We start from the raw sequence: 144,179 nt of genomic DNA on the forward strand, positions 1-144,179 counted from the left end.
GCTCTCAAGAAGATCTAGAGAGACCGGGCCAAAGTCATCCTTGTGGCTCTGGGCTGGGCACAGAGTCTGGTATCTCCAGCTGCTCAGCATGAGCACTGATCCTCCGATCAAGCTGTCCCTTCACCCAAACCTGTTAACTCTCTGCCTTCTTTCATGGAGATTGATCAGTGACAGTTCACAGCTTTCAACCTTTTTGACCTTGCTCCCAAAGTCTGTAATGTAATTCTGGCAGAAAGGCGTTCCTCTACCAAGTTGGTATTCGCCTGCTGAAGGAAAAAGTTAGCATTTTATAATACAGAGAAATCCACCCATTTCCTGCTTCTTTCACTGATGCCCTTCTCTTCATTCTTACCCTTGCCTAGCAGCGCTCTGTTTTGCCTACTCTGAAGGGTTAGCTTTCTGCTCTGTCTGCCTACCTGTGGCTGCCTGACCAACACTCTATATTTTAGTCCCCTAATGTACAAAGGTGTCTTAGGGGTTTTGCACATATGTTTCTTCCTTTGCCTTTCAATATGCCTCAGTGGAACCTTAATTTGGTTCCCAAATTCCTGATTGTGTGCTCCTTTCAAGCCCTCCAGCTGTTCTGGCTAAAAACAGCAGTTCTCATGGCAATAACATCTGCCAGAGGGTGAGTGAGCTGCAGGCTTTGTCATCCAAGCCTCCCTACTTGTCTGTTTTCCCAGACAAACTGGGGCTTTGCAGAAGGGCCTCTTTCCACCAGAAAGTGGAGACACCATTTCATGTGGGCCAATCTGTCACCTTGTCCACTTTCTACGTTCCTTTACATTCCTCCAAAGAAGTGGGGCACCTCCACCATCTGGACCCAAAAAGAGCATTGTTGTTCTACCTTGATCACACAAGAGAGTGTCGAATGGATGACCAACTCTTTATGGGGTATGTTGGAATGAAGAAGAGTTGGGCAGTGCAGAAATGAACCATTTCACATTGTGCCATTCTCCGCATTAAAATCTGCTACGCACTGGCCAAGAAGCAGAAGACTAAAGGCTTAAAGGCTCATTCCACCAGAGCTAAAGCTGCAACCACTGTATTAGCATGTGGAGTCCCAGTCCTGGACATCTGCCAGACAACAACGTGGTTGTCCCTGCACACGTTTACCAAACACTACAGCCTGGACAGTCAGGTCTCCAGGGACGGCCATTTCAGCTGTTTGGTTCTGCAGGACTTCCTAGTTTAACATTCGTCTTCAGACCACCGCCAAGGATGTCATTGCTTTGGTATCTATACAATTGTGAGGAATCTGGGGCTAGATGTCTCCATCAGATGCACGTGTTACTTGCTTTCAGTAACGCATTATCTAGTAGAGACAATATCTAGCCACAGATGTTTTACTGACCAACCCATCTTCCCCGCTCTGCGGACAGATTTCTAGGGTTAGGGATAATCCCTTTCAGCGCCCTAGTTCGCACACACCAGTGTCAGTGCATTTCATGGCTCCATGGACGTCAGCATGTGGAGCTGGCGCATATGTAAGTGGCCATTCGATGCCACCAACTGTTGCGCAGGGGTACTGCTCACAAAAAATCTTCTGGATCCAATCTGACACCTGGGAAATTCAAAGGTAAGGAATCTCGGCTAGATATGGTCTCTACCAGATCATTTGTTACTGAAGATAAGTAACTTGTTCATCAGTGCTCACCATTTGGAATTCTATTGATAAAGACCATATGTGAATCCCTTCAACTCTTTAGTCACATGCTTCTCCTAGAGTTACTGATGGAGTCATAGGACTTAGATTCTATTATTATATTAGGAGCTAAAGTGGTCACAGGCTACCTTAACCTACCACACACAATCATACCCTGAGTTAAGTCATTTTTTGAACACCAAAAAAGCCACCATCGGTACTTGTGGCTAGAAATCTCTACTTTTCTCAGGACACAGACTTGGCTAGCTTGAGTGTGAGATGCTGGATGAGCATGCATTCAGTCACGGCTGATGTATTTCTGAGCGTGAATGTTCCTCCTACTTTCACCCACCTAGTCTTGAAAATAGCCAGCAGTGGATTTCTGATTGTGGCGGGCCTCTATCCATCATGGTGGTGGACGTTGTGTCTTCAGTAACCTTGATTCACAAAGTACATACCGCCAGGCTTTGAATAAAGCCCATAATCTGTTAAGCATACCTAAAAAATAATTTACATGTGATGCAATTAGCCTAGTGATGGGTGTTAATCATTGATTGAGCTCCTATAAAAAAAATACACATGGCTGCAAGCACACTCAGAGCTACAGAGAGGCATTTTATGCTGAAGCCAAGTCTCAATCACAATCAGTACAAACATTAGGAAAACAGACTGCATGCAGGATACTCGTAGCTCAATAACCTGGGTTTACGCCCGATTGCACATGCGTAATAATAAAAAAAAAATACACACAACCCTACCCAAGAAGCTGCCATTTGCTTATATGAGTGCTAAAATATTTGTGTATCGTATGTTGTATCCAAACAGTCTTTCTGTAAAATACATCACTTGTCTTTTCATTCTGAATCAGGGCGAAGAAATACGGTGCACAAGACATTGTAAGTCACATTTTTTTTATTTTCTTGAACTAAGTATTCAGAGTTCTGTGTGAGATGATTTATGTAAATTGGTTAGCCCTTTGAAGGGTAATATGGTTTTTACTCCTCACTTGTTTGTAAAATCCCCATTCCTGTAGCCAACACCAACGAGTTAATGTCTCATAACAATTGTTTCAATTAATTCCGTTCATACTGCTCAGAGATCCTTTGGTTAACAATGAGCTTGCAAATGTGCTACCTATTGTTTTGCGCATGCGCCTGGATTTAATGGGCGTATTTATGCAACTAAAGGAAGCTGTATATGGCAGACTTAATTGACAGATTCTGCTTCTCCTTTTGCTCTGCACAAGGCATTTCATTTTTCCTTGTTTCTCTGCTACATATTATATTAATTTCATGTTTATGCTATTATCCTTTAGTTCACTTTCTGAAGGCGTTTTACTTTGTTTTTTAACATAAAAATATTAATAACGATTCTCTGGTGTTGTTACTTTATTCACTTTGTACTTGTTACCGTTTTTTATTTTTGTATTGCAATTAGAAAATGTAAATACTGCAAAAATAGATAGCAAATAACATGAATCTAATTGTTTAATTAATATTTTGGTACAATAAAATAAGGTTTATTATTTTGGGGGAAATACACATAAATGTGTACAAATCAAATTATATTAGAAATAGGGACTTTACCTGTGCAAACATATACAAACCACATGCAAACTAGATACCATGGCCACATTCACAAAGGCGTTTGTCTGCGTGATATTAAAAAAGATAGCCTTGAAGATGTAGAATCATTTTCTCCTACATAATATTATACCATAGATGATATTACAAGGGTTAAAATCCCATGCACAAGGCAGCCACTGAGTAAACTGGGCGTGATTTGCCTTTAAAGTTTGAGAACACCCACAAACACATCAGTCTGTAGCCATTTACAACTCCCTCTATCTCAGAGTGTGAAATTTTGACAGAATGTTCCTTTCCTTGTTTGATACTCAAGCCACAGAGTGCAGTCTGTCGGCATGTGACCTATTGACAAGACAGTGCCCCCTTTGCTTCAAATGCCAAGAAGCAGGCCTGGCTTTAGGGCGGTGCGACCGCATTGGGTGCTGCCCTCAGGGGGGCGCTGTCTTGAGCAATAACTTAGAAGCTTGCGATTTAGAAGCACCTCTTGAAAAGTTTCTTGTGCGTCCAGCCTTCAAGAAACAATTAAAATATGAAGATACCTCTTGTGATTAATGTTCCTGCTAGGGAGAGAGATGAGAGTTTTGTTCAGTGGCAGCTTTGACCAGCCATAAAGCAGCATAGAAGAAGAATATGCAGAGGGTTAATATGCCTGCTGCAAAGAACAGAACTATATTTTATGTGGATAGCTGAGTGGATTAGTAAAGCCAGCCTTTTAAAACAAATGAATATGTGAAAGGCGGGCTATGGAGAGATGAGGGGCACATTTGCTGGGTGGTAGTTAGGGAATCCGAGGAGGTGGTCATGGGGTGTGGGATGCCAAAATAGACCACCCCACAGGGCGCCACCAGCTCTAAAGCCGGTCCTGCCAAGAAGAAAGCACAGTCTGTCGATGCATGGACCACTGACTGGCTGGTATTCTCTTGGTAGGAATTTTAAGCGTGGAGTGTGATTTGTCAGGATGGGGACTGCTGACGGGATACTTTTCCCTCGCTTGAAATCCCAAGCAGATAGCAGTCTGCATGAGGAAGCCACTGACTGAATGCGCTCCCCTCACTTGATAAGTCAGACACAGTCTGCAGACTGTCAGGGCGCGAACCACTGACATAATGCGCTTCCGTCACTTGACATGTCAGACACAGTCTGCAGACTGTCAGAGAATGAACTGCTGACAGTACCAATCCAGTGTCGGAGAAGAAAGAAACACATCAGTCTGTAGCTGTCAGGTAAGTAGAGCAGCAGTCGGAGAATGAAGAGCGAACATTTTGCGCTTTCCTTGCTTGAAATGCCACACACAGCGCAGTCTGTCAGGTTCTGACATTGTGACAGGATGTGCTGCCTTTGTTTGAAATTCCAGGCAGGTAGTGCAGTCTATTAAGGTATGAAGTGCTTAGAGGAAGCATTTCCCTTGCTTGAAATGCCGTGCAGATAGCACAGTCCATCTGGAAGTAAAGTGCTAAAATGGCATCAAATGCCCGGTAGCTAGTGCAGTCTGTCAGGGCTTGAACCACTGGCAGAATGTGCTTTCCCCACATAAATTGCCAGGTGGGTAGTTCAGTCTGCCAGTCCCAGAAATGTGTTAATGACAGGACTGCTGTGAGGTGGAGTGGCCAGAAAAATTATGCTACTCCTGGTAGAATAGCTTCACCATGGAGGTCAGACCAAGGGAGCACGTCGAGGCTCATGTGTTGTTTTTCAAGCAAACCAGATGGAGTCAACCTTCTCTCCAGATAGGCACATGCCATCAAGGGCTTTGTCCTGGCCAGAGATCTGACAGCATAATCGATAGCTATGGTAGAATTGGTGAGTAACTCAAGAGTGTGCCAGGACGTGATTGTAGTTTCAAAATGTGATGGGTAGCAATAGTGAGACTGATGAGCGACGAGTGTGAAGACTAACATTGCTGAAACTGGTGAATGATGTGGGAGTGTGATGTGAAGCGATGGTGGGACTGGAGAGTGATGTCTAAGATGGTGACACTTTGACAAGTGATCTGAGAGTGTGTGAGTAGCAATGGTGAGATTGGTCAGTGATTTTCTCGTGCGGGGACTAACATTGGTGAGACAGGTGAGTGATGGGAGAGTGTCATGTGTACCAATGATAAATCTGAGGTGGTTAATGTGAGAATGTGATGGGTAACAATGGCGGGACTAGTGAGTAATGTGAGATGTGATGGGTTTCAGTGGTGAGACTGTATAAGTGATGTGTGAGTATTAGCAGCAGTGGCGTGGCTGTGATAGTTCATGAAGATGAGATTGATGAGTGATACAACAGTGTGATTAGAAGCAAAACTGAGAACGTAGTAGATATTGATGCTGAGACTTTGGTGAGTCACTTAAGAATCTGATGACTAGCAATGGTGAGACTATGGTCAGTTACCATGGGTAGCAATTATGATAATGGCTATTTGAAGTCATAGTGTAATGGGTAGTGATGGTAAGGCTGTGGTGAGTGTTGTTAGAATGCTATGATGAGGCTGATGGACTATGTCAGATGGTTATCACTGATGAGAGTGGTGAGTGATGTGGAGTGTAGTGGCAAAGGATAGTAGTGGCAGTGGATAGTAATGACCGACTGGTGAGTGCTGAAAAAGTGTGATAGGTTGCTATGGTGAAAATGTGGTGAGTGACATGAGAGCGTTTGGTAGCAATGTTGAGACTAGTGAGCTCTGTGAGAATGTCACTGCTGAGTTGTTGTGTTGGATTGCAAAGGATAGTGGAGGGGATGCTGTGGTGAGTGAAGCAAGAGTGTGATGGGTAGATCTAAGACTGCTGAGTGATGTGAGTGTGATGATCAGCAATGGTGAGACTGTGGTCAGTGATGGGAGCATAATGGCTAGCGATGGTTAGGCTTGTGTTGAGTGATGCGAGAGTGTGATGGGTAGTAATGGTGAAACACAGCCGTAATGTGAGACTATGAAAGGTAATAAAGGTTGTGGCTGTGGTGAATGAAGTGACAGTGTGATGGCTAGCAATGGTGAAAGTCTGGTGAACAATAGGTGAGTGTGATATCTAGCAATGTTGAACCTGTTGGATGATGTGAGTTTGATGGTTGGAGATGGTGAGAGGAACACGTCTGATTGGTAGAGGTAGTGAGATCGTACTGAAAGGAAAGAGTATTATGGGAGCAGTGGAGAGATCTTCGGGTACAGAGCCACTGGCACAGCAGGCTGATGTGGATCCAAAAATCCATTTCCATAGGGAAGCCCGATGCTCACTAGAAGAGGAGGTGCACAGAACTTGTCTCCATTACATTTGGCGCAGACTCTGACCCTGTGGCGTACCTACCATATGATGACCCAGACCAGGCCTGTCTAGAGCAAGGGGTCTGAACACCTAAGCAGAACACACCATGGAGTTAACAGCTGGGCCCTCAATGCCAGTAGTATTCATCCATCAAATTATGTTAAAGGCTGCTGAGGCCTTCAATTTACAGCTCCCTACAGCAGAGATGAAAACCAATGTCCTTACTGACGCCCTCATGCAATTATCAGCCTTAGCAGAACCCTTGCTACCTTTCAATAAGGCCTTACTGTCACCTGTCCTGGGGGCTTGGGAGAAGTTCTCACCTATGCCAGCTGTTGATAGACTTGTGGCTCGCTGCTACAGCTTGGTGCTAGATGACTGCACTGTTCTTTTCCATACTTTTCCTGCGTACAGGGAGTCTAAGAGAGAGGAGAATTGGGGCACAAAGGCATTCTCGGCAGGGAGAGTGGTGCTGAAATCCTTAAATGCTGTCTTCTGACTCATTCAACCCACGTCTTATGGAACATGGCCCAGATGATGCTGCCTCACATTCCTGAGTACATGAAGGGGGATTTTCAGGAAGTATTGTTTATGACCAGAGTGCATTTCATCATATAATTAAATCCAGGCTCCATATAGCTGATTCCATTGCACGTGCTATGGGGACTTCTGTTTCCATACATCGCCATAACTTGGAACGGACATCCAAATTTTCCTTTGATGTCCAGTCTAATGGATCTTCCTATTGACAGGGTGCACCTCTTCAGTGATAAAACAGATCATGCGCTTGAGATAATAGACTCTAAATGCCATGGCATGTTCACCTACTCTTCAGCTTCTGCCACCTTCCAGTGACTTTCAATCCTTTTACCATTTTTGTGGGTTTGGCAGAGGTGGGAGCCCCTATCAACATACTGATATCAGCTCCCTTTTTTCCACGCCTTCAGTGCATAATGATTTTTTCATACTCTCTGTTTGGAAATTGTTGCATTTTCAATGTTTCATCTCTTAAAGTATAGGTGTTTGTAAATTGTTGCAGCATCAGAAGTCAGGTTTTAAACCTTGCAAGGACTGTGAGGGTCAGATGTCTATTTTTGATCCTCATGACAACTGTCTTTGGTATTTGAGTTTGGATCATGATGTCAAGGCCTGTTTCAGTTGCCAAAAAATTAATCAGAAGGCTCTGAAAGGGAGCGAGGCAAAATTGTTTATGGCCAGATCATGAGATGAAAAAAAGAGGTTCTTGTCCAAAATCCGGGTTCCATATCCTCATTCTTCAAAGTCAACAAGTAAGAAGCATAACCAGAAGCAGTGTCATATGCCCTGACATCGCTCGTCAAAGGACAGGTCACTGAGGCCGGTTTCATCACAACCGCTCTTGGAGGAAGATGGTCAGGAGGTCACACCAACTCCATCTCTGGCGCCGATGTCAGCCTTCGATGCCAACTGCTCTTCCGACTTCTCCTGTAGTACCAAGTGCAATGCTGCCTTCAGATCCAGTTACTCAACCACAAAAGGAAAAGATGTACACAGCATTTCCAACTCTGGCTTGGACCCTAGTTACTTTTTTAATGTTGTGTTCAATATTTGCAATAGGCCGATGGTTCCATCTGAGGCACCTGCGGGCTCCATGAGTCATTTAGCTTATTCCCCGGGAGGCTTTTCAACACCATACCAGCAGGCACCCTTTATGCCATTTATGTCGCTGGCCCGGATTCTGGATCCCCTGGCCAACTCTGGCACCGATGGAAATCTTTAGGAAGAGGATGCCACCTCTTTTGGGTACTACTTTCTCTAAACGTTTTGTCAATGCAGCAGGTGACACTACCGGTGCCAACTACTTCTGCCTGACATCACAAGCTACAACTCTGGTGTCCCTTCTGACTTCTCTGGTGCAATTGCAGATTTCACTGGTGCGGATAATGGCGTAGCTGACAGCGCATACGAGCTCACATTAATCAGAATCCAAGGCACAGATCCAGAAGAGAGGCCCAACAACTGATTTGAAGGATGAGACTCCCAAGAAGAGGGAGAGTTGTTGAGCAGCCCTCAACGGACCCAGAGCTTGAAGGGTTAAGAGAGTCAAGTGGTTTGGATACATCCCCAGAATGGGAATTGCTATCTGCAAAAGGCATTTAATCTCCTGAAATCACTATGTACCATTCCATCATCAGGAAAGCTGGGGATCAGATATGTTAGATTTATCCCTTGCTGAATCTAATACTCCCTCTGCATTCCTCTTCAGAATTCTCTGAGCCACTGCTACCCTTCAATTAGATTTTGACAGAACCAGTCATGAATACATGGCAGGAACTGGTAACAGCCACATCTGTTTCAAGGCCGAAAGCCAGACGATATAAGCTGTCTCCTGGAGATCCTCTCTTTTTGTCCTCACATCCTATACCAGAGAATCTGGTTGTTCAAGCCTCATGCTCATCAAAGCTGAACTCCAGGCTCATTTCCCACCTCACCTCTGGATAGCGAGTCCAAGAAGATGGAGCTAAAAAGATTTTCTCATCTGGAAGCATGGCTCTATAATCCCCTAAAGCTACTTGTTTACTGGGGAGGTACATTCATGTCCTCCTGTATTCTGTGCATTCTGTTCCTAAATTGCCTGATGACTACCAAGGTCATTTTTTGTAACCATTGAAAAATGGATAAGCAGCACCCAATCAGGGTATTATGGCGGGACTGGATATGGCTGAATCTGTGGCAAGGGCAATGGGCACTTCAATTTCTACTGGAAGACATGCATTTCTGAGGAGTTCTGGTTTTTCATAGTATGTGCAGAACACCCTTATGGATTTGACCTTTGATGGCTCTTACCTATCCAGGGCTAAGGCATATTCTGCTTTAGAATGTTTGAAGGACAGCAATGCCATAGCTTGTTCCTTGGGAATCAGCCTCAGGATTACAGGGAATTCAAAGGACTTTGCAGCTTCTTTAGAGGATTTTCATTTAGTGGGTGCCAGCAGCAGCAACCTGAACAGCAGCAATCTGCAGACCCCCTCTATAAGTCATACAGAGGGCATGGTAGAGGTAGACAGCTGGCCATTCCCCTCCCACCATTTCCCACCTCATACCTTTCATCCTGTGCTGAAAACACAGGAAAGCTGCTTTAGTTTTTCCTCTTATAGTATGCCTTACCAGTGGGAGGGGGAGTGTCCCAGGGTCGGCACCAGTGGAGGTACATATCATTAGACCTTTGGATGTTAAGTATTGTCAAAAAGGGGTATGCCCTACCCTTCCAAGAATTCCCCCCACCTTTTACACCCAGATTGAATTCACTTTCTGCAGACCATCTTCAGCTTCTCCAACAGGAAGTCCAATCCCTATTTCACAAGGGCACAGTGAAGTTGGTCCCAGAGCAGGAAAGGGGTCAGGGATACTATTCACATTATTTCCTAATTCCCAAGAAGGATAGTCGTTTACGACTGATCATAGACCTCAGGATTTTGAATTGGTTTCTCAAAAAAGAAAAGTTCAAGATGTGCACCCTAGCTTAGGTGCTTCTTGCACTTTAGAAAAAATACTAGATGGTGTCAATCTACTTGCAGGATGCTTGCTTTTGCATCCCTATTCTGTAGTCACTCAGCAAGTATCTCTGTTTCACGTAGGGTTCAAATATTATCAGTTTGTGGTCCACCTGTTTGGCCCTACTTCTACCCCTCCTGTCTTCACAAAGGTGTTGGTGGTGGTAGCGGCCCATCTCAGAAGGTCGGTGTTGCATCACTTGCAGGTAACAACTCAGCTGTTGTTTGAACTGGGCTTTTCTATCAACAGGCCCAAATCTCTCCTAGAGACCTCTTGGCACTCCCTGTTTAGACGGGCAGTACTGGACACAACTGTGAATGAGCCTCCCCTCCTCCTCAGAGGATTAATGACATTCAGGCTATGATTCTGATGATTCAGGATGGAGTGGTTATTCCAGTCCTGAAGGTTTTTCGCCTGCTAGGCCTGGTAGCGCCATGCAAACTGGCACATGAGGGCCCTCCAGGCGTACCTCTGCAAGCAGTGGTTTCAACACAATGGAGATCTTCGGTGTCCACAGTCATAACAGATGCCTCCACTTTAATATGGGGAGGACATCTGTAGGATCTGGAGATCAGAGGCCTGTGGTCCGCAGAGGAACAATTGTTTCATATGAATCTGCTAGAATTGCGGATGATATGTCTGGCTCTCAATACCTTTCTCCCTTCCCTTCACGGTCAGTCAGTCCAAATCTTGACGTAAAACACTACTGCAAGTAAGGAGGAGTGGGGGTCATCTCTTCTCTGCAAAGATGCTTGACGACTCCTGGGTTCAGGATCTCCAGATTTGTATGGCTGCAAGTCACCTCGCCGGGGTGCTCAACTTACATGCAGGCGGTGTTATTCCTCTTCCAGCTATGTGGGACTCCCTGGCTAGACCTCTTTACCACTCAAGAAAATGTACACTGCTCGTCATTCTGCAGCATCCAGTATTTGATGCAGGAAGCATTGGAAGACACATTTCAATTGAGCTGGAGCTTCCAGCTTCTTAATGCGTTTCCTCCCATACCCTTGATTCCTTGGGTCGATTCACCTCGATGGGGTCCAAGTGATCTTGATTGCCCCTGACTGGCCACAAAGGATGTGGTATTCACAACTTACCTCTCCCTGTGCCCTCAACTCCATCTTCCTCACAGGACAGTCCTCCTCCTGCAGTCGAAGGGGCCGACACTTAGCCAGATAGGCATTGTAGGCCAGCACCATGCCCTCCAAACCAGAGCTAGTGTCCTTTCCTTTGACAGGCCTGGAGAAGGTGATGACTGGGAGGGGTCTGAGGTTCCTTATGGCTACCACCATCCACTCGATAAACCAGGGGAAAAGTAGTAAAAGTACCTGGCAGATGCCAGTGGTTTGGACACCTCACCAGACACAGGTCTGGTCTCCCCCCCACTGTATCTACAGAGGAGGGTGCCTCATTTGAAATGGTGGCGCGGAGTGCAGCTGAGGTCTTGAACCTTCAATTGCCCACAGTTGCAGTGAAGATGAATGTCCTGACTGTGGTGCTTCAGCCGAACCATTACCCCCATTTAACAAAGCCCTTACGGATATTCTACTTGGGGACTGGATCACCTGGTATCAGGGTCACAGGCAAATCCTTCCCTGGGCAATAACTCGGCTTCTTGCTGACCAAGCTGCACTCCAATGACTCGCCTGGGCTCAGCAACCTCGGGTGCAACTTTGGGCATCGGGTCCTAGTCACTGGTGCTTCACAGCAGCGGTCTGAAGATAATGGGGTACCAACTTACCCCAGTAGGCTTTTCAGCTGTTGTGGCCCTGTGCTGTGGAAATTAAGTAAACTAAGTGAGCCTATGAGTCTCTTTGCTTTGGCTGAGCTCTGGAGGCAACTTCTTCATTATCAGGACACAGCAGACAGAGTCTCTCTTATTTTCTAACTACCGGTTTCAGCAGGTGCAGTCCACGCCAGTGCAGCCTCCCTCTTCTGGTGCCACATGGCAGGAGGGCAATCCTTCTTCAAGCTTTCTTCTTCTAGTCCAATTAAGATCTGAGTTCTGGCTGCAGGGGGTACCCATTTTATGCTCTGAAAGTGCACTCCTGGTAGGCGTAGTTAGTAGCCAATGGGCTACCAGGTTCCCTCCTTCCTGATGACCACTTCCTGGGAAGTTTGTCATTTGGCCTTCTTCCTACTCCCAACACAGCAGAACCCCTCCCTCAGCATCCAGATCTCCCTAGCCCAACTCAGAGGTGTGGCTACTAAAGATGCTACAGCCCTCTGGAAACCACTTTGAAAACTGTCTTCCACTCCCCTGTCCCTGGTGCCAGCCTGTCTGCCTGAACAATAGAGCAGCTCCTCTTTCAAGTGCCATTCAAAGGTGGCTTCTCCTTTGAAGCTGGCTTTTTGGCCTAACACCTGTTTGGCTTCCTGTGAGAAAGAGGTAACACCTCTCTCCCATGCAAGCCTCTATTGTTACCTATCCTGGGAATCATCCACGTGTCTCCCTGGGAGGGCAGAAAGCTGTCTGCAGGACAAACCCTGTGTACAATAGTAAACAGGCACTGGAAATCTTAGGAAACTAAAGTGCCAACTATTACAGATACACTTTGCTCACCAATTATATTAAATTTGATCTAACCATTGAATCGGATTTATTGCACTGATTCTTTTGATACCTTACAGTACTAACTTTAGCAATCCCATTCAGGAGTTAGCAGAGCTGAGGTGTCAGCCTGTAACTCTGTACTTCCCAATGTGGCTACTAGTCTTTCCACAGTAAAAACAACAGTTTAGGGTTTTTACTGTTGGAACATGAATAGGTACATGTTCTACTTTTTAGCATACAACATCTTTCCTTGGGGCTTGACAGGCTCACCTTAGGGGTCACTTTCATATATTAAAAAGGGACGTTTGGGCTTTGCCCTTACTTTAAATGGCAAAGTCGACTTAGCAGTTCTAAACTGCCCTTCCAGTCTGCAGTGACAGACTGGGAGCTATTTTTTAACTTGTCGTACTCGTGGTGGTACAACTAGTGCTACAGTCCATAAGAGACACCTTAACTACAAGTCCTAGGTTCCCCTGGTACCATGAGCTTGGGGCTTACAAGTAAGCTGCACTATGCCAGTTGATAAGAAGCGAATTAAACATGCACCACGTTAAGGGTCAGAGCACATGCACTGGGTCCTAGATAGCATTGCCCAGGGCAGTTCAGAACCATTACACCAGTACCTAGTGATCAAAATGGGGGGGGAAAGTGGAGGTAAACCTACTAAAAGCCCGTTTCCCTATAAGGCCCTAGTCATACTCTCCCAGGCTATTGCTGATGGGTGAGATGCAGCAAGGTTCACCATCAGATGTGGACTTTACCCGACTTGCTGGGCAGAGTGATTTCATCACCAGTGGCACTTGGATGCCAAGCCTGGCTGAGAATCACTGACTTTTCAGGGAATGCCCAGGCTTTACCTATGGACATGCCCCTTGATGGCTCTGGGTGGACTCAGCGCTGAAAGACAACAGAGCTACGGTCAGGTTGGCCCATTGCTAACTGCAGTCCTTCTTTCGCCCCTTCTGTGGCTACAGTAGGAGCTACCAACTGTGTCTCTTCCCACGCAGCCACCAGGGCCTACAGCAGCAGTGGCTCCTCCGCTATGGTGGAGGAGTGTTGTCCCCCCACCAGCAGCTTCAATGGGAGCCTGCCCTTGCAGTGAGGACAGCAGAGCGGCGTGGTGCAGCATGTTAACGGAGGACAGTACGTTTTCTTTTCAAATTATATATTTTTTTGTCATTCTCCCCCAGCCCATGCCGCCCGCCTCTTTTCACCCCTGCGAGCTGCAACTGTCATGTGGTAAAATGGAGAGGGATGCCGGGCTTTGATTGACACCTCATTTAATGCAGTGCCTTAATAAGTTACTACAGGCAGAGTTGTTGATCTGATCTATAATGTGAATAAACAAAAGAAACCGCAATGTGTTTGTGAGACTTTACACGCTTTCACTGCCAGTGTGCTTGTTGCTTTTGCAGCTCCTCAATAAGCGGTTCCGTGAGCTGGCCCCACGACGCTCTAAATGCACAACTAATGCATTTTAATGCGGCGATGGAACACCGCATTAAAATACGTTAGTCTAACCCCTGACGCGTGGTGCTTGGCAGGGCTGAGTAACGGGATCATATGGCCGGTATTTTACCTTGGGATAATGGCAACTCTACCTACATTAAAGCCCTACTTCCCTTCAAGCACATTCAGACTTCAGCTGTCTGCACACACTGATATGATCCCACTAATGTCATAATGTTTTATACTTTTACAGTGTAAATCAGATTTTTGAAAAGAGTCTGCAGACAGTTATTAAAAGGACAGCAAAGTGCTTTCTCAGCACAATGCATTTACCCTCCTCGCTTTTGTGTTTCTAATGGCCTCTGTGCACATCGAGAACACAATGCAAGCCCAAGCCTGTAAAAAAATGAGGTAAAAAAACACACAAGAACAATAGTATGTCACACAAAAAAACCAAAAAATCCACAGCTGAGTTTTATTGTTGTAAGACTAGTATGACCTTGGAGGAATTGGACTTGTTCCCCACTTCTAAGGCCTCTACACTGCCCTAGCCCTGGGAGACCCACTCCACAGTTTGAAGACCACTGCCATAAAGTTTCAAGGATTGTCCTCTGCCAGCAGCTTAGACATGGATTAGATAATCCTCCCACATGTGCCAGTTGACGTGAAGGATCACTTTCAAGAATTCACAGTTGAAGGTAAGAATGCTTCCCACCATATTATAAAATAATGCCTTGACACAATGGATTCGGTTGCTTGGCCCATGGACACTTCTATTACCATCCCTAGACATGCTTGGATTCAACCCTTAAACTTCTCCTCGAATGTCCAGGTCAGTCCTATGGACCTTCCCTATGATGGGATGTGACGTTTTGGCAACAAGGCAGACTTCATCCTGGATTTAAGACCTGCAAATGCCACTCCAAGCACCCTCGGACTGCAGCACCCACCTCCAAATAGAGACTACCATCAATTTTGTTACTTTTGCAGCTTCGCAATAGGATCATCCTTTCGATCATGACAGTACCAGCCCACTATCCAACAGCAGCTTAATCTCCCTTTCAGGCATTACAGAGGAAGAAGCTGGGGAAAGGGCAGGAGGACTCATCTTGCAACCTTCCTCCACTTTCCCTTCCCTGTATCACAAGGAAAGCAGGCCTAGTTGCTTCTCCATCCCCACAGGGAGACTCTGGGAGGGTGAATGTCTCATTGTATTCAATTCTAGAAGGCCATTACTTCAGACCTATGTGTCCATCAATTCCTAGAAAAGGTATACACCCTTCCCTTCCAGAAGGCTCCACCATCCAGCTCCCCCCTCCCTCCACTTCACGCTCAGACCAGTCTTCAGAAGCAGGTGACAGCTCTTCTCAACAAAGGAGCAGAGGAGTTAGTGCCTGCGCAGGTACAGGGTGAGGGATGCTATGCATGATACTTCCTTGTACCCAAGAGGATTGTGGTCTACGTCTTGTCCTGGACCTGAGGGATTTGAAATTTCTCCTCAAAAAGGAAAAGTTTAAGAAACTGACCCTACCTATTGGTGTTGGAGATTGGAGACTGGATGACGTCTCTCATCCTGCAGGATGCGCACTTCCACATCCCAATCTTGTGGTTGCACTAGAAGTACCGTATTTTCCGGCGTATAAGACGACTGGGCGTATAAGACGACCCCCTACTTTTCCTGTTAAAATATAGGGTTTGGGCTATACTCGCCATATAAGACTACCCCTCTTCCAATGCACACCAAATAAAAATTAAAAAACATCAGGTTTGATTTTAATATGGTAATTTTAATTCAAATGCTTATGACATGCAGGTACGTAGTAGGAAAACTGTCACTTATAAACATAAGGCTGTTTGTCATCAAACATGTAAACATAAAACAGTGCAAGTGGATTAAACTTTTCCTAATTCACTCTAAAGCTGAAAGGAAGGTTAAGACAATAAACCCATGGGAATTGCCATGCTGTTTGTTCTCTAAGCTGTCAACCAAACTGGAACTGAAGATGATAGGAGGAAGATAACAAACAGAGAGAGAGAGCAAGTGCCGGGCAAGATCCTGGGGAGTCAGCAACGCCCATCATAACTCCAAGCTATTTTTACAGGACTTGCTGGCTTGACAGTTTCTCTTTAAAAGCCTTCAAAATCCTCCTGTTTGTCATCTGATATCATAAGTAAATCAATTACATCTTGTGGTACATTTGTAAGGCAGTCATCGTATGGATCTAATTCCGTATCAGATGGTGTGGTCTCAGCTTCGGGTTTCTCTTCATCTTGCCACAAGTAGTCGTCCTCCATACCATCTAATGAATTTGATATGCCACACTTCTTGAAAGACTTGATTACTGTTTCTGCATCAATATCATTCCAGGCTTTTATGACAAACTTGCACAAAACATCCAACTGTGGAGCACGCATGTTTCCTCCTTTTGTGAATGACTTTTCGCCGCTAACCATCCACTCATTCCACTGTTCTCGAATGTGATCTTTAAATGGCTTGTTTAGGCACACATCCAGTGGCTGTACCAACGATGTCAATCCTGCAGGAATAACTGCCGCATCTGTGTTTATTCTTGCCAGCCTTTGCTTGGTGCTGGGAGTTAAATGAGCCCTGAACATATCCCACACCAGTAGACTACGTTTTTGAATAAGTCCACCTGGTCGCCTGCTCCATACATTATCAAGCCATAGCTTTACCCCTTCTTCATCCATCCAGCCTTTTTCATGTACATGTACAAAACAACCAACAGGAAACTTGAGTTTCGGCATTGTTTTTCTTTTAAAAATAATCATTGGTCTCAGTTTGGCACCATCAGCTGTGCATGCTAGTACCACTGTAAAACTGGACTTCTCATGTCCTGTTGTTTTAATTAAAATTGTTTTTGCACCTTTTGGATGGACAGTTCTATTTCCAACCATATCAAAATTCATTGGAGTTTCATCCATATTTCCGATACTACTTAACGCATAGCCATGTTTATTGCGCTGTTGTATTACATATCGATGGAAACTATTTACTTTGGCTTCAAGATCTGCAGGTAATTTTTGTGCAATTTTCGTCTTTTGCCTCAGTACCAGATTATGCCTTTCAAAGAATCTAGTACACCAGGATACAGTGGCTTTAAATCTGTTGCTGTGATCTGGGTTAGATTTGGCCCACTGAAGGGCGAACAAACGTATTTGATTTCGTGTCACTATATAACCACTTTGGCGATGCTCATTCACCATGTCTGCTACATGTTTTTCGAGTTCTGGCCAATGTGGGGTGCCTCTTCTTAATGCACACTTACCCCTTGGCATACTCCTTAATGCTTTTTCATTTGCTTTCCAGTCCCGAACCATCTTTTCTGTTACTCCATATTGTCTTGCAGCAGCACAGTTATTATGTTCCATGGCAAAGTTTACAACTTTAAGTTTGAAACTGGCTTCATATTTCTTTCTTCTTGCTGGTGGAGCCAGGATGGGGTCTTGTCTGTTAGCCATTTGTATACTGTACTGTATGTACTGGTGCTGTACTGTATGAACTGGTACAGATACTGGTACTGGTGCTGTGCTGTACTGTATTCACCACCACATGTATCTGCTCACCAGATTGCCTTCCCTCAGAATCACCAACAATACAACAACCAGCCAATCACGGAGAATGAATATTACATTTAAGATTGTTGAAACTGCAGTACAACCAAAGTTAAATGCGGTCAAAATATATATTTTTTTATAATATTGTCATATCCCAATCCAAAATGGCCGTTACTATATGGTAATCTCCTAACATGTGCCATGCGCGAGAAGAAAGAAACAGAAAACAGAAAACAAATGGTGTTTCTATGGTACCGTAATAGCGCGCTTTGAATAGCCTGGGGCACGCGCAGGAACACGCGCCTGCCCAGACAACTGCCAGCGAGGACGCGGAACCCATCGTACGCTTGGAATTCATTTCCAAATGCAGCGTACGGAGGTTCAGCTACAGGGCGCCTGTCCCTGAAGTTTCGGCACGCCGTATACCGGCGTATAAGACGACCCCCGACTTTTGAGGAGATTTTCAGGGGTTAAAAAGTCGTCTTATACGCCGGAAAATACGGTACTTGTGATTTTGGGTGCATTGTACGCACCACAGGCTGCACTACCTTTTGGCTTAACATTGGCACACTAAGGGGGTCATTACGACCCTGATGGACGGTGTTAAAGCGGCGGTAAGACCGCCAACAGGCTGGCGGTCTTTTTTTCAGTATTATGACCATGACGGTTACCGCCATGGTCATCTGCCGCTTCTCCGTTCCGCCCGCTGGGCTGGAGACCTGGGTCTCCAGCCCGGCGGCCGTCACAATACCGCTGCCGGTATTGTGACCCGGCTTGCCGCCGTGGATTTCCAGCGGTAGGAACCGCCATGAAATCCATGGCGGTAAGCACTATCAGTGCCAGGGAATTCCTTCCCTGGCACTGATAGGGGTCTCCGCCACCACCCACCCCCACCCCGACTCCCTCCCCTACACCCCCCACCACCCCTGCCACCCCCCAAAGGTGGCAGGGCCCCCCTCCCCACCCCGACCCCCAACATCACATAACTCACATACACATGACACGCACGCAGGCACCACCAACACACACACGCACACACACCGACATACATGCCTACATCCACAGACACAGTCAGACACGCACACCCATCTACAGACATACACGCACACATCCATACAGACATACATACAGACATACACGCACTCATTCACAAAACATGCAACAGCCCCACAAGCATACACGCACTCACACACCCCCTCTACATACACAGACGCACACCCCCATGCACCCACACAACTCACAACACCCCTCCGCCCCCTCCCCTAATGGACGATCGACTTACCTGTTCCGTCGATCCTCCGGGAGGGGACGGGAGCCATGGGTCTGCTCCGCCGATACCACACCGCCAACAGAACACCACCGCGCCGAATCACAGGACGTGATTCGGGGGGCGGTGTTCTGTTGACATGGAGGTGGAGGTGGAGCAACCTCCAGTTCCCCGCCCCCCGCCAGTATGGCTGTTGGCGGCTCTCCGTCCTAAAAAGGACGGAGAGCAGCCAACAGTCATAATACGCCGAGTGGCAAACCTCCACTACTGGCGGTCTTCCACACGGCGGTCCCTCGGCAGTCTTGTTAAAAGACCGCCGAGGTTGTAATGACCCCCTAAGTCTTTACAAAGGTGATGGTAATGGTTGTGGCCCATCTAAGATGGTCAGCCACCTTCATTTTCCCATACCTGGACGACTAGCTCATCAAAGCCAGTACTCAAGAGGTAGTGGTGCTGCTGTTCGACCTGGCCTTTTTAATCAACAAGCCCAAATCTCACCTGAGGCCGTCCCAACAACACCCGCTCATAGGATTGGTACTGGACACTCCCCTTCCCTGCATTTTTTCTCCACCACAAAGGATCAGGAACATCCAGGAAATGGTTCCACCTTTCCTCCAAGGCTCAAGAGTACTATTCCTGAGAGTACTATGATTCCTAGGTCTGCTGGCTTCCTGCATTCTCCTAGTCACACATACAGGTTTTGCATAGGAGGGCCCTGCAGTTGTGCCTCTGCAGACAGTGGCTCCAGTACAAGGGAGAACTTTTAGGATAAATCCCGAACTGTGGTGGCCTTCACTCCCACTCCACTATGGCTACTGTAATAAATGCCTCCACTCTGGGATGAGAAGCTCATCTAAAGGATCTGTAGATCAGAGACCTCTGCTCTCCAGAACAGCAGGTTCTTCACAGCTATCTGCTGGAACAGTGGGTGATTCGGCTGGCATTCAAGGCCTGCCTCCCCTGCATCTAAGGTCGGTCCGTTCAGATCTTGATAAAACATGAATGCGATGTAGCACATTTACAAACAGGGGGGAGTAGGGTCTCACCTCCTTTGCCTGGAAGCATTGAGACTGTGGTCTTGGACACATCCCCAAGGAATCTGCTTACCCTAAGCACCTACAGACAGCCTGATCCGGCATTACCTTGCCCAGCACGAGTAGTGTCTTCTGCCACAGTTAGGCCAGGACATCTTCGCCCAGTGGGGCACTCCTACAGTGGAGTTATTCGCCTCTTGGAAAATATTCAATGGTAGCAGATCAGCACCCTCCAGTTTCCGTTGAGAGGAGCCTTGAGAGACTTGTTTCACACAGTTAAAGTGCAACTTTCAGCTGCATTGTATGTTTCTCCCTATATCGTTGATTCCTTGAGTTCTCAGAAAGATCGCTCGAAGTCCGGGCCCTAGAAGTTGTCATTAGCCTGGATTTCCCAAAAAGGGTGTGCTGTGCGGACCACCTGCACTTCTCCACATGTCTCCTGTTTTGCCTTCCATTACGGACAGACCTTCTCTTCTAATTGGAGGGCATAGTTCTGCACCCCAATCTCTGAGACTTCCACCTACATGCTTAGAGATTGAGTGGGGACAACTGAGCTCCTTACAGCTGCCACTGGGGGTGGCTGATTTAATCGTGTCAACTTGTCCCCCATCACTAAGTCTGCTTATTACGGCAGATGGGGCAACCTTGTTGTGTGGTGTGTAGACAGTGGTATGGACCCTTTGCAGGCCAAGTTGTCAATGATGCTGAAATTTGTGCTTTCCTTTGCTCAGATGGGTTAAACTGTTGGCACTGCAAAGGGGTATTTGGCGTCCTTGTCTGCATTCCTCTGTCTGGTAAACCAGCTGTCCCTTTTAAAAAACCTTATTGTTATTTGATTCCTCAAGGGTTTGACAAATATGTTTCTTCCTGCTACCGCTGTGATTCCCCAATGGGATTTGAATCTAGTACTTATCTTTTTGATAGGGACTCCATTTGAGCCCCTTCACAGTTGTACCTTAGAAAAGTTAACCCTCAAAACTGTGTTTTGGTTGCAATTACTGCTGCTAGAAAGATTATTGAGCTGCAAACCCTTGTTGTCCTCCATTCACTTCATTCTTTCCCTATGAGTTGATGATGCAAACCAGGACTGCATTCCTTCTCCTAAGGTGGTGACCCCTTTCCATCTTACTCAATCCATCTCTTACACAACCTTCTACCCACCCCACATCCTATGAAAGAGGTTGCATCGGTTGGATCATAGGCATGCAGTTACATGATACCTGGACCGCATCAAGGAATTATGGATGAATGCCAAAAAGAGGCGAGGCGGTGCAAAGTAGGACTCTCTCACGTTGGATCATCCTCTGCATCAAGAACTGCTACTCCTTAGCCAAGAGAAAGCCTCCTGAAGGGATCATACCCCCCCCCCAACTCCACCAAGGCTGAGTCGACCATTTCTGCACTTGCCACAGGAGTCCCAATTGCAGAAATTTGCAATGCGGCGATGTGGTCTTCCTTGCTTTCTTTTGCAAAGCACTACTGTGTGGATTTGGAGATGCATAGAGACGGACACTTTGCCAGATCCAGTCTGCAAGATTTCCATTAGCCCACCTCCTGGGCAAGGTATTGCTAAGAAATCTGTTCTGAAGGTGAGAAATCTATAGGTAGAAGTAACCATGAGAAGAAGAAATTATTTACATGTGGTACCAGTCTTACTTGTGGATATAATATCTACCTTCAAATTCCTCACCGACCTGCCTGCCTCCCCATTTGATGGATATGTTGTAGGGAACGTTACTAAGATTCCAGTTTACATGTTGTTAGTAATGCAGACCTATATCACAGTCGATCTACCTTCTCGCTGCAAAGTGTGGGGAAAAAACCTGGGGTTGTTCTACAGGTGAGGAATCTGCAGGTAGATAGAGTATCCATCAGAAAGATTGTGACCTTCGGTAAGCAACTTTTTCTTATATAATATATATATATATATACATATATATATATATTTATATATGCACATATATAGATATATATATATTTTTAACCTACTGGTGGTCTTCAGTAGGTAGGCATAGTTAGGACCTAGTTTACATTAAAAAAGCGTTTTTTGACTTGGCTATATCTTTGGTGCCGTTTGATGAATCTTCGCAAAAAGTGTGCCAAGGGACTTGTTGTGCATGGTAAGTTTCAGGGTGATCCATCAAGCGGGGCTGAAAAAAAGGGGGAGGGGGTAAAAAAAAAGTATGGTTCCCATTTTAATTCCAATAGGGATTTTGAACACTACTACAGCACAAACTATGGACGGAATTACACCAAATTTGGCAGAAAGGTAGCTTTTAGATCATGCTTTTTGTATTTGGTGTAAATCTGTTCAGTAGTTTTTCAGATATTAAAGGAAAAACAAATTTGGATTTCTAGAGGCGTGAACCCCGCGCAAATCCTTCCGATCTCGTGGAAAGATCTGATCAGCTGCCAACACTTCAACCAGGAAGTGTTGGCAGCCATTTTGAGACTCTGCTTCAGCTGAGTCCCAAAAAAAAACATGCAAAAATAAAGGGGTCAGGGTAGGCATTCCCTGAGCCCCTAGCCTTGGTCCAGGAGTCCCCCTGGACCCACTTTCACCAGGGCAAAAAAGTTTTTTTTTTAAATTCCCTGCAAAACTTGCGAATATTTGTGAATTTCTCCCTGAATTGAAAAAAAAAACAAGCGTGGTCTCCTGCGTTTGCTTTTAATTTTGCCCCCGGTTGACCTAGGTCCGTGGGCATGTTGAGCTTAAGTAATAGCCCCAGGGACCACCACCTCCCTGGGGCTACATCTCGCAAATATGCGGAATGGCCACATGGACCTCCAGGCCCCAGGGACCACCACGTCCCCGGAGCTAAACAGTATAAATGAATAAGGGTGGGGCGCATGCCCCCCCCTCCACCCGGGGACCACGACTTCCTTGCAGCACATACAACATCACTGCTTTCACCGGGCTCTCAGCCCCATTGTGTGCATGCCTGCCTCTCCTTCCTTCACACTGCTTTCTCCAGGCTCTCAGCCACATTGTGTGCGTGCCTGCTGTCATCAGTGATGTCACTGACCATGTCATGAGTGATGTAATATGTGAGGTCATAATCAGTGCATTGCACAGGTGTAATATATAGTTAGGGCTGGTAACTATAACTGCTGAATGTGTGTGGTTTTGTGTGAGTAAATTCAGTACCTAACTATAACATCCCTGAAACCTTTTTTGGGGGGAATATATATCTTCATCAATCTTCATCATCACTGAATTATCGAAGAAGGCTCCATGCCAAGCTAATACTGTAGTAATTATAACTCTTTCCTATCTTTGCTGTTTTGTTTAGATTTACAACAGGAGCGCACACAGAGGTAAATTATTTTTTGAAAATGTTAATACAATGATATCATCTCTCAGCATTTAACGTGTTTTCAGTACATTTCAATGTATATGTGTAATTGATAAAAAGCATACATACGAAAATAAATATAAAGATATCCTAGTTTTCTTCGGGATAGATTAATAAAGAAAGATACAGTTTAGTACAAATTTAAACCAGGTTCATCTCGTAGCCCCGAAAATGATACTGACACTTTCATAACCATCCTAACATCAGCAGGTGTTTAAAGTCTGCTAATTCTTTCTTCCTGGACATCTTCCTCATGACTCACAGTGTCTAATTTGTGGACACTCGCATCGGATATCTTGAATCTTGCAGGTGAAAAACCTATTCCAGCTTCAATATACCCATTTTGAGGATTGCCTACAATATGATGATAATCTGTATTGCTGTATGGTGCATATTCCATAGACAATACAGATTAAATAACTAATACAGTATTAAATAACATTAAAACGTGCTGATAGAGGGTTTGATCAAATGGCTTTAATAAACATAGCTTACTTAATTATTCAGAATATCAATAAATGGTTCCCTCTAGAGCTCAGTTGCACAAGGTGAGATGTAAAATAATCTGGTGAAAAAAACAAGTGCATACCACAGGCAAATACACATTGCAAAGACCTCTTATAAGCAGCAAGTATTTTTTCATTGTCGTGGCATAACTGGAGAATATTTTCAAGTCCTAACAAAGCTGTAATGAGGAAAAAACTGTGAACCTTTGAGAAATCATGTGCACCAATTGGCTATACCACATGTCCATAAATATAATATTTCTTGTGGCAATATTGCTTATTTCTTTCACGAACAAACTAATAATCCTATTCAGGTATATTACCCTGAAAACTTGTGTCCAAAAAGTATCATAAAACATCTGCAACTCTAGTCATTGAATATTTATGTGACATGATTAATGCCACACTTGGATAATTTACGTGTGTTAATTAAAAAAGGTATGGCGATGGCACTCTTGAAATAACCCATGCAGTATGTCTCAGATGCACAAATGTATGCTCAGCTTCTAAGCAGCTGTTTCTGTCCACAAGTGAACAACTTTACCTTTTTGTATTTCTCTTGTCACCTTGCTGAGACTGGAGTGTAGCAGGACTTTCCTTGCAGCCATTGGGACCTTCAGGAAAAATCCTGAGGTATCCATCACCATGGCCAATGCTAATGCTAGAGGTGAAATAAAGACTTTCATTTGAACTTCTTCATAATCTAATTTTACAAGATATTTAAAAAAAAAATAATAATTTAAAGTCTTAAAAGCTAAACAATTTTATACATTTTTGTTGACCTCTTAGACATTTTTGGGACAAGATATTGAAGTTGTGCCTTCCCCTACAATGATGATATGCATTTTCTACATTTTCGAGATCTAAGTTAGCGGTGCAATTTTAAATTGGTTCCACAATAGGCTATCATCGAAAGAGAAGTGGTAAACTGTGGATCAAAATTTGGTGCCACTACAGTATTTTCCTCAAAAAAAAAAAAAAGAGCAGCCAGAAAACTAATTTTATTCTTATGTCCCTATTATCAGACAAGCAATCACTTATAGCGTGAATAATATAGTGCTACTGCCCTTAAAATAATTGTATAATTTCACAAGTTCCCATGTGATCACTAAGTGAGATGACACACTGTCCTACAAATGTATTAGTTTAAATATATTTACACATTTAAACAACAGTCAAGGAGTGGGAAATATTGTTTATATCTGTATTACAACTGCACTATGACAAAAAATAAAATCAAACCTAAACACAAAGGGGGTCATTCTGACCTTGGCGGACGGCGGAGGCCGTCCGCCAAGGTACCGCCGTCAGAACACCGCACCGCGGTCGAAAGACCGCGGCGGTGATTCTGACATTTGCCCTGGGCTGGCGGGCGGCCGCCAAAAGACCGCCCGCCAGCCCAGGGCAAATCAACCTTCCTACTAGGATGCCGGCTCAGAATTGAGCCGGCGGAGTGGGAAGGTGCGACGGGTGCAGTTGCACCCGTCGCGTATTTCAGTGTCTGCTGGGCAGACACTGAAATACTTTTTGGGGCCCTCTTACGGGGGCCCCTGCCATGCCCATGCCATTGGCATGGGCATGGCAGGGGCCCCCAGGGGCCCCACGGCACCCCCTACCGCCATCCTGTTCATGGCGGGAGAGCTGCCATGAACAGGATGGCGGTAGGGGGTGTCAGAATCCCCATGGCGGCGGAGCGCGCTCCGCCGCCATGGAGGATTCAGACGGGCAGCGGAAAGTCGGCGGTACACCGCCGACTTTCCGTTTCTGGCCGCGGCTGAACCGCCGCGGTCAGAATGCCCAGCGGTGCACCGCCAGCCTGTTGGCGGTGCTACCGCCGACCTCCGCCATGGCGGTAATTACCGCCATGGTCAGAATGACCCCCAAAATATTAAAGATTGAAACTAAATTATTCTCATACCTGTTTTAATTATCTATTAATCGATCTGTTATATTAGAGAGTCTATTTTCTAAACTGGCTCACTTCCTACCTCACAGAACCACAGCACTTTACACAAATAGAGTCAACGAGAATACCTCAGTGATTGTTGCCTATTCCCACCATTATTAATATCTATATGGAACCACTATGAGCTCTTACTCCTGGAGAAATAGCTAGCCATGAACATGCACATTATACTTACAGTAAGATTGCTTGAATGGTATCATATTTGAGTGACCTTACTACTGAGCCATACAGTAGTGTTGTTTCTGTATCATTCTGAATTTTGCTAGGGTCCACCTAAATCACTATGGCCCTCATTCTGACCCTGGCGGTTTGTAACCGCCAGGGCAGAGGGCAGAGGAAGCACCGCCAACAGGCTGGCGGTGCTTCCGGGGCAATTCTGACCGCAGCGGTAAAGCCGTGGTCAGAAAAGGGGAACCGGCGGTTTCCCGCCGGTTTTCCCCTGCCCCAGGGAATCCTCCATGGCGGCGCTGCATGCAGCGCCGCCATTGGGATTCCGAGCCCCTTCCCGCCAGCCTGTTCCTGGCGGTTTACACCGCCAGGAAGAGGCTGGCGGGAACGGGTGTCGTGGGGCCCCTGGGGGCCCCTGCAGTGCCCATGCCACTGGCATGGGCACTGCAGGGGCCCCCTAACAGGGCCCCATTAAGATTTTCAGTGTCTGCTTTGCAGACACTGAAAATCGCGACGGGTGCCACTGCACCCGTCGCACCCCAGCAAATCCGCCAGCTTCATCTTTGTTGGGGCTTTCCCGCTGGACCGGCGGGCGATCTGCTTGAGATCGCCCGCCGGCCCAGCGGGAAAGTTGTGATCATCGCCGCGGTCATTTGACCGCGGTGCGATGTTTGGGCGGTTTCCGCCCCGGCGGGCGGCGCCTGCCGCCCGCCGGGGTCGGAATGACCCCCTATATGCCAACTGATTTGGTTGCTTGTAAGATGCATCTGATAGAGACTTCCAGCAACAGATTTCTTACCTTATAATATTCCTCAGGCCTCGGAATGGATCTGAAGATTTTTGAGCAGTACCCCTATGTGCTGCAAGGTGGCATCATTTGGCTTCATGTCGCCAGTGTCCAAGCCAGAACTGGTATACAGGGTACCTATATAGATGCCACTCTGGTTCACTAACATACGTTTTTCCTTTCCAAGTCAGAAGTACTGGTCCATGAAGTGCTTTCCTCAGTTGTTTTTTGACTGCCTTTTCTTGGCTTTTGCCAAAACTTTTTTTGAAAGATTTTCTTTCCTGGTGTGATAGGATATCCCCTAAGAAACCAGCTGGTTTCAAACCATGGGGTGCCTTTCAGAGACAGATGTCTGTGACAGACCACCACTTGGTTTGCCTGTGGTGCAAAGAGAGGAACCACAACTCCAAAACCTGCAAGGACTGTCACACCATGTACCCAAAGGTGCTGATGGAGTGCTCCCTCAAAATCCTTGACACCTAAAGTCTCATGATCCTGGTCACGTAAGACCAGGAAGGTTCGTGGAGCAACACCCAGTAGTCATCGTCTTGATCAAAGTCATCAGGTAAGTACCACTGCAAGAAGAAATTTAAGAAGTTGAAGAGCTCTTTGACTTTGCCTCGCCTGTCAAAGTCTTCTGACGAGACATCGGAGAGTCAGCACTCCAGGCCTCGTGCTTCGGCGGAGCCTGAGTCTGGGTCCACTCCATGTTTCCCTTACTTTCCTGGAGCCAGAGCGACCCCTACCCAGGTGAAAGAGTTTTATGAGGCCATGCACTTCATATTTGGGTGGCCTTGCACCTGTGGAGCATCCTTGGGCCTCACGTGTTCAGGAGGGGCCTGCTGGATCCCCACTGGAGGGTACACTCTCAAGGCCAGTCAGGCCCCTTATACCCGATGCTGGATCCAAAACGGAGCTGCCTGTGAGACTGAGACCTTCCTCAGCACCCGCTGCTGTGCCGATGCCCCCATGTTGGGTGGACAGAGCCACCCCCATCGTTATTCCCACTCCAACATAGAACCAGATGGCGTCGCCTAACCCTGGTTCCAGCACTGACTGGGACCATTCCCTCAAGATTGGAGCAAGTGCATTTTTCCTTCGACAGGCCTAGAGAGGGAGCAAATGAAAGGGGTCTGAGGAACCTTATGATGGCTCCCCTGGCCAAGAGAGCCAGTACTTCCTGATGGAGCAAGGGGAGGTGGTGTTCGGTCAGCTGATCATATGTAGGTGGCATGGATGGAGGTGTGGTCACAAACGGGAGTGAGTAGCCCCTTTGGACGTTCTGCAAAACCCAAAGGTCTGATATTACTGACCTTCAGTGTTGCAGGTAATGGCGTATCCTGCCCCCACGGGATGCTGATGATAGTCAGAGAGCAAACTAAAGGGGTTTAGAGGCTGCAGCTGCTGGGGGTATGGTGGACTGGCCCAGTCTTTGGCTACGTGTCCCACATGGTCAATGGGATCCACATCCTCAGCCATGAAAAGGCTCGGAAGTCTGTTGGCTGTAGTGGCTGTGAGAGTATGGACAGGGTTGGAATCTCCTTCTGTGGCCACAAAAGGGGCAGAAGGCAGCCTGGTACTGATGAGGGGCTATGATGAAGACCTCTATACCTGGCCGTAGCGCAGCTGTCCTTAAAGTACTCCAGCGTTGAGTCCACCTTTTCTCCAAAAAGACGAGAGCCATCAAAGGACATATCAATAAGTGAAGCTTAGACATCCTCTAAAAACCCAGCGGTTCTCAGCCAGACATGATGCTGAATGACCACAGACCATTAAATCACTCTGCCCAGCGAATAGGTCATGTCCAGTCTACATTATATAGTGAACTTTGCTGCATCTCTCTCGTCAGTAATAGCTAGAGTATGGCTGGAGCCTTATCTGGGACCATAAGCAGCACTTGCGCAACCGACTCCCAGCTTTTATGGAAATATCGCCCAAAAGTGATACAGTGCTCACCCATTGCAGGGCAAGAATGTCGAAAGAGAACATCCTCTTGCTAAAGGTATCCATCCTCTTGAATTCCCTATAAGGTGAAGTGGTTGGGAAAATACCAGGTTTGACTCTAGAGGTGGAGGCTTGCAACACCAAGCTCTCTGGGGTGGGGTGTTGGGTAAGGAAACTGGAGTCATCAGAAGAGAGGCGATGGTGGTGGGCAATTGTCTGATGCACAAGAGCCCATGTGAAGTGCTTGGACCAAGTCTGAGGATGTCAGTAAGGGGTTCATTAAAAGGGAGTAAAGCTGCAGAAGGGACGACCCCCGGCTGAACCACCTTTGTTATGATGCTCATCTTGACTGACACTGAGGGTAGCTGAAGCTCCAAGAACTCTGAGTACCACCATGGCAAAAGAGGCTTCCTTCTCCATACCCAGGCTAGGAGGAGAGACCGTGCCAGTGTCAGGTGAGGTTCTATTCCACAGGCCTCCACCAGTTCTTCAACCGTCTCTGTGCTGACACAGCATCCGTCACCCACTACTTTCAATGGGGGAACCCCGGGGGTCACAAAGAGGCTGCAGGTTTGGTCCAGGGGGTCAGCTGAAGAAAACCAACAGCTGTACAGGCAAGTAGGGACCTCATTGAACATCGATGGACCATCAGTCAGGTTCTCTAAGGCCCAGAGGCTGTGAGTGCCTGGGTACCTATAGGAGTTGGTAATTCTTTATCGGAGTGGGTTGCGGTCAGAGGGATCTACTGGATTTAGGCTGCAGGTGCCGTCGTGTTGGTCAGAAGGGGTCAACCCAGGGTGGACTCGAGGTCGGAAACGCCTGAGGACATTCCCTGATCCAGTGGACAAGCTGGACACGGGCCGTGCAGAGTGAAGAGGGCTCACGGATCTGTGGCAGTTCTGGAGTCCTTTTTGGAGGTTTCTCTGTGGACTTGGCAGCTGTCCTTGGGAGTTCTTGGTGCTTGGGTAGGCTGGCAGTCCTCTGGGGGTTTGTAGAGATTGCTGGTCCAGCAGGATATGTTGTTTTTTTGTAGCAGGGGTCTTTGAAGCAGCAGACAGGCTGGTAGAGCTAGGGCCCAGTCAGATGTCCCCTGGAGTCTTCTCTGCTTGGTCAGCTCTTCAGTCCTTCTTCTTCTTCTTAGGTCATGAGGAATCTGAAGAGCAAGGTTCAGGGGTGCCTCTAAATACTAGATTTAGGGGTGTTACAGGGGTCAGAGGGTGGCTATACCCTTCCTGGGAGTGGGCACATTCCTATCCCTATTGGTTATCCTCCTCCAAAGCAAGATGGAGGATTCTTTCAAGGAGAGGGTCACTTCAGCTCTGGGCACACTAGGGATGTTCCAGCTGAAGTGGTCACTCCTCTTTGTTTTTACTAATTTTCCTGCCGGACCTGCTGCCAAAAGTGGGGCTTGGTCCAGGGGGTGGGCATCTCCAATAGCTGGAGTGCCCTGAGGCAGTGCAACAACAGGCAGGAGCCTTTGAGGCTCACTGCCAAGTGTTGCTCTTCCTGCAAGGGGGGGGAGGGGGGAGTGTGAAGAACCTCCTCCCAGAGCAAGCTTTGTTTCTAACCCCAAAGAGCACAAAGGCTCTCACATCATGGGGTCAGAAACGTGTCTGTTAGTGGCAGGCTGGCACAGACCGGTCAGCCCTTATACTAGAGGGTTGGGTGAAATAGAAGAGGCATCTCTGAGATGCCCTCTGTGTGTATTTTACAATACATCCAACACTGCCATCAGTGTGGGTTTATTGAGCTGAGAAGTTTGATACCAAACTTCCCAGTTTTCAGTGAAGCCATCCTGGAGCTGGGGAGTTCATAATGACAAACTCCCAGCCCATATCTTTAATATGGCCACACTGCACTTACAATGTCTAAGAATTTACTTACACGCTATAGGGGCATATTGCTCATGCAGCTATGCCTTCACCTGTGGTATAGTGCATCCTGCTTTAGAGCTGGAAGGCCTGCTAGGGTGGTGACTTACCTGTGCCACATGCAGTGTTTGGGAAGCATGGCACCCAGTCAGGGATGCCATGTCGACTTTACCTTTTTATACCCACCAACATACACAAGACTGTAATAGCAGTGTGAATGTCTTTGGTGAGGGGTCCTTTAGGGTGGAATCATACATGCTGCAGCCATCTGGCCACAGAGCCTTTGGTACCACTGGTTCCTTTTGCAAGGGACTTAGCTGTGTGCCAGGGCTGTGCCAATTGTGGGAGCAATGGTACAGTTTTAGCAAAAGAACACAGGTACTAGGGCCTGGTTAGCAGGTTCCCAGCATACACTCAGTCAAGTTAGCATCAGAGATCAGGCAAAAAGTGTGGTGGGGTAACCGTGCCAAAAGGGGCACTTTCCTACAACAGTTGCTCTGAGACACTTTCCATCTCGAGTGGAGCTTCTGCCTCCTGTACACCTTTCTGCCAATACCACTCCTGCCCTGAGTTCCCAAGAAGATCACAAACGACTGGACCCAAGTCATTCTTGTGGTTCTAGATGGGGCAGCGAGAGTGTGGTATCCCAAGCTATTGAACATGATCATCAGTCTTCCAATTAGAAACTTCTGTTGCAGCAACAGGACAGGGTTCTGCACCTGAACCTGCACACATTCCACCTGCATGCGTAGAATTGAACACTGACAGTTGACAGCTTTCGACCTTACTCATGAAGTCTGTGATGTCATACTGGCAGCGAGGTGTCCCTCCACCAAGTCGGTGTATGCCTGCTGCTTGGATACATTTGTGTCTTCCCACAACGTTGAACCCCTTGCTGCCCCTTTATCCAAGGTTCTTTTGTTTGCCATATCTTTACCCCAGCAGGGCTCTTCTATATGCATGTCAAAGGGTGTTTTTCTGCTATCTCAGCCTTCCTGTGGTTGCCAGACCAACCTTGTCTTTCCACATCCCCTGTTGTATCCAGGTTTCTTAAAGGTCTGTAATACATATTTCTCCACTATGCCATGTATCATGCCTCAGTGGGATATGTGCACCTTTGCAAAATTGCCTTCTTCGGCTGCTGACCATGAAAACTGTCCTTTTAGTGGGCATCACATTGTCCAGAAAGGTCAGTGAATTGTATGCCTCCTCTACCCAGACAAACTAGTCCTCTGGACACATGCCTCCTTCTTTCTGAAGGTTGACACACCCTTCCATGTAGGCCAGAGCATCATCCTGCCTACTTTCATTCTTCTGACCCATTCATCCAAAGAGTAGGAGAGACTCCACCATCTGAACCCAAATAAAAGTACTGTTGTTGTAAAATGACAGCCCAAAAAAATTCCAGGTGGATGATCAACTTTTCATGGGCTATGTCAAAGCAAAAAAAGGGAAAAAGCAGACCATCCTGCGAAGGATCTTCCTGTGCTTTAAGATCTGCTACGCATTAACCAAGAAAAAGCCCCACAAGGGCTTGCAGTCTCACTCTATCAGAGCCAAGGCTGCGACCTCTGCGTTATTGCACGAAGTTCTTCTCCTGGACATTTGCCAGGCAGCGACGTGGGCATCACTGTACTAGTTCACAAAACATTACTGCCTAATAGTCAGGTCCGCCGTGATAGGCACTTCACCCGTTTAGTCCTGCAGGACTTTTTGATTTAATCAGATTCACAGACCATCCTCTGGAGAGGTATTGTGTGGGTATCTATTCACAGGTAAGGAATCTGTGCATAAAAGTCTCTGATGAAAAAGGTACTTACCTTCAGTAACACCTTTTTGGGTAAAGACTCTATCAAGCTGCAGATTCCTTATTGACCCTCCCATCCTCGACCATCTGCCAACCAGTTCAGCTGTAAGAGACTCCCTTTTCGGGGCCTTATTCTTAGTCAGTTCTCATCTTGACTTGTGTGGAAACTCACAAAAGTAAATGACATAAGCATGCTGACAGGTTGCCTATGTAGATGCTGCACACATTACTTCCAGCGCAGATGCCGCTGACATGGAGCCAAACTATGCAGCGACCGGTGCACAGGGTTACTGCTCAAAAATCTTCTGGATTCACTCTGATGTCTGGGGAAATTCAAAGGTAAGGAATCTTCAACTAGAGAGTCTCTACCAGATAAGGCATTACCAGTGTTCTTGGCATCCTAGGCTCCTCTTTCATAGGCTGGACTGCATCGCTCCGTCCTCTTCTCAGCGGTCATACTATCATCCTACCATGACCTGCCCTGCTCTGTTGCAGCCTCAGCTTTTCTTTCTTCACCTGGTTTGTTCCGCTTTGTTCCCTCCTCAGCCTAGCTGTGCTGATTCGGGTTGGGTGTACAGCAGCAGTCTTACCTTTCTCACCTGGATTGCCATCAGACCCATCTGCGGTAGGAGCAGTTATACAGGATCTACAGGCATTTTGTGCAGCATCCTTTCTGGAGATTGCCACCTCCTTTTGGCTTATCAGTTACAGTTTTGTGTTTCTTGTGACTTCTGTGACCCTGGTTGGTGGATCTTTGGTGTCTTTAATGGCAAAGCTCCCAGCCAGAGAATTTAGCTGTCTGAAAACACCATTACTTCGCCCTCATCCCCTTTCTCCTCTTCAGGCTGGGACTCAATCTGGAACTCAACCTTGGTCAGATGTGGCAGGGGCATCACTAACATCCATACAGACACCGGTATTAAAGGCTGAACTGGGAGCAGGGCACTCTGCTGGCCTAAGTGGCGGCAAGGGTAATCAGCTGGAGTCTTATTTTGAAAAGATGTCTCCACAATTAAACAATACAGGCTTTTTAGGGACCTTTAAAGAGTACAGCAATAAAGAGAGTCAGACTTAATTTATGGATGTCATATTAACCTCTGCGGCACAGAGCAGTCAACCTGTAGTATCTGATTTTCTGAGTATTATTCCTCGACATGACACCAACCGTACTTGGTTCGTAGCTGCTCTGCTTCTATTTAATGCTCGTTTCAAATATGACAGCAATGGGGCCATACCTCCAATACCTCAGGGGATGGACCTCTGCAAAATAGTGCCACCAATTCAAGCACCATTTTCACCCGTGGGGGTCTTCTTTAGAATCCTTGGTCACGTTGTACAATGATTTTGGACGATCGGCAGGGCATGTGAGTCACATGGTTAATGGTGGACAGGAGGGGAATGCACCTTCTTCTCTCCAGGATAACACTTTACCTCCTGGTAAAGGAACTTAGGATTTTTTTTATTGAATCTGGCAACTCTACCAGGAGTTTCTCAACCTCTTCAGCCTTCTCAGATTTCTCAACTTTAAACTCTAGCAACATATTCTTTCTCTGACCGGGGTCTCATAGTCCAGAGAAGGCAAAATTCTAGGTGATGCATCCTTGAAGGAATTGAATAATATTTATCCTCCTGTAGTCCCTGATACTGTAACTGATGGCAGTTAAAACGAAAATGCTTATCTGTCTGAGGCACTCTCACTGTCAGAGGCCTCAGATAGTGCTTCAGATGAAGACAGTAGATGTAAGGAGAAAGGTGAGTAGGTGGAGCCAATAGGTAGCAAGCAGTGGACCAACTCACATCCCTTAGGTTTGTCATTATGAGGGAGTCTGTCTGATGAAAATTTAAAAAATGGTATGATAGATTTAGAAGTTACTGAATCCCTGCAACATCATAATTAGGACGATGCAGATGACGCAGCCATTGGCTTGATGGGGGCAGCACAGATGGAGCTCGGCCCACCATCTTACAGCATCTATTGATATCATAGATCCCCTTGATATGGCTTATGTACCACAATAAAAATATGGGCTGACCAGGTACTATCACAATCTACCATGCAAGCCCTGCTTGCAAAGACCCAGATACAAATCAGGATCAGACTTGTAAAGGGTCAGAAGGCTCAACCCTTGCCTCCATTTATGAGCTGCTTTCTGTACTGCAAGAAGAGTAAAAGAAGGATGGTGCAAACTATCTAAACAAATGGCAACACTGGGTAAATGCCTCACAAAGCTGGAGGATAAGGCAGAATAACAGGAGGAGGAAACTGGGATCTAGTCCTACAACCACAAATTTACACAGTCTCTCTGATAAATTGGATGACATCGAAAATCAAATGCACCACAATAACTTGCAAGTCCTTGATTTTAAGAAGGGGGCTGAAGGTTATGACCCATGAGGCTTTATTGTGCGACTGTTCAGTGTTCTTTTTCAGAGCTTGAAGATTAGGATATAGACAGCCGAATCCAAAGAGCACATCGGTTCCCTTTTAGAAAACCTAGGAGCTCCCAGCGAATGCAGCATCCTATTTTAATTTAGATTGGTATCTTTAATACTTGCCAACCACTGTTTCAAGCTGCTTGCCCACAAAGCTCTGCTAAATATTTAACTCACACTTTCTTTGTGTGCTCAGACTTTTGTCATCATACAATGGAACGGGGTTGGCAACTTTGGCAGTACATTCCAAAACTTCAGACAATGGTGCACAGGTTTATCTTCATGAGCCCGCTTGATTAAAGATTACTTATGTGCCAAGGACATATTTTTGTATGGCAACTCAGGTGGTTGAGGCCCTTTTGTAATATATATGTATATTTTGCTTCAAAACAAGCTGACGTTGGGAAGGCCCAGCCTCGTGGGTCATGGCTCATATACGGATGTCAACTGCATCAAATATTTAAAAAAACACCCACACTTGTATTAGAGGGTGAAAAATGAGCCACTCCAGCCAAAAATCTGCAGCAAATATTTTGTTTTATCGTAATCCACATAACGCGTTTCAACCCTACATGGGTCCTAATCACATAACCCACGGAGTTGTCTAGTGCATTTTTAAAACGTACCTCCATCACGAAAAGCAACAAAAGACTTGAAATCAACCCTAAAACTGCAGGGACAAAAAATCCTCTTCTTTTGTTTGCAGACAACACTTAATTGGTGTCCAAAACCACTATGGGTCTGCAGAAATTGATTGATCGATTTGATGCCTTTTGCGGGGCGAGAGGATTGATAATAAACCATGCTAAAACTAAGATTATGGCCCTCCACCTGCATAAGTCATTTAGAGGAACTATTAAACTTGAGGGAAAGAAAGGGTAGCCAGATTTGATTATCTCAGTATTATGCTGACAAGTAGTATGCAGTGCGCACCCCAGGTAAGGAAGAACAGCTTGAACGTGTGCCATCATGCAACAGGGATTCAGAGAATGTGCCAAGCTTCAAAAACTAGGCCCTGCACTTAGAGTTTATAACGTCAAGGCTGAAGGTAGTGCCCTATATGGAGTGGAACTGTTGGGTTTTGCTGATATATTGTGCTTGGGAACACTGAAAACACCTTTTTAACATCTTTGATAGTGCTTTCCAAGAGTACACCTTTGTTACCTCTGCAATGGGATTTGGGAGTCAATACATAAGGCCCAACTAAGGCCATTAATGTTCTGGAGGAGGCTGAAAGCAACACCAGCCCTGGCAGCTTATAACAATGCTTTTAATGAAGTGATAGATCTAGATAATAACTCTAGGATTGGATACATTTCATCAGGAACACCTTGAGCCAAATTGGTCTGGATGACCACTGGAATGATCTAGATCACCATCTGAACTTTTCTAAGAATACAATCAAGGAAGGCTATTGGGTGCAGAATTGGGCATTAGGGGTGGGTAGAGGGCCTCTCACTATGACCTTTTATGATCTAAAATGACACAGTATGTGTGAGCCTTTTTTGCGATTACATTATGATTTCAGCACTGAGGTTACTGTATGTTAAATTTAGGAATGGCACACTTCCTCTGAAACCCTTTTGTGCAAATTGGAAATCTTAATTAGAGCAGAATATGGCTTGCCCAGTATGCCAGTATGCTGATGAGAACTTGTAACACTTTCTCCTTTTCTGCCCAGGATATAAGAAACCTAGGTCGATGTGTAGCTGGGGGTCAGGCAGTGTGTGGTGGCTCTGAGGATGTTGAGAGCCGAGACAAAGGAGTCTATAGTTTGTCCAGTTGCCAAGTATCTCCACTGGAGTTGGAATATAAGATCCAGTGTGCTGTGCCAATTTCCTAGTAACTCCCAAATTACAACTGGAGGCCCTGTTTAGGTTGTTAGTATGCACACTAGTATTTCAAAATGTGTTCTAATTTTTATGATTTTGTGCTTTTGGTCCCACAACCCTAGGATGACTTAAATATTTGCACCAGTGATGGGTTGGGGTTAAATGATGAGGCCAAAAAGGGAGTGTACATGCCTTATAAGTCTAACGAATGTTTATTCTTGCATGAGGATCACCGTGAGTTGCTGGCTTTGTTTTCAAAACCCTTATTATAACCAGTTGGGAGCGCGCTTTCATTGAGGACATCTCGTTTTTGCTGTTTATAACCGGCTTGTCCAGCCGGGAAAGCGCCCACTGCACACCGGAGCAGGTCGTTGTGACTAGATTCATGGTCACATTTGAACAACATGGTTGGGATATTTTTAGCAAAACCGACAATTTTACTGTGAACTTGCCTACATAGGTCATGCACTTTGTTTTTTCATTTTTTCATGCTTGGCTCTAGCAACCCACTTGGGGAATACGACTTTGCAGGACTACTATTACCAGTGTGCACTTGCCATTACAGAGGCCCACAGGGGCAGGACTGGTATTTTAATGGATTCATCAGGTGCCTGCAATTAATCAAACTAGCTGAAGAGCCTCGCACTAGGTGCTTTTAAAGAGAGTCTGAATTACATCCAGCACTGGCTGCACCCACGAGGGTGGAATACTTTTTACACTTTCTCTGCTGATGATGGGATCTACCCTGAAACACGTGTCCAGAGATGACTTTATTACTAAAGGCCAGAAAGAATGAAAATGCTTCAAGGACTCACCGTGAGTTGCTGGCTTTGTTTTCAAAACCCTTATTATAACCAGTTGGGAGCGCGCTTTCATTGAGGACATCTCGTTTTTGCTATATATATATATATATTTTTGTATTCCAAACTCAGATTCCCCAAAGCCGGTCACTTCCACCATGCAGGGCCGGTGCGATACGCGGCAAAAGGAGAGCCCACTATTATACAAATAAGGTGCCACGCTGATGTATATGAACACCAATGAATCACACTCCTCCACAGAGTTCCAAAAACGCTTTATTGGCAACGCGTTTCGATCTGCATGATCTTTTTCCAAGCCATTTCCCTGATGGCCCAAGCTGACGTTTATCCAATTGCGTGAGCCTGCACAAGCCTGGTTCTGATTACTGTCATGAGCATGCGCGAGTCATCATGCTCGGGCCATCAGGAAAGTGATGTTTAAGGAAAGTTGGGCACAAATGTAAAACGTTCATGGTGTTCATCATATATATCAGCGTGGCGCCTTATATATATATAAAACATAGTGGCAGTCACCACTAGGTAGTTATGGTTAGGACCTAGTTTCTTTAGAAAATAACTTTGGTGACGTTTGATGAATCTTCACAAACCTTTCCAAACGCTCATTTCAGCATCAGTCTTGGTAAGTTTCGGGGTGATCCGTCAAGCAGGGGCCAAGAGAAAAGGGGGGGTCACATAACTCCTTTTCCCCATGCATTTTTCCAAAGGGATTTCGAACAGGAATAGCACCCGAACAACTGGATGGAAGTACACCAAATTTGGCAAAAAGGCAGCTCTTGGTCCAGAAAGTGACCTTCTTGTTATGTGGTGTAAATACGTTTACTATTTTTTGAGAAATTAAAGAAAATTCACATTTGCGTATGTGTAGGGATGCAAAGGCTCCACGAACCCTCCCGAAATTGTGCTGAGATCTGATTGGCTGCCAACACTCCAACACTTCAGTCGAGTCCCAGAAAGAAAGATATTTAAAAAAAAGAAAAAGGACCAGGGTATGGACACCCTGACCCCTTAGTGCTGGAGTCCCAGAGAGACCCCTCCTCCAGAGTAAAAAAGCATTCATTTTTAAATTTTAAACGGGAGAAGCGGAGAATCCACGGTTCAGCTGAAAATTAAAAAAAAGCCTGCGCTTGTTTAAATAAGGCCCCTGCGTGGTCCTTTCCAGAAATGGAGCTTCAACTGTGGCACCTGCTATGTTTATATTTGTAAGTGCTTCCTGTTGAGGTTTAATTTCTGTGAAATGAACATCTTGGCCAGAATGGAATAGCCTTTTCATAAAAACATTTTTGGGGTGGTAGTGGGGCTGCGCGGCCCCTCTCCCCAAGCTAAATTCAGCCTCAGGGACCCCATCGCCTGGGGCCTGGCCATCAATCCTGGGTGCTCCGCAGGGCACCCACTATGCCTTGAGGACCTCAGGTGAGAACAATGGATTAAACCCAGATCTGTGACTGGGGTGAATGTTTGATTGGTTCCGCATTCCATCCATCATTTGTGTTTTGCTTTGCTTTAGCCGCCATAAGTGCGCCGGGAAAGCCCAGACGTGGGTCCGGGCTCACTATGCCACTGGATTCAAGCTAGCCTGGCTGATGAAGGGTGAAACCCTGAAACCGGTCCCAGGGTGCTTGTTCCCGGTCCAGGGAGGACCTGGCCTGGCAGTTCGGGCTGGACTGTTCCAATGAGGAACAGGGTCAAGACTGATTTGCATATGGCTGGGTCTAAACTGGGGTGGCATGGTGAGCAAAAGAACGATGGATTAAACCCAGATCTGTGACTGGGGGTGAATGTTTGATTGGTTCCGCATTCCGTCCATCATTTGTGTTTTGCTTTGCTTTAGCCGCCATAAGTGTGCCGGGTATGCCTAGACGTGGGTCCGGGCTCACTATGCCACTGGATTCAAGCTGGCCTGGCTGATGAAGGGTGAAACCCTGAAACCGGTCCCAGGATGCTGGTTTCCGGTCCAGGGAGGACCTGCCCTGGCAGTTCGGGCTGGACTGTACCCGTGAGGAACAGGGTCAAGACTGATTTGCATATGGCTGGGTCTAAACTGGGGTGGCATGGTGAGCAAAAGAACGATGGATTAAACCCAGATCTGTGACTGGGGGTGAATGTTTGATTGGTTCCGCATTCCGTCCATCATTTGTGTTTTGCTTTGAGGACCTCGGGTGAGCCTGAAGGCAGGCGCCAGCATTGCTTTTACACACAGGGAGCTGCTAAAAATGCAGCTCCCTGTCTGCAAAAGCAATTTTTTGCCCTATTTCCCTTCCCGCGATGTGGTATGTGAACAAACAAGGGGGAGTAAGGTCAGACCTCCTATGTCTGGAGGCTCTGAGACTGTGGTCTTGGGCACACTGCCAAGGGATCTGGATCACCTAGTGGGGTCTCTGAACATCAGAGCTGACAGTCTAAGCCAGCGTCATCTTGCCAATCAAGAGTGCCATCTTCAGAGGTAATCCATGACCACTTCACCCAGGAGGGCACTCCTCAAGTGCATGTACTCGCTTCTTTGGAAAATGCTCAGTTCCAGCAATTCTGCGCCCTCCAGTATCAGTCGAGGGAAGCGGTAGGACACACTTCAGTTAAGATGCAACTTTCAGCTGCATTACGCGTTTCCTCCCCATACCATTGTTTCATTGAGTTCTGAGGAAGATTCGCCAAGACCGGTTCCCAGTTATTCTTATAGCCTGAGAAGGGTGTGGTAAGCAGACCTTGTGCTCTTCTTCACATGTCCTTTGCTCCACCTGCCATTCAGTTCAGCCCTTCTCTTACAGTCAGGGGCACTGTTTCAGCATCCCAATCTCCGAGGCCTCTGCCTACATGCTAGGAGATTGAGCGAAGACAATTGAGCTCTTTTCAGCTGTCAGCAGAGTTGTTAGACGTTATGATGTTGTCTGAATGCTGCCCTTCCACTAAGTTGGCATACTCCAGCAGATAGGGCAACTTTGTTGCTTGGTGTGCAGAAACAATCTGGATTCCTTGCAGGCCAAGCTATTCCAGGTACTGCAGTTTGTGCTTTCCCCTAGCTCAAAGAGGAATTGCCATTGGCACTGTGAAGGGCTTTTCAGCCGCCTTGTCTGCCTTCCTCTGTCTGCTGGATCAGCCATCTCGGCTTAAGTCTCCTATAGTCTTAACTTTTCTTAAATGCCTGACTAACCCTTTTCCTCCCACTCCATTTGTAGTTCCTCAGTGGAACTGGAATTTGATACTTACATTCTTGATGGGAATTTCTTTTAGGCTCCATATAATTGTATTCATTGCATGTTGATCCTCAAGATGGTATTTTTGGTTGCCATTAGGTCTGGTAGACGCTAGTGAGTTGCAGGCCCTGAGATGTCACCCTCTGTTCACTACCTTCTTTCCAGACAAGTTGCTCTTGCGAACCAGGACTGCTTTCCTTCCCAAGGTGATCACTCCTTTTCTCCTGGATCAATTCATAACCCTTCCAACCTTCTACTCTACACCTTGTGTCTCTAATGAAAAGGAATGGTTGCATCTGTTGGATCCGAGGTGGACGGTTAATTACTACTCAGATTGCACCAAATAATATCATTCAGATGACCAACTCTGCGTGGGCTATTGTGGAGCCAAAAATGGGAAGGCATGGGGAAGGACTCTCCTGGATAATCATCTGCTGCATTAAAAACTGCTATGCCCTCACCAAGAAGAAGCCGCGTGAAGGAAGTAGGGCCCATTCCACCAGGGCTAAGTCCATGCTTCAGCACTGGCTTGGGGTGTCCCATTGGCTGAAATCTGTGAAGCGGCAATTTGGACTTTCTTGCACACCTCTGCGAAGCATTATTTTTTTGATGCGGAGGTATGTAGGAATGGAAACGTCACTAGATCTGTCTTGCTGGACTTCCTGGTCTAAACCATCCATCAACCCTCCTCCTGGACAGGGTATTACTGTGAAATGTATCCTACCATGAGGAATCTGCAGGTAGAAATATCCACGAGTATAAAACGTTACTGAACTGCAGTTACAATGTTTCTGGTGGATACTCTACCTACCTGCAGAATCATCGCCAACCCACCCACCTCCCTCTTTTGATGGATGAATCACAGACACAGTTAATAAGATCCCTATATATATATATATATATATATATATATTGGCACAGCAGACTCTCATGGTTTTTACTCCCTCTCACTTTGAAGGCTTAGAAAAAATGAAGTGAAACTTACGTCCATGTGCTGAAGCAGGCGCTTTATGGACTCTGAGATGTCGCCTGACAGTTCCCGTGCCAACAGCGTCCAGCTCCATTTACTGGTGACATCAAGGATTTGAATTTTCACTGATCCAGTGTGATGCCTAGGAATAGTTCTACAGATGCGGAAAGTGCAAGTAGATAGAGTATCCACCAGAAACATCATTAACGCAGGTAAGTAACGTTTTCTTTGCTCCATGTTGAGGGGGGCTGTGGGCAGTGCATAGACAGTTTAGAACTGATACTGTAGCAAGTCAGTGGAAGTTTGCAAGCCCTGTAAGTTAGCTAAGTGCCTATTTATTGTTTTGCGGTATGGTAAAATAAACAGAGCCAATAAAAAAGGTCTGAAAAAATGTGTTTGGTGATAGCTATATCATTTTATTATATATACCTTATAAACCAGACCTTGTTACAGACACCAATGGTGTAACATTTTAGGGTAGAACATTGTCATTAATTATGTTTCCCATGTCAGGGAGCAGTATTAAATGAGCAGGGACATGCTATGTTGACTGCTATATTTAAATACATATTAAAGTTGTGTTTGCTCATTTTCAATCTCTCAGCAGACATTTTGAAATTCCCACTAATCAGGGAAGGTGGTATGATTTTCTAAGGTAAGTCTTTTCTCAAATATTGCCATGAACTTTCTGAAGATGAAATTTGTGTAGATTGTGCAACATTATGTGGCACTTGGTGTGCCATTCAAACTATTTACCATCAGCAGCAGCTGAAACACCTATATTCCACTTTGTGGAATAGAAGAACAGTGGAACGAGACAGAAAAGATTGAGCTAATGCTTCTCAACTCAAAAAAGGGTTTGCATGCCTGTCAATGATAACAGATGAACCACCACTCCTGGCTTAAACAACTTGTGAGTTTGATAGCACTTGGGGAAAATGGGCGGGATGCACTTCATGCTTCTACAGGCGAGAGTGGAATGAAGAAGCTCATGTCCAACTCTGCTTGGTTATTTGGTTTTGGACAATGGAACACATTTTCTATGTTATGGCTTGGCTGCTTTTTAGACGCTAATGCAATCTTATTTTTCTGTACTATGATATCAATGTTTTCATTCTACTGGTCCATTTATATTTCTCCTTAAAATGCAATGGAGTGCATGTGCACTGTCCCCAGTGAGCAATTGCCACCACTATTCCTCAGCCTCATTCATGTTCAGACCTTAAGCAAATCAGTTAGGCAGTCCCTGCTTTCTATTGATCTACTTTCTCTGTACAATTGGATTTATCCTTCGTTCTCTCGTGTTATTGCACTGTGATCTGGTGGAGATGTTAAAAGGCATTGGCTTCTGTACTAATACCAGTTTGTGATCAATACATGAGTGGATGAGCAAGAAATGTGCCTTACAATTATTACTGCCAAGTAAGAATACGAATTAAGGGGACATGGATAGCCACACAGAAAGACGGCTACACTGTAATGGGCTTCCACCCTTCTGCCCATAATTGCTTAACATCCCTCCTAGTAAAGGCCCCAAAAAGCACAGAGACAGGATTCCCTGAATTCTGAGGGAGGCAGTGAGCTGAGGGGCATGTATCAGTTTTTTTTTACTTAGTACATTTTACTCCAGTATTGGTCACTAGCAGAATGCATACCAGACCTTTCCACCTCTTCTGCCGACAGTTTGTTCTCTGGATATTTTTTTTACTAGGACTCACTTGCCAGGCTTGCGATCATGCCCAAAGATATGCAGAGGTTCCGGCAAGACTTCTTTCACCTCCTGGTGCAAAAGTTGCACTTGCTTAATCAGGACGATAAAATAGTCTCTTGGCAATTAATTAGACAAATGCAATATTGCAGCATGTTGGTTAACACCCCCCAGGCAAACATCCGGCACCCTGTGATGGTTTCATGGGAGCTCAGTTTGTTTGTTTAACCAGGTGTACTGCACATACTTATGAGTGCCAACAACAGCCTGTCCACCTGTGTCGGGGTTGTTGCAGTGCATATTTTCTCAATTTTGGCTTTCAGTATGTGATTTTGTTTCTCCACAGCACCCTCTGCTTGTGGATGAAATACACAGTGTAACTTCTGCTAGATGACTAAGGCTTTGGTCACCCAGTTCATCACTTTGTTAAAAGAATTGTGGCCCATTGTCTGACTATAAATATTTTAAGCAGCCCAAATCTTTGAAATAGTTCCTTCAACAAGTTCTTTGCAACACTCATGGCATCATTCAACTTAGTGGGGTAGGCTCTTATCCAGCCTGAAAACATACGACTACCACCAGTACATTCCAACATTTGTTTGTTGAAGGCATCTCAATATAGTACATTTGCATATGTTCGAAAAGTGTGTCAGATGGTATACAATGGACTCTTTCCATTGATATTCCCTTTACAGCATTTTGCAGTCCACAGGTCATGCATGTTTGACATAAAGCTTCAGGTATTTTTGCGAAAGTTCTTGTTGTACCAAAACTGTGAGAAATGCTTGCACACTGCATCCCACCCTGAATGGATGGGTCCGTGAATAGTTAGTACCATATTTCAAACCATTGCATCTGGCAATCTTATTCTTCCCCTAGGTCTGACACAAATATCATTCAATAGTAGACCTTCCTTTTGCCATTATTGTATCTCCTGAGAGGTTGCTGACTTCTGCAATTCTTGGGGACTTAACTGTACCGGACCATTGTCAATACATTAACACAAGGAGACATATACATTAATGTATTTACAGTCTGAGCAGTCAATTTTAATGTGTAGTCTGCAAAAGCACTACATTTACTAACATCATTGACTTTCTTTTAAGCGCTACACTTTATAATGGCCAATTTCTTTGGAAAGCATTCAATAACTATACAATGAGCAGGCTATGTTTTATTTTCTCTCCTGTGGATGTGAGAACCCCTTCTTTCTTGACATAGCTTTCCTAAGCTATGGGCTACTCCGAATGCATACTATCAGTATTCACATTTTCCTATCAATACCTTGCTTAGTTCACCTGCTCTATTCAATGCGATGATCTCTGCTGCCTGTGCAGATATTTATGCAATTTTACAATTTTCAACAGCAGTTTTTACTGTGGTAACAGCAGCAGTAGTATCCCCACCTGGCTATTTAAAACAGCACCTATTTACCCATAGATCCCCATCTCTTTCCTGAAAGTGAGCCTGGTAATTAATATCTTGTAGCTCTGTATCCCATTCACATTTAAATTGTACTTTCTTGTTATATGCCCTGGCCCCACATTCTTTCAAATTTTTAAACATATGTTTGCACACATGTTCTAAAAAATGATTTTTCATGATGAAGGTAAACTCTCCAGCAAACTCTATTTTTTCCACATCACCCCCAAAATAATCAGTGCCTTTCATATCACATTGTCTGTAAAACTAACATTGGTGGACATCGCGGTACCTACTCATCTTTTAGACCTCTCAGTTAGGTTCTTGGGAGATACAACCGATATAATTCAGGCTGAAGTTTTAGGTCCTAGTTATGAGTTTGGTGGTGGAAAAGGCCGCCAGCCAAACTCCCACAGCCGGAAGACTGCCAGTGTGGTCTCCTTCCCGCCGGCCCTATTATGAGTTTCCCGCTAGGTCAGAGGACGGAAACACAGTTTCTGCCCACTGGCCCAGCGGGAAATGCACAGCAACATTGATGCCGGCTCATAATAGAGCCGACAGCCATGCTGTTGTGCATCGGGTGCACCAGCACCCATCGCGCAGATCACTATCTGCAAAGCAGATAGTGATTTGCGCGACAGGGCTGGCCAGGGGGCCCCGCACTGCCCATACCAAGTGCACCCCGTCTTCGCCAGCCTTGACATGGCAATGAAACCTCCATGCAAATGCTGGCTGAGAGAGGAGTCGTAATCCAAGGGCAGCACTGCCTGGCGGATTGGGACCGCTGGCACCGCTGGGCCATGGGGCGGCTGAAAAGTGGCAGTGCAGGCGGTCCAACCGTGGCAGTAATGCCACGGTTGTAATGTTGCAGTCAGACCGATGCTTTGGCGGTCTCATAATGAGGGCCTTAGTTTGTAAAGGTGAGTCACTTCCATCTTTCTGCCTACTATCTGTTATAGGCTGTGCATATGGAGGGAGACATATCATTCCATTTAGTGACCCATCTATAATAAGGTCTCCATTCTCTGACTCTTTTTCCAATGATGTAGAAAGACTGGTTGAATAAAATGTTTCTTTTATTAATTCATTCTGCATTCCTTGTTCCTCTCTTTGTTCCCTTATTTCCCTGGCCACTTCTCCATCATTCTTTTTCCAATCTCTTTTTATCATGGCTTGTTTTACCAATCGCTCCCTGGCATAGTCCTCCAATATATTTATTATTTCAAACTGTGTTAATCTTATCTTTTTCTTACCTAGTGCATACAATCTTGCACAAAGTTAATTTACTTTATCAAAGGCAAACGTGCCGATAATCGGGAACTGTAAATCTGAGTTTTTCCTAGTGTAATAATTCCAGTGTTTCAGAAAAAAGTCCAGAGTGAAGTCCCTTTTGTATCTTTATTTCAAAAGCAGGCACATCTTTTCGCTGTACTTGATCCACCCAGGTATGTGTATTGAATAGGTTATCCATTGTCTTACTTATTAGGAATCCCAAAAATACACACAGATCCAGGAAACTATACATAGCTGGTAATTTAACATCAATATTCAGAGGAGAAGCAGAACACCTATCTCGCTCTACTTTGTTAGGGATTCTAACCACTATTAGTTTGTTGGGGACTCTAACCCCTATTTTATTGGGGACTTTAACCCCTTCTTTCTTATTGGGGACTTTGACCCCTCCTTTTTTATTGTGGACTTTAGCCCCTGTTTGCCGTACAGACTGTTGACTAATTAATACATCTTAACATAACAAAAGAGTTACCTCTGAGATTTCAATATAACCCTATCTCTACGCCTGCATTCTCAGTAGTTCAGAGAGACAGCAAAGAAATCAGTCTTGTGTCTCAGGGTTACACAGACAGTCCTTGATTGGTGCTGACTCTGGGAAATGCAATCCCCTCTGAAGATGTACACATCGGACCTTGAAAGAACAAAAATGGTGTAGACTATCTGGCTAGACTGATCCCATCTATCTCAGCAGTGCCTCCAAACTGAAGGAGCATAAATAATGTCACTGCTCAGAAATGGGACAGAATGCTGGGGTGGAAAATAATCCATTGTTTATCTGCAGCGCTGCAGAGAGCCCTGGTACACTTCAGACCAGCAACTCTGCCAAAATAAACTTGCAGACGATCTATAATCATTCAAGACAATTTAAACGAATGAGTCAGGAAACAAAAATATTACAGTGGGTAAACAAATCCTTGAAAGGATTTGGCTATATGTGTCCCTGACAGATTTACCACTTTTGTACTTCTTAATTTTAGACGTCCTGTCTTTCCCTCATTACTTTCAAACCTAAATCAGAATGTGGCCCACACCTTCATAAATATAAATGGGGTGAAAACTCACGTTTTCTACCAATTCCACTTCCCTTTCCTGCTGGACACAACTGGACAGGACCCTCTGTCACTGCTGCCACTGGACCACAAAGAAAACACAACCCCCCCTCATAGCAGGACACAAAGGTAGGCAATCCACATTGCCTATATACTTTAGGGTGTCACTGCACAAGGGCTAGGGCCACTGCAGACATATACATGTCATAGTATATTTTTTTTTTTTATGATTGCGGCATGCGTATGTCAGGGACATGAGTGGGTCAGACACAGATAAGGATATACTGATACAGAACACATATCGAACACATGCACAGCTCTCATTATGGTGCCAATAGTCATTGCCAAATTAATGCTGGCACCACAATGACAGTACATTAACACGTGTGCACATTATACCTGTCATGTTATGCTTCGAGTTATGTATGTGAATCAGTATGTGGATGTGTGTGTACAATGCAATTGGCTTTGTGAGGTGGAGGGAGGTGTAGTGGGAGATGTGGTTGTGTCAGTATGTGCACCATTTGCATATAGCATTAATGTTGTGGTGTATGTTGTGTTGTATGTTGCGTTGCTGAATGTAGAATTCAGGTGAGTGTTGTTATGTGGCGGACCCTGAAGTGATGTGTGTTGTGCTTATGTGTGTATTTGTCTAGATGAGTGTGTAGTTGTGTTGGTTGTGTCGGATATGTGATGCAAGGTGATGCATATATGAAGGGTACAGTGTGTGTGTGTGACTTACCTGTACTCCGCGGCCACTGCAATTGTCCATTGGGTCCAGTGATGTCCTCTCCCTGTCAGAAAACCACCAGGATCTAAATCAAGCCCTGTTAGCTACAGAAGTGTGACTGTACCGCTGTAATATACATATATATGGATATGCATGTGTATATATATATATATATATATATATATATATATATATATATATATACACACATATTCACTGAAAAAAACAAAGGTTACATGGACGTTATAGTTAGGTTGACATTTTACCCATACAGAACCATAGAAATTCAGCAGTTATAGTGATTCTTATAGTTCTACTTATGTTAAAAAAAACTATTACTCATGGCCCAAAGTTACTTTCCAGCACAAGTTATAGTTTCTTCAGATAAGTATAACTATAAGTATAACTATAACTGCTGAATTTCTATGGTTTTGTATGGGTAAAATATCAACCTAACTATAATGTCCCTATACATACAAATTTGGTTTTCATTTAATAATTAGAAAACTAATGAAAGGATTTACACCAAATAACAAAAGGGCCACCTTTCTGCCACTCTTGCAGGTGAGCCAGTGTAGAAATAGAGCATTCTGGTTTGCTTAGGGATTTCCCTAGAGCCATCTCGCTCCAGTGGTGCTAGACTTCCACATGAGCTCTGATTGACTGCCAGCAACATAAGAACATTTTTGCTGGCAGTCTTTACAGGACTTAGGGACCGCAAAAACTGCATTTTGGTATGTAACAAATCCAATTTGCGATTTGATAACTTGTTACCGAATCGCAAATTGGACTTGCGACTACATACCAATTCGGTATTGGGAAGGGGCGTGTCAAGACTGTCCCATCCTAATACCGAATCGCAGAGGTATGTATGATTGCTTTGTGACCAGGAATGTAGTCGCAAAACAATTGCAGTTACCACCAATTTCAAATTGGTGGTAACCCATTCGCAAAGTGAAGGGGTCCCCAAGGGACCCATTCCTCTTTGTGAATGCATGTCAAAAGCAATCACAGACATGGTGGTCTGCTGAGCCCAGCAGTCCACCATCCCTGTGATTGTAGCCATTCGCAATGGCTCGCAATTTGCGACCTACCTCATAAATATTAATGAGGTAGGTCCATTTGCGAGCCCTTGCAAATCACAGTATGAAACTCTTCAAGTTTCATACATTCCAATAGAAATTACTTAATTGCGATTCACTAAAAATCGCAATTAGGTAATCGCTATTGTGAAGAATGATACATCTGGCCCCAAGTCCCCTATTCTAAAGTTATTAAACATTAAAGATATATGGGGAAAGGGTATGGATACTCTGACCCCTCTATGCCTCATGTAGAAGACCCAGAGGGACATCTCCCGTAGCAAAAAAAAATAAAAAATCAGCAAAAATGTTGCGATCCCTCAAGACTCTCACAAGATCGTGAAAGAAAATGGTGGCTGGGTTGGATTCCTTTGTTATAGGTCCTAGGTAGCCCATCCCTGGGCTGAAATTATCAAAACAGTTGAGGACCCTTTTACCTAAGCCATTAAAGGTTCCAGGGAGCCCACACCTGGGGCTGAAATGTGTTAAAAAGGAGAGGGGGCTATGCAGCGCCCCTCAATGCAGTCCCCTCCCCTAGGTTTTAGATACCCCTGGGACCCTATCCCCCAGAGCCTAATTCTTTAATAAAGGGGTGGGGTTGCTTCAAGGCCCACTCCTTGAGCCTCTATAGGTCCCAGGCAGCCCACTGCTGGGCCAAAATGTATTAAAAAGGAGAGGAGGCTGCGCGGCCTTCCTCCCCGATACTCTAGAGGCCCCGGGGACCCAATGTCCATGGCCAAATTCTTCAATGAATGGGACGGAGTAGCATTGGCCCCCTACCAGAGCCTCTAAAGGCCCTGGGGACCCAATCCTGAGACCAAAAAAGTGGAGGGGACCACTCTGCCTCCTTCAGAGTCTCTCCTGGGGATGCTCAACTTACGTAAGTGGGGAAGGGGCCCACTCTTTTCCCCTCCCTGAGCCGTTAGTGTCCCCGGGTGCCCAATCCACCAGAGCCAGCTCAGATGCTATGTCCCGAGGAGCACACCCTCAGGACGTAGTGGTTTCCCTGCCTACAATGGTGCAGGCAGGGAAACCTGTGTTTGCTCTCGCATGGCAGGAGCAATTTCAAATCTTCTGCCAATTGGGAGCAAACACCAAGTCTGCTCCCAGCAGGAGGGAATTTCGAAAATGCTCCTGCCGGCTGGGAGTGGACTTTTGATGTGTTTCTCTGCCCGCACTGAAACGGGCAGAGAAACAGATCTAAAGATTGCTCCCACCCAGAGGGAGCAGCATAAGTAGCAGTAAGAAACAGTGCCTGCTCCACTGAATGCGAACAGCCAGCTGGGGCCGCAGGGAGCTGAGGCTCCCCCTGTAGACCCCATCAGGAGCATGGTGGTTTCCCTGGGTGGGCACCATCTTTCACAGTACAGGGCCCGAGGGATCGGGTACCGGGACTGAAGTTGCGTGCCACTCTCCCCCCAAAAATGACACCAGGCTCACAGAAACCAGCCCAGGCATCAGGTCACTCGTGCCCTCTCCCATGTACGTCTGTTCTTATGGCCCTTTGTGCATTCCCCTGCCTGCTCCGTCCTGCCCACCATGGCCCTCCCACCTGCCATGTGTGGTTAGCTTGCTGTCCCTGACCCCCTCCCACCTTCCCTCTGTTGTCTGTGTGTGCCATTATACTCTCACTGTTACCTTCCAAGGTTTGTTGTGCTTCCAGTGCCCATCCCGCCTGCCCTCCATAGTCAGCTTGCTGCTTCTGCACCCTTGCCCTTTGACCTCTGTTTTCCATGTACCGGCCCCTTTCCCCTCCCTCCTGCCTTGTTTGGTTCGCTGTCGTGTCCCGGCCCCTTCACTTCTGCTCATCCCTCCTGTCTGTCCGGCATGGTCAGCTTGCTGCACTTGCCTCTTTCCCCTCTGCACTCTGATGTCCATGCGCAGCGCCCTATTCCATCCCTATTGCTTTCCATTGTCTGTTGTGCTGCACTGAAGCCAGCTTGCCCTCTATGGTGTATTGTGCTGCTGCAACCCCTGACGCCTGCCCTGTTAGGTCAGTTTGGTTCCCCTGCCCATCTCCCTCCCGCCTTCTGATATCCAAGTCCATGTCCCTACTCCATTCCTTCTGCCCTCTGTGATCCAATGTACCATACTTGCCAAACTTTTGAAAAAAAACAACTGGGAAATTGTTTTTCCCCACTGACTTACATTGAAGAGGAGGAGACTTTAGGCAGGAGACAGATACAAATAATTTGTTCATGGTACTATAATGATTTTAGGAATTGTGGTGTGTTCCAAGGTGATTTTACCCTGTGAGAAAGCCATCTAGTGGAATTTCATTAATCATGTTTGAAAGAAAAGTTTCCCCATGATTTTCCCATAGAGGTTATAGAAGGCGCTCCAGAAGCTGAAATGAGATCATATTTTCTGTAAAGTATCTTTTTCAGCTATATGAGAATGAAGTCTGACATTCTCAATAAACCATGTACCTCCAACAAAAGCAGCCTGTCAGTTGATTCCCTTGTGTACTACTGAAGCCTCACAGAGTGTTCTAAAGAACAACTAGAGTGCTAACTGTCTTACTTATGACAAACGTGGGACATACCTGAAGCCATCTTGATAAAATCAAACTGGTAAACTTTAAAACATTTAATTTAGAAAGGAACAAACTGATGGGGGGGGGTCATTTTGTTATAAAAATGATGTGTTGTAGAAAGAAAAATTAGGGAATGTTTTAATAGAGTTCTCAAATATCTTCCTCTTCTATTTCATTAGAACATTCTGGTATGGAGACTAAAAAACACAATTTCAAAACCATCAGCAAGCTGCCAGTTAACTCCCTGGTGATGAGCAGCTTTACTACAGTGTTCTGATGAGCATCTAGAGTGCTAACATTCTGACTTTATGCCAAAAGGGTGGCACATCTGAACACTATTCTTGATGGAATCAAAGTGGAAAACTGAAAGCATTTGCTACTGAGGATACTGCAGTAAATGAGGAAATTAGGGAGCTACATAACAAATAAGTCTTCCAAGATGGCCACCAGAGACCAAAAAAGCCCAAATGTAACACAAATATTACCCAAATGTAGCCCAAGTATAGCCCAATGACAGAAATGTGCAAAATCCTTTTTTTTTGCTGTCTTATAAAGCTGTAACAGCTGAATTTCTATGGTTTGTTCATGTAAAATCTGAACCAAACTAATCTAAGTATAACACCCATGTAACCTTGTTTTTTTTAGTGAATATATATATATATCCAGATCTCCCTTCCGATCAAAGAAGTAGCAGCATTCCCAGACTGAATTAGCTTAAATACTTTATTATGTTATTGTAGAGTATAAGCAATGCATTTCGAACCCCCTCCGGACCTTTGTCACGATATACACATATATATCACAGACTACTTTGCAGCTGGCAGAAAAAGCGCCTTAAGCATGATGTTGGTGTATGAAATGTGCTTTATTCGTTCATAATGCCATAGATCCAATGTGTTTCGGCTCCTACCCATAAAATAGTTATTTTAAAGTGCTTGTGTGCTTACATGACCAGGCATAAAAATAAAAAACATACTATTACATCCCACATAGTCTCATTTGCATCACTTATAATCACACAGAACTGTGGTGTGCCATCTGTAGGGGTAATAGGACTCAATCATCACAAATTGATTTCAGATTGACATTACCATGTAAATTGTAAAATTAAAAATTGTAAAAGTGCTTATATGCAGGTATAGGTACAAAATGGAAATAGAAATCCTAAACAGAAGTAAAGATGGAAAATGTAATATCATGTCCCACACAATCCTTTCTTCTAGTTTGCACATTGCTTTACCTCTTATTCATAAAAAATATACTTTACTGTCTATAAGGATCCTTTGTAAACAAAAGGCTTTCAGGGACACAACATAACAAATTGATCTTAAATGGGCAATACCATTAATACCACAGATTTCAAATGTTCATGTGCTTATATAAATACATAAAGGATGAAGTTAGAAAACAGAGATGAAAAAGGAGGACACTTCTGTGTCCCACATTATATTACTTTCCTCTTATTCACCCGTAATAATGAAACAGTTGGTTACCATAGCCTTCAAGACCTACTTCAACCCATACCACTGCCTGCGGAGGGCAGCAAAGCAGGTAGCCCTAGCCGCACACATTGAAACCAGCACCAACGACAGCGAGGAGTTCTTTATCCATTGAAGCCACATCACACCCCATCTCGGGCAACTCCATTGGCTTCCCATTCAGATGAGATGTCAATTAAAGCTGCTATCCCACACACACCAGGAGCTACATAATCAAGGACCGGCCTATATTAACCACGGCCTGAACTTCCACCAACCGTCAAGAATGTCCTTCTTTTCACTTGCTTTCACTCCTCACATCCACTGAAGCAGAAGTGGAGGGTGCTCCTTTTCCTATATCAGAGCCCCCTCATTCAGCTCCAGACTATCACCTCACTTCCGCAGTTCTGAAGGGGCCTCAAGATGTGACTGTTTGAATGAGCGTCCCAGGGCCTGCAAGCACCTGGATACCCTATTGGGTCACTAGCAGGGCTGTGGAAATCCGATTGATTAATTGAGTGAAAAATCATGAGTTTACAGTTCCAATATATATAGAAACTATGGAATCTTATTAGTTGTCTGAATGATTCATCAATCAAAACTAGGAGCCGAGTGGATTGGTGAGGAATGAAAAATTTTCAAGCTTACGCGTTAAGAATTTTCAATTCTATTAAGGACACGGAGGCGAGGATTATGCTTCTCTTTCTATGCTTTATTTTCCAACAGCAGCCAATACGAGAAGACAATATAAAAAAACTACATATCCCATAAGTCAAAGATTACACACAATAACCATAGAGAACAGAGTATAAAACACAAAGAGGCCATGACACTTCCTCTTTCTTTGCGAGAATTCAGTCAGTAAGAGTCAATAATTGCAACGTCATCAAATCAGACAAAACACGATCCAACATCCAAAGACAGGATCCCCGGAAAGGAAACGGATGAAACCATCCCGATCTGAACATTCTTGGGAGGAATAATCTCAACTCTGATCCACACCTGTGAGGAAAAAAGACAAAACTAATAATAGTATGTGTCATAGAAACATTGTTTTCCACATTACATGCATTGATAATATCACAGGAAGGGCACACAATGAGACATCAACTGTAAAGAGAATACTTAACTCGTAAGCAGAGGTCTTATTGTCACACGGGAGGGATAATCCTCGCCTCCGTGTCCTTAATAGAATTGAAAATTCTTAACGCGTAAGCTTGAAAAATTTTCATTCTATGTCAGGACCGGAGGCTCAGATTATGCTAGTTCAAAGCTGATCCACCACAATCGATGCAATGTCCACAATGGGCTTATGATAGAAGGTCTTAAAGGTAGATTCAGACGACCAGTCTGCCGCCCTCATAATATCCTCCAACCTCATGCTTAAACTAAAGGACTTTGAAGCCATAGCTCCACGGACTGAGTGAGCTCCAAACATGGAGACATTAATCCCTGCTTCAGAAAGAAGCCACCTTATCCATCTGGCTAGCGTAGCTGACGATACTGGTTTAAAAGGTTTCTAAATAGCAATCAACAATTGACCCCTAGGGTCTGTACGGAATGCTTCTGTAGCCGCCTCATAGGCCTTCAAACATTGTACCACGCATAATTTGGGGTTATGAGGGAAAGCAGGATACGAAACCGATCTGATACCCGTTTTAGTACGTCCAGAGATCGAGAAAGAGACCCCCGAAGGGGAAAAAATCCTGCCTTGCAAATCAAGGACGCGCACATCCGATACTCTCTTGCAAGAAATGAGGCATAGCAATAAGGTCAATTTGGCCGAGAGTTGTTTACGAGAAAGGTATTCGTTATCTGGCCAGGACGAAATGAACATAAGCACCACATTGACGTCCCACAGAGAGGCATACTTGGGATGCGGAGGATTTGACAGACGAATACCCCTCATTAATTTGCAGACAACATTGTGCTCACCGATAGGTTTGCCTTGAACTGGAGAGTGACCGGCGGAAAAAGCAGATCTGTAATTATTGATAGATCTGAAAGCTAGGCCTGAAGCCGCCAGCGAAGCCAGAAAATTGACCACTAAACTGACATCAGCATTAAAGGGATCGGAACGCCGTTCCTTACACCAATTACTCCATCGTCTCCAAGCCGAAGCATACCGCTTGAGAGTACTGGGGGACCAGGCCTGGAGGATGAATCTAGAAGCTTGTTCTGAAATGCCTGGCAGGAACCAATGACTCCTGATATTTTCCAAGCTGCCAGACGAAGCTTGCCCTGAACTATCAAGGGATGCGGAGACCCCAGAGGGTCCCGGAGAAGGTCCTGAAGAGGAGGGATTAGGAGAGGGAAATCGCACAGGAGGTCGAGCGCTAAGGGGAACCAAGCCTGAGCCCTCCAAAGAGGGGCAATCAACACAATCTCCGTTCTCAGACGACGCACTTGGGCAATTACTCGAGGAATCATGCTGAACGGAGGGAAGGCATACGCTAGATGGGGAGACCAGTCCTGGAGAAAGACATCGGTGGCCACCGCCTCCGGATCTGGTCTCCAGCTGAAGAATAGGGGCAGCTGTCGATTCAATCTCGAGGCAAAGAAATCTATTGAGAAAGGGCCCCATCTGTGGTTGAGGCAAACACCTTGGGAAGTAGCATCCAGTCGCTGGAATCCCGGAGGAATCTGGAATTCCAATCGGCTACTGTGTTGCGAGTCCCCGGGAGGTACTCTGCAATTACAAAGAGGCGATGCTGAAGGCAATATTGCTAGAAATCCCTGGCAATGCGAGCCAAGGTCGGGGATCTGGTACCCCCCAGCTTGTTCACATACCTGACCACGGAGATGTTGTCCATCCTCAAGAGAATGCAACAATCCGCCTTCAGCGGCGAGACACTCCGGATTGCAAAGGATCCGGCTAGAAGCTCCAGGCAGTTGATGTGGAGGTGGAGTTCCTCCTCCGACCAACGGCCCCCGGTGGTCACATCCCTGCACCGGGCTCCCCAGTCCCATCTGCTGGCATCCGATTCCAGAATGACATCTGGGACAGAGCCGAAGATGGCTCGCCCATTCCAGGCCTCCATGTGCTCTAACCACCAGGTTATCTCCGAGCGGGCCTCTGGATTCAGAGGAACTAAGTCCGTATAAGACAAGCCCTTCTGTAGATGAGAGATCTTGAGCCGTTGAAGGGCTCTGTAATGTAGGGGATCCGGGAAAATAGCCTGGATCGAGGAAGATAAAAGCCCCACCATCCTGGCTAAGTTCCTCAAAGACACCTTCTGTCTGGACAGCAGTAGGCGCAACTCCTTCTTGATATTGCGCACCTTCAGCGGAGGGAGGAATAACTGAGATGTCACTGAGTCTATCCTGAAGCCGAGAAACTCCATCTGTTGGGACGGATGGAGACAAGACTTGGGTTGGTTGATTATGAAACCCAGATCCTGGAGTAACTGGATCATCCAAGACAAGTGGACCTGCAGGAGAAGGGGGCCTTGAGCCATAATTATCAGGTCGTCGAGGTAGACTATCAGACACACACCTCTTGCCCGAAGGGATTCCACTACAGGCCTCATTACCTTGGTGAAGCACCAAGGAGCGGAGGAAAGCCCAAAGGGGAGAACCTGAAACTCGAAGCACTGGTCTTGCCACAGAAACTGAAGGAAACGCCGATGAGGTGGGAAAATAGGGATACTTAGGTAGGCGTCCTTTAAGTCTAGACGCACTAACCAATCCGCTTCCTGCAGAATGTCCCTGAGAAGATGGATTCCTTCCATCTTGAAATGTCTGTAAACCAGCCATGCGTTGAATTCCTTGAGGTTTAAGACTAAGCGCGAACCTCCCCCTTTCTTGTCTACCAGGAAAATGGAGCTCAGGAAACCCCTGGGGTGAGAACCAGCTCTCAAATAGCACCTTTCTTGAGGAGCGCCTGTACCTCGGAGTCTATGATGTCGATATCGTGACGGGAAAAACGGGGAAGAGGAGGGGGACTTCGCTGAACAGGGGTCTGGTAAAATTCCAATCTGAACCCTTGAACAGTTTGTAAGAGCCATGGGTCTCTGGATAACTTTTGCCATTCTGTTAAACAAGATTGAACCCTGCCCCCAAGAACTACCTCGGAAGGATGGATTAGTCTCACCTGAAGTGGCGTGATCCTGGGAGTCTCCTTGCTGAGCTCTGGACGAGGACTTGCGGTAGCGACCTCTACCTCCACGGGGATGCGTGGGATAGAAGGTAGAACTTGCTTGTGGCTCCCTGTAGTAACCGCGGCCTCTGGAGAGGGACTCGCGACGGGGGCCTTGGTAGTAGAGGCGGCCAGACGAGCGCCCCCGCAGACGCCCGGCCCTCCGAAAAAGAGTCTCCCTGAAAACCTTTTTGAGCGACAGCTGCGCCTTGTCCATGGTGTTGAAAGTCGCAGCAAACTTGGCCAAATCCTTGATGAAAGGAGCCCCGAACAGTAACCCCTGTGCCACCGGACCCGCTTCTGAGGTGGCGAGCTCCGTAAGCTGAGGATCAATTCGCATGAGGATAGAACGTCTCCTCTCTGTTGACAAAGCCACATTGGCATTACCCAAGTGGCAAATGGCACGTTGAGCCCATCCTACCAAGATGTACGGATCGATAGGGGATTGCGACTCTTTGGCCACGTAAGCCATCTCTAAGATCTTGGCTAGAGGACCCGAGAGGTCAAGAAGCTTGTCTTGGCAAGCTCGCCAAGCTCGGTCGAGGCCTTTTTTAGGGTCTTTCGCACATTTCTTTAAAAAGGTGACCATAGTTGGGTCCACATCCGTTGTATCCGTAACCTTACCCTCCAACTCAGGGCAAGGGCATTCTGCCCGAAGCCGGGCCCTCACATCCTTATCAAAACTAGCCCTCATATGTTTTTGGAGGTATTCAGCCACCTCGGGTAGAGGAACCCAGCTGGAAGAGCGAGGGTGGACAATCTCTTTTGGACTGAACGTCAGTACCTTAGGAGCTTTGGTAGGAGGGGCTTTGGTCGACTCCGACTTTTTGCGCTTGCCCGCGCCTGGCCTGGGACCGAGATCCTCCTCGGAATCTGATCCGGACGAGGATTTGGAGGATGACTGGTCCAAATCAGAACCATAAGCTTCCTGAGCTTGGGAGGAACTGTAGCCATGTTCCTTTTGGATGGAAGATGCCAATTTTCTGAAAATATCGGAGTGAGCCCAAGATTTGGCCTTAGCCTTACCCTTAGAGGTAGAGGGCTGGTCTGAGAGAGTCTCCTCCGATGACGCAATGGGGGGCAACCAACCCTTCTGGCGCGCAAACTTCTCAAAATGAACCGTGAGGGGACCCAGTGCCCTCTCCAGAGCTTTATTTATGGATAGCTGCACCGTATTGTCCAATGCGCCAGCCAGAGTCTCATCAAAAAAGGGAGGCTCATCCCCAAAGTATTCTTCATCCTCCTAAGAGTATGAGTGGGCCATCTTGTTAGAGCCACGCAGGGAACGTGGATTCAGCAAAATTTTATCCCGTAAAAAAACGTAGATTATGGGTAGCCAAAGACTACAGTCAGGGGGAGTGCACACCCCAGCAGGCTGAAAGTAGTAGAAACAATTTCAAAACTGCTGAAAGTGAAATTAGAGTGTGGAGGGAGCCAGCCTGCAGCACTCTAGGCAGCGCCTAATTCAATTGTACAGCCCTGGTCAGAACGTGACCTCAGGGCGTCAGGGAGTAAGTCTAAGGCGGTCCGGCATAAAAAGGACGCTTAGAATAGTCCAAAAAACCTCTCAAAACTAAGTGCAGGGACGAGATCCGACGGGAGATAGCGTTCGCGTCCTCTCGTTACACTGACAGCGCGTCTACAGAGTACGGTCGTCAGGGCAACGAGAAAGCGCGGGCGCGTGAGGGAAGAAACGCGCGCAACGCAGGAAGCGCGCGCTTTGAACTTGCTGCCGATCCGCCTCACCGGAGCCTTTTGAGTCGGACGAGCCAACACTCCTGCTCCCGCTCCACAAAAGAGAAAAAAAATGAGCGGCGCGCGCTGAGATACAATCAAGCAACAAAGCAAGAATAAAGGAGTGTACTTAGCTGACTGCGGAAGCAGCAAAGAAAGAGGAAGTGTCATGGCCTCTTTGTGTTTTATTCTCTGTTCTCTATGGTTATTGTGTGTAATCTTTGACTTATGGGATATGTAGTTTTTTTATATTGTTTTCTCGTATTGGCTGCTGTTGGAAAATAAAGCATAGAAAGAGAAGCATAATCTGAGCCTCCGGTCCTGACATAGAATTTTAAAGTAGATGGAGTATGCATCCGAAACATCATTCCTGGATGTCAGCAACTTTTTCTTCAGATGGATTCTTCTTCTTACAGATTATTCACCTGTAAAACAGATTTCAAAGCAATACCCTGTCTAGTAGGAGGGTTGGTGGAAGATTCAGACCAGGAAATCCTGCAAGACAGACCTAGCCAAGTGCCCGTCCCTGCACACTTCCACATCAGTGGAATATTGCTTCACAAAGGTGTGCAAGGAAACCCATTTTGCCACTTTACTTTTCTCCGCAGTTGGGACACCGCATGTCAGTACCAAAGTGGTGGACTTAGCCCTGGTAGAATGGGTCTGATTCCTTCAGAAGGCTCCTTTTTGGCAAGGCTGTAGCAGATTTTAATACAAAGGATAATCCAACTGCATAGAGTCATCTTCTTGGCTGCACAATAGCCCATGAAGATCTCTACATCTTAACAGTATTTCCTGGTGCTGGTCAGGCATTAATTGACTACCCACCTCGGATCCAACAGATGCAACTGTTCCTCCTCCTTCGAAGGCTGAGGTGGAAGGTAGAAAGTTGATAGGATAAAGGACTGGGCGACGTGGAAAAAAATAATCATCTTGGGAAGGAAAGCTGGTTCTCAACTTGTCTGTGAAGAAGGTAGTGAACAAGGGAGGACAGCACATGGCCAGCATCTTAATGACACGTCTAGCAGACGTGACGGCAACCACAAACACCAGGCCTGGTTCACAGAGGTAAACATAGACAAAAAATATAAGTTTATGACTTCCAGTATTCACAAAGGTAAGTTGCGAGTAGTATCTTTACGTCAGCCCCTGGGGCGGAATCTATGCACCCAGAGTGGAATCTCCACACTCGGGCAGAATCTCCACACTTGGGGTGGAATCTTCCCCCCTCCCCCGAGTGCGAAGATTCCACCCAGAGTTCGTACATAAAGATACTACTTGCAACTGAACTTTGTGAGTACCGAAAAGTAGTAAAGTTAGACGTTTAGTCTAAACTTAAACCAAAAGTCTAAATTTACCTTTGTGAATCAGGCCCATCGTTTTGAGATTCAACATGTGAAGCATACAACTGTTTTGAGGCTCAAACAGAATCCCAATCAAAAATGTAAGAACCAAATTCAAGTCCTACTAAGGAACTACAAATAAAGTGCAATGAAAAAGGCCTTAAATGTCAGGTCTTTAAGTAAAAATAATACAATAGGAGACTTAAACAGGAATGGCGGATCCCTCAGACAGAGGAAAGCAGACAAGATGGCTTAATAGCCATTTACAATGCCAATGACACATCCTCTTTGAGTTAGGGAAAGCCCAAACTGCAGCACTTGGGATATCTTGGCCTGCAAAGGATCCATTCCAATGTCCGCACACCGAGCAATAAAGTTGCTCCATCTGCCAGAGTATTCTGACTTAGTGGGTGAACGACACACAGTCAGTATGATGTCTACCACCTCGAGTGGCATCTGAAAAAAGCTCCATTGTCCCGGCTTAAACTCCAAGCATGGAGGTGGAGGTCTCGGAGACTGGGATGCAGAACCAGTCCTTTCGACTGAAAGAGAAGGTCCAGCCTGAATGGCAGGTGAAGCAGAGGAAATGTAGAGAAGCGCAGGAGGTCTGCATACCACACCCTTCTCAGCCAATCAGAAGCTATAAGAATGACTTGGGCCCAGTCTTGGCAAACCTTCCTCAGAACCCAAAGAATCAAGGGTAAGGGGGGAAATGAGTAATGGAGTTCAAAGTTCCACCTCAACTAAAACACATCCCCCAAAACTCCCCTCAAAGGATACTGAAAGGCACAGAATTTCTGGCACTGACCATTTTCCGAAGAGGCTAATAAGTCCAGCTAAGAGTGCCTCATTGGGCGAAGATGGCCTGGACTACCTCCGGTAGAAGATGGCACTCATGACCAGCAAGATAACACCAGCTCAGGTTGTCAGCTCTGATGTTCAGAGACCTTGCTAGGTGATTGACAGTCAGCCAGATCCCTTGGCAGTGTGTTTAAGACCACAGTCTCCGAACCTCCAGACGAGGGAGGTGAGACCCTACTCCCCCTTACTTGTTGACATAACACATCAAAGCTGTGCCATCCGTCAAGATCTAGACTGACAGACCGATGGAGGAGTAGAAAGAGGTACACTGACGTTGATATGTGTGAGTGGGACCTCCCATCAATGATGACAAACTCCCTGGTGTGAAAGCCTTATACTTCATGCTTGGAGCTTTTTCTGGCTTCCCCGATGGCTTTACCAAGCCTTTGTCCAGTAGCTCTCCATTTCTGTCTCGCTCTGAGGATGACTCTACCTTCTCAAGAATTCTTCTAAGCCAGAATGTAACTTTTGGACCCAGACCAACCTGGTCCTTGTATCGATCCTGGGCCGAAACTTGTGACTTCTAATGCGACAAGGTAAATTACTAGGTTGGAGCTTTGTAATTTTTAGCGCTATTTTTAACCTTCACATTTAGAAATTCATATTGCTTGGTTATTTACTGGATTTTTTTTTAAAAATTGCATTCATTGGATTTATTAATATATTCTCTGTTTTTCTAAATTGGTTTGAGATTTTTCTGGGTGTTGTCTTCACTTTATTACTGTTGGGGTGTTGCAAAAATACTTTACACGTTGCCTCTAGGTTACGACTAACTGCTTTTTGTCAAGCTTCCGCAGGGTTAATCGGAGTGTGTGAAAAACTGATTATTAGTTGGGATGATTGTGGGACTTCACCAAGTAATAATGTGACTGTGGGTCTAGTTAGGGTTCATTAAATCAAACCTTTAGCTCAGTCCTGGGTAGCTGTGGCATAGAGCAATCAGACTTACCTCAAAGGAAAATAAGTGTAAAGCATTTATCAGTACCAAAACAATTAAGAAAAAAAACCCTGCTCCAGCTCATAAAAATAATATATTTTTTTATCTTTAAATAGACATAAAAATTACAAAAATCAGATGAAGGGAACAGGGGTTATGATTTTTGCAAGATTTCCATGCATCACTTCCTTTCATCCTGAAAACTTTTTAAAAGGTTGTAAATCAGTGCTTATCACACAGTAGTAGTTTATGAGCATTAGGGTCCAGGGTAAAGTCAAAGTTTCAGGCTGACCACAATGGAAGTCGGGGTTGGTGCGGATGCCAGGTTCGTCCTGGTCAAGATTTTACCTTTGCATTTAGAAACTTTTCTGGTTCTTTTTCTTGCCAACGGTGAGGTAAGTGGGATCCTCTGCAGCTTGAGGCCAGCATTGGGCTCGACGTTGATTGGCTGGCAAAGTGCAGTGGTCAAGTGAAGTGTTGGTTCTTGACAGCTTTGAAGGCTACCCACGAACCACTAAGTACAGTAATCTGTGCTAGATTACAGCTACTTGCCAGTTTGTGGAAACCTCAGACTCTTTTCCCAAAAATGTTATATTTTGCATTTGGCTTGCAAGTTTCAGGTCTGTGGGAAGAAAGAGTACCCTCTAGCATTAAGCCAGGCTTCAGGTTCTGGGATGTACTTCTTGGGAGATAGGACTCAATTTTACAGGCTACACCAACAGAGTTCAGGGCAACTCCATTGGCTACCGGCCAGCTGGACATTGTGCAGGTTCAGACTTCTTTAGCTTTTGTGTCCCTAGAGCTTAAGAAGAGGCTCACCAACTAGCCCTCTGAGGCCACTCACTGGCCCTTGGAATAAGTGGGAGCAAATCCAGCCCCTGGTGTCTCTCGCCTCTTGTTCAATAGTAGGAGCAGCATCTCCTTTTCTGAAGCCCAGTTTTGGTACAGTAGGTACAGCAGGTGCAGTCTTCCTGGGTGCAGTCTTTTTGCCTGAGGTACACAGGTTGAGCAGGCCCAGTCCGTCTTCTGTGGCTTCCGAGTCCAGCATTGTTCTGTGGTTGGAAGCCAGTGGTGCCATTTTTATGCCAATTTAGAGTTTGTGGGTGGGGAGGACTCACTCGTCCAAGGAATTACAATTCCCACTGGGCCACCCCACCCACCCTCTCTTGCATCACTTCCTGTGAAGATGGCACTAAACAATCCCACAGTGCATCTTTTCCCAGATCCAAGATTTCGGGACCCTTGTTCCTGGGTCAGAGCTATAGGTACATCCCTAAGGTGTGTTGAGGTGTGTTGAGTATAATTAGTCACCCCTTCTGGATAATCGGTTTTGCAATGGATTTTCCCCTCTGGAGGAAATGCCAGCCTGGCTGCCTACACAAAGGAACAGACATGACTAGGTGTGACTTGCATTTGCCTTTCAGAGGCTGTAGCCCCTTTGAAGCTAGGCCATCTCTGCCCACCACCTTAGGGCCATCTTGGCCGGGGGAATTGATACCGTCTCCTCCAGTAGAGCCTTTGTTCCCCTTCCTAGGTGGCCTTCACACATCCTGGCAGAAGGAAAGCAGGCCGTCTTTACTGCCAACTGCTATAATTAATCAACAACGGTACCAGAACTTTAGGGCAAAGAAGTGGTGACTTTGTGGAGTCACCTTAATATTAAAAGTTATTCTAATCAGACTTCAGCTGAGTCAGGTTTAATGTACAAATGAATTTGATAACTTGTAGCAGTGGTCCCACACGGAAGTTAGCACTTAACACGTTGGTAGTGTAACTCCATGCTAGGCAATGGGAAAACCGGCCTTGCTAGAGTGAAAATGAAAATTTTGTGTTTTCATTGTCGGTACATGTATTAGAAAAAGGAAAATTTCTTTCTTTTTAATATTTTCAGCACTCTGCCTCATGGGCTACTAAGCCCTTCCCTAGGGTGAATTACAAGAGTGTTCTTTTTTTGTAATGTCAAGTTGACAGTTTTAAAGCTGCTCGCCTAGGCTGCATTGGCAGACCTAAAGCCATGTTCAAACCTTGTCACGGTAGCAGTGGCACAAAAACTGCTACTGTCCTTTTATTTACTAGCTCTGGGTACACTCTGTCCCATATACAAGTTACTTATAAGTAAACTTCAGGCAGTCAGAGCATAGGTTTATCTTCAAGAGCCTGCTCTGTTAAAGATTATTTATGAGACAATTATCAAATTGAGTACTGCCACTCGGAGATTGTTGCAAAATGGGGGGGGAAATGAAATCAGTACTTGTAGGTACGTTAATGATGCCAATCATGGATTAGCCAAATGTAGATATACTTTTGATACTAGTGATTAAAGCACATGCACTGTGCCTAGTCAATGGATCCCAGTGCACTTCAGAGTCTAAAAACCAGCAGCATCAGTCCCAAAATTTGGGGAGTGATCCTAAAAAATGAGGCACTTTCTTACACACACGTTTATTTATCGACATTTGTGGGTCAACCTGAGAAGTAATGGCATAATTATTTGAGGTGGGTTCTCACCCCATCAACTAATACTACAATTTCATTCATCTCTGAACAGAGACAAATGTCTAGTTAAAGCAATAGCGCTGTTTTATTTAAATAGCAGCAAGTTCAACGTGATAGGATAATCCAAAATGTCCACACCCTACCTATAAGCAAGACTACATACGACCACAACACTGGTTGTCAGAGCCAAAATAAGTCACTACATAAAACAATCTTGATTGATTCTTCCTGGCTAGTGCTAGGCTTTACAATCAAATTCACGGCTTGCTGTACTGTGACTAAAACACTACATCTTCTTTAACAAAGTTTTAAAACAATAGCCCAATACTTTTTGGAGTAATCCATAGCAGGATGGACAGTCTCACTACTGGACTCTCTTACTGTGCTGTAATAGCTATTCATTCTGATGCTAGCAACCAAAGCCTTTGCCCAGCACATGCCTTTAATGGATACCTACAATGTTCCATTGTTTATTTTTCCTGTATTTATCTACTATTACTAGTGAATTGGATAGGTGCCCTAATTCCAGCATTTCAAAATCTCTTTTATATGCTTGCCTATTTTTCATAACCACAGCACTTTAAACTCAGCATCATGTAGTATAACCATATTGTTTCATGATGGTCAGGATCAGCAGTTATATTTGAATGGTTCTAATACTGACCATGGCTGGTTTGCATCCTATCATTATGATGAAACCCTATTGCCAAATGACCAACTGTGTAACGCTTAAGAAGCAGAACCTTTGGGTTGCACCAGTGACATCTAGTCAGCAGATAATGTTTTCATAGCTCATAAAAGATGATTAATGGGCATAAGCAGCGCTGGAACAATGCAGTTGCTCTGGTGGTTGTTTCAGTAGTGTGGTCCACTTGGACCCCCTTAAAATGGCTGCTCAAGTGCTGTAAATGGGGACCTCAGAAATATTGTGTGAACAAGAAAACTGCTCAAGACTCTGGTCAGTCTCCTCCACCCCACCCCCTTGTATAGTCCACACCCAAGACACAAACAGAATGTTAGCAATAAATATGACATGACCTATATTCTTGGTGTTAAAAAGGTGGAGAAAATAAAAACATCACACACAATAGAAAGGAGGATACAGCGAAATGTCAGCCAGTGCCTTGACTGCCATTAAAAGGCAAACTTTCCCCCTAACAAAAAAGGCACGCTAATATTTTTAGCAGACTTACAAGACATGCAGATTAAAATCTTCACCGGACAGCTACAATCAATAAAAAGTGAGATTGCATGTACAATCTGCAATATATACAAAGATATTCAAGCAATATTGACATTAAGTGTAAAGGTAGGAGACATGAACACTACACTTTCTATAATTTGGAAAAACTGAATCTCAGAAATGTGTGACAGACATATTAATGACAGATAAAGATGGAACAATTTAAGGATCAGGAATGTGAAGGAAGATGTCAGAGAAACTTATGACACAGCCTTTTTTCATCATATCTCCCAAGAGAACAAGGACTTCTCAATACAATATTCAACAGGTCATAGAGTTGGTGCACAAGAAACAGCACAAGAGATATGACTGAGAGGTATTTTAGTAAATTTGTTCTCCTTAGCATTAAATGACAAAATAATATGGGAAGCTTTGAAACTATTGTGTACAAGGATTGCACACTGCAGACCTATCTTAGAGCCCTTCAAACATAAGAAGAGTTTTCCAAACAGTCTGTAGAGATTTCAGAAAAAGAGAGATCAGGTATAGATGGGCATTTCTATTTGAACTGGTGTTTGACTTGAATTCACAAGTCAAGGTTATCAGTCTCCCACAAGAGGAAAATGTGTGTTTCGGAAATTACAATTTCTGACTCCTTGGAAGATCTATAGGAAGAATACTACCCACAAAGCAGTCAGGGATCAAGATGGGAACAAGGGCACAGCACCAGAAGAAGTAGAGGAAAACACGATTCTATTAAAGGACTCCGAGACTGAAAAATAACCATAAAAATGGATCAAGTTGTGACTATGCAATTAGGACTTCTTCTTTTCAAGATTTATGAAAGACTTCATCAACAATGAGCAGAATAAAATGCTTCAATTAGGTTTTGGGGGGGGGGGTGGAGGAGACTGACCAGAAATTCAGTTTCGCCTTCACACTAGAGGTGTTCTAGCTCTCCATCCTATAAAGACTGGGCTGATATCATTTTGACAGTAGTGGATATCAATATGTTTTACTCAATTTTGTGACGCACTCTAAAGTCTTTTGGACATTTTGGCTGTTATGCTTAAATTACTGCATCACTTTTGATATGGGATTTATTATAAGAAAAAGAAACTGGAATATTACTTTTAGTAAATACTTTTTCATGTATCCTTCCACCCTGATTTCCTATTTTAAATGTTTGGCTTGCTTCAAATGTTTTATCCTTTATATATTTAATTGATATAATTTATATAATTATATAAAAATAATATATATGTATGTATAATAAATTGAAAAGAACTACTACAATGCAGAAGAATGAAAAGGGGGATGGGTCTTGAATAACCATTATTTATATCTTGTTTAGGGGCTCTAGATATTAGCTAAGTAGCACATTTGACTCCATGTTGAAGGGGTGGGGTGTGGGCAGTGCATAGGCCATTTGGTATTGATACTATAGTAAGTCAATGAGAGTTTGCAAGCCCTGTAAATTAATTGAACATTGATTTATTGTATGATAAAATTAACAGAACCAATACACAAAGTTTGTAAAAAAAATATATTATGTGTGGTGGTCACATTTACACAACTTTATGATTGATACCCTTCTTGATGGGGAATGAATTTTGTATGGTTACAGACACCAATGGTATAACATTTGGAGGAAGAACTATATTGTTAAGTATAACTTTCCCATTTGAGGGCTCAATTTTACATCTGCGGGAACATGCTATGTTTACTGCTATATTTTAATGCATGTTAAAGTTGTGTTTGTTCATTTTCAATCTCTCAACAGATGTGGACTTCCCCCTGGTATTCTAAGGTGAGCCTTTCATCAAATGTGGCTATTGATCTTTCTGAAGCTTAAATTCCAGTCCATGATCAACCAAGAATGTATAGATTGTGAGAGATTATGTGGCACTTGTTTTGCTGTCCAAACCATTTGCGATCATGAGAAGAGAAAACACCTCTATTCCTCTTTGTGGAATGGAGGAACAGAATGAGACAGAAAAGATTGACCTAGTGCTTCTCAACTTGATAGAGCATTTGCATGTCTGTCATTGATAACAGATAACCACCACTCCGCTGTCTGAAACAAGCATGTAAGTTTGACAGCACATGGGGAAAAACGGGTGAGATGAACCTCAGGCTTCTACAGGAGAGAGTGGGATGAGGAAACTCTTATCTACTGCTGCTTGATTATTTGGTTTCGGACAAGGGCACACATTTTCCCTGTCATGGAATGGCTGCTTTTTAAACATCAATGCCAATGTAATATTATTTTACTGTATTTTCATATCAATATTTTAATTCTGCTGAAGCTTGTATACCAATTCTTAAAAATGCAACAGAGTGCATGTACACTCTTTCCAGCAAGCAGTTGTCACCACTACACTCTACCTCATTCATTTTCCGTCCCTTTACAAATCAGTGAGACAGTCCCAGCTTTTTCTTGTACTAATTTCTCATTACAATAACTTTTTTTTCAGTCTCTCGTTTTATTGCACTGTGATCTGGTGAAGATGTTGACATGCACTGTGTTCTGCACTAATATCCCTCTGACCAGACTCATGATTGTAACCTCTTCCTTCTCACTGAGTCAAGTGCTGAGATCCAGTCAGCACAATAACAGCTAGAAATCAATATTTGAAACTAAACTTGCCAGAAAGGCAGAGGATATTGAGCCTTATTCACAAAGGTAAACTTAGATGTTTGGTCTAAACATAGGGAATTGGGGCCATTGTTTTTAGGTTCTTATAGCAGGTAAGAAGTCACTTTTCTGAAAGCTTACACACTAGGTGAACATTTTTTCTGTAGTTGGGGAAGGGCTTCCCAAGCACCATAGTGCAACTAGTTTGAGGCTTAAGTTCTGGATCTGTCATGTATTCTGATCCTAACCATTGAGAAGATCCTAGAAGTTCAAAAAGATACTATTTAGTTTTCAATATCGACCTCAAACGCTTTCATACCAACCTCAGTGATAAGTCACCATAAAGGAATTTCAACTTAGCTAAAGCGCCAATGTATGGTGGATTGCAGGGAGCGGAATTGCCTTTTTCAACTCAAATGATCAAGCTGTCTTACTCTCTTGTAATTGCTTTCAAACGTGATCTATCCCAGGTACCAGAGCCTTTGTTCAGCAGATACCATTGATGGAGATCTATAGTGTTTAATATTTCAATTATATGCATGCACTGGCTTGCCAATACTGGTGAAGTTGCGTACACTCGCTGATAACAGCCTTTTGAAATCTTATTTTTTCATCTTGCATCAAGTACTATTCTAGTTTTTTTTCACAATGGCCAGGATCAGCCTTTATTTGAATATGTGGAATATGACCATGGATACCTCTAAACCCATGTATTACTGGTAAAAATGACTGCCCGAGCCTGGAGAGCAGAACTTTTAAATGCTATCTATAACATCTAATTAGCAGTTAGGGTTTCATATAATGATAACCATTATGGCGGCTGGTCATAGTTACACTATTTTGTGATATAAGTATCTTAGAAATGCATTCCATAAGGGAAATCAAATTTTGGTTGGTTTCAGAAACCAGTGATATGGAACTCAGGCTAGAATATTGAAGTAAAGTGTAACTTTCCCATGTTGCAGTGCAATTTTTTTTAGAAAAAGTATGTGATCAGTGCATGAGTGAACGAGCAAGAAATGTGTCTTACCATTATCACTATGTGAATACTGATTAGGGAGGCACGGCTAGTGATGCACAAAGATGGCGCACCTTAATGGGCTCCTGCCTCTCTGCCCGGAATCATCTCGACATCCCTCATGGTGGAGGGCCCGAAAAGCTCAGAAACGCATTTTCCTGAATTCTGGGGGTAACAATGAGCTAGGGGAGAGAACCGGTTGGTGCCAAAGGAGGTGAGCCAGAATGGAGGCAACAACAGAGCTGCCTGGGCATTAGACGGTGTGTTGCCGGGAGTACGATGGTATCCGCCAACCTGTGACGGAGAGGCCTGGCTGTTCTTTGGAGGCACGCAGCACCCTGGAAGATTTAGCAGCACATTCTAGGGGTTGAGAGGATGTCCTTGTACCCCACTCATTTGCAATGTGCCTTAAGGTTGCTGTGTAATGTGCTGGACTGACCCAGCAGGTGCCACATGTTGATCAGCAGCTTCCTCAGAGTGCCATAAAGAGACAGAAGGCCTTTTCTAGAAGCGAATTTGCGTTGTAAAGGGTGCTGAAATAGGAGTTTTGAATGAGGGGCATGCATGGGTGTGATGGCAATGGTGATAATAGATTTGCTGACACTGCATAGAAAATGAAGTTGGGGGGGCTGTGGCTGGGGCACATTAAAGGCACAAGAATCATACAGAAGACATAATAAGGGGTAGATTGAGAAACTGTATTTAGGAGTCGAGGTCCTGAGCTTCTGAGACTTGCCTAAACAAAGTACACCAGGGGCACAACAGATTCCACTGGCGGGCTCTAGAGATTGACGGGTGACAAACTGGGGCTAATTAAGCCCTCTCCTCTCTTTCTTTCCTTCTGGACGGTGCACTCGGAGGGGTGCAACAGCTTAAAACTGATATTTACTTAGAGCGGCATAAGGGCTGCTACCCTCACTGATCACTAGGCACCACGGAGAGGTACTTCACCAAAATCTCAGTGTGTGAGAGCTTTTCCACAAAAGATTTGATTAGCAGCCTGTGGTCGGGATCTGATTGCACACTGCTGCACTCAGAGAAACCACACGAGGAGACAACAAGAATGCATGACCTTAGTTATGGTAACAAAATGGACCAAATGCTCAAGGCTATCAATGCATCCACAGAAGTATTGGAGGCCAAAATAGATAAAGTTTCAACAGACCTCGGTATCTTACGTGACAATCACCGCCGGGCAAGGTTAGGCAAATGAAGATACCAAAGGGGAGGTGTACCCTAGAGGAGGGCCAGCCGTGGGCTTAACTGACACACAGGGCTGTGGATAAGCTTGACATCTCATATTTGAAGGGGCCATGGAAAATAAGGAGTAAGACAGAGTGAAGCAAGGATGACAAAAGTGAACTTGGCCAGGTACTGCGGAGGCTCTGAGTAAAAGGGAAATCAAGTGCCTGTACTTGAGAAAAATTATAATAAACAAGAACTGGCTACCACTCTTCAGTACTCCTTTACCTAATGGAGACACAGGAGAACATACTTCATGCCAGGTAAAGTTACAGTTCACTGGTCTGATCGTCCTTGTCACTCTAGCCTGGGGTATGGCAGTTGGGGTAAGTTACATTATTCATGCCCAGTTCGAGCACCTCACCACAAAACGCCCCATAACAAGAGGCAATAAGGAGACAGCAGTAAGCTCAGAGACTTAATGGGGATTGAAGGCACCAGTGTGCATTACAGATCTATCCCTAGATGATGGCAAAATGGCTAAACAAAAATGCATTCCTTACTTAGAATGTGTGGGGTTTGGGGTCACTGAAAAAGATATAAAAAATCTTAACCTACTTGAAGAGGAGTGGATGTTTCCTTCATCCCAGAGACACATTTAGCAAACCAGGAAGTGATAAGATTTAAGCGATGCTCTAGGTGCCAGGTGTATGCTGAAAGCTACAAGTACAATGTGAGGGGCTAATTTATTTAAATACAACTTGGGGTGCCATTTGAGGTCTCTGTCCCCCATATAGATGTGAAAAGAGGTTATGTTATAGCACAGGGAAATATGGATGACATTCAAGTGATGTGCTGCAATAATGCCCAGAACATAAGGCAAACGCAGTTTCTGAATTCCTCTGCTCCAATATTAGCATGGGACAACTAAGAACCAAGTCTGCTGGGGGGTGATTATAATTGTGTCGGCTTTCGACCCCTCCTTTTTGCCGCTTGTGAACTCTTCGATCAATAAACTGGTGCAGTTGTTTGCAGCATAGGCAGAGAACTGGGAACTAAGTGAAATCAAGAGACTACGAAAAGGAGGGCACATGGAATACTGCTTTTATTCCTCATCCACAACTTACATATCAGGCTGAACAAGATTATGTAGAATATCTCGGCTGCTTTCCATACAGTTACAATATGTACAAATCTTTAAAGAGGAGAACTCAGTCTATGCACATTCTCAGCAGCTCGGGGCTCCAGCTTTACACTTAGCCCTGTATTTATACAATGGCATTCATCTTTATCTTCATAGGAGGGCACGGGCGTGGCTAACCGTCAAAGATGGTGGAAAGATGGTGGACCCATAATCTCAAAGCTCCCAGACACGGATCCCGGCATCCAGTAATTTATCCCTCTTTGGAAGCATTATCTGGCCGTCAAATCTACCCACAGGTGTCCCCCTAATGCCTGCGCTATTTATAGGTGACAAGACAACCACAAAAGGCTGAGGGGGCCGTTAAACATGGAGCCCAGCCCTGAGGTGGGAACTGCGGCCTAGACCGTGACTACCCCTGGAGGCAGCAGGGCGCCTGAGCCTCGGGGGCTGTCTCAGCAGAGGCTCACCCACGATATTCTCCCCCATGGATTGAACTACAGTCCCCTGGAAGAGAACAGCTGACCTGGCCCCAGGTGGTGGGGAGGATTGAGACGCTTCTGCCATGGCGATCAGCGGGGCTCAGATGAGACCTCAGGCCTGAATACGGCGCTCAGGCCTATGAGTGGCAAAATAGGTTCCCCCGGCGGCAGGGACAAATATATTAAAGGTGAGCCTGGGTGAGCCAGTGAGGTGTGGACGGTCCGTGGCTGGCACTGGGCGCGGGCTACAAACTGAGAGAAGAGGTGCAGTACTGCTGGGGTCGAGTGTTCTGGTGGTGTCAGGATGAAGGCCCCGGCAGCATAGAACAGTGTACACCCTCCCCAGCGATCGGTGCCACCCATTCCATAAGCGGCAGAGACCCTTATGTACTTACTGGCTGCCTTATCAATGGGAACTAAGTGAGTAGAGTGCGCTGCCCGACGATTGACCTTGCATGCGATCCACTGCCTGTGGTATTAACACAAACGGTGGTAGCAGGCCTCCTGGAACATGGACCTGTGACACTCAGCCCGGATCCCGCAGGGGCTTACCCCTGCAGCAGGGGTGGCCCAGCAGAATAGTGGAGGTTCCCATGTGCTGGTGACTCACTTGGCTCTTGAGAGTCCTAAAATAAGGGTGCCAGACACTCGAGCCGTGACGGTCAAACAGGCCCTGCTCTGAGGCTGGGCTATTTCCTGTGCCGGCGGCATCTACCTGCTGGAACCCAAAGGTATTGGGGGACTTGGGGAACACCCAACATCTGTGTGAACTCCAGTGTCACTAGGGGGAGGGGCAACATCATGCCCAATTAATGTGCGATCGGGCTCGCTTCAGGGCAGACCACCCCGATGTAGGGAAGGGCCACACAACAATCATCCTCTGCTTTGCTGGTATTCAAAGCCTGGTCCCCACTCTACATCTCCTTCAATACATATGGGTTGCACAGCATTGCCTTCCCTGCAAAACATGGACTTCGGGAGAGCTGATTGACATGATATAAACCCCACAGCAGCTGCATCTAACCATTGACACTTCCTGTCTGGGAACCAACTTTTTGACAACATTAAGGTCACTCAGCAGGATTCTTTATTTGCTAATGGCCGTGCCAGCAGCTCTTAGCCTTTACCGCCACGCGTACAAATGATACAGACAGAGGCCTTCCCCCACGGGCTGCTCACGGCCATAGCCTTTGCTGTCAGTTGTGTTACACGAAGGAGGACCCCATCATCTGGTGTCTTACGAGCCCAATGGAGGAAACAGAGGTATCTACATGCAAAAAAGAAGCACAAAAGAGGATGCTGCAATATATCTCTTCCCCCCTCTGGAAGCTTAAGCTCACAACGGTTTCCCCTTCACAATGGATCGCACCAAGTCCACATCTGAAAAGCAGATGCTCCAAGCACAGGGACAGTCTGTCCCTTTGGATGGTTCTCTGACACAAACTCTGGAGGACTACGTCCCCCTGACAAGCGGACCCCGTGAGATGGACAAACTAGATGCCATTCTCCAAGAAATCTGGGAGTCCTGGGGATTTCTTGAACAACGGTTGGGGGGGTCATTACAACAGAAATTAACCTGCTCAAAGATGACCAGCACCAACTAACTGAAAAGGTTAGAACTAACAAAAAGACCCTTGCTACGCTAACTCCTGGCTAAGCAGAGTATTCGGCCCAACTTCTGCAATTGCGTAGACAGGTTAAAGAACTTTAGGGCTGGGTGGATAATGCAGAAGGGAGGTCCCATGGGAACAATGTTCTGATTGTGGGCATCCCGGAGGGCAGTGAAGGAGCTCACCCTAGTCAATTTATTGAGAATTGATTCCACACAGTGGTGGCTCCCACAGGATTGTTTGACTTGTTCGTGGTGGAAAAAGCCCACAGGGTCCCCTCGAGAAAACCTATTCCCAGAGCACCTCTGTGTCCCAATGTGGCGAGGATACTCAACTTCAGGGACAGAGATGTGTTACTTCATGTCATGTGCGAGAAGGCATATATCCTCATGATTTTAGTGCAACGCAGGCATGCAAACTTCCAAGAGGGTAAGAAACAATCAGAGCCGGCATTAAATATGCCCTGCTCTTTCCGCCTAGACTAAAAGTACTCCATGATCAAGGCTCTCTCTTCTTTGAAATGCCTTAAGAGGTATGGAACTGGCTAGATCAGAACTTCCCCGATTCGCAACAACAGCATCCACCACGACCTGAACCACCTTAAGCACAGCAAGCTCTATGGTCCAGCTGCCAAGGGTCTAAACTTAAGGCTGCCCTGGAGTCAGCCCCCTCACAGCAAATAAGCCCTGGAGGGCCAACGTGCTGCGATCCGTTCAGCACACTCCCTACGACACACCAAGGGAATCATCAGCTTCAGCTTCAGCTCCTCCCTGGGCAACGTCTCGGACTTAGACTCAGCCAGCAGTACGGCGCTGTTCCCCACGATAACGCCTCAGATGACGCATGATCTGCTGGACTAAGGGTTGTAAGTGCAATCTACTGTAACGACGATGGGGACATACTCTACATTACATAGGCTTAATCTTTTACCCCTTTACTTAGTTTTAACCAATAGATGAAAACTACTGCACTCTTATTTCCCACTGAATGGAACTTTGGGGTCCTGGGTCCGGTTGCCTGGGACTAAAATGCCTTCATAGCAGCTACCTCTTTCTGACGTTGAAGACCTACTATCACGCACCCCCACCAGTGAAGGCCACTGTTTTATATAATGTATGAAACGTTTTTGATGTTTCATAGGTTTCGTCCAATGCTTGTTTACCACTGGACCTTGAAGTTAAATATGGGAATTACTTGTTTTCCATTGTCACCTATTTGACACCTGAGAGTGGGGTAGCAGAAGATGGCGGAGTGGGCGGGAGTGGGGGAACCCTGATGAGAGCAGACAAGACAGGATGACTGTCACACATGATGCTTATAATATTATTACATGGAATTTGCAGGGACTGGGGTCCATCTACAAGAGGCATAGGGTAGTAGCACAATTGAATATGCGTAGAGTGCACATGGTGTTCCTACAGGAAACACACTTAATCACCCACAAAGCTCCGAAAATGTGTAAAACAATGGCATGGGCAGCTGTTTCACACCTCCTACTCTTCATTAGCGTGAGGTGCCACAATCTGACTTCGTAGCCGGGTCCCATTCAAATTACTAAAACAAGGATAGACAGACGGGAATGTTACTTATTCCTAACTGGGGACCCTAGATGGGGCACCAATCATGCGGGGATGTATCTACGCACCCAACACTGATCAGGATATTGATTTTACACAACTGTCTTCTCTGCTGGCAGACTGGACCATGTATCCCTGGGTGCTGGGTGGAAATTTTAATGCAGTCATTGATATTGACATCCACCTATCCCATCCCCTTCTACCAAACACAGCACCAATCAGACAGGCCAAGGAAATGAAGCAACGGTCAGAAGGTTGGGGCTTACTGGATTTATGGCACCACCGTCATGTAGTAGAGAGGGAATATTCTTTTTACTTCCCCCCCTCCCATTCTTCACTCATGCCTCAACAGGTTTCTCTGCCCTGCACATCTATATCTCACCTATTCTGAGAAGACACTCACCAATCACAACCCTTTGGAAATAACAATGTCATGGGTTTGGGTCCCGACTCCCATTCCTAGAAGATGTGGTCTTCCAGGATACTCTAGCTACACCCTTAAATACATTTTTTCACTGAGGACACAGGTACAGCCTCATCCTTATTAGTCGAATGGGAGGCCTTAAAGGTGGTGATCCAGGGCACATCTTTAAGTGCAGCGATGGGAGCTAGGAGTGATATGGAGCTGCAACTAATACGTGTTGAACATAAGCTGAGGCTACTGGAAAAGGCTGCACTCACCAACCCTGATGCAACTAGAGACCTGCAGGAGGCCCACACAGAATAGGCTGAAATCCTTGAGCACCTATGTGTGATAGATTACAAAACCTACATGCAGAGAACACATTCTGATGTGGGTAAATCAGGGGCATTACTAGCCCTGTTGATACAACCCGACTCCTCACCCACACCCACCCTTTCAATCACAGTACCAGCTCGGGGACTGATCGAAACACAGTCTGGGATTGAGTCCTTTTGGGACTTCTATGCCAGTTTATATACCACCCCAGCATCCACAAACCCTGTGGATATTTCCACTTACCTACACTGGATGGAACTACTAAGAGTGACAGCAAAAGATAGGGATGCCCTTGGTGCCTCCATAACAACAGGGCAAATACGAGAAGCCATCAAAGAGCTTTCCCAGAATAAAACTCTGGGTTTCAACGGGCTCCCTATTAGGTTTTATTCTATGTATGCTGCCCGTTTGGTCCCCTAAGTAGAGAAGTTGTAGAGCTCTTCATTGGAAGAAGGTAGACTTCCTCCCACCCCCACAGAGGCGTTGGAGACCTCCTTCTTGAAGCCTGGAAAGGCATCCACTGAACTTACTTCATATAGATTGCTGTCAATTCTCAACACAGAGTTCAAGATATTGAGTAAGATACTAGCCCGTCGGCTGCTCCCTTTGCTACGGATACACTCCGATCAGAATGGCTTAATCTCGCAGCGCAGCACTTCATTAAAAATCTGTTGGCTCTTTTGTATATGTTGGCGGTGGTGGCCTGCTTTGGTGTACCTCAGACCTACAACAAACGATTTAACCTTTAATACTCATTACCCATGGCCAGGGCTTGGACAGCCTGTCACATCTCGAGCGCATATCAGGTGTTGCAGGGGATACAACAGGGCTGTCCCTTATCCCCGGATTTATTTATAATGGCAATTGAATCCTTAGTGCAGCGTATGCGACAAGATTACCAAGCATGGGGGATTCTCATGAATTGCGCGCTCCACTCAATCTCATTATAAGAAGATGATATGATCCTTTATCTGAGAGATCTCCGGAGGGATTTGGGATTCATTACGCAAGCACTAGCCTCCTATGGACGGCTCTTCAGTCACAACTTTATAGGTCGCTTCTCACACCTCTCGCTATTTGGGAGACAATATCTACTGAGATATTTTTGATGGCGACCTTTCACGAACGATAAAGTCCCTTAAAGAACAAATTGCCTTCTCCATTACTTTACCCTTGTCTGTAGCTGGCTGTTTATTCCTCGCAAAAATGGTCATGTTACAACGGCTTTTATATTATTTCGTAAATCTTCCGGTAGTCCCGACATGGTTATTTAAGCTACCAAACACAGTTCTGGTTGGACTTAACTGGGGACCAGGAAGCCCCAGGGTCAATCTTGCTATGTTACAGCTTCTCTCAGATGCTGGAGGCATGGGGTCTCCAGACCTCAAAGCTTATTGTCTAGCTGTACAGCTGCAATGGCTGGCCTATTGGTTAGCCGGACACAATCTGACGGAGATAGGACATACAACAGCAAAGGTGAGTAAGGGATAATTCCATAAACTAATCTGCCATGGAGTGACACCACCACCAACCGCTTCACTTCTACTGCGAGTGGCCCTCACTTACTGGAGACTTGCGGTAAGATATACCACTTCTGTTCTGATGTATGCACTGAACATCCCACTGCGTAGCCTCCTACTCCCTCAGGTACCCTGGCGGCACAATGGTTGAGCACATGGGATCAGACTGGGGAGCAGACAGTGAGCTCATTGTTTCAAGATGGTATAATTATGTCTCATACTGACTTTACCCACACTCGTGGCCTTTCGGAGATTCTGTTTCTAACCCATGCTAGTTTGATTTGCTATGTCCATCAACACTGGTCCTCAGATGGGATGGAACCAATCACACACAAATTATTACAAGCATAATATACCATGGGACATGGCAGGCATCTTCTGCATTGGCTTTTTAAACTTAAATGGGAAACAAACCTGATTTGTAAATTCTTGGATAAGGATTAGGCCTAAATACTAGAAAAAGGTATCCTGCAATGCGAGGTTTAAGTTCATACAATTCTCTATTTTACACAGGGCATATTTAACACCTCACAGAATTAATAGCACTTTTCCTGCTTCCTCCTCCATGTGTCCAAGATGTAATGCTTTGGATGCTGATCTCCTCCATATGCTCTGGTCCTGCCCTACAATATACCCATACTGGACAGGCATTGTTAGAAATCAGAATTTGCAATAGCTAAATTAGCAAACTGTACAAATTACAGAGTTAGCAATACTAAAATCACAGAGCAGGCTAACGTCCTAAAGTCATTACTGAAGTGGGTGAGTCTGCGCCACCGCTGATACTTAAAGGGCTTGGAGCTCCTACAGATTCCTACCCTTGCTGCCTACTCCATTTGTAGGGCTGCTTTCCTTTCCAAGGTCATCAAATTTTTTCACATGGCTCAATCCATTTCCCTCTCAACCTTCTACCTGCCACTTTATCCTTCAAAGGAGAAGGAATGGTTGCATTGGTTGGATCCGAGGCGGGTAGTCAATTACCACCCAGACCGCACAAAAGAATATAATTCAGATGACCAGCTCTTCGTGGGCTATAATGGAGCCAAGAAGGGGAAGCCAGTTCAGAAGAGGACTTTATCCCGATGGACCATCCTCTGCATTAAAATGCCTATGCCCGTGCCAAGAAGCAACCGCCTGAAAGAATCAGGGCCCATTCCACCAAGTTTAAGCCTACCACTTCAGCACTGGCTTGAGGTGTCCCGATTGCAGAAATATGTAAAGCAGCGTCATGGGCTTCCTTGCACAGTTTTACCCAGCATTACTGCCTTGATGCAGAGGTACGCAGGGATGGGTACTTCACTATATCTGTCTTGGTGGATTTTCTGGTCTGAATCATCCATCAAACCCCATCCTAGACTTGGTATTGCTGTCAAATCTGTTCTACAGGTGAGGAATCTGCAAGTAGAAGCATCCATCAGGAGGAAAAGTTACTTACCTGCGGTAACAATGTTTCTGGTGGATACTCTATCTACTTTCAGATTCCTCACTGAACCGTACTCTTAGGGACAGTTAATAAGGTTCCATACTAGTAATATATATATTGCTGCTGCACACTCTCACAATTGTTCACCCCTTGTCACCTTGACAGCTTGGAAAATTTGGAGGGAAACTTATGTCAATGCACTGGTGCTGGCGCTTTATAGACTCAGAGATGTCATTTGATGTCACTTTAGTCCCAGACTGAAGCCATCACTCTCTACTGGCAGCATCGAGGCTTTGAGGTTTTCAGGATCCAGTCTGACACCTGGGAATTGTTGTGCAGATGAGGAATCTGCAGGTAGATATAGTATCCACCAGAAACATAGTTATCACAGGTAAGTAACTTTTGCTAGCACTCTCAGTGACACTGGTGTGTGAAAATTCCAGGGGTTCAACAGTGAGGAAATGCATAGGCAACAGAATTAGAATATAGCACTGGGTTAGTCACACAGTCAATTGCAGTTCCATTACAATAGAATTGCAGCTCTTGTGTTGGAAATAATGCATTTTAATTTTAAGTGCTCTTCTTAGTAGTTTAATCGTTTCAGTGTTCTGAATGTTCTTGGATACTAGGATGGGAGGGACATAATCACAGACTATCTTTAAAATGGGCTTGTCTAAATCTGACCTGTGGTACTAAACATGCAGTTACCAAATGTAACTGCTAACCTCTCTTATTTCTCACTGCAGCCCTCGAATTCCTGCAAGCTGGAGAAGAGAGAGGTGGTGGAAGTAGGTCTATTCAAATAATACTGGATACTTTTTAGTTGATTTCTATTTACATGTTTAAATATTTTCTTGCAAGTTTCATTGATAATTGTTGCAGTCAAGGTCATGTTTAAAATGGTGTTTATTTGCCATTGGGTAGCAGTCTAGCTCACACAATGGGGGCGAAGATCACATGACTAATAGGTCACAGTCTTGCAAAAAGTAATACAATGCAAAATAAACAGGAGTGTGGCATAAAACTGTCAAACATGGAGAAAAGATTTAAGTAGGTAGGTGACCAAAACACGTTGCAAAATTTCTTAATTGCAGAATGCACACTAGATATACATGATACTTTCAAGAAATGTGTGACCAGTTGTAAAGCGTTGGGAATCTGGGTTGGTCCTTGAGGTCCTTCCTGGGTATACAGAGGTAAAGCCAACTCTGCTAGAAACTGTGCCCTTACGTAAATATATATGTGTTTTTGATAGAGACTTATAACCACAGGCTCCTCACCTTTTCAATATTCCCCAGCTGCCAGACTGGACCTGGACAATTTTGAACAGTACTTCTGCACGCCTTTCCACTCTGGAAATAATGTTCGGGCCCATAGAGGTGCCACTACCATATGCTGATGTCAGTTCCTCTTTTTTTCTGGCCACATTGTTTGTTTTGGACAGACTCTGCCTGCTAATGACTACAATGGAGGAAACTAAATTGGTCAACCCTATTGAATCCCAACCTCATCTCACACCGTGTCCTGCTACTGAGGAAAGTGCCTTCTTTGCCTTAGTTATGCAGAGGATGGCCAAAGTTCTTGACCACAAGCTCTCCACTTTAGAGGTCAAATCTAATGCCCTGACAGAAGCCCTCCAGCAAAGTCAGACCAATACCAAACCCCTGCTGCCTTTGAATGAAACACTCAGTACAATTCAAGAAGCTTTACTTTGAAAGTCACATGAACACATAAAAAGTACAATAAAGATGAGACAACATCTGTGTAAAAATATCGATCTCCAACAGCGAACTGATTATGTTAAAAAAACACCTGTGGCATAACATACAAATTAATCAGAAAGCCTCCTTAAGAATCGTAAAGCAACGGGGCTTTGTTTAAAATAATACTTTACCAATATAGGCATTGAAAACCTTTGAGTGAACCTTAAGTTAAAAGTACAAAAATGGTAAAACACAGTAAACTCTGATTAGATATTCCATTGCAAGACACGTACAAATATCAGCAGAGCTAAAAAGGGCCAAAGGAAAACATAATATTCCATATAGTACCAGACCTGAAGAGATAAAGTAGAGCACGCTCCTAGCGACCAAGGACAAGTAAGGTTCCATACCCATGTGGGATTGATTAATCACATGTTGTCTGATGGCTGAATTTTTAAAAATATTTTCTTCGGTATCAGAGAGTAGTTGTTCAAGAAACCCATGCTTTTTTTGCAAATGTTAGAGGATCTCTGTTTAGATCTGATAGAGACTTCTACCCACAGATTTCTTACTTTTGAATATTCCCCGGGCTGGAGGTTTTTGAGCAGTATCCCTGCGTGCCATTAGGTGGAATCATTTGGCTTGACATCAGCATCATCTGTGCCAGAATGACATGCGAAGTACCTCTATAAGCACCACACGCTGACAGCAGCATTTTCCTTTCCCTGTCAGATAGCGCTGATCCGTGAAGAGCTTCCCTCAATTGTTTTTTTACTGGATTTTTTCTCGATTTTTGAGAGACTTTCTCTCCTGGTGTGGCAGGATGTCCCCTAAGAAATCAGCTGGTTTCTAACCAAATGGACCCTGAAGCAGGCTGATGTCTGTGACAGACCCATACATGGTTTGTCTCTGGTGATTCGAGAGGGACCACGACGCCAAGACCTGTGATAATTGCCACACCATACACCTGAAAGTGCTGAAGGAATGTACCCCCAAGCTCTTTGCCACCAGACGACAGGCAACCCCATGACGCTCAAACTACCGGTCATATGGAATATCCTGGTACCATTGACGGAGCCACACCAGGTGGAGGTTATCTTGATTGAAGTCACTGTGTAAGTCCCACTGCAAGAAGAAATCTAATAAGTTGAAGAGGTCTTTGCTGCGCCAGTCGAAGTCTTCTGATGAGGTGCAGGAGTGCTGGGCACTCCAGGCCTCATGCTTCGGTGGAGCCTGAGTCAGGATCCATTCTGCATTTTCCTGACTCTTCCGGAGCTGTGGCGACCTTCACCCAGCTCAAAGAATTTTATGAGGCTTTGCACCTCCTATTTGGGGAGCCCAGACCCACTGGAGTGTCTTCAGGTCCAACATGGTTAAGGAGGAGCCCCCACTGGATCCCCACCAGCTGGAGCACCCTAGGAGCCACTGGGCCCAATGGATCTAGTGCTGGATCCAGAGGGAAGCTGTCTGCGAGACCGAGACCTTCTTTGGCACCTGCTGCTTTGCCGATCCCCCCGGTTTTACAGACACCTCACGGCTGCACCATTCACATTGTCATTCCCGACTCTGACACGCAGCGAGATTAGAGTCTTCCGATGCCAGTTTCCGGTTCCGACCAGGACCATGCCTCTGATGTGTAGGGCAGCTGAGGTTCTTGAACTTCAGCTACCCTCAGTGGTAGTCAAGATGACTGTCTTAATAGAGGTTCTTCAGTCGGGAGTTGCCCCTTCTGATCGCCTACTCCCTTTTAATTAAGCCCTTGCCCATGTCCTACTCTGTACCTGGTCCAGGCCCTTCACAGGAGCTCCTGTGCGTACAACAATTGACCACAACCATCATCCCACTCCTGGGAACCCAAGTTTCCTTACACAGCACCCCACCTTGGATAGTTTGGTGGTCCAAGCCTCCACCTATAGAGTCAACTGTGGCACATTATCTACCTCTCTGATGCATAGGGAATCCAAGAGGCTTTATACCTTTGGCAAGAGGATGTTTTCTTCTACCAGCCTTGCACTGTGGTCAATGAACACCGCATGTCTGTTGGGCCAATATTCTCATACAATATGGGATTCGGTTGCACAAGTACTGCCTATGGTCTTGGAGGAGGCCCGAGCCATACTCTTCCAAGCTATTTCTAACAGGAGAGATGCAACAAACCTCACCATACATTGTGGGCTGGACATGTCCGACTCACTGGGCAGAGCTAGTGCATTATCAGTAGCCCTTCGGCACCACCCCTGACTGAGAACCACTGCCTTTTCAGGGGAGCCCCTAGCCTTCCTTGTGGACATGCTCTTTGATGGAGTGCTTTAATTGCAGCAGAGATAAGGCCAGATCCTTGTGCTTCTCCATGGCCCCTCATCAACCCCAGCCAGCTTTCTGGCACTTTTATGGGGACAGAAGGGGTTTCAAGCCCCATCCATACACTCCCAGCCACCACAGCCAATAGGCTTCCTGGTCTTTTTGTGTCTGAGGTAATAGGTCCCTCAGACCACGTGTGACAGGTAGGCAGTGGTCAGGCCAGTCCACCAGCCCCTGGCAGTTGCAGCTTCCAAATCCCTTAACTTTGCCATCCAACCATCATGGGCATCCAGAGGGGGGCAGGATACACAATGACCTACACCACTGTAGGTCAGAAATGTCAGACCATTGGGTTTTGCTTATCATCCAAAGGAGCTACTCTTTCCCCTTTGTGACCAACCCTCTACTCATGCCACCTACATACTTTTGGCTGACAGAGGAACACTTCCACATGCTCTGCTAGAATGTGCTGGCTCTCTTGGCTAAGGGGACCATTAAGAGGGTGCTGGCATCAGAAGCAGGTCATGGTTGTTATTCTCGCTACTTTCTGGTGCCCAAAAAAGATGGAGCTCTTTATCCTGTGCCTTCTCAATCTCTTTCAGAAAAAGCCTAAATTCAAAATGTTCACACTCACCCAAGTTTTGTCTGCCCTGGACCCGAGAGACTAGATGGTAGTGTTTGACTTCCATGACACATATTACCACATCCCCCTCCTGCCTGCCCACAGATGTTACCTATGGGTCACATTCAGCCAAGAACACTTTCAATTTGCTGTGCTTCCCTTCGACCTTAACAGTGCCCCTCAGGTGTTCACCAAGGTGATGGTGGAGGTTGCAGCTCACATTGGGAGGTCTTTCCCTACCTCGATGATAGGCTGTGGAAGATGAGCTCACTACAGGCAGTCATCTCTGATCTCTAGAATGCTGCAACCCCCTGCACTCACTGGGATTCACTTTCAAGTGCTGGAATCACACCAATACACTGATATTGAGACTGTGATACTCATGTATCTGATAAAGACTTCTAGCTGCAAATTCCTTACCTTAGAATATTCCCCAGGCCTCAGACTGGATCCAGAAATATTTGGTGGGCATTACCTTGCATGTCGGAAGTGATGTGCACGGTGCCTATACAGTCATCACCCCAGCGTGCTGACACTGTTCTTTTCTTTCCATGACAGTCAGCACAGATCTGTGGAAGGGGTAACCCCCAGTCACTTTTTTACTGACTTTTTTGTACCTCTTGCCAAAGATGATTTTTTTAATGAATTTGACTCCTTGTGTGAAGGATGTCCACCAAAAAGGCAAATTTTGAACCATGTGGTGCCTGTCACTGACAGATGTTGGTGATGAATCCACATTTGGTTTGTTTCTGGTGTTGAGCGAGACCACAATGCCAAGACGTGAGGACTGCTGTGCCATGCACCCTGACTTGTTGAAGGAGCGCTCTCAAGCTCCTTGACATTTGACGTTGAGTTTAACTATGTGATGCTCCAGGTCTCTGTCGTGAGGAATGTCCGAGATAATTTGTGAAGTCGTATCTGGCATTTGTCATCACACTTCAAATCGTCGGGGAAGTCCAATTAAAAAAATAAGTCAAAGAGGTCTTCGACTTCACAAGTCTTCAGAAAAGTCTCAGAGCCATCGGCACTCAAGGCTTAGCTCTGTGGTTGAGCCTGAGCTGTCTCTGTGTCTACTGGATTTTCTCCGAGCCATAGTGCCCCTTACCCTATTTAAGAAATGTTATGAGACCATGCACCTCAATTTTGGGTGGTCCTACCCATCTAAAGCGCCCTTGGGCCCCACAGGTCCTGGAGGGCCACTGCTCATCTTCTGCTGGCGGGTTTGCCTTCTGCGCCAATTAGGCCCCAAGGATCAATTGACTCCAGTGCTGATGCCCCCAGCGCTAATGGTGGTGCTCCCATCATCATTCCCAATTCCAGAACAGACCCAGAGAGGTGTTGACCAATGCTGCTTATGGCTTTGACTGGGAGCAGAATCCCCAAATTGGAGCCAGTGACTTAATCATATGGCAAGCCTGGATTGGGTGATGATGGGGAGAGGTCTACGTACCCTTATAAATACCAGTCTTAAGAAGATCCTAAGGACAACTGGTGTGAGGATCTGGTAGATGCCAGTGAACTGGATTACTCCCTAGACACAGCCTGGTCTCTCCCTGTACCATGCCTATGGAAGAGAATACCTTATTCACAATGGAGGTACAGATGGTGGCTGAAGTCCTGGTCCTTAATGTACCCTTTGTGGCAGTCATGATTAACATCGTATGGAGGTGCTTCAGCCAGGAGTTGTCCCCACCAAACCATTGCTCCCATTCAATGAGGCCATTACTGACATTCTCCTTGCAGCCTTGTCCAAGCTCTGCACAGGGGCTCAAGTGCATAGGACAATTGCCCTCCACCATCGTCCCAGGGGATCCTAGTTTTCTCACCTAGTACCCCACTCTGGAGAGTTTGGTGGTTCAAGCTTCCACTTCCAAAGTTTAAATTGTGATTCCAGAGACACCAAACTTAAAAATGTCATTCATCTCTTCTATATTGTGAATTACACTTATAAGATGTAATAAAATAATCCCAATGTTATCCTAGGGGAGAGATAGGCCTTGCAGTAATGAAAAACTACTTTGGGATTTTTTCACTACCAGGACATGTAAAACTTAAAGGTACATGCCATGCCTATTAAATACATTTCATCCTGCCTTCTGAGTTGCCCAGGGTCTACCTTAGGGAAAACTTATAAATATGAAAAGTGAAGGTTTGGGCCTAGTGAAAGAGTTATTTTGCCAGGTCAACATGGCAGTGTAAAAAGTGCACACACAGACTCTGCAATGGCAGGCCTGAGACATAGTTAATGGGCTGCTTAAGTGGGTGGCACAATCAGTGATGTAGGCCCACAAGTAGCATTTAATTTACAGGCCTTGAGCACTTTACCTCTTCTTGCCACAGAGTCCTTACCTTTGAATAGATATCCAAGCAATACTTCACCTGAGGTGGCATTAGACTAGAAAGCCCTGTAGGACCGAACAGTCAAAATGCCAGAAGTGCTTCATAAATGTGTGCAGGGAAGCCCATGTTGCTGCCTGACAGGTATGCAGGACAGGTACTCCACGAGCTAATGCAGTGGTCACAGCCTTGGCTCTGGTGGAATGGGCTTGTAAGCCTTCAGGAGGTTGCTTTTTGGCCAGTGCATAGCAGATTCTGATACAGAGCACTAGCCATCATGAGATAGTCTGTTTCTGCCCTGCTTTTCCTTTTTGTCTCTGACTTACTCCACAAAGAGTTTATCATCCACCCGGAATGCTCTTGTGCAGTCAAGGTAGGATAACAACGTTCTTTTTAGGCCCAGCTGATGGAGTCTTTCCTCGTCTTTAGAGGGGTGAGGTGGAGCGTAAAAGGAGGCAAGTGATGGACTGGCCTACATGAAAGAGAGTTACCACCTTCGGTAGGAAGAATACTTTAGTCCAAAGAACCGTTTTTTCTGGGTAGATGGTATGGTATGGAGGCTGAGATGACAGAGCCAGTAGCTCACTGACTCTCCGGGCAGATGTTATCGCTACTAAAAAGGCTAATTTGTATGGTAAGGAGCCTTATGGGGCAGTTGTATGAAGTTGTATGGCTCAAAGACAGCACACATCAAAAACATGAGGATTAACTGAGGTCCCACTGTGGCATAATTAAAAGAGCTGGTGAAACATAAGCTGAAGACCTTTGAGAAACCTATTCACAATAGGGTACTTGAAAAGGGACGGATGATCTAGCAACTGCAGAAATGCCAATATAGCGGACAGATAGCCGTTCAATGTGCCAAAGCATAACACTACTGGGCTAAGGTATGAATAAATAAAATAACCTGGGACAGGGGTGCAGATAGGGGGTCGACTTGTTTATTTGTACACCAAGCCACAAACGTACTCCAATGGCAGTTGTATACCATCCTGTGGGGAGGGACATCTGGCTGCCAAGACAACACTGCAGACTTCGGGTGAAGGCCCATAGCCGTCAACTGTCACAGCTCAATCTCCATGCATGAAGGTGAAGCATTTTCTAATCTATCATCAAACATCTAATCAAGCATTATCTAATTGAGACCTCTAGCTGCATATTTCTTACTTTAAAGAAATTCACAGGCATCAGACTAGATCCAGAATTTTGTTAGTGAGCAGTACCCCTGTGTATCGGTAGATGGTGTCATTGGCGCCGTGTTGGCGTCGTCTGTACCAGAAATGTCGTGCAAGGTGCCTATATAGGCGACACCCCAGAGCACTGACATGAGTTCTTTTCTGTGCCAGTCAGTGCACATCTGGAGGATAGCTACCACTAGTTACTTTTTGACTGACCTTTTTTCAACCCTTTTGCCAACTCTCTTGTCAAAGATTTGTCAGCTTTGTTTCCTGGTGTGGCTGGGATGTCCACAAGGAAGTCTGGTTTCAAGCCCTGTTGTGCCTGTCACCAGCAAATGTCATTGAAGGATCCACCTCGTCTGCCTTTGGTGCCTCAAGCGTGACCACTTGCATCGATTTTCACTCCATGCACCCATGGGGCGGGAGAAGCTTTGTTTTATGCACTGCCAAGCTCTGGAATTCCCTCCGGCTACCCATTAAGGCAATATCTAATCTGCTCTTTTTTAGAAAGGCTCTAAAAACCTGGCTGGTCAACCTTTTTCTTCTAAGGTTGTTTACCTGGTAGCAGCAGCACCAAGACGCCTCTGGGCATTTGAGTGTTTTAGAAAACTATGTTTCATTTCAGCCAAAGGCCTTGAGGGAGCAGTCCTTCAAGCTCCTTGCTGCTCAATGTGCGACACCTCAATGGTCTTGATCCTGGTCGGGAGGAAAGTCCCAGGATCGCTCACGGAGCCACTCCATGCACTCTTTGTTACAGTCAAAGTCATCCAGGTTTTTGGGTGAGTCCGACAAACAGAAGAGCAAGAATTTGACAAGGCCTTCGCCTTTGCTCCATCCATCATTGTCATCTGACGAGGGAAAGGAGCATCGGCATTTGAGGCCTGGCTCCACGGTTGAGCCTGCCCTTGGCCTCTCCCTGCACCTCCCCAAGTTTCTAGGAGCCAGAGCAACTGCCCAACTTTGTGAATTTAATGAGGCCATGCATCTCATATTTGGGTGGCCTGTCCCGGCTGGGGTGCCTTTGGGCCCCGTGGGCTGGGACTTGGGAATCATTGGAAGGGGCCACTGGACTCTGCTGAGTACCAGCCCCTAGATATCACTGAGGACACTTGATATGAGGATCTGGCAGATGTCAGTGGGCTGGTTACCACCCAAGATACTGGCTTAGTTTCTGCTTCTTCCATGGTTACGGAGGAAGGAGCATTATTTGCTATGGTGGTCTTGCCACACTCTCTCGTACTCTGAAAGCTCTTTATTTGTTAGTCACAAAAAGTCTGGTGACTCTCAAACCATACCTCAAAAGTACTATTCCCACTAATTATACTCCTAAGCTAGGTCCTCCTCGTAGGTGGTATGCCACATGACTGTGAAACACTTGATAATAAAACCTATGTCATTGTGGCACTCTTCATCCTCGGGAGAACAGCATCACCTGGGAATGATGAAATGTTGGAAGCAGCCCTTCAAGATGTGTTATTGTCAGTGAGGGACTTGCTTCGTGTGTCGGTTGTGAATTACATAGAGACAGCGATTTCAGACACATGTCAGAAATAAAATGACAGCAGCATAAGGCACACAGACAGCAATCTTTGAAGCATGGAAGGTCGAATCAAACACAGCGTCGGTGATGGCAGACGCACACACATTGATATCTGTGAGTTTAGACATATAGGGCCATATGTACGAAAGCTTTTTCCCATAGACACAGAATGGGTAAAATCCTTTCGTACATCTGGCCCATAGCCAGCAAACTTAAAAAAACAGAAATGATATCAGAAAAACAGCAATGTCAGACAGAGAATGATGTCAGATGCACAGAAGTACATATCAAAATAAGCGCACAGCGATGTCAGGCATCCAGTGTTTTCAGACACACAGGGATTGGGACGTACAGAAAGCAGTGCCATCCACACAGGAAGAATAGATAGCTCAATGATGGAGGACATAGCAGTGAAAGGGACATTAGGGACATAGCTTTACCATCTCTGCAGGGAGTGCCAAACTCAGCCAGTTCCTTCAATCAACAATAAGCAATGCCACTCTCTATAGGCCTGAGAGAAGGCCTTGATAATATGCACAGCCTTTAAACCGCCAGATAAATAAGTATTCTGCATGCACGTAGAGCAACGTCCCCACTTTATTTTCTCTGTGAGAAAAGAAGAGAGACCTCCTGCATGCCTTCACACGAAAATCTCAAAAGGTTTGTCCCGAAGCTGAAGGAACACACTGGCATGAGCTGGGGGGTCCGCAGGGACACATTTCCAAACTAGAACAGCTCTTAATAGCCCACATGTTGTTTTACTCACTGCAGGCTTTAAGCAGAGACATTCTAAGGTACGGAGTAGGTCGGCAATTGCCCAGGGCTGGCACCCGCCTTCCAAGGGCCCCCTGTGAAAGTGAACTTTCTCTCTAGGCCACTTATGTTATTTTTTGTATTGTAATCTTTAATGTCTAACTCATTATTGTTAGGCAACCTCGGTCTTGAATTAGCAACACATGAGTAATAAAATTCAAAGTTATTCCAAATATGAGCCCCCAAAATATTTCTTGGCGTGTACCTCCAAAATCCATAAAATGACACTGGCTTTAGGATGTGACAGTTTCCTTGCTGGGGAAAAGTCACTGCTGATGACTGATGATTGCAGGTCCTGCACAGGTGAAAAAGCCAAGGGCTCCTGGGAAATGTAATATTAAAGGAGTGGGATTGAGTCTAGTCCTGATTATTGAATATGAAATATCGCAACAGCCTCTTTGTAATCCTGTTGGCTGCTATGACATCGTTCGAGGGCCTGGGTGCATGTACTGTGAGGTTTAATCCCCTGCAGTTTCGATGATGCATGTAGGGTAAGGAAAAAAATGTCCCTCTCGTGAATGTCTCTTGCAGCTGAAAGGTAGTGTGGTTGGCAAGAGGAGTGTACTGAGTGTACTTCGTGAATGTGTACTCGCGCAGTGAGCATCCTGCCACCCTATCGGTATCAGAGTAAAACAAGCATTTGCAATGCAATAGGGTCTCGCATTTCTCGGAGTTACAGCTATTAGCAGTCGTAAACTCCCAACCGGACTTTTCTTGCCACATTAAATGGGAAAAAACAGCGCGATCGCGCTGCTACAGTTCACTGGCAAATTACAATATAAAATACAAGTAAACATCAAGTTACCCACAGCGAACACAATTAGGAGGTCCTGAAACTACATTCCGCCATTTTACGGACAGGATCGGTTCTTGACCCGAGGAGCTATCTATTTGGCTGTTGTTTTCACATTCAGCAGCTTGCTATAGAGAGACTCACGTTTATCTGTGAAGTGCTCAAATTAATGAGTATGAGCTTTTCTTTTCTATGAAAGGAAGGCACTGACAGTGGAGGGGTGGGCGGCAGGAGTCTAAGTAATTTTTTTTACATTTAGGACCGAAGGGCATGCTATGTTATACATGCCTACCATATTACTCCTCTGTCAATTTAACTAAGTAGGAAAATGTTTCGAGTGCCTATCCATCACAACCCCTCCCTGTATTGCCCTTCCGGCGGAACTAACTGGAAACAGACAGTTGAAGACATCATGCAGGTAGAAAAACAAAAGACAAAAAAAGAGCGCGATCACACTGCTACAGTTCACTCGTAGTGAAACCTATCAGCAAAAGTGCAATTATCTACGTAACCAGCAAAAGTGCAATTAACTATGTAACAGGGTTGATGCCATGCAAAGCGCTGGACTGATCGCGCTGCGAAAAAAAAAAAAAAGTAATCCACAAACCTGACAGGGAAACAGCAAGCCTCGCATGCTTTCAGTACTTGGTCGCTGCGCTCGAGGAGGGCTAACCACCGGAAAAGGCATGACGTATGCGTGCCTTCCACTAATGAAAGCAAGCCGATTTTGGAAGGCAAGCCCACGAACCAATGAAAGACACTGACGTGACATGGACGGGGCTCTGAGCCCTTTTCTATCTACTAAAGAGTCTCGCAAGTGAAACGCATGCGCAAGCGCATGCGACGCAGGCTCGACCCTAAAAAAGGCAGCACAGTCATAATTAAGATCAGCGATTGAACATCAACATGAAAAAACTGACCTAAAGTACCTTTAGCACTAATCAAGACACCAATGCAGACTGCTACTTGAAATGTAAACTTCCTCGAAAGCAATGGCATGGTCCCAAAAAGTAATGGACAGACTAGGAAGTCAATCCCAATCGAGTCTTGCCAAAATAGGCATTAACTTAAAAGAACCAGCCCAAAGCCCCTTTTGTATGTTGTGTGTTTTGTGTGTGTGTGTATTATGGGCGTGTCTATTGTGTATGTCCTGTGCTCACGTGATGTAGCCAGCCTTAACAAGATCTATTTATGTTCATGAAGAAAGCAACTGTCGTCATTTTGAAGGTGAATAATTTCCATCGCTTTTCTGATGCTTTGTTAATTAAGCAAGCAGTTGATAGGTCTGTTGGTTCATGCCATATTTTAGGCAGTAGAACGGCCAGCACTGCAGCTTCAGGTCGCGCTTGTGCTGCACTTTAGGTGGTTCTCAGCTTACATTGGCCCACAGCACATATTGGAATACATCAATCTTATATTTATGTGGATTAATATGTCACTGTTTGTTTTCAGGAGATACTTTTCGTGGCTGTAAATGTCAGGCCCTGTGGCAGAGGTAAGAGTAGATTTTTCACTTTTACAATCTGGCACAATATTAGAAGAAGTTCTCTGAAAAGAAATGGTTAAAATATTTTCCCCTTTTCTTTTTCTCTGTGCCTCTTTGTTTTTCTGTCAAAATTGGTTGACTGCGTTTGCCTTCCATGACCATGCATGTTAATAAATATCCTGTGATGGGAAAGCAGAAACTGCTGCAGTGTGCGCTGAAGGACCATCACTAAAAATGTCGTCCTGGCAGTGTAGAGGCGTTTGTAAATAAGCCCACAGTTTCTAAATTCATGTAAACATTCAGAACCATCTCCTTATGTCAATTTGATCATGACTGGTACAAAGTTTCTAAAAGCCTATTTGGCTTCTCTTTTTAAAGGACTAGTCTTGTCATGTCTATTCCACATAAGCCCTGCTGCATAATTCTAGGATGTGAGCATCTATCTTTTATAATTTTAAGGGTTGCGACATAGCCCTTGATTCCTCTACTGCCCCACACATCTAGCACAAGACCAAGACAAGACTTCAAATCTTATATTCCCCCTTCCCATTCACAGTTTAATTGATTGATTAATTTAATTAATTATGCAGACACTACCCAATGATCTCCGTGCAGGTTTAACAATAACCTAAATAAATGAGATGCATTTTGGAGCTTGTTTTGAACATCTAAAAAAATGAAGCAATGTTGTATGATATGGGCAAGAGAAACAGTTGTAGAAAGAACGGCAAAGACAGAAATAGACCTATCTAGAATAGGATAGACAGAAATATACCTATCTATATTACATTAGCGGTCATACCCAATTTGTGAAGTATTGGTAGGTACTAAAGTATTGTACTGAATCGTCTTGCCCAATTGTCAAAGGGTAGTATTAGGAACATTTTTTAACTCTACCTTTATCAGCGTATGGCTGCTTAAAGTGAATGACAGTTTAATACGTTTTGATTGTCATCTGTCCTTAGAGATACATTTGGGCTGAGGTTTATGTTAGCACCGATGTTTTAGATGAACATGGTATGATACACTTTATAGCTATTTGCACAGTCAAGGACACTGAGATTAATTGGTATTTCTTACGCCAGAAAAAAAAAGGGTAGTCCTATATGATTTTAATACATTGCACTTTATTACCCTACTTGCACCCTCAAGGACACCATTTATTTTTTTATCTTCTTATAACTCTTTGCACAATAACTCATGATGCTTATTTCTGTCTTTTTTAGTAATCAGGCAGCATTTATCTGGTATTATTTACTGTGTAGGAGATACATTATTCATCTAGTCTTTATATTGTATTTTCTTGCCTAGTTTTCTTGCCTAGAAATATTGCACTAGTCATTGATAAAGAGGATGATAGCCATAATAATTTCTTGGGCCTTCCTCTTATGTCATCCTACTTAGGAAAGTAATTTAGACTGATTGATAATTCCTGTGGTTTAACACCCACCTGTTTATGTTGCAATTTGCAATTGGCGATGTTCATGAGGGAGGTATTTCAATGATTTTTAAAAATAAGAAAATGCTTAAAATTAAAAAATGTATTTTTAAATTTCTTTGCTCACAGATAGTCTCTGAATTTTTTTAATGTTTTTGCCTGTATTTTGTTATACTTGATTTCCTTTAATTTTAAAGAAATTGAAATTAGTTTGACTACAAGAGTACAGAAGGCCCTGCAGGAAAATCGGGGGATCCTGGAGCCTGAAACTATGTACCAGGTCCCAAAGCCATGAATATGGACAGGATGGCTGGCCGCCCAAACTCCAAGGGTCCACAGGTCAAGAAGAAGCCCAACCCTCAGGTGGAAGTCCAGGCACCCGCAGGAAACACTGCTCCTGGAAACATGCCAGAGCTGGCAGAACTCCATGGAGAAAGTGGTCACTCTAGGGAGGACCTGAGTCACGGAGAAATGACCTGCCCTACTCTAGAGGACCTGTGAGAGTTAGCTGCCAGACAGGAACAAGGGGATACCAGTGATATCCATAAGGTATAGTGGGAGGAGAGGCTGATGAACAGCGAGCCAAGGGGCCCCTATCCAGGGTAGTCCAATCACAAGTGCTCCCTCAGCAGTACAGGGAGTTCCTCCTTAACCTGGGCCAAGATATCCCCTGGATACCTGGGACAGACCAAGACCCTGAAGAGTCTGGTAAGTCACTTTTACTGCCCCCCAGGGGTCTGAGATGGTCAAGAAGATTTTTTCACCAGTGACAATGCAGGGGGAACCAAATGCTCCCCTGATACCACTACTTGTGGTGGGAACTCCCTTTGATAGGGTGGGGATTGACATTGTTGGTCATCTACACTCCCCAGCAGCCTCAGGGAATAGATTTATCTTGGTGTCAGTGGATCATGCCACTAGACACCCTGAAAATATTTGTGTTAGGACAGTCAATACCCCTGCAGTGGCTAGAACTCTCCTTGGAATCTTTACCAGAGTTGGGTTCCATAAGGAGGTGATCTGAGATAGAGGCACAGATTTCATGTCTGCCTATCTGAAGGCTGTTTGGGATGGGTGTGGTGTGAATTATAAATTCACCACCCCTTTCACACCCAAGGAAATAGTCTAGTTGAAATATTCAACAAGATCTTGAAAGACATGATCCTGGGGTTACTTCAGAAACTCAGGAGGAGATGGGATGATTCTCCTATGCCTACTCTTCCCCTCCAGGGAGCTCCCCCCAAAAGGAGTTGACTTTAGCCCCTTTGAGCTAATCTCTGGACACCATGTAAGGGGTTGACTACATTTGGTTAAAGAGGGTTAGAAGAGACACTCAAAGAACCCAAGCATGGCGTTGTGGACCATGTGCATGGCCTTCACTCCAGGATGGCTGACTATATGAAGGCAAATAAGAATTTGGAGGCCAGCCAGGAGGTTGTGAAGCACTGTTATTACCAGATGTCCTCTGTGTTTGCCTACTAGCCAGGTCAGTTGTTGTGGGTGTTGGAGCCTGTGGCACCCAGGGCAATGCAGGACAAATGGAACAGCTGTACCCCGTCATGGAGAAAAAGGGAGAAGTCGCCTTCTTGGTAGACTTGGGTTCCTCCAGGAACCCTTTTAGGGTCAGTCATGTGAGCAGGCTCAAGTTGCACCATGACAGGGCAGACCTCACTATGTTGGTGGTTGCAGATGGTGGAGAGGAAGAAGGGAGAGAACGTCTCCCAGCCCTCTTATTCTCTAATGCCCAGTATGGAAGTGTGGAAGGAGTGGTACTATCCTCCACCTTAACAGAACAGCAACAAAGAGACTGTCATCAGTTACTGAGGCAGAATGCTGGATTGTTCTCTTTGACCATAGTTCTGACAACATGGTGTACTCAATGATGTGGGCACTGATCAATGATCCTGTCAAAAGCAGGATATACAGATTGTTTGACCATTTCAAAGCCAGCATTAAAGTTGAGGTTGCAAAGATACTAGAGGTGGGGGTGACTGAGCCCTTCGGCAATTCATGGGCCAGCCCAGTGGTACTGGTGCCAGAGGCCAATCCCAAAAGTGGGAAGCCTGAGATGATGTTCTGTGTGGACTACAGAGTCTCAATGCAGTCACTAAGACTTATATACACCCCAAAACAAGAGCTGATGAGCTCATTGATAGATTAGATGCAGCCAAATTATGGGAGTACCTTTGACCTGACATCAGATTTTTAGCAGACAGTCCTCACCCCAGGGACCATGGACGGGTCTGTGTTTTCTACACCTGAAAGTCATTTTCACTTAAAATGATGCCCTCTCGGTTGAACAATGAGCCTGCCACCTTCCGGAGGTTAGTTAACAGAGTAGTATCTGATAAAGACTTATAGCGCAGATTCATTACTTTAGAATATCCCAAGGGCAGTACTCCTGCACCCTTGTAGGTGGCATACTTCGGTTCTGAGTCAGCATCATCCACACCGGGTGGTACCTATGTAGACACCACCTCAGCACACTGATGTGAGTTCTTTCCTTTCAGCGCCAGATAGCCCTGATCCTGTTTGAGCTACACCTAAGTCATTTTTCGACTGGTCTTTTTCAACTTTTTGTCAATGCTTTTTTGAGATTTTACATCTCCTGGTGTGAGGATGTCTCCAAAGAAACCAGCTGGTTTCAAACCATTTGAGACCTTTCATAGGCAGTGACAGACCTCACTGAGTGTGTTTGTGGTGCTTGGAGCTGAGAAATGCTGAGGTGGCGATTTCTCAAGCTCCTTGCTACCTGACATCAGTCACATCCGCAACACTCCAGGTCCTAATGATGCAAGAGGTCCTGGGACTAGAGCCCATCCTGATGTTCATCGATGCATTCAAAGTCATCAGGGAAGCCTGGTAAGTCCCACAAACACAAGAAATCAAAGAAGTCCAAATGCTCTTCAACTTCACCATGTCCATCAAAGTCATCTGATGAGCTGAGAGATTTGGCACTCTAGGCCCAGCGAGTTGGCGGGGCCATATTCTGGGTTCACTCTTCGCTTTCCAAATTTTCCCAGAGATGAAGTGATCCCCGCCCAGCTAAAATAATTTGATGAGCCCATGCTCCTCATCTTTGGGTGGGCTGGACCCTCTGGAGTGCCTTTGGGACCCATGGAAAGAGAAGGGTCCCGACGGGATACACGAAGGCGGGTTCCCACTTGGTGCCAGTTGGGCCCCATAGATCCCAAGCTGGATATGGAGCAGAGCCGTTGGCATGACCGAGGCCTTCCTCTGCACCCAATCTGTGCTAAGTGGTGCCGTCCCAATCGTTATTCCCAACTCTCATACAGAGCCGGATGGACATCGTACGATCCTTTGTCCGGTGCCAACCGAGGACATTTTTCTAAAAAAAGAGCTAGTGCCTTATTTGGTGGTTAGTCCTTGTGAGGGAGACATTTGGGAGGGGTGTATGGACCCTTATGAAGTTGAAAAAGTTAAGGACCGTACAACAGGTATGAAGAACTGGGTGAGGCTAGTGGGTTGGACACCTCAATTGACACTGGCCTGGTTTCCTATCCTACTACCTACACTACTTTGCAGTGGTGGTGTGCAGAGTGCCTGAATTCCTGGATCTTAACCTACTCTTAGAGGCAGTCAAGACTATTGTATTGAGGGAAATGCTTCACCCCGGAATCCCCCCCCACATCGAACTCTTACTCCTGTTCAATGAATCCCTTACAGATGTCCTACTCGGGCCAGGTCCAAGTCCTGTGCAGGGGCTCCTGTGAAAAGGAAGATTCACCGCCACCATCATCCCAATCCTGGTGATCACATTTTCCTTACCGAGCTCCTCAACCCTGAGGGCTTGGTGGTCCAAGCCTCCTCACCCCGTACACCCTGGTCCGTTCCCTATCACTCCACATGATAGGGAATTAAAGAACTGGACACCTGTGGTAAGAGAATGTTCTCATCCACCAGTCTGGCACTGCGGTTGGTGAACACTGGGTACTTATTGGATGGTTTTTCCCATGCACTCTGGACTTCTGTTGCACAAGTGCTGCCTGTGGTCCTGGAGGCCATACTCTCTTATCCTGTTGACGATGGAAGGGATGAGGCTAAGTTCACCATCAGCTGTGGACTTGACACAACCAACACACTTGGCAGAGCAATTTCATTGTCGCCAGCCTTGCGGTGCCATGCCTGGCTGAGAACATCTGGCTTTCCAGGGGATGTCAAGGCTTACCTTATGGACATGCTCTTTGATGACTTTCACCTTTTTGAAGACAAGGCAAATTAAGGGCTGGTGCTCTTCAAGGACAGCATGAATACAGCCAGGTCACTGGGCTTTTCTATGGCCCCTCGCCAACACCAATCCGCCTTCTGCCCTGTGAGGAAATGGGGTGTATTATATGGTGTGGTAGTGCAAACTCACTGTATAATTCACTTACCAACCACTTTTAGGACCCCTGGGTTTCGTCTGTCAAACCCTCAGCTCAATCCTAGATAGTTGGGCCACTGAGCAGCAAGGTATACACAGAGGAATAAATGTTAAGCATTTAAACAGCACCAAACAATTGAAGAAGAAATCGACACAACACTCCAGAAATCTAGCACCAATTTATAACAAGCATTGGGAAAGCGAATAGATCCCGCCTATGCAAGAGTTAATGGCTTTGGCAATGTGTTTGGCATGTTGTACTCCAGTGTGGCTGCTGTTCTGTTCAGCATGGCTAAATGTTAGTGGCATGGAGTATCAGAGTGGATTAAGGGAGTCGAGTGTCATACAATGGATTTGTTGGAATGTCATAGAGTGGAGTAGGAGGTGTAAAGTGTCACAGGGTTGAGTAGAGAGGAGCAGAGTTCAGTGACAGAGAGTTTCGTGGAGTGGAGTGACGTGGAATAGGGTGGAGTGGGTTGGAGTGGATTAAGATAGTGGGGTAAATTGGATTACGTGGAGTGGGGTGTATTGGTGTGGGGTGGATTGGATTTGAGTGGGATGGATTGAAATGAGGTGAGGTAGATGAGATTGGGGTGGATTAGATTGGAGTGATAGGGCAGTGCTGGGGTGGAAGGGGTGGAGTGGATTGGAGTGGGGTCGATTAAATTGGTCTGGATTGGGGTGGATTAGAATGGACTGGTGCCGGTGAATTGGATTGGAGTGGGGTGGTTTGGTTTGGATTGGAGTGGGGTGGACTGGATTGGGGTGGCCTGGACAGATTGGAGTGGGGCGGGCTGGATGGATTGGTGTGCGGTGGGCTGAAATGGGATGGAGTTGGCTGGACTGAGATACAGTGTGGTGGATTGGAATAAAGGGTGGTGGATTTGAGTGAATGTGGTGGATTGGAGTGAGTGTGCTGTGGATGGGAGGGATGGGTAGATTGGAGGGGTGGGTGGATTGGGGTGGGGTGGACTGGAGTGGGGTGGACTGAAACGTGGTGGGGTAGATTGGATTAGGGTGTGGTGGGCTGCAGTGGGATGGATTGAATTGGAGTGGGGTAGTGTGGTGTGGATTGGAGTGGGGTAGGGTGGATTGAATTGGTGTGGGGTGGCTTAGATTGGTGTGAGGTGGATTGATTGTAAAGGGGTGTACTGGATTAAAGTGAGATAGATTAGGGTGGTTTGAAGTGGGGTGGATCGGACTGGAGTATGGTGGATTCATTTTGATTGGAGTTGGGTGGATTAAAGTGGATTGCATTGGAGTCGGTGGATTGTACTGGAGTGAGGTAGATTGGGTAGTGGTGGACTTGACTGGAGTGGGGTGGTTTGGATTGGAGTCAGGTGGGTTGGATTGGAGTAGGGTGGGTTGGAATGGAGTGGGCTGGAGTGAGGTGGATTGGACCAGAGTGACATGGATTTGACTGGAGTGGGATAGATTGGACTGGAGTGGGGTGGATTGAACTTGAGTGGGGTAAATTGGACTGGAGTGGATTGGGTGGGGTGGTTTGGATTGGGGTGAGGTGTATTGGATTGGAGTGGGATAGATTGGACTAAGCTGAATTGGGCTGCATGAGATTGGTGTGGGTGGGGTGGATTATGAAGGATTGAAGTGGGGCGAATTGGAATGTTTGGGGTGGATTGGAGTGGGGTGGACTGGACTGGGGTGAGGCGGATTGAATTGGAGTGGGGCAGATTGTTTTGGATTGGAGTGGGTTGTATGGGGTTGAAGTCGGTTAGGTTGGAATACGGCAGGTTGTTTTGGATTGGAATGGGTCAGACTGGAGTGGGGCAGATAGGAATTGGACAGATTGTTTTGGATTGGAGATGGCAGCCAGGAGTGAGACAGATTGTATTAGGGTGGATTTGAGTGGGGTGGATTAGGTTGTGTGGGGGGGATTGGATGGGAGTGGGGTGGATTGGAGTTGGGGTGAATTGGGATGAGTGGGGCGTATTAGATTGGAGTGGGGCGTATTGTTTTGGATTGGGGTGGGGCGGATTGGAGTGGGACAAATTGTTTTGGATTGGAGGGGGGCATACTTGAGTGAGGGGATTGGAGTGGGGCATATTGTTTTGGCTTGTAGTGGGGCAGATTCGAGTGGGGCAGATTTGAGTGGGACAGACTGTTTTGACTGAAGTGGGGCAGATGGGAGTGGGGTGGATTGGAGTGGGGCAGACTGTTTGGGATTAAAGTGGGACAGAGTGGTGTGTGGAGTGAAGTGGGCTGGAGTGGGGCACATTGTTTTGGATTGCAGTGGGGCAGATTGGAGTGGGGCTGATTGTTTTGGTTTTGAGTGCAAATTGCAGTGGGATCTACTGTTTTGGATTGGGGCAGACTGGAGTGGGGCATATTGTTTTGGATTGGAGTGGGGCAAATTGGAGTGGGGTAGATAGGAGTGGGGCATATTGGATTGGATTGGAGTGGGGCATATTGTTTTAGATTGATTTGGGCAGATTGTTTTGGATTGGAGCAGGACAGATTGTTTCGGTTTTTTCAGATTGTTTTTGAGTAGAGTGGGAAAAATTGGAGTGTTGCAGAGTAGATTGGGGTGGGTTGGTAAAATTGGAATGGGGTGGATTGGAGTGGATTGGATGGGGTGAGTGGTTTGGATTGGAGTGGGGTAGATTGATGTGGAGTGTAATGGGGCAGATTGGAATGGGGTGGATTGTGGTGTACTGCATGATTATGTGTTAAAGCGTAATTTCAGAAACCACACATAATGAATATTTAGAACAAGTTCATCATCGTTTGAAAAGTTTGCGCACAAGCAATTAAAAAAGAAAACATGATTGCAAAGTGAGAACAGATGACTTGGCAAAATAAAAGAAAGCTTTAAAAAAACAAAACTTTGTAATTTTGTTTGTCCTGCTGGATACGTTTTTGCAAGTCATGAGCCTTCTGTTTGCAGGGCTCTAGAACCTAAAAAGAACAAAATAGTACTTCGATCAAGGGAGCAGCGGACAGGCACTAATTAAGGTGAATCAATCAGTGCTTTGTCCCTGCTCCACATAAAGGAACGAAAGTGGTGCGATTCCTACCTTGATGAATTAGGAGGCTGTCAAAAAGAGTGCTAAACAAACCAACAAATAGTGAGCAACAGGCCGGCTCCACACCCTTTACTGTACACAAGAGTCTCGCATACAAGACACATGCACTAGCGCATGCACTCGCGGGCTCAACCCAAAAAAATATGTTGTATTTGTATAAGAATTTAGACACTAGACCAAAAAAAGCCACTGGAGGGTTCTGCATACATAGATGTTACAAGAAATATTAAATTAATGCAATTTCACTCAACCACAAATAAGCCTTGGCAAAGTCAATGAATTTAATACTTAGAAACATTTTTAAGGAAAACTTAGGTAAGTGTCAATGCGGTCAGTCAGAATAAGGATGAGCAGCGCTTCAACGGTTCCAGGCACTTTATCCGTGTTGTAATGGATTCCTGCGGAGTGGTCCTGATGCAAGAGATGAAGGATGCTGGAGATGCTCTAAGGATGCTGTGGATGCAACACAGTTGACAGGGTCTTCCTGCCGGGATTCCTTTGTCCACAAAGATGGTGAGGGGGGCCTAGTTGCAGGGTCAGCGTACCATGGAGGCCTCTCTGGTCTGGCCAAAGTCCAGTTCCCACCTGACTACCAGTAGCCTTTTTTTGAAGTCACAGGCCAGTCCTTCTTTATTCAATAACTCACCATCAGAGGGTCCCAGCAACTCTCCAACAGCACTTCTAGGTTCAGCCAACTCAGGTGGAACTCTGTGCATTCGGTATTGGTCCTCGGTGCTGCACGGCGGTGATGGTAGTAGCTTGAAGACCTTGGGCTACTAACTTACCCCAGCAGGCTCCTTTAGGTGTTCTATCCCTGTACTGCAAACAGGAGGCCAGTTAGCTGCCATGTGTTTCCCATGTTTTACTGTCAGGAAATATAAAGTACATGACTTGCCCGTGTTTTGTATGTTGCATCCTGCCTTTAGGGATCGGAAGGTGTACCAGACGGGTGACTTATACACATGTACATGGGAAGCGGTGGCTTTGCCATTGCTCTAATGGCAAAGCCGGACTAGCAATGCAGGTCTGCTTTACCTCATTGGCGGATTTGGAGACTCATTTTACTTCTGAGACCTCCAGGGTGGCACAGTCAGTGCTGTAAGCCCTGGGGTAACCCTTTAAGTTACATGCTGTAGGTACCAGGGTACCATTTACTAAGGGCTTACAGGTAGGTTAGCCATTTCCAATTGGGTATTCCCAATTTGACATACACTTTAAGGTCAGGGAACTGAGGTCTGGGTAGCAAGCCTTAGTGCACTCGCAGGGACGAAAACCCTGCAGCACCGGTAGATAATATTTGGAAAATCATACAAAAAGAGGCATTGCCTTACATGGCCACCCTCCTGATGAAAGATGATGAGTAACCAACCCTTGTCCTGGTGGTAATCATCATCTAAATAGAAAAACCTGGAAAGGCCATCTGCACTACTGTGAAGTCCACACCCTGTAGAGAAATGGACAACCTTAACAACTTGGGGTTTTCTCCTCTCATCTGCTTCAGTCAGGCAAAGGAGTTGTGGTTGATTTGAAGTCTGAAGTGGGCCTCTAACAGGCAGGGTCTCAGCTTCGTCAATGACCCAACCACAGCAAAGGCTACCCTTTTAATGGTACTCCAATGCTGTTCTCTCTGGAAGAGTTTCAGAGGACTTTCCTGCTAATGGAGGCAACTGGCTGATATTAGCTCAAATCATTCACTTGTGACAACACTTCCCCAATCCCATTTTCAGAGGCATCTGTCTGAACAATGAATTCCTCACTGAATTCAGGTGCCTTCAGGACAGGTGCTGAGCACAGAGCTTCCTTTAGGGTGCCAAAAGCCTTCTGACACTGCTCAGCCCAGGTAACGCTTCTAGGCTGTTTCTTGGAGGTCAGTTCCATTAGTGGTGCCATTATGGTACCATACCTTTCACAAATCTCTTGTAGTGTCCAGTCTGGCCAAGAAGATCTCTGACTTGGGTATGGGTCTTCGAATGTTCCCAGGCCACAATTGTCTATCTGGCACTTACTTGCCTTGACAGTCAGGTCAGCCTGCTGCAGAGCCTGAAAGCACTTGCTTGAGGTTGACCAAGGTATCCTCATAGATGGAGCTAAATACAGCTATATCATCAAGATATGCTGCACTGAAATTCTCCAGACCTGAAGAATCTTTGCAAGCCTATTTGTCTTTTTAAGCCTTTCTAGCTATTTGAAATAAAGATTTTTTTTAAAAAGCACTAGCGAAGCAAGAGGCTGGCAGCCAACACCAGACTAACTGGCTGATTTGATAGATACTGCTAGCAGTGGATTACATACCTTAGAATATTCCTCAAGCGTCAGAGTGGATCCAGACATTTTGGAGCGGTACCCCCGCTTGCCAATAGATGGAGACATTCGGCTTTGCATCACCGGCTTCATTCACACCAGATATGATTTGTTGAGTGCCTATATAGGTGACACGCCGGCAGAATGATGTCAGAGAGGGACCACGACTCCAACATCTGTGGGGACTGCCATGCCCCCAAAGGTGCTGAGGAAGTGTTCCTTCAAAGTCCTCACTGTCCATGTCGGTTGAACCTGCGATGCTCAAGATCACAGTCATGTGGAAGGTCCTAGGACTGCTTGCTCAGCCATCTCTGTTAAAGTGGTCAGATAAGTCCCACAGAAAAAAGAAATGTACGAAATCGAAGCCATCTTCAACTTTGATACACCCATCGAAGTCTTCTGACAGAGCTCAGGAGCATCAGCACTCCACCCATGTGTTTCGACGAAGTCTGAATCAGGGTCAACTCCGCTCTTCTCTGACTTTCCTAGAGCAATCTCCACCCTGCCGAAATAATTTTAAGAGGCCATGCACCTCATCTCTGGGGGTGTCTGGCCCCAATGGCTTGGGAAGGACCCACACTGGATCCTCACCAGTGGATTTGCTCATGGTTCCCCCCCCCCCACAAACCTGGTGTTGGATCCCGAGCACAGACACCTGCATCCTGCTTGTAACCCATGCCCGTTGGCATATGCAGGCTCTGCAGTAGGACCTGAAGTCCCAGTGGGCACAGCATCATGGAAGTCTCTCTGACATGCTCTAGATCTCAGAGGGAAATGCAAGGGGCCTACAGTCATGGCTGACAAACCACGATTGAGTCAGCAGCAGACCCCTCTCCTTTCCCCACCCAGAGTTGACTGTAGTGACAGAGGCATCATTCATGGATTGGGAAGGCCATTTGGGAGAGGAGGAGATCAAGAGACTCTGGTCTCTGGCGGAGTACCAGCTCCACATAAAGATGCTGGAGTTGCTGGTGACCCAACAAGCATTAAAAGCCTTTCTTCCTTTGATCAAGGGAAGTCTAGTTCAGGTGTTCAAAGACAATACTACTGCCATGTGGTACTGCAATAAACAGGGCAAGGTGGGGTTGTGGACCTTGTGTCAAAAGGCCCTGCGTCTCGGGACATGGCTGGAACCCTAGGGCATTTTCCTGGTAGTGTTACACCTGAACAGAACAGACAAACTCAGCCATCGATGCCTAGTGTATCACAAATGACATCTGCATCCTGCTGTGCTGCAACGTCTCTTCTGAGATTGGGGAGAGCCTTGGTTAGATCTGTTCCCCACCGCAGAGAACGCAAAATGTCAGCAGTTTTGGCATGCTGGAGTTTTCAAGAAGGCTCTCAATCTGAGACGCTTTTATTCTCAATTGAGGCTCAGGCCTACTGTTTGCCTTTCCACCAATACCACTCCTGCCCAGAATTTTCAATAAGATCAGGAATGACTGCGGCCAAGTCATCCTTTTGGCTTGAGATTGGGCACAGGGAGTTTGGTATCCCACACTCATGAACAACGGTCTTACGATCAGGCTCTCTCTTTGGGACGATTTTCTATTGCAACAGCAGGATTGGGTCTTTCACTTGAAACTGCGTACCTTGCAACTTCATGTGTAGAGACTGAGCGGCTTCGACATTCTCCCCAAAGGCTGTGATTTTATTCTGGCAGGGAGGCGTCCCTCTACCAAGACAGTATACGCCTGCCACTGGGACATGTTCATGTCATGGTGTGCATCCAAGAATATTGACCCTCTTTCTGCACCCTTATCCCAAGTTTTACTTATTGTTCTTTCTGTGACCCAGCAGGACTCTGTTCTGCGCACTGTTAAAGGTTAAATATCAGTCGTATTAGATTTCATGCAGGTGTCTGACCAACTTTACGTGTTACAGTCACCTGTTGTGACTGGATTTCTTAAGGAAAATTTGTTTCACTCTTGTCCAGTCATCATGCCCGAGTGTGACGTGAATCTGGTCTTAACCTTCTTCATGTGTGGACCCTTTAAGCCACTGCACCATTGCCAGCTTCAAAAATGACAATGAAAATGAATGGCCTTTCTGATGGCCATAACATTGGCCAGGAAGATCAGCAAACTACAGGCACTCTCTCTGCATACTCCCTACATGACCTTCTACCCAAACAAACTGGTTCTGAGAACCCAGGCCTCCTTCCTTTCAAAGGTAGTAACACCCTTCAATGTAGGCCAAAATATCAACAACTACGTTCTTTTCTCTGCTTCACCCTTCGAAAGAAAAAGATAGACTCCATTGTCTGGATCCAAAAAAGTATTTGCAGTCTACATTGATCGAACCAGAGAGTTCCAGGTGGACGATCAGTTCTTTCTTGGGTATGTCAGGGCAAAGAAAGGCAAGGCTGCGTACAAATGGATTACATCAAAATGGCGTGCTCTGCATAATAATATGCTATTCATTGGCCAAGAAGCAACCCCCTGAGGGCTTGCACGCTCATTCCACCAGAGCCAAGGCTGCAACCACTGTGTTAGCTCATGGAGTCCTTGTCCTGGCTATCTGTCAGGCAGCCACATGGGCATCTTTACACACATTCACCAAGCACTATTATCCAGGCGGTCAGGTCTTTCGTGATTGCCACTTTGCCTCTTCAGTCCTGCAGGACTTCTTGGTCTAATTTGTTAGCAGACCCACCTTCGGGGGAAATATTTCTTATGTATCTATTCTAAGATAAGGAATCTGCGGCAGATGAACAAGTTACTTACCTTCACTAATGCCTTATCTGGTAGACACTCTAGCTAGCTGAAGATTCCTTACCGACTCTCTAATCCTCCTCCCACTGCAAAACGGATTTCTACATATGATCACCCTTACTAGGCCCGCAAGATGCACAGCACTTCATCATCATTTTTTGTGACTCCGCACTTCTGCCGTTGAAAGGCACTGTGCATGTCACTTCCAGTGCCTACCACGTTGACACGGAGCCGAACCACACCAGTTACCGGCACATTGGGCTACTGCTCAAGAATTTCTGGATCCAGTATTGACATCTGGGGATAATTCTAAGGCAAGGAATCTGCAGTTTTGTAGAGTCTCTACCAGATAAAGCATTACCGAAGGTAAGTAACTTGTTCTTTAATGTCAACTATATGACCACTATGGGACAAGAAGGCCACAGCACACAGAATGTAATGTCCAACAGTAAAGCAAGAATAGATATTCCTGATGTCGTTCTGTAGGTTGGAAGAAGTATGAAGTTGAAACGAGTCTCAGATCCTGTTTGCAGATGGTGTCTTTATTTATAGTTGTTAGAAATCATTGAGTCATCATGGAGATACAGCCAACACGTGTTTCGTCACACAGGTGACTTCATCAAGGCTGTAATACAGTAATGAAAGCAAACATTGGATATATATGTGTGTTTTAGAATTTGGTGTGGAACCCAGAAACCGGTAACCAGTGGTACGAGCTTGTGTAAGTGAGTAATTAGTGAACATGGCTAGAAAGGTAAGTAGTGGTTGGGACCCAAATTGTGAAGCATGAAAATACAAAGTAAATCACCGTGATCATGTGGATAGTGTTGAAAATAAAAGTGTTGGAAAGCTTATACCTTAAGTACTATGTAGGTAGAAACAGTGTTATCTAGCAATTGGTATGCAGGTGGGAGAGTAGTGCAGGACTAAGACAAACCAGGAAGAGAAAGTGAGTAGAAACTTCAAAGAAAGGGGAGATACGGTTATGCACATGGTGGGAAAGCAGAGAGGTAACAAGGGCAGGGGGCCCCGGAGGGCACACAAAAGTAACTCATACCTGGGGCAGCTGGCCGAGGTGGGTAAGTGGTGATGCTAAGTAGCAAAGTAGCTCAGTGATCAGTTGAGTGGGCTGGAAAGAAAGTAAAAGAGATGAACCAAAGAGAGAAAGAGCAGAGAACAGGGGGAGGGGATAAGTATAGCTGTGAATAGCTACTTGTGTGAAAAAGGGTGATTAGAAAATAAGCGTAGGAACATACAAAGAAGGTAGTCCGGAGGAGAAATTTATGATAAAAATTAGACTTGAGAGAAAGAAAAGAAAGAAAAAAGTGGGTCAAATAAGAACATACCTTAGTATAATGGTTAACCTGTAAGTAGTATTGCTGCGCCAAGCAGCTGCAGGTGCGTAAGGTAGAGAGCTTGTGTGATAATGCAGATATAAGAGGCCCTGATACGCCTGTGATCATAACCTATGAAAGTACCAGGAAAAAATAATAAAATCAAATTGGGTTTTAGCCTGGATGAGGGGAACGATAGGCAATGTAATTGATATAGAGCAAGATCCGAGTCAGGGGTTGTGTGATAAGATTCAAGGCTAGTGGTGAGTCTAGTTTTAAAAAAGGCAGTAAGACAATCCTGATAAGGTGAGAGATAACCAGTAAGTCTAAAAACAGGGAGGACTGCAGGCACGGGAAGACTAACCAAGGAGATTGGTGTGGAAAAGCAGGTAGGATTAAAGCGACATATTATCGTGAATGTGATTTGTACGAAGAATATGGACATTAGGAAGCCAGCGTGGTCAAAATACAAGTGGAAACAGCCCGTGGGGTCGGGTAATGAAGATTTAGCTAAGGGGTAATGCGCCAGTAGTTAAACCGAAACCTGTTTGAAAATGCAGAATCGAAGCACACAGTAATGTCGTGTTGGGCACGTAGTTCAACCTTAAATAAACCGTGGTTAAAAAAGTAGAAACAGCCCATATGGTGGTGGGCAGCTAGTGAGGATTTGATCAACGTGTATCGAGGTTCAAACAGTGAACGCAGGAGCGTGGGCAAAGAATCAATGAGTAGAAATGGCAGGAATTGTCAAGTAGTGTTCGCGGTAAGGTAAACGCTACAGAATACGTTGTGAAGGCGAGTTACAATATGTGGAAATGGCAGGAATTGTAAGGTAATGTTAACAGTGAAGTAAAAGCTACAGATTACGTTGTAAAAGCGAGTTGGTCACTTACCAGGAAAAAGAGTAGCGGTGAGCTTCCCGTAGTCGCGAGATCGTGTAATGGTCTGCGAGGGATAGTGCTCGCTAATGAAGTAGGAAGTGGAAGTGCAGTAGAGATAAATGAGGGACTGGACTACAATGGCTAAAACGGCGGCCATCTTGGGTGTAAATGGGAGATAATGTAATGTAAAGGAAACAGGTACGAACAAACGCTGTCATGATGTTAATGATGATGCAGCAATGACTGTATTGATGCTAGGCACCGGGTGAGTGCCTAAAGCAAAGGTAAGGAAGATAAAGTCAAGCTGTAAGTGGGAAAAGGGAAGTAAGAGGAAAAAAAGGAAGGAGATGAGGAGAAAAAGGTAACAAAGCACACACAGTGAGACCAATTAAAGTTATTTGATAGTGGAGAGTGTGAATAGAAACTATGTCATAGCTGGCTATAGGTTAGAGAGCGTGACAGTGTAAAGGTGTCCAATGATATTAAGAGAATGTAATAATACATCGCTGGGCAAGGACACCAGTAGACGATAAGTAAAACATATAGGAGCCATTACCATGAAATGCAGTGAAAGGGTGCAACTGTCAAATCGTAGTATATAGGTGTACTGTACAGTTGCGACAATAAATGAAACATGTAAGAGCAGAGACCAAGAAGTGCAATAGTTAGGTGCAACAGTTAGAACATTGTATATATGCATAAGTACATTAGTGGGATACACAGTAAACCACAACATTGTGAGAGTTAGAAAATAATATTGTGTACATTGTTGCAGACAGAGGAAAAGAACACTCATGCGAGAAAGAAGTGTAGTTCACGATCCGTGTTCAGGCCTAGTTCCACTGCGCAGAGTTTTATAATCCATTTGGACTCGCATCTACGCAGGTCTCTGGTTCTGTCCCCCCATCTCGGTGAGTTGGAGACCTGAGTGATGCCATGGAACCTGATGTTCAGGAGATCCTGTTCCCCGTGTGAAGTGTTGAAATGAACTGCAAGAGGATAGTTAGTGTTGACATTTCTGATGGCTCTGACATGTTCCTGAATACGTTCCTTCAGTGGGCGTATGGAACTACCAACGTAGATCAGACCACATACACATATCAGGCAGTAGACAGTAAACTTTGTGTTACAATTCATGAAAGTCTTAATATGGTGTGTGGTCACGGTGTTGTAGGAAAAGGAAATGGTTTTGTTAAGGGCTAGTTGGCAGGATATGCAGCAGCCACATTTGTAAAAACCATTCGGTTTCTCTGGAATCCACCCTGTAGGTTGTGTCTGAGGGGAGGGACAGAGAAAGCTAGGGCACAGAATGTTCCTAAGGGTCCGACCTCTGCTGTGTACGATGGTCGGTGACCTGCCTATTGAGTCCTTGAGGCACGTGTCCAATATTAACAAATGCCAGTGTTTCTTGAGAATGCGCAGTACAGCCTTACTCGCAGGGCCGTATTGGGTAATGAAGGAGACCGGTCTACTGTTAGAGGAACCCTTGGCCACTGGTTCTTTGCAGCTCTTGATCAGTAAATCGTGTTGGCTCTTGCTCAATATGCGTTTGCTGGCTCCCGAGATGAGTTTGTTGGTATAACCCCTAGCTTGGAAGCGATGAGTCAGGTTCTTAAGCTCCTGTTTCAAAACATCAGTGTCAGTACAGTTGCGTCGAATCCTGACCATTTCTCCGTATGGGATGGCCCTGATCTGTGAAAGGGGGTGGGCGCTATGTGCATGCAGAACAGAATTGCAGGCAGTAGGTTTCCTGTAAAGTCTCGACATGATCTTGTTGTCAGTGATGTACAAAAGTAAATCCAGGAACTCAATTCTGGTAGTGTCCACTTTATGAGTGAAGACTAAATTAAACTCATTGGTGTTGAGGTGTTCAATAAGTATACTGAGGTCCGAGACGTTGCCAGTCCAGATAGCAAGAATATCATCAATATATCTTCCCCAATATAGGATGTGTTCGGTGAGATGTGTCGGACAGTTGGACCATAAGTGTATTTTCTCAAATTGGCCCATGTAAAGATTGGCATATGAAGGGGAGAACTTGGCTCCCATGGCTACACCCTGACACTGTCGAAACCATCTGCCATCGTGTAGGAATACATTGTTCTCTAGTACTAACCGTGTGAGGTCAAGAAGCATACGTGTGTGTTCATAAAGTGTGGCATCTCGGGCACTAAGCGTAAGTTGGAGCATTTCCAGTCCCCTTTCCAGGGGAATGGACGTGTAGAGAGAGCTAACGTCGAGACAGACAAACAGACAGTCTTCTGTCCACTCAATGTCTTCCAGTTGACACAACAAATCGCGGGTGTCCTGTATGTATGACGGCAGGTTGTGTACCAAGGGTTGGAGAAAGGAGTCAATGTACTCAGATATCTGTTCCGTAGGTGAACCAATCCCTGAGATGATGGGTCTGCCGGGAGGAAAACCCCCTGGTTTGTGGACTTTGGGTAGAATGTATATGCAGGGAGCCCGGGGCGCCTCAATGTACAAAAATCTGTATTCTAAATCAGTCAGGAGACAGTGATTTTTCCAAAATGTCAGTTTCTTTCTAATCAAGCTGGTAATGTTAGAAAGAGGGTTATTCGGCAGTATAGAGTAGGCCTGGGTGTCATTGAGTTGTCTGTCTATTTCTGTAATGTAGTCAATCTTGTTCATGATGACAACATTGCCCCCTTTGTCAGCCTCCCTGATAACTATGTCTGGACATGTAGAGAGTTTTTGCAAAGCACGGAGTTCATAGGAGTTGAGATTATTGGTAGGTCTATGGGTACATGTGCTATTTTTATCCTCCAAGTTGTAAAGTTCTGTACTGACGGCTTTGTAGAAGACGTCGATGTGATTGTCTGGAGGCAACGTGGGGACAAACATGGAATTTGGTTTGAGCCCACTGTTGACTTCTAAGTTGGGTATTGTGGTTCTAAAAATTCTGGACCCATGTAATTTACTTTGCCACAGCAGTACGATTTTAGTATCAAAAGACCGATAATGACTAGTACACTAAGCATGAGCATTTTCGCTCAATTCCAGCAGCGTTTTCACCTCGAAATCGCCATTTTCGTCCTGCACTCGTGGCTCCCATTTTATACACGGCAGCCATTTTTAAAAGTTGCCCTCACATAGGCTTATAATACAGTCAGATTTGATTCCAAGGACACGTACACCTTGATTGACTTTTCTCTGACCTGGGCAAGCTGGAACCATTGCCTCAGGCCAAACCTGTTTGGTCAGTCCCTCTCCCAGTGGCCGAATCAGATAGCATCAAGGCACACCATACCATAAAACCCTTATTATCGCTCACACACCCTGCCTAATCTTGCTCACACCTGCACCTGCTCTTTTCTTCTTCTTACTTTACGAGGGGGAGGTGCCCGTTTTTATTGGGGGTCCACACTTATCTGATGTAAAATACTAGGCCTTGCCGGGTAATTTATTATGGGTTGGATGACATGAAATATGAGGTTTCATCATGACACTGTTTTTTCCTTTGTAGTGAAAACATGTGAATGACCAACCAAAATGTCAAGAATGTTTGCCTGAAGCTTAAAAAACTGTATATAAGGAAACCTGACTTTGCATTGACACACAGTCTCCTGAGAACATACAAACCGTGCTGTTGTACTTCTAGGACGCTTGTTACTTGGTTGCAGCCAATAAATTCGATCTTTGACTTCACCTAGAAGACTCTGAGTTTCTGTGGTCTGAATCAGGAAAGTACCCGAGGTCTTTGGGTGTACCCTGGCACCACTGGGTTACCGGATCAGTACCGGTTCTGAAAAACCCAGTACCTCAGTATAATATTGAGTTCAGTCAATAGTTCATCAAAACTGGGTGGTGGTGAAGATGTGTTATCCAGGGACAGAACCGTATGGATATCCTGAAGGTCCCTAATGGTTTGATTGCAAGTAGGTAGTGTCGCACGAGCAGTCTTGTTGGTATCAGGTTTGTTGTGGAAGAACTTTTTCAGTTTGAGATTGCGTATGAATTTGAAGAGATCTATGTGTATGTTAGTGTAGTCAGGCTTAGAAGTATGACAGAAGCCCAGACCCTTTTTTAAAACATTTATTTCATGCACAGACAGTTTCAAATTGGAAAGATTCATAACCTGTACTGTTTCCTCCGAAGTGATGGGGGTTAGTTGTAAGGAGAGATCACTCAGGGCCTTTGAGTTTTTGTGGTGGAACGGGTTGTCATGCCCTCCCTGGTGTTTGTTGTGGTGTTTCCTGCCCCCCTGTGGGTGGGTTTGTGTTTATGCCTGATCTGTTGTAGTTCTGTCGTAGTCCCTTCCTGTATCGGACAAGTTCCTCTAAAAATGAATTCGACTGTTGGGTTGTATTTTGTGGAACTATATTGGCAGAGGACCCTTCAATAGGTGGGTCTGAGCAATCACTGGATACATTAGAGATGTCAGATAAACTACCCGTGATAGACCCAGCAGGCGTGTTGGAGTTGGTGGGTCTGTTGCTAGAGTCTTTGTTAACCTGATCAAACCTTTGTGCAAAAGTATAAATCCTACCATTAATGTAATCATTGTCATCTCTGACAAGTTTTCGCATTTTCTTGTCCTTTATGTATAATTGATAACCAGTGAGTATCTCCGTCATAATAGTGTAGTTTTTGTCAGTTGCTTCTGGGAGGTTGAGAATTTTAATCTCCTCCTCCAGGGATGTAATCTCTTGAAGTAGTTTGGTGCGTTTTCTGTCTGAGTGTTTAATCAGTATGTTAATCATACTAAAAGAGGTGGAGGAGATAAGGTGTTCCCATTCCCCAAGTAAGTCAGGGTCAAGGTCTTCAAATGATGGGAATATAATCACTCGCAGTCCTCTAGGGACTTGTTTAAGTTCCAAATAGCGTTTGAGAGTGGTAATGTCCCACCAGCGGGCTAGTTCTTGTTTCCTTAGCCTCTCTAGTTTAATGAATTTCTGTCTTAGTCCTTCCTTGGAAGGTGTGGGATCTGTGGTGCGTGGAGCTAGGGGTTTCCTGGAGAATAGCTCTGCAGCTAAGGTGTCCCGTTTGTCGTCAAAAGAAGCCATGTTGAGTAACCTAAGGAGAGGGTATTCCCTTTGATCACTATATGACCACTATGTTTAGGCACTGACAAATGTTTTTTTCTCCTTTTTTATCTCTGTGGCAAATGCTTGCAATAAAAATAAAAACAAATGCAACAGCTTCCTGATAAAGCCAAGCCTCCTGGTCTTGCCAATGCTCAGGTAGGTATTATGGCCTTTTAGGTTTAATAGAGTTTGCCAGCCATGATGGTGGCTGGGGCGATCTGCCTACTGCCCAAATTGAAGTTTAAGTTATTACAAGTGTTTCCCAATTCATATCTTTTGAAAAGAGACTTCCATACCTTACCTTTTGAATATTCCCTAGACATCAGACCTGATCAGGAAACTTTTCAACAGTTTCTCTACATGCCGATAGGTGGTGCTGTGCCACTCTGCACTGATTCCATTCCGCTCCTGAAATGATGTGTTGAGCCTGTATAGGTATCAGTCCTGTGCACTGACACCAGTTCTTTTCTTTCCACACTACCAGACACAGATCCAGACTTCCCTTCTGTCTCTCACAGACACTTACTTTGGTGTGTCTCAAAAATGTATTCAGTGGGCAAAGGATGGTTTTAAACATTGTAGGACTACCACACACATGTCTGTGATGGATCCCTATCAGGTTTGCCTGTGGTACCTGGGGTTGGGCCACGGCTCCGAGACCTGTGGCAACTGCGCATCTGGGAACGCAAGGCGCAACTTTGCTCTGCCAAGCATTAGAAGAATTAATGTCAGAATCATTCCAAGTCCCACTCCGCATCCAAGGTTCAATCCTTGTCCTGTAACCAGATTTTGGGCTTTGTCATGCTACAAGTTTTCAAGTAAGCATGAGAAACAGAAGAAATCAAAGCACAAGTCCACTTCCTTATGCCTTCACATCATTGGGTAATTGTCCATCTTGATCTCACTCCCAAAGATGGTCGACCGCAGAGCCCATCCTACAGCTGGTTTCAGCACAACCCAAGTTTCTGGGGCCTTCAGCCATGCTGTGACAGATCGAAGAGTTCTACACAGCTATGCTCCTGCTCTTTGGATCTCTACTGACTCCATGTGGCACGGTTTCAGGTCCCAGGGAGACGAAAGGCCTTCCACCTGGAATACGGCTGAAGGGTGTGCCCTCTGTGCCAGTTGGACCCTCTGAGCCTAGTTTGTCTCAGGCTTTTGCTCTGACTGCTCTCACTGTCCAATCCCACTCTTGGTCCTGGTACATCAAAGCTGATGCCAAACTCGCCACCTGAAGGGGTTGTCCTCTCTGATGCCGAATCACTGCTGGTCCAACCTCAGCCAATATGACACCAGAATCCACCGGAGACGCCACTTCCTACCCTTGAGTTACCACAAGGCAGACAACTTTCTTTGCATTTAATTTTTGGGACAGACTCAGATAGTGCCTGTGACCCAGGTTCCTTTACAGTAAGCTAATGGCCTTGACATATTCCCGAAGAGAGTTCTTGTTTCTCGCCCCCAGACCACCCACAGCGGAGTCTGTCTTCTATACTATGAACAAGCATAGGGCCGTCAAAGTTCTCAACCTTCACTGCCCCCATCATGGAGGTTAAAACTAATATTTTGACACAAGTCCTTAAACTGGGGCCAACATATTCTGTGCCCCTTTTTCCTTGTAACTAGGTACTGATAAACATCTTATGGGGTAAGCATATTGACAGGTACCATACTCAAGGCAACCCAGCTTTCCTGTTGCAGCACCCCTCACCAGACGGTCTAGTGGTACAGACCTCTACTAGCTGTTTTTATCCCAACACTTTTCCTACCACTCCCCTAACAGAGAGTCTAAGCAAGTGGAAACATTTGGAAAACCTATCTTTTTGTCTACTAGTTTGACTGTCCAATCCGTTAATGGCAGCTGTCTGTTGGACTCTACTCTCACACCCTTTGGGATTCAGTGCCACAATTTCTCCCCTCTACCCCCACAGCCCCACCTGCCAAGCCTCTTTTGTGTGCCCTTACTGGGGCACAGCCACCCGGTGAGAGGCAGAATCCACCAATTCTTTATGGGTTGGCAGGCGATCATGTTGGAGAGGTGGGTCCTACAAATTGTTCACAAGGAATATGTCATACCCTTCTTTTCCTCTTTGACTCCCGCTCCACCATCCACTCAATGACTAATTGAGGATCATTTCTTGGCCAAAGGGGCTATCGAAGAGTATCCTCACCAGAAGAAGGGCATGGTTGTTATTCCTCCTACTTTCTCATGCCTAACAAAGAAGGAGGCCTGCGGCCTACCTTAGACTTCTGCCCTCTCAATGGATTCCTCCGGAAGTAAAAATTCTGAATGCTCACCCTAGCTTAGGTGTTGCCTGCTCTCGATCCTGTAGACTAGACAGTGGCTTTGGACCTGCAGGACACTTAGGTGCAGATTTAAGAGCCCCTAGCGCCTCCTGGTGCCACATTAGCATAATTTGTTCTATGGTAATGTGGCCCTACAAGGCCAAAATCGGCAAACCAAATTTAAAAAGTGGTGCGATGCATGCATTGCACCACTTTGTTACCCTTTGTGCTACATTATGCCTGCCCCAGGCATAATGTATGCAAAGGGGGCATTCCCCCGTTAGGGGGTGGGGGGACTGAAAACATGACGCAAAGAAATCTAACAGATTTCTTTGCGTCATGTTTTCTGCACTTTTTCTGCCTCAGAGTAGGTGTTAAAAGGAGGCACACCATTGTTTACAATGGAATTCAATGGGATTTGCAGGATTAGCGTCAACATTTTCATCAAAACTCTGCAGTGAGGTCTGATGTCCCAGTGGACCCAACATCAAGGGAACATCTTTAACCATGTTCAGCTTTTGGAGGAGACTGCAAAAGATCTGCAGTAGTGGTTACTGGACCACAATCTGGTCAGTGACAGATCCCTCTCCCTTCACCACCCACAACTGACAGTGGTGACCGATGCGTTGCTTCTGGGTTGGGACAGCCATCTGCAAGAGGTGGTGATCAGAGGCCTCTGGTCTCTGGCAGAGTCCTGGCTCCATATCAACTTTCAGCTTGGCTCTGAAAGCCTTTCTTCCATTCATCAAATAGAGACTGGTACAGGTAATCAGGACAAGGCCACCGCAATGTGGTTACTACAAAAAACAGGGTGGGTGGGGGCATGGACCCTGTGCCAGGAGGCCTTGCATTTCTGGAAATGACTGGACCGCCAAGCAATCTTACTGGTGGTGAACCACATAGGATGATCATTGAATGCCTCTGTAGATGAGTACAGCCATTGGTACCTAGCAAATCATGAGTGGCATTTACACCCAGAGGTGGCACAAGGTATTTTTCATGAATGGGGAGAACCTTTGCTCAACATGTTCAGCTTCACTGAGAACGCACAATATCAGCACTTCTGCATGTTGCTGTTTCCAGGACTTCTCGCTTGGATACCCATTGTGCCTCCAATGGAACTTGGGACTCCTGTATGCCTTTTCACCAGTACTACTCCTTCCTCGTTTTCTCAAGAAAAGCAGGACCAACAGGGCCCAAGTCACCCTAGTGGCTCTGGATTGGGCACAGAATAAATGGTATCTAGAACTCCTGGACTTCAACATCTGTCCTCTGATAAGGCAGCCCATCTAGGAGGATCTTCTGTTGTAACAACACAGCTGTGTACTATACATGGACCTTTGCAATTTCCACTTTAATCGATGGAGGTTCAGCTGCAACAGCTGAACATCTTTGACTTTCATCCAGAAATGGTTGATGTTGTGTACACCTGTCTTTAGGGAAAATTTGTGTTTTGGGGTGGAAAATGCTAAACTGACCCCCTCTACGCCACATTGTATGTTATTTGTTTTATCTCTTGCCTGGTAAGTCTTGGGCACGGTTAAAGGTTATCTTTCAGCCTTTTTGGTTTGCCTACTGTTGGCTGATCAGCCCTCTTTGTCTAGGTTACTTATTTTGATGCAGTTTTTAAAAGGGATACAACATATGTTTCCCCCTTCTCCCTTTGTAATGCCCAAGGGACCTAAATCTGGTCCTTACTTATTTGATGTATACTCCATTTGAGGCACTGAACAGCTGTCCATTACATCTCCTTCCCATCAAGTCTGTGTTCCTCATTGCCATCACCATGCAATGGCGCGCAATACACCACCTTCTGTCCAAACTGAACTAGGGCATTCTTCCTGGTGAAAGTTGTGATGCTTTTCCACATTGGTCAAACCATTAGCCTGCCAACATTCTATGCTCTTCCTCACCCCTCTAAGGAGGAGGGGGGCCTTCTTCACTTGAACCCCAACACATCACTACGTTTCTACATAGATCATACCTGTGAGCACTGCATGGATGATCACTTTTTGTGGTGTTCATTGGAGCAAAAAAAACATACCATCACATGCTGGATCGTTCTCTGCGTTAAGATGTGCTATGCATTGGCTAAGAAGCAGCCTCCAGAAGGACTTTGGGGGTCATTCTGACCCTGGTGGTAAATACCGCCAGGGCGGGGGTCGGCGGTAGCACCGCCAACAGGCTGGCGGTGCTCCGCCGGGCATTCTGGCGGTACAGCCGCGGCCAGAAGCGGAAAGCCGGCGGTGTACCGCCGACTTTCCGCTGCCCATGGGAATCTGCCATGGCGGCGCAGCTTGCTGCGCCGCCATGGGGATTCTGACACCCCATACCGCCATCCTGTTCCTGGCGGGTCGCCCGCCAGGAACAGGATGGCGGTATGGGTTGTCGTGGGGCCCCTGGGGGCCCCTAAAGTGCCCATGCCAATGGCATGGGCACTGCAGGGGCCCCCGTAAGAGGGCCCCACAAAGAATTTCAGTGTCTGCTTTGCAGACACTGAAATTCGCGACGGGTGCAACTGCACCCGTCGCACCTTCCCACTCCGCCGGCTCCATTCGGAGCCGGCTTCCTCGTGGGAAGGGTGTTTCCCACTGGGCTGGCGGGCGGACTTTTGGCGGTTGCCCGCCAGCCCAGTGGGAAACCCAGAATGACCGCCGCGGTCTTTTGACCGCGGAACGGTCTTCTGGCGGTTCCCGCTTGGCGGGCGCCTCCCGCCGCCCGCCAAGCTTAGAATCAGGCCCTTTGTGTTCATTCATCTAGTGCCACAGCTGTTACCACTGCATTAGCATGCGGAGTCCCTGCCCTTGACGTCTGCCAGGGAGATACATTGGAGTTCACAAAGCATTATTGTCTGGACAGCCAGATCTTCCCAGAGAGTCACTTTGCAAATTTTACCCGTTCTCATTAAAGAAAAATGAGTGCCATTAAGCCCACTTTTAATAGTATGGATGATCCTTTTAAATACAACCTTTTCACTATTGATACACATTGCAAAGCAATATTTACAGTGCAGATTAACACATTTGCTGTACCATTAGATCTTCACAATAAATAATGTGGCTCAAAGCAATGCTGTGGTTTCCGCACATGTTGATTATATCATGTATTGCTACAGCATTTTTTAATTGTTGTTAAGGTTCTCACAACTTGATTTTGTGCTAACTTTTAAAATAGTCGTCCTTGCCTGGTAATTTTTGTTTCACATATGTTTCATTTTCAGCATTGACAAAAAACAGAGTCCAGTTCTTCAGCAGAGGAAGTGTCCACCTCTTCCGCAACCTTTCCAGACACTTGGAAAAATACAACTACTGAAGAAGCCCTCCCTGAAACCTTCAATGCTCGCCTACCGCACATCGATCTCCCACCTACCGCTCCCAATCATTCAACAGACTCACTGAATACAATCACCAACTGAGATCTTGGATATGTTCAACAGGGGGTGGGAGGGGGGGAGGATTTGACCATAGGGCTGGCGCTCACAGAGAATTCACCATAAATTACTAGTGAACTACTTGCTAATATCACGGTGCTCCTGGGTGAAGGGTCCTCCAAACTTCTCCAAATTTCTCAAAGAGAAACAAACAAGAATCAAAGAAATATCCAAGGCACTTGTGTACGTAATAAGAAACATTTAGTGTCCATGTCTTATGTTGTGTAACATCTTGTTGTTGTTGTTAGGATTGACACAAAAAACATGTAGTCAACAGTCAGCAGCTTGAATCCAATCTTCTGTTTATTTTCATGGAATTGTTCTCCTTATCAGTAGTAAACGCAACAACAGCCACCATGTGTTTCGTCATGCAAGAGGATATTCACACTGACTTCCTCAGGGCTGAAAAGGATACAATGACCCATATTTACAAGTATGGAATTCGCCCTTTTTTCACTTCATTTGGTGATCCTAGATCAGGGCGGTAAGACGGAGGTCGGGCTGGGCCCCCGACTCCGTTATCGAAGACGCTCAAGTTCTTGGGCCTAATCTTTGCATGAATAATGATTTGAGTCTTGTGCGTGTGAGTGTGAGCTTGGACGTTTAATGGCATTTGCATGTGGATACTCGAATCGGCAAGATGCGCAATTCTTTTCTTGTGCTTAATTCATGTTATTCATTGTGCGCTATCATTCCTTGGCAGTTACATGGTGGCATTCAAATCATCAAGATGCGCAATTCTTTTCTCGTGCTTAATTCATGTTATTCATTGTGCGCTACCATTCCTTGGCAGTTACATGGTGGCATTCGATCGGCAAGACGCGCAATTCTCTTCTCGTGCTTAATTCATGTTATTCATTGTGCGCTACCATTCCTTGGCAGTTAAATGGTGGCCTAGGAATCAGCAAGACGCACGATTCGTTGTCTTGTAATTTAACCCTTGATATTCATTGTGCGCTACCATCCCTAGGCAGTTACATAGTGGCATTCAAATCGTCAAGACGCACAATTCTTTCCTCGTGCTTAATTCAAGTTATTCATTGTGCGTTACCATTCCTTGGCATTTATATGGTGGTACTTGAATTGGCAAGACGCGCAATTGTTTCCCTGTGTGTAATTCATGTTATTCATTGTGCGCTACCATTTCCAGACATTCGTTTGGTGAACTTCAAATCAGCAAGCCGCGAGATTCATTTTCTGTGTTAAAAAATCACGGTGTTCATTATATGCTACCATTTTTTAAGGCATTTACGTGGTGGCTTTTGAGTTGGCAAGTCATGTGATATATTTCCCAAGTCTAATTTGTGTTAATCATGGTGCACAAATCATCCAATGGTATTTTTCTCCCTGTGTGAAAATCTGCAATGTACGCAATTCATGTTCCGGCAATTTGAGGGAACAAAAAGTCAGAGTTTCAAGATGTAATGTTGTGTGTTCCTAATATGTCTCTCAAAACCTGATTCATATGATGCTTTAGAAATTGTTCAGATTGTTTCCTGATCCTCAGGTAAAGAATGGTACTTGAATTTGAAAGTTGCATTTAACTGTTCTTGATTCCCTCACAGGTACTCAATCATCTTGGAGCCTAGTCATTTTAATTCTATGCTTAGGTTGTTCATGCTTTTAGAATGACAATGTTTAGAGTTATAGTCTAGTATTGATTTATATGATAGAATCGTGATATTGTGTGCTTTAACCTTTTTGCTTCCTGCAGGTCTCCTTCCCAGCTGTTCCCTTCCTAATCCCCTTTTCCCCACTTAGACTATCTTAGACTCTGTGACAATTCTAATCAGAGTATTGGAGCTGTCTTGTGGTGGAAGTGTTGTGAACGTGCACAGACCCTGAGGATCTGGTGACTCTGACAGAATAGTGGGCACACAAATGATTATCTTCCTGGTTTGTGTATGTTCTCAGCATGGCCACACTGGACGAGCTAGTCAAGGCTATCACTCAGCTCCAAGCAAGGAACAAAATCCCCCAGGTGTGTCTTGGCCAGGTCCTTCATCTCAGACTTCTGGAGGTAATCCTACAAGCATTTCCTTAAATGTTCCTTCAGCCATTCCTTTAGCTCCCCCAGAACATTTCTCAGGTGACCCCTTGAAAGCACAATCTTTTCTGGTTCAAGTGGAATTACACTTCACCTGCAGACCACATACTTTCCCCGATGCCCAATCCAAAGTAGCTTTCTTGTTATCATATCTGTCTGGAGATGCAGCTACCTGGGCTATTCCTCTTGTGCGTAAAGATAGTCCTCTGTTGTACAACTGGAGATTTTTTTTCCGAGAGTTTGATCGAGTTTTGGATCGTAGAACTGTAACACTGTCAGCAGATCATGAAGTATTAGACTTACGCCAAGGGAATCAGGACTTAGTGTCATATCTAGCCAACTTTAATCGGCTGGTCGCTGAGACATCCTGGCCTGAAGAAAAACAAGCGGCCTTGTTCTATAAGGGACTCAAAGAGGAGCTAAAAGATATCCTAGCTCAAATCGACCCGCAAACTACGGACGGTCAAGAATTTATAAACCTTGTCTTGAGGCTTGATCATCGTTTATCAGAACGAAAAAACCAGAAAAAAGACTGAAAAATATTTCTGGCGTGTTCACGATAATAGAGATTCAAGAACTCCGAAAGAAAGAACTCCGGAACCGATGGAAACTGGAACCATCAGGAGACCATTGACCAAAGATGAAAATGACCTCTGAAGAAAGAATGGACAATGTCTCTATTGTGGACACAAGGGTCATGTAACCGGGCGTCTATTGCCACGGTTATGAGTATTAACCCCGAGCCGCTAAGCTCATACCCTAGGGGTACTGAAGAGCGAATCATCCCACCGAAAGTGACGTCTAAGGAGGAGTTCCGAGTCGATGGGACTGAAATAGAGAAAGACATAGGACGACGTTGTTGGAGGCCCGACAACCCGGAAGTAGTCATGCGGACAGCGAGCAGAGAGAAGGAGACGTCCGGAGTCCCAGGAGAGGAGCGAGACGGGGAAACGGAACGGAGGAAAGCCGGCAACGAAGACCAACGGAGACTGGAGACAGGAGATCAACTGCAGGAGGCGCCGAATAGAGCCCCAGCGAGACGCCGAGGAAAAACGGAGGAAGCCGCCACGTCCCAGGAGGGGCGTGGCATACTCAGGTACGATCGTACCTCGCATTTAAACTTTTACCTGAATGGTTGAAGGGTGGGAAACCCCTAGTGGGAGTGAAGGGAGGATTGGGGGAAAGGTGTTTTAAGGAAGGCGATGACATCTAACCCACAGGCAGGGTGGTGAAAAGACCATCCACCTATAGAAGATTACTAAGAAGAGAAAAAGAGAGAGAGAGAGTATACACGGGAAGGTGAAATCACATATGCCTAGTTCCCAAGCACATCCCTGCACACCTACCCTACCACAACGATACAAACCCTATACAAACCCTTAAATCCAACATCTACACTTACCTTTTGTCCCGTTCTTTCTATTTTGGGGAAACCGGTCCACCTCTATTGGGACGAGTTCAAGACCCTGCTCCACCATCCGAGGACGCGACTCAGTCATCCACCAGAAACGCCCTGAAAGAAAGCAAAACATCACATAGCATTTACGAGCTAATTAGGAGACGAACCAGAATTCCCAAAAAGAGATAAGAAAGAATCTGGAATACGAATACAAATAAAGGAAATATCAACTAAAACTCGGTGCCTATATAGTTATTTCAATATCCCTCACGGGTAGACCCAGAACCCATTACAGGTCATTTTGCCAAAGATTGTCCAATCAAACCAAAGAGCAAACGAGGTCCAGTTCAGAAGGTTGCAGCCAATGCACAAGTCGAGTCGGAAAACTAAAGCACCCAAGATGCAGAGAAGGGTTGCTCTTGGGTGTCACTGTGGACCCTTCACAATCCAGACATCTCAAACTGGGAATAAGAGTTCAGGTTAAGAAAAAGATCTACTTTAAGAAGCCTCTAGTCAATTCTGGGGCTACCGGGAACTTTGTTGATGCCCAATTGATTTGTGCATGGTGGATCCCATGTATTGAAAAGAAGACCCCAGAAATCATCCAGGCAGTCGATGGAAAACTCTTGACTGGCGATCCAGTAACACTTCAGACTGTCCCCTTGGTGGTGATTTGTGAGGATAAGAATCAAAGAAAGAACCATAAAGAGAAACTTATCTTGACGTGATCTATGCTCCCCAATATGGAATAATCCTTGGTTTACCATGGTTAACTCATCACAATCCAGAAATCTTGAAGCCTAGTCATTTTACTTCTATGCTTAGGTTGTTCATGCTTTTAGAATGACAATGTTTAGAGTTATAGTCTAGTATTGATTTATATGATAGAATCGTGATATTGTGTGCTTTAACCTTTTTGCTTCCTACAGGTCTCCTTCCCAGCTGTTCCCTTCCTAATCCCCTTTTCCCCACTTGGACTCTCTTAGACTCTGTGACAATTCTAATCAGAGTATTGGAGCTATCTTGTGGTGGAAGTGTTGGGAACGTGCACAGACCCCGAGGATCTGGTGACTCTGACAAGGAGGTATCCCTTGGCGATTGGCCTCACACACTTGTCAAATACTGTTAATAAATATATCAGAGTTTGTTCTCAATGACATCAAGTTACTGAATATTGACTTTACGGTTTACCCTAATTCAGGGAACTCTTGCCACTTTTCTTTTTAGTCCTTGACTGATACCTTGGTCTTTATCCTTATAAGTGTTAATATAATAGCAGGTGTACTTGGGTTTTAATCATATGGCTCCAATTGGCCATTCAGGTTTGTTATTAATTAGTGAAATTTGCACATTATTAACTATGCGCTTGATGGTATTTTTTGGTAGCATGATACAATTTGGATCCGACATATGTTTTTGTTTTTAGGTGACTATCGTCTATTTGTTGCGGCATTTTCATTGGTAAATTACAGACTGTTAGATACCAAATGGATGGTTAAACACTTTTCTGATTTTCTATAAATAAAATAAATTATTTTTTGCTTTTCGGTCAAGCCAGATTATTACACTCACTATTATCGCCACCAAATTTAGCGCCCCAAGAGTATTGTAGGGGAGTTACATTGTCTGTGTGCTACGAGTGTGGCCCCTAGTGCGAATAGTTTTACGTTATCAATGAGACATTAGTATGGAAGTCCTGCGTCGTACCATTATAAATATATGGGCGTACAGGTCATTCACAGTTTGCAGTGATTCTTTCAACTCCACCAATATAGCACCCCAAGAATATTATACAGTAGTCACCATACACTTGTGCTACGATTTAGGCTTATTTAATTTATAATTTGCCAATATTTTCATGTTATCTCCTTAGATATTAGCGGACAAATATTGGTCTTGATTACTAATGAAGGGGCATGTTGACTACTGGTATGTTGTCAGTGTCCACTATCCCTTTCAAGATGGCGCTTAAAATGAGTTTTTTTTAGTCCCCTTTCTATTTTCATTTACGACGTTTAAAATGCGTGTTCTCACATGAGTATGGGCTCATTAGCCCTTGCATACACGCCGTCAATGGACTGAAAGTTATAAGCTCCCATTTCGAAGTCTTCGTTCTTTTATGTTTTTAAGGTAGGTGTACACATTGGATTTATGCTTAATGGCTATAATGGAGGTGGTTGCAGGGTTACAGTAATTTTTGTTTTCATTTATAAACGATCGTAAAAGGATCTTTTTTTAAGCTCGTATTGAGTATTTACTTATTTGTTTGGACTATTTGTTCCGGAAGTGATTATCCGAGGTATGCATTACGTCATTAAGATTTGAACTCAATGGGGTCACTTTTTATATTTTATATTTTTTCCTTTGGTGCTAACTTAGGATTTTAGGCCGTTTTTCTTATTTGTTTTGTTTCCTATCATTTTGGTGTCCCTTGGTATTCACAAGTGTGTTCTTTGGTAGACGGTCGCTCTGAGATATTCTCTCTCCTCATTATGGTAATACTGGCATGTAAGCCACATTACACATTAAGGAAAATGTTTGTTTCTATCCACTGGTGATGTATAATATTCAGGATTGGAGTTCACCCCTTTTTTTCATTACAACACCTTCTGGTGATGGGTTAAATCATATAATCTGTCAATTGACAGATTGCTTTGAATTCCATACTTGTAAATATGGGTCATTGTATCCTTTACATCCCTGAGGAAGTCAGTGCGAATATCCGCTCGCATGACGAAACACATGTTGGCTGTTGTTGCGTTTACTATTGATAAGGAGAACAATTCCATATAAATAAACAGAAGATTGGATTCAAGCTGCTGACTGTTGACTACATGTATTTTGTGTCAATCCTAACAACAACAAGAAGATGTTACACAACATAAGACATGGACACTAAATGTTTCTTATTACGTGCACAAGTGCCTTGGATATTTCTTTGAGATCTTGGATATGTCCTATCTAAATGTCCCATGTACATATTTTTTTATATTTCCTTATTAGTTTTGTACATAACTCATACAAGGTACTACTGAGTTCCTCCTCTCCTCTCTGACATTAGTTTAACACACATCCCTCTCACACCACTGTGCATAATGTCCTTCAGTATCTAGAACGACAGTGTAATTGTGTCTTGAGGAGACCATGATGTGCACAGCCTACCATATTGTTGCTAGATGTCCTCAGTGATACAGAAGACACATTGGTACTCAAAACAACATTATAATGCAAAACATAATTCCTCCCTTGTTTAACTGACAAGAACATCATGTTTCATAATAATGTCGCTCAATGTGACGGAAGTAACAAACTACAGTACAGCTATCTGTAGCAGACCCAAAGGGGTGAGGGCTCCCAGCTGTCCCTGTTATGAAATCTATGATACCCTCTGCCCTCCACAGAGTGCCCACATCCACCCACTTCACTTCTTTCCGACCCCGGTCACGACTGAGGCTGCCATATTATTATTCAAAGTGGCCATCCATCTGATTTTGCATCCAGCTTTTGAATGAACCTGTCCAATTTTCCATATGTCTCACCTTCCCACTTGCCCCCCTGACTAGCTGCTCTGGCCTCTATTTCCGCCTATGATCATTTCAATAAATTATTGGTCAAAACCAACAGCAGCTGGACAGACAGATTTCCAGACCATCGCAAACTGCCGTTTTCCTGATCATAGTGCCAGACTCACAAACCTATGTTTGTTCGTTTTCCAAATATGTTGCATATCTAAGAGGCACTGTGTGGGTTCTTGGAGAAGGAGGCCAGTAATGAGACTCTCCACATATCTTAGTACTTCTTCCCAAAACTACCTCATCACCAGGCACTGTCACACCATGTGGTAAATTTCTGCTATTGGCTCACTGCAGTAAGGGCATGAGGTGGATTTCCAGGGTACATACATCCTACCTGCTTAGGAGAGAAGCATGTGTGGCGCACCATATTAAACTGGGTATAGTAGAATCATATATTTACAGAACTCAGGCACCTTCACCATATAGCAGGCATTGGTTCCTGCCCTATTCGTAGCTCTCACCATCTTAAATGGCCAAGTGGGACCCTCCATCCACTGCACTAGGGCCCTGCATAGGCATGTCACAGCTTTCCTATGATGCGTGTGCGTTAACAGTACCATCAGTACAAGCAGTGGCCTAGGAATACCCTCTATGACCCCCAAATCTGCCTTGCCACCTGAGTTGAGGCATCATATTGCAGGAGGTGCCCACTCAGTCTGTGCTCTGAGATTTTCGAAGGTTTGCAGCCATTTGTTCCAAAGCAAATCTCCCCACACTTGCACTCCCACCTTTGTCCAGCTGTTGGCGTGATAAATGTTTTTTAAGATCTTGGTTTGTGGGATCATGGGAGTACGGAATCAATCAAAGCAAGGCAAATGAGACATAAGAATGTCAATATTGAGAGATATAGGTGGCTAAAGAAGGAGGGCCCTAGCACCACTGGGAAGGCAGCAAAACACAGCAACCTGAGGAGAATCAACATCTTAGAAATCACACCTCTCCCTAAAGGTGATGAAGGAAGTGGAATCCAAAATTCTAGTGACTGCCACATCGAGGAGAGCACCTTTCAAAAGTTCCCCTCAGCAAGATCAGACTCTGCAAGGTACATATTAACACCAGGGTATTTCATTGAGTCCATTCGCTAGGGAAGTTAGGTGACTGCCAGAGCCCCTGTCTGCCCCAAAAGGATATTAAGCAGTGGGAATAAACAAGACTTGTCCCGCTTTATCTTGAGTCCCGAGAGGCCACCACATGCACTCAGAAGATCTAACAGAAGTAAGGCAATAACAGTAACATCATACAGGCATATCAAGGCTCAGTTCTGCATGTAGGGAAATGATGTGAGTCTTAGGCTCAATAGTTATCTGCCAGGTAGGCCTTTTAGACTTCAATAAGCAGGTTCCATATCCAAAGCAAAGATAAAGGGGTGAAAGTGGGCACCCCTGCCTGGTGCCACTTAGAATAGTTATAAAATTAGAAATCACAGCACCAGTATGGACACGTACCGTTGGGTCAGTGTATAGCAGTGATAGCAGTAACCCCCATGTTTGAAACTCTGGACCCACCCCCAATCTACCCATCACAGCGAAAACTCTGTTCATCAAATGCGTTTTTCCATATCAAGGGATACTATCCAATGCTGGCCCTCGGAGCACCAGGCCCAACCCATTATCCTGAACAGATATCACAAATTAAGGATCGTATTCCAGCCAGGAATTAAGCCGTTTTGGTCTGCATTTATTATTGTCTGCAGGCGAGTTGACAATATCTTCCCAAGGACCATATAGACTACGTGCAGAAGCAATAGCGGTCTATATGATCCAACATTTAGGGGATCCCTGCAAGGCTTAGGGAGAACCACTACCAGGACTTCTCTCTTGAAACCTGTTAAACTACCCCTGTCCCTAGACTCTGTACAGACCTGTAGTAATCATTGCACCAGCCCTACAGAACATGCAGCACAGGAGTCGACCAGAAGGCCATCTGTGCAGGGGGCTTTGCCTCTTGCCATCTACTGGATTGCCAACCTGATCTCCTATTCATTGACTGGAGCCTCCAGTTACTGTTGCTGACCAATATATAGCACCTGTAGAGCAATCCTATTTAAGTACTGCCTCAGCATATCCTGGGACACTTCCAGTGGGTCCTCACATAGGCTTCTGTAATAGGTTTGAAACGCCTGATTAATTTCTAGTTGTGTACACCAAAATCCTGCTTTGGCACACATACAGCACTTATGGGAATTCAAAGAACCTTCGATTTAAGCAAACAAGTCTCCCGTTGTGTGCGAATGCACCATAATCTGTTAATATTCCAAATGACATAACTGGCAAGCGCCTCATTATTGTCCTTCCCGAGGTCGCTCAGATTCACACATGCCTAGATTACACTGTGCATCTACAGTTCTCTCATTCTTTTCTCCATGGCTATCAGCCCCACACGTAACACCCTTTTTACTCCATAGACCTCTTTTATGCATACCCCTCCAGGCATGTCCTTAAATACATCCCATTACACTGCTGCATCTGAGGCCGTACCTTCATTTTCGTTGAATTACTATTTTATTGCTGTACCTATCCATTCCTGAAGTTCCTGGTTCTGCAATGGCTCAATTTGGAATGACTTCATGCAAATTTTAGTATGTAGCCTTTCACAAGCTACAGTAATCCTTAGTGGGTCATGGTCAGATATTTGGGCGGCCCAGATACTCCACATCAATCTCCTTAGTACATCCCTCTGCAGTGCCAAAGGCCATATCAATTCTGGTGTGTAATGTGGACACCCAAGTAATGAGAGTATTCCTTGGTCTCAGGATGTAGTGCCCTCCATACATCCATTACCTGCATATTGACTGCCCATTCTCATAACATACAGGAGCTTTTAAACACCTGTGCCCCTGGTACTAGTGGGGTAGAGCTATCAAGTTCCAAATCCTGGACACAATTAAAATCTTCACACCACAGTTGGTATCTGAGCATTCTCTGGGAGCACAGGTATTATTCAAGTATAAAAGAAAATCTGATGAGCATTTGAGGCATGAACTGCTACTGGAGCAAATGCTGCTACGTCGAGTCTACATAATGGCCCTACATATTGTTCCTACATTGACCATATAAAGGTCTTACCCAAGGTCTATAGGGTCTCCCGGAATTGTGGAATCTCCCAATATTGAACTTCTTACGTCACATTTGCCCTGTTGTGTTTTGTTCTATGTAAGGGATGATGAAAATGTAGACAGCCCACTTTTCCTCTTGGTCGTCTGTCCCCCACACAGATAGGTTGTCATTAGTTTAGGAGTATGGAACCATGTCAGGTCAGACAGGAATATATTTCTTCCAGCATAGCCCAGCCACCTTCATAAGCAGCTTGGAGGGGCCAGAATGCTGGGTAATCTGACAATACACCTGGAATCTCTCCCATTAGCTAATCCAGCATTCTGGCACCTCCACACAAGCCAGCTGCCACATCCTCTCCACCTGGGTTGTCCCCATGCACTAGCCATCACACTGCCTATTGAAGTTCGGCAGCAGCATAATATAATTCATAACTAGGGCCCCACAGATAGCATGCATGGTAGTTAGTACTACTCTGCCCTGCCTGTTCCACATACAGTCCTGTAAATAGGGAGGACCCTTGCACCACTGGCAAGGTAGCAAGAAAACTACTAACCTGTGGAGAATCAACATCTTAGAAATCACAACCCTCAAACCTCCCTATTGAAAATAAAGGAAGTTGTGTCCAAAATTATACTGGCTGCTGCATCCAGGACAGTACCCTTCTCAATTTCCCCCCAACAAGATCAGACTTGGATCGGTACACATTAACCCCTAGATTTTGTATTGTATCCATTAGCCAAGGAAGATGGCTGACTGCCAGAGCCCCAGTCTGACCCGGAAGGGATATGAAGCAGTGGGATTAAACAAGACTTGTCCCAATTTATCTTGAGTCCTGAGGCGCCACCAAATTCGTTCAGTTCTGGTCAGTGGCGGCATAAAAGTTGGGGCTGAGTTATACCTCGAGAGCGAGTGAAGCGGGCAAGCCCAACTGATACAAGGAGGGCTCAGGGGTTCTCTCCTTAACGCTGAGAACATTTTGAGAAAAAGTAGTGGAGCATGGTGCATTTTACTGCAAATTTTAGTAAACAATTCAAAGAGAAGCAAGGTGGGGGTGTGAAGTAATTTTGTATATGTAGTCTTCAAACATTTAAACCTGAAAACTGCTGAATGTGTTACTGCATTAAATATGTTAAACACTTACTGTAATGTTCAAATTGTACAGTCCAAAAAGTAAAGCATTGTGGATAAAAAACAAAGGAACGAGTCAGTCTATTGTGCAGTGTGATGGTTTTGTGTCCTGATTTCTTTTTTCAAACGGACTGGAGGGATAAAGCACACCTAGAAGGAATCAGTTCACACTGCAAGGAAGTGAGGGTGGACCAATGTGAACAATAGCGTTGAAAGTGAAGCAGCGCATTACACTAGCTTGGCACCGGCACATGTGCAGGATATTGATATGTCCTTCGAGGCGGCAGGAAGGAGCACGTGTACACCAGCATCCACCATCCTCCTTGGTCTCTTCCACCGTAGTCAGCTTCACTTCTAGCCTGTTGCTCTCAAGATAGAACATGTTTTGTATCTGCTGATGCTGTTAAGTTCTCCACTTCCTGACCTATTGGAGATGGTGGGCGCTAATACTCACGTCATACCTGAATCTGGATCAGCTGCCCTGTCTCTTCCATCTATGCAAGTGTCCATTCATTCTTTCACCAGTCTATCCAATCTGCCATCCGTCACCCATCCATCCATCCAATCTGCCATCCAACCGCTCTGCCATCCATCTACTCTGTCATCCATCCAACCACTCCGCCATCCATCCATGTACATACTCTGACATCCATCTATCCATCAAAGACATTTTAAGGCATGGGCAAAATGGGCGAATGCCCGGGGCCCCCATCTTCCAAGGGGCCCATTGGGAAAGTAAACTTTATCTCCCTCAGCACACCTCTACCTTTTCTATATCTGAACCAATACTTCTACCTCTGTCCTTCTTTTGCCAGTGTCACCGTAAGGATTTATGGGGGCCTTGAAAGGGAATATTTCAATTGTTTTTGTGCAAAACCCATTTCTAAAAGTTTGTTTGACATAATGGGGGCTGCAATTAGCATAAAAATGGGTAATAACATTCATAGTTGTTATGAACAGGGGCTTCAAAATATATCTTGCCCAGGGCCCTAAAAATCTTTTAAGACAACACTGCATCCATCCCTCCAGGGGTGTTGTGAACACCCTGATTTACCACATACAGTGGGGGTAGTGTTCTTTTTTTAAGGCCTTTTCTGTCTGCAGCTGGACAGGCAAAACCTCATCATTAACACTGGAATCTTGCATCAGTAAAAGAGCAAGCAGGAGCAAGGAAACACGACAGTTGGATAAATAGACCAGGGAAAGAAATAAGGAATATTGGAAGGAAGGGTGAAAAGAAGGATGTATTGATGAATGAGTGGATGAATGAGAATGTGACTGAGTGAAAAGATGAGTTAATGATGGTTGGAAGGACAGGTGGAAGGATGGCAGAGTAAAGGGATGGATGGATGAGTGATAGACAGGTATGTGAACAAGTGAAAGGATAGTAGAGTAAACGGATGGAAGAATAGATGGATGGACAGGTGAAAGGATGGCTCAGTAAATGGATGGATGGATAGGTGGATGGATGACAGAGTGGATGGATATATGGCAGAGTTGGCGATCTGCTGTATGGCAGAGTGGATGGATGACAGATGGATGGACAAGTGGATGGCAGAGTGGATGGGTGGATCACAGAGTGAATGGGTGGATGGCAGAATGGATGGATGGAAGAGTGGACTGAGGGATGAATGGCTAAGTGGGTGGATGGATTGAAGGTTGAATGATGGATAATGGATGGATGGCAGTGAGGATGAATGAATAGATGGATGGATGGATGGGAGGCTGAGTCGATGGATTGGAGGATGGATGGCACAGTGTCTAGATATATGGATGACAGGGTGGATCGATGACAGAGTGGATGGATGGAAGATTGTATGGATAGATAGACGGACGGCAGATTGCATGGATGGGTGGATGAATGGATGGAATGGGGAAGATTGAATGACTTGATGACAGAATGTAAAGGTGAAATAGAGGTTATCAGATGGTGATGGAATGGTGAAGAATGAATGGATAGATGCATGGATGGAAGATATAAGACGCTGTTCTAGCGAGGGTTCTGCTCCCTTTGCTTGCTTTGTGGCATCAGTGCTTTAGTTCAATGGGGGGGCTACTTTACTTTTCTGGCTACCCCCTTGCATTCATCCCCATACTCTGCCATCCATCCATCCATCCATCCACTGTCATCCATCCACTCATCCATTATCCATCATCCATCCATTGATACACCCACCCACTTTGTCACCCATCCAGCAATCCATCCATTCATCCACTCTGCCATCCATCAATCCACTGTGCCATCCATCCATTCTGCAATACATCCATTCACTCTGCGATCCACCCATTCACTCGGTCATCCACCCATCCACTCTGTTATCCACTTGTCCATTAATCCATCCATCCTTTATTCATCCATTCATCAACTCTGTCATATAACCAACCAATATGGCATTCATCCACCCTGCCATCATCTATCCACTCTGCCATCCACTCAACTTTTTACCCACTCATTGATCAATCCCCTTACTCAGCCATCTTTTCACCTGCCTATCCACCTATCGATTCACTCATCATCCATCCACCCATCCTTCAATCTAACCATCCACTTATCAGTCCCACATCCTTTCACTCATCAGTCACATTCTCATTCACCCCACCATTCGTCAATATATCCTTCTTTTCGCTCTTCCTTCCACTATTCCTTCTTTCTTTCCCTGTTCAATTCACTCTGCTGTCGTTTTCCCTTGCTCCCGCCTGAAGCTGTATTCCACCGTCAATGATGAGCTTTGTCTGCTGAGTTGCAGACAGAAGATGCCTGAATAAGAACACTGCCCCTGCTGTAGCTGCTTAAACGGGGGTAGCCAACCCTGACCTAGGGCCACTGAAGTACTTTACATGAGTACCTGTTTTGTGTTGGGGCCAGAAAGTCAACAACAAATATTGTGTATTCATTAACTGACTCATACACAGTTTCAATAGGGTGAAACACGGTCCGGCAGATCTTTTTGGGGTAAGGAGTGCGAAACCAAGATCACTATGGGAGTTTACATACAGCTGATATTTAGTGGTCCTATGAAATTAGCTCTACACATTTAGGGCCACATGTATGAAAATGCAATCTCTATTTAAGAAACGCAAAATGCAATGTACTAAGATACCAATTTCCTTATGACGATTCCTTCATAGTAGGAATCGCTATTAGCAAATCGCTAATAAGAAATCCCACTGCATTTGAGACACTGGACCGGTCTTGCATTTCCTAAAAAGCGATTTCTTATTAGGAAATCGATATTTAGGAAGTGCAAAACCAAAGTTGGCAATGGGCAAAAGGCCCCCCCTTGGTGCACCTCAAAAATAGGGGTGCACCTGTAGAGTACACATATGCCTAAGGGGCATGTTTGTGCTCTATTCCAATTTAAAAAAGCACTATGGGGTGCTTTTTGTAAATTGCACCTGGTTATCATTGACTTCAAGTCAATAATAACTGCATCTCCTAAATGCCTAAGTCGCATTTAGGAAATGCATGGTACATCAGAATAGGAATCGCAAATAGGAAATCCCTATTTGCAATTTCCTATTCGAGGAATCACAAATTGCGATTTCTACAGGGTTGAAATGGCAATTTGCGATTCCTTACAGGGCTTTGTACATAAGAAAAGCCCAATTTGCATTTCTTAACAGCCCGAAATAGCAATTCGGACCGTTAAGAAATGCAAACAGGCTTCATACATCTGGCCCTTAGTGCCTGATGGTGATATCAGTGCCTGGTGCTTATATCAGTACTCCACCTGACACCCCTTTGGGGAGCGTCCTCTGTCTGTGCTTACTGTGCCGCTGTTGCACGGACCTCCTGAGCACTGTACTTGCTGCTTGGCTGTCTATCCTGGAACAGGTCTGCTAAATATACAGAGTGAGTTGTGCCAGACTCACTCTCAGATATGCAATGCAGGATGTGGCAGTGTCATGCCATGATCTCTGCTCTACCTACCTGCACTAGGGGGCAGGCAGGCAGCAGCAGCCTCGGAGTCAAGCCACGATTCACTAACTGGTCTCCCTCCTAGACCATCAATGGCCAGTCTGAATCTGTGCCTGTCGAACCAGAGACCACCAATGCTAGGTGCAGTTCCATAATATCTAGCTATGGCACATTACAGCAATATTGCTATGTCCCTTGAGGTGGGAGAGAGAGCAACATGCACAGAGCAATATATAAATTAAAATTACCTTGTGTGAATATGCTTTTTCAAGCTCACTGGCTCATGGATACCGTGATGGCACACTGAGTCCTACAGAACAGTAGTAGCAGGACTGGGTTGACTGTACGTCAATCAGCAGGCCTACAATGCATGTAACTGTAGTCTAATGTGGGCCTGCAGGACGCCTGAGAAGAAGGCGACTGGTCACTCCCCTCATGTAGAAAGCCACCACTGGTGCTGTGTATTAGGGGAAAAGCCACGCTACTGTGTTACTATAAAAATCACATGACCAATCACTGTGTGCTTTGAAATAAAGCCACACAGAGATTGGTCATATTCTTAATAATCCAACCCCTGCGCTGCCTTGAAAACACAGGCCTGCGGGGACAAGCTGGTCTGCCCAAACCAAGCTAGGCTTTTTATACTTAAAGCTGCATGAGAAAAATTCAATGATTGGTTTGGACAGGTGAATCAAACACTTCAGAGACCTGGGGAGCTGCGCTCTCCTTGGCTCCCAAACACAGAGGTGGTTTGAAGTCTGAAGTGTGCATGTCGGGTTGGTCACTGTCAGAGAGTTGCCCATCTGGACTTAAGCTGATGCTAAGTCACATCTTGACAACCAGCTTCTAAATCAGGACTCAATCTAGAACATTACTCTCCAACGAAATGGTACAACAGTTGCCGAGCAAACAAGGTGAACTTCTTATTACAGAATTGGAACAGGTTGGGTTAAGGGCCTTGAATGGAAGGTTTCAAAGAAACAACCCAACTGCTCCTACGTACTACTCTTCAACATCGCAACCCATACTTAACAACTCAATAGTCTCCCTGTCTTTCGTTATATAAAATCTTTCTCTATCGAAAATGGATCAAACACAAACAAAAAAAATTGATGACTGTTATCCCGTCCCTTTTTGCCTCAGTAAATAACCTCCCAGACTTAATCTAATTAGTGAATTACAAAAATTTTAAGTGGTCGGAGAATACAATCACCTCCAAGGAGTCAACGCCACCACAGCTAATAGAAACAAGGCAATCCCCGGAGCTTACACTATCACAGAACTGGGAACAATTCACAGATCTCCTCATGGGTTAATTTAATAACAACTAACATAGTGCTTCAAGGTTGGCACATCTAGAGACCCACTTATTGTGTTGCAATTCTTTAATGGCAGCAAAAGAAAAGAACAGTACTGCAGAAATACAGGTTGGTATAACGGGTGGTCATGAAAATGTCCAGGGACTGTGACCACTGGGTTCGAACTATCAAGAGCCCTAGACCCCAGACCCCAGCTCAATCTGGGGACACACTTTATACTCGAAAGGCATTCAGCAGCACGTAGGCTGACAAAAAGAAAGGGCAACTGTGCACTGAGGGAATTGAAAGTAGACCAACATAACCTTCATTGAATGGAAAATCTTCAGGTTCTAAGAGCCAAATACCAAAAAACACCTCTGGGAGGAAAAAAGGTTGAGTAAAAAGCATAATTAAAAGGATGTTTGGAAAATGATCATTAGTACTGAGAGAAGCTTCAACATTGTAAATAATCCTAACATCAAAGAAACAACTTGGGTAGCTTACTTGTGTGCCCCTCTTAGTCTCACTCCCAGTGATGGGGTCCAAAAATCATCCTTTAGTACAATGAACAACACCCCTGAAAACAACAACTGGAAAAATCAAGATTCAAACATTTTGACTGCCACAGAAATCACCCTGAACACTATGGAGGAATCCAACAAACGTGCAAACCGGTTGTTCTCGGCAACTCAAATTACCAATGAAATTCTGAAAGGGCAGTGTTATTGAGCGTGAGGGCTCAATGGCAATTCCATAGGCCATTTATAAACTCAACCCATCACACCGGTATGCCAAAATCTACAGAGTATCTAATCATGCATTGCAGATCAAGGCTATTCCTTACTCCTGGAGAGGCTCCATCATTAACCTGATCTATGAAGGGTGCGCTAGGTCATCATCGGAAGAAAGCAGATTGCTAATTTAGCTTGACAATGAAGCCAAATACATTGCTTTGCTGCTTCTTCCAGGCCTAACAAACGGGTGGCTGATAAGAAACGAATACCAATAAAACAAACAAGCTTCAGTAAAGGAACAGATACTGTAACTAACATCCTAGGACTTTCACTTAATATTAATCAAATACTGATGACACAATCTTTTGCTAGATCTATGCTTTGTAGACCTCAAGTATGGTGTTCCAGCGTGTTCAACTGTGGCTGAAACTGGTAAAATGGAAATCCCAAGCCCTCTCCTTAGGGCTTTTCAATTATAAAATGGTAATACATGGGCGAGAATAAGAATAGGCGATGGCTCCAGTCTCTCTAGGAAGATTAATACCCATTCAGGCCTGAAAAGGGGTTGTATTTTAGCCCTTCAATCATGTAACCTTGTTATGGCAGACCTGACTGAAGAATTAGATGCTGTAAATTCTCATCCCCATAAACTAGGCGATAAATCATTATCACATCTGCTATATGACAATTATATTTTCCTGGTACTGTAAACCAAAGTATGTCTGCGTGGACTCATCGATGTCCTAGCAACCTACTCTAAAAAGAATGTCAGGGAAATAAATATAAAGAAAATTAAAGTCCTGGTAACTGACAATAAGATAAAGAAAAAAAACATTTCCAAGGCAAATCTATTGAGAAAGTGGTTGAGCACAAGTACCCTGACTCAAAAGGCTCATTTAAGCCCCAACAGCAGCAGCTTAGATTTAAAGCGAGGGTGCTATCATCAGTGAGAAACAGCCATTAGTACGCGGCTGTTACCCAGACTAGCCTTCACCACGCATGCGTTACAATGCATGCGTCATTACAATGAATAGCCTTTACCACGCATACCATTACAATGATTGTAATGGTATGCATGGTAAGGGCTATACATTGTAATGATGGTAAAGGCTATTGGCGTCCTTAGAGGAAAGGAAAGGATCATTCTGTTTCCTCAGAACGAGCTGTGACATCACTTAGGAGTGAGGTAAGAGGGATTTGGTCTGGGGGTGGCGGGTACTGTTTTAAGGATGGACGGGGTGGGGAGTTATGTTTTAGGACGGGAAGGCGGTTTCCAGGTTAAGTGCGGAGCAGAGTTGGGCTTGGGGTACTGTTTTAGGGAAAGGGCAGAGGGTGGGGTTTAGGTTTTAAGGTGGGGGGTGGTTTTCAGGCTTGGGGGGTATTGTTTTAAGGAGGGGGCAGGGTGTGGGGTTATGTTTTAGGGCAGGGGCGGTTTTTAGGTTATGTGCAGGGGTTGGGCTTGGGGATGGGGGACTGTTTTATGGAGTGGGCAGGGGATGGGGACTAGGTTTTAGAGCAGGGGCAGTTTTTGGGTTTGGGTTGAGGGATTGGGTCTCGGGTGGGGGTACTGTTTTAGGGAGGGGGAGGAGGTCGGGTCTAGGTTTTAGGGCGGGAGCAGTTTTCGAGATTAGGTTGGGGGTTGGGTCTGGGGCTGGGGTTACTGTTTTAGGGAGGGGTAGGGGTTAGGCTTTAGGGCAGGGGTGGTTTTCAGGCTTGGGGTGGTATTAGGCTTGGGGGTTCTGTTTTAGGGAGGGGGGAGGGTAGGGGTGTTAGGTTTTAGGGCAGGGTTGGTTTTCAGGATTAGGGAGGCATTGTGTCTGGTGTGGGGGTACTGTTTTAGGTAGGGGCAAGGGTGGGGGGTTAGTTTTTAGAGCAGGGCTTGGTTTTTGGGCTTGGGAGGGTATTGGGGCCTGGGGGGGTACTGTTGAAGGGAGGGGATGTGGGGGTATGTTTTAGGGTGGGGCATGGTTTTCAGGTTAAGTGTAGAGGGAGGTTTTTCGCTGGATCCAAAAAAGTATTTGCAGTCTACATTGATCGAACCAGAGAGTTCCAGGTGGACGATCAATTCTTTCTTGGGTATGTCAGGGCAAAGAAAGGCAAGGCTACGTACAAATGGATTACATCAAAATGGCGTGCTCTGCATAAAAATATGCTATTCATTGGCCAAGAAGCAACCCCCTGAGGGCTTGCATGCTCATTCAACCAGAGCAGAGGCTGCAACCACTGTGTTAGCTCATGGGGTCCTGGTCCTGGCTATCTGTCAGGCAGCCACATGAGCATCTTTATACACATTCACCAAGCACTATTATCCAGACGGTCAGGTCTTTTGTGATTGCAACTTTGCCTCTTCAGTCCTGTAGGACTTCTTGGTCTAATCTGTTAGCAGACCCACCTTCGGGGAAAAATTCCTTATGTATCTATTCTAAGATAAGGAATCTGCGGCAGATGAACAAGTTACTTACCTTCACTAATGCCTTATGTGGTAGACACTCTAGCTAGCTGAAGATTCCTTACCGACTCTCTAATCCTCCTCCCACTCCAAAATGGATTTCTACAAAGGATCACCCTTGCGAGGCCCGCAAGATGCACAGCACTTCATCAGCATTTTTTGTGACTCCGTACTTCTGCCGTGGAAAGGCACTGTGCATGTCACTTCCAGTGCCTAACACGCTGACACGGAGCCGAACCACACCAGTTAGCGGCATGTCGGGCTACTGCTCAAGATTTTCTGGATCCAGTATTGACATCTGGGGATAATACTAAGCCAAGGAATCTGCAGTTTTGTAGAGTCTCTACCAGATAAAGCATTACCGAAGGTAAGTAACTTGCTCTTTAATGTCAACTAAATGACCACTATGTTTAGGCACTGACAAATGTTTTATTTTCCCTTTTTTTTAAATCTCTGTGGCAAATGCTTGGAATAAAAATAAAAACAAAGGCCACAGCTTCCTGATAAAGCCAAGCCTACTGGTTTTGCCAATGCTCAGGTAGGTATTATGGCTTTTTAGGTTTAATAGAGTTTCCCAGCCATGATGGTGGCTGGGGCGATCTGCCTACTGCCCAAATAGAAGTTTAAGTTATTACAAGTGTTTCCCAATTCATATCTTTTGAAAAGAGACTTCCATACCTTACCTTTTGAATATTCCCTAGACATCAGACCTGATCAGGAAACTTTTCAACAGTTTCTCTACATGCCAATAGGTGGTGCTGTGCCACTCTGCACTGATTCCATTCCGCTCCTGAAATGATGTGTTGAGCCTGTATAGGTATCAGTCCTGCGCACTGACACCAGTTCTTTTCTTTCCACACTACCAGACACAGATCCAGAGTTCCCTACTGTCTCTCACAGACACTTACTTTGGTGTGTCTCAAAAATGTATTCAGTGTGCAAAGGATTGTTTTAAACATTGTAGGACTACCACACACATTTCTGTGATGGATCCCTATCAGGTTTGCCTGTGGTACCTGGGTTTGGGCCACGACTCCAAGACCTGTGGCAACTGCGCATCAGGGAACGCAAGGCGCAACTTTGCTCTGCCAAGCATTAGAAGAATTAATGTCAGAATAATTCCAAGTCCCACTCCGCATCCAAGGTTCAATCCTTGTCCTGTAACCAGAGTTAATGGAGCTGATGGAACTGCTCCAGAATTTGGGCTTTGTCACGCTCCAAGTCTTCAAGTAAGCATGAGAAACAGAAGAAATCAAAGCACAAGTCCACTTCCTTATGCCTTCGCATCATTGGGTAACTGTCCATCTTGATCTCACTCCCAAAGATGATTGACCTCAGAGCCCATCCTACAGCTGGTTTCAGCACAACCCCAGTTTCTGGGGCATTCAGCCATGCTGTGACAGATCGAAGAGTTCTGCACAGCTATGCTCCTGCTCTTTGGATCTCTACTGACTCCATGTGGCACGGTTTCAGGTCCCAAGGAGACAAAAGTTCTTCCACCTGGAATACGGCTGAAGGGTGTGCCCTCTGTGCCAGTTGGACCGTCTGAGCCTAGTTTGTCTCAGGCTTTTGCTCTGACTGCTCTCACTGTCCAATCCCACTCTTGGTCCGGGTAAATCAAAGCTGATGCCAAACTCGCCGCCTGAAGGGGTTGTCCTCTCTGATGCCGAATTACTGCTGGTCCGACCTCAGCCAATATGATGCCAGAATCCACTGGTGACCCAACTTTCTGCCATTGAGTTACCACAAGGCAGACGACTTTCTTTGCATTTAATTTTTGGGGCAGACTCAGATAGTGCCTGTGACCCAGGTTCCTTTACAGTAAGCTAGTGGCCTTGACATATTCCCGAAGAGAGTTCTTGTTTCTCCCCCCAGACCACCCACAGAGGAGTCTGCCTTCTATACAATGAACATGCATAGGGCCATCAAAGTTCTCAACCTTCACTGCCCCCATCATGGAGGTTAAAACTAATGTTTTGACACAAGTCCTTAAACTGGGGCCAACATATTCTGTGCCCCTTTTTCCTTGTAACGAGGCACTGATAAACACCTTATGGGGTAAGCATATTGACAGGTACCATTGCTCTACTCGAGGCAACCCAGCTTTCCTGTTGCAGCACCCCTCACCAGACGGTCTAGTGGTACAGACCTCTACTAGCTGTTTTTATCCCAAGTGGAAACATTTGGAAAACCTCTCTTTTTGTCTCCTAGTTTGGCTGTCCAATCCGTTAATGGCAGCTGTCTGTTGGACTCTACTCTCCAACAGACACCCTTTGGGATTCAGTGCCACAGTTTCTCCTCTCTACCCCCCACAGCCCCACCTGCCAAGCCTCTTTTGTGTGCCCTTACTGGGGCACAGCCATCCGGTGAGAGGCAGAATCCACCAATTCTTTATGGGTTGGCAGGCGATCATGTTGGAGAGGTGGGTCCTACAAATTGTTCACAAGGAATATGTCATACCCTTCTTTTCCTCTTTGACTCCCGCTCCACCATCCACTCAATGACTAATTGAGGATAATTTCTTAGCCAAAGGGGCTTCCGCAAGAGTATCCTCACCAGAAGAAGGGCATGATAGTTATTCCTCCTACTTTCTCATGCCTAACAAAGAAGAAGGCCTGCGGCCTACCTTAGACTTCTGCCCTCACATTTAAATATCCCTCAACATTCCCCGCTCCCTTGTGTCGTAGGTGCAGTACTCACCGTGGTCTTCACCGCCGGCATTTGTGCTCCTGGTAGAGGAGCAGGAACACTATCGCAGGGACAATTTGGAGATCCGGGTCCATGGTGTCCTAGTTCCTCATGGGGTGTGTAGAGGTGAGCGTTTTCCCTTCGGAATCCTGTTTCCGCTGTGTTTTTATCTGCGGTGATTCCTCCCCAGAAAAGGTGGCGGATTGGTAGGTTGTGATACTGTGGGCGGTACATTGTCCTCCGCCTGTCTGTTGGCGGTGACCGCCAAGCTGTTTGTTTGTACCGCCATGGCGGTCAGAGTGTTAAAGTGGCTGTCTTTGTTGGCGGTTTCCGCCACAGTTGTAATTGCGAAATTTTTACCGCCGGCCTGTTGGCAGACTTACCGCTGCTTTAACACCGACCGCCAGGGTTGTAATGACCACCTATATGTGCTGGACCATCTATATATAAAAAGACACAATACCATATTTCTTTGAAGCAGCTTGTCTGCTATAAAAGACCTATATTGCCATCATCCATCTTACTCCAGAGAACTGCCATATTCCAGAAATGCAACTTGATTTCAGATGCAAACCCCTAGGTTATATTGATCAGGACTCAGTGAATGGATTAGTTAACCCAGGGGATTGGGGGAGGGACATATTGCAAGAGGTCTCTAATGAGTGGAGGAAAGGTAATCATGCCCATCAACTGAGCGTCTTTGACTAATCTGCAGTACTATATCATGGGTACAGATATTCCACGCTGGTGAGTTAGAGACCCTTGGGATGTTCTAGGTTGCATGAAACTGGCATACATTTGTATAATAATGTGCAGGGATTTACGGAAATGTTATGCTGCAGTATATTAAGTAGACAACAGTTAATTATGTTTCTCAATGTTCTGTTCCCAATTGTTTAATAACTTTTTCCTCATAATTTTTCTTTCTCTATAGATCAGAACATTAAAAAGGAAATGTAAAGTATTTCTGAAACATTGTATTTTTGTATTCAAATATCTTACTGCATAGATCTGTTGTGTGTGTATGTTTTATTGCCATTAATTACAGACATTTATACATGCAACGGAATTTTTCACCTGTCACCATCCTCAGGATGTGCAATGCCAATTTTATGACAATAAGACCATGTAGGATTTCTTTAGCTTAGTAAATGCAGGCATCCACCCAAAAGCAAAATATGTGCCACCGGTTTAACTCAGAGTGTGTGCCCCATTTAGAGGTGGATGAGTTACCAGATTTCTGGCAGGGGAGCACCAGATAACTCTAATGTTGGAATCCTGTCTGTTTGCTAAAGAAAGTTCAGTCAATGCACATCAGAAAGTCCACCCTGTTTTTCTGTTATACATTACAGGAAAATAACTTAAATCATATTATGGGAAACCATTCATGTCAAAATTATAGCTCTCCAAATGTGACACATCCTAAAATACACAGCGCATGACAAAAACAATATAACACAGCCCAGAATAAATATAACATATTTCATTATCAGTATCATACCCAGCAGAATACACCATGTAGCAAAACAAATATGATTAACATCAAAATGAATATTTTACTTTGTGCATGTTATGAATATCTCATACTGTAAATTGAATAAGACATATCCAAAAATATATGTAAAAAGTATTAACATGAATATGGCCGTCACTGACAACAATATAGTAAGCACTTAAATTACTAGGGCTTGCATTAAGGAGAATACATTTACTGAAGTGGCTAGCATGAGTTAAGAGAAATATGACATATTCAAATGCAAATGATGCATTGAAATGTATATAACCTCCAATTAAATGAATATGAGACGTTAAAATAAATATATCTCATTTTGAAATTAAGTTGTTAAAAGTATGACACAGGTTGAAAAGAACATTACACATACTACAATATTAGACGTGTTGAAATGAATATGATCCATGTTGAAATGATCGTGAATAATATTGAAACAAATATGACACACTTTAAAATAACCATAACTGGAGCATGACGATAATGGGGGACGAGTAGGACCTCCTAGGTACTGCTATGCTGACTCACTCCGATAGCCATCAGTCTCAGCTGCACTCAACCAGACATTTCTACAAGGATAAACAGAGACTATCCCCAGAGGGGGAAGAACATCTGCACACCTAGTCACATGTGCTCACCGTGGCAACAAACAGACTGACCCACTGGATGGATCGCTGTGCCACTCTCAGATAGTGGCTGCCTCTAAGACCACGCAACATTCAGCCCGCCATCAGTCCACTAATGCTCGGAGAGGAGCACGGAGTCCTAGATGTGTAAACTCAACCCGGATTTATATTACCTTTGTTCCACCCAACGTAATAAGCTCCAGAGCAGCAAGGAGAGCCTGTGACACACAAGCAGATATTGTTTGGCTGGGCCCCAGAGAGGAAGCACATGGTGGGATTGTCAAGCATGTGACCTACTGCCTACAACACGGAACTAGAGATGGGACCAGTAGCACTTCTGTGGCCCAAGGGGCACGTGACAACCCACACCATGATGGGCATACTTCTGGGAGACAAGCGGGGCAGCAGTGGTGGCCCACCACCCTGATTGCAGGCCTGGGGTCTACCAGAGTCACCAAACGCCCTGAAAAAGGAACATCCAGTCTGGGGGAGGATAGTAGGGATTGCCACAACATCTGACCCTGGTGCAGTATCCCAACCAGGGGGAATGCCACCCCCACCCACCCACCAACTCCCAACCAAGCTGGAGCTACTGGAAGGCTGACAACAGCAAGAGGCAGGGATCACCCTCAGGGCAGCAGGTAGCCTTGACCACGCCAGCACCAACATGACAGTCTGATTCACTAGAGGCCTTACTGAGCCCTTGTCTGACATATGAAGACTCTCCGCCCTCCCACTGCTGTCCCGTTGCACAATGGCCATGAAAAGGATAACCGCTGAGGGAGGTAACACATGTTTAAACATGTTGCAGCAATGAGAGATGATGTTGCCACAGATATCAAGGAAATCAAGCAAGACATAGAAGAGATAGGTAAATGAGTGGCTACACTGTCAAAAGACAAAGCACTTGATAATTACAGATGCAAACTCCTTAAGCTCCATGAACAGAGCATTGAACTCCAAACCCCTATTGAAGATTTGGAAACTAGATCACGGGGTACCTGGTAGAGATTTCTAGCCGCAGATTCCTTACCTCAGAATAAACCCTGAGTATCAGACTAGATCTGGAATTTGTTTTGTGAGCAGTACCCCTTTAACTGTGGACCAAGGATAGAACAAACAGAATAACCTAAGAAGTGGGATCAGGTAGAGGATTGATGTTCCTAGATGCACTCCATGCCACCAGTTTATCCCAGCAGCAGGAGTATACCGATTTGGTGGAGGGACACCTGGCTACCAAAAGAACATCACAGACTTCTCC

The sequence above is a fragment of the Pleurodeles waltl genome, unplaced genomic scaffold (assembly GCF_031143425.1).
Source record: "Pleurodeles waltl isolate 20211129_DDA unplaced genomic scaffold, aPleWal1.hap1.20221129 scaffold_120, whole genome shotgun sequence".
Classification (NCBI taxonomy): domain Eukaryota; kingdom Metazoa; phylum Chordata; class Amphibia; order Caudata; family Salamandridae; genus Pleurodeles; species Pleurodeles waltl.